The sequence below is a fragment of the Pleurodeles waltl genome, chromosome 5 (genome assembly GCF_031143425.1).
Source record: "Pleurodeles waltl isolate 20211129_DDA chromosome 5, aPleWal1.hap1.20221129, whole genome shotgun sequence".
In the NCBI taxonomy this organism is placed as follows: domain Eukaryota; kingdom Metazoa; phylum Chordata; class Amphibia; order Caudata; family Salamandridae; genus Pleurodeles; species Pleurodeles waltl.
Genome location: NC_090444.1, coordinates 1874150032 through 1874294210, shown reverse-complemented (window position 1 = coordinate 1874294210; position 144179 = coordinate 1874150032). Strand labels below are relative to the sequence as shown.

The 144179-nt window shown below is 51.2% G+C and overlaps 2 protein-coding genes across 2 annotated transcripts; one reads left to right on the top strand and one right to left on the bottom strand.

The window, feature by feature from the left end:
• Positions 1–36585: 36585 nt before the first annotated feature.
• Positions 36586–37764, bottom strand: LOC138297180 (S-antigen protein-like). The gene has a single exon (XM_069236675.1). It carries the CDS (start codon positions 37762–37764, stop codon positions 36586–36588), a length of 1179 nt encoding a protein of 392 aa, XP_069092776.1.
• A 3859-nt stretch (positions 37765–41623) lies between these two features.
• GNMT (glycine N-methyltransferase) lies at positions 41624–118025 on the top strand. Its single transcript, XM_069236437.1, has 6 exons — positions 41624–41859; positions 63755–63882; positions 75523–75636; positions 95113–95255; positions 98791–98909; positions 117420–118025. Exons 1-6 carry the CDS (start codon positions 41654–41656, stop codon positions 117589–117591), a joined length of 882 nt encoding a protein of 293 aa, XP_069092538.1. The 5' UTR covers positions 41624–41653; the 3' UTR covers positions 117592–118025.
• Positions 118026–144179: the final 26154 nt, after the last annotated feature.

Below are 144179 nucleotides of genomic sequence, written 5' to 3'. Positions count from 1 at the left end.
CCCCCTCCCCGCCACCCCCTCTACTACCTATCTCCCTATCCTCTCACTCTACCTCTCTCCCTCACCCACCTCTACAACCCCCCCTCCCCTATCTTCACAACCCTACTCCTATCTCTCTCCCTAATCTCCAAACCTCCTAACACTCACCCTCCTCCACCCTAAACCCCTCCCCCAGCTCCTCTCACTCTACCTGTCCCCCCCCCCTCCCTCGCGCTTTCCCCGCCGCGACCTCCTGCACGCCCCCGCCCCCCAGCTCCCATTCGCCCCCAGCTGACCCCTCCCCCCCCTCCTACCTCTTATGGCGGCCGCTGCGCGACTGCGCAGCGGGCGCGCGCAGCGGGCACGCCGCTGGCGCGCCGGAGGCGCGCCAGAGGCAAGCCCGTCCGCGCCTGGCCCGCGCCCAGCGCCACGACCCCTGGTCCCCAGCTCCCCCAAGCCCCGCTGATCCGCTACGACCCCACCACCCTCCACGCCCTCAACCCAGGGCGCTCCAAAACCTGCTTCCTAGCTCACCCCAAACGCACCCATGGACCCTTCGCCTGCAACTCCTGCAAACGCATCTTCCACCACGCAACTACCACGACCACAAGCCCACGCGCCATCAACCACCTCAAGTGCATCCTGATCAACGCTCGTTCCGTCCACAAGCACGCCGTTGAACTTTGGGACCTCCTAGACTCCACAGCCCCGGACGTCGCCTTCATCACGGAGACATGGATGAACGCCTCCTCTGCTCCAGACATCGCTACCCGCCATCCCCGAAGGCTACAAGATCTCCAGAAAAGACCGCACCAACCAAGTAGGAGGAGGTGTCGCCATCATCTTCAAAGACTCCATCAGCGTCACCACCTCCACCGAAGACCCCCCCCTCGCCGCTGAACACCTGCATTTTCAGATTCGCACCGACCCAAGGACCACCCTCAGAGGATCCCTCGTCTACCGTCCTCACGGACCTCGCGCCTCTTTCAGCGACGCCATCGCCGACTTCATCTCCCCGCACGCCCTCGCCTCACCGGACTACATCCTCCTAGGCGACCTCAACTTCCATCTGGAACAAAACAACGACCCCAACACCACCACCCTGCTCGACAACCTCGCCAACCTCGGCCTCAAACAACTGGTGAACACCGCCACCCACATCGCCGGACACACGCTCGACCCTATCTTCTCCGCCAGCAAACACGTCTTCTTCAGCCACACCTCTGTCCTACACTGGACCGACCACAGCTGCGTCCACTTCACATTCCGACGCGAGACCTCCCACCTCCGCACTCAACCCATCCCTCATCGACAGTGGAACAAGATCCCTGAAGAGCAACTCTTCTCCGCTCTCGCCGCCAACCAACCCACCCTCACCACCGACCCCAACGACGCAGCTCTCAACCTCACAAACTGGATCTCCAACTGCGCTGACAACCTTGCTCCCCTCAAACGCACGCATCGACAGACCAACACCAAAAAACCTCTCTGGTTCTCTGACACCCTCAAAGAATCAAAGAAAACTTGTCGTGCCCTTGAGAAGGCCTGGTGCAAGGACCACACCGCTGACAACATGACCGCCCTCAAGAACGCTACACGCGAACACCACCACCTGATCCGCACTGCCAAAAGGAACTTTTTCACCGACAGACTAGACAAAAACAGCCACAACAGCAGAGAACTCTTCAGCATCGTCAAAGAGTTCTCCAACCCCAGCGCCAGCGCCAACGCCGTCACGCCCTCACAGGATTTGTGCGAATCCCTCGCCACTTTCTTCCATCGCAAGATCAGCGACCTCCACGACAGCTTCGGACACCAGACCCAACCATACACCACTGAACCCGCTTCCCCGGACATCACCCTCAACAACTGGACCCACATCAACACGGAAGAAACCAAATCCATCATGAACTCTATCCACTCCGGCGCCCCTTCGGACCCCTGCCCGCACTTCATCTTTAACAAAGCCGACGACATCATCGCCCCGCACCTCCAGACCGTCATCAACTCTTCTTTTTCTTCTGCTACCTTCCCCGAATGCTGGAAGCACGCTGAAGTCAACGCCCTACTAAAGAAACCTACGGCTGACCCAAGCGACCTGAAAAACTTCCGCCCCATCTCTCTTCTACCTTTCCCAGCCAAGGTAATAGAAAAGACCGTCAACAAACAGCTGACCACCTTCCTGGAAGACAACAACCTGCTCGACCCTTCACAAACCGGATTCCGAACCAACCACAGCACGGAAACCGCCCTCATCTCAGTCACAGACGACATCAGAACCCTGATGGACAACGGTGAAACAGTCGCCCTCATTCTCCTCGACCTCTCGGCTGCCTTTGACACCGTCTGTCACCGCACCCTAATCACCCGCCTACGCTCCACCGGGATCCAAGGCCAGGCCCTGGACTGGATCGCCTCCTTCCTCGCTAACCGCTCCCAAAGAGTTTACCTCCCTCCGTTTCGCTCAGAACCCACCAAGATCATCTGCGGCGTACCTCAAGGCTCATCGCTCAGCCCGACACTCTTCAATGTCTACATGAGCCCCCTCGCCGACATCGTACGCAAGCACGACATCATCATCACCTCCTACGCCGACGACACCCAACTTGTACTCTCCCTCACCAAGGACCCCGCCAGCGCCAAGACCAACCTACAAGAGGGTATGAAGGACGTCGCAGATTGGATGAGGCTCAGCCGCCTAAAGCTGAACTCTGAAAAAACGGAAGTCCTCATCCTCGGCAACACCCCGTCCGCCTGGGACGACTCCTGGTGGCCCACGGCCCTCGGCACCGCACCGACCCCCGCAGACCACGCCCGCAACCTCGGCTTCATCTTGGACCCTCTTCTCACCATGACCAAGCAAGTCAACGCCGTGTCCTCCGCCTGCTTCCTCACTCTCCGCATGCTCCGTAAGATCTTCCGCTGGATCCCCGCCGACACCAGAAAAACCGTGACCCACGCCCTCGTCACGAGCCGCCTGGACTACGGCAACACCCTCTACGCCGGGACCACAGCCAAACTCCAAAACCGCCTGCAACGCATCCAAAACGCCTCGGCCCGCCTCATCCTCGACGTACCCCGCAACAGCCACATCTCCGCACACCTGAGACACCTGCATTGGCTCCCAGTCAGCAAAAGGATCACCTTCCGTCTTCTCACCCACGCACACAAAGCCCTCCACAACAAGGGACCGGAATACCTCAACAGACGCCTCAGCTTCTACGTCCCCACCCGCCCCCTCCACTCCGCTGACCTCGCACTTGCTGCCGTCCCTCGCACCCGCCGCTCCACGGCGGGTGGGAGATCTTTCTCCTTCCTGGCGGCCAAGACCTGGAACTCCCTCCCCACCAGCCTCAGGACCACCCAGGACCACTCCGCTTTCCGGAGACTCCTAAAGACTTGGCTGTTCGAGCAGCGATAACCCCCCCTCCCCCCCCTAGCGCCTTGAGACCCGCACGGGTGAGTAGCGCGCTTTATAAATGTTAATGATTTGATTTGATTTGATTTGAGGGGTGAACTGCAAGACAGTGAGGGGTGACCTACAGCACAGTGAGGGGTGACCTGCAGGACAGTGAGGGGTGGCCTGCAGGACAGTGAGGGGTGAACTGCAGGACAGTGAGGGGTGACCTGCAGGACAGCGAGGGGTGGCCTGCAGGACAGTGAGGGGTGAAATGCAGGACAGGGAGGGGTAACCTACAGGACAGTGAGGGGTGGCCTGCAGGACAGTGAGGGGTGACCTGCAGGACAGTGAGGGGTGGCCTGCAGGACAGTGAGGGGTGAACTGCAGGACAGTGAGGGGTGGCCTGCAGGACAGTGAGAGGTGGCCTGCAGGACAGTGAGGGGTGAAATGCAGGACAGTGAGGGGTGACCTGCAGGACAGTGAGGGGTGACCTACAGGACAGAGAGGTGTGACATTCAGGACAGTGAGGGGTGACCTGCAGGACAGTGAGGGGTGACAGGCAGGACAGAGAGGGGTGACAGGCAGGATAGTGAGGGGTGACCTACAGGATAGTGAGAGGTGACCTGCAGAACAGTGAGGGGGAACAATTCTGTCCTTTCCAAGCTGCCCTGCAGTCTGAGGCCAGCATCCATGACACAGGTGATGTGTACAGGTGGCCCTGGGATGCCATGATACATGGGCTCCCCATCACTGACCTCGACTAGCCTCCCTCCAGGCAGGTGCAGCTGCACTTCTTGGGTTGAGATACAACCTGGGCCTGGGATGGGCCTTGGGGTGGGCCCTAGGATGGGCCTTAGGATGGGTCTTGGAATGGGACTGGGATGGGCCTTGGGATAGGACTGGGATGGGCCCTGGAGTGGTCCTTGGGGTGGGCCTGGGGTGGGCCTTGGGATGGGCCTTGGGATGGGACTGGGATGGGCCTTGGGATGGGACTGGGATGGGCTTTGGGATGGGCATTGGGATGGGCATTGGGATGGGACTGGGATGGGCCTGGGATGGGCCTTGGGATGGGACTGGGATGGGCCTTGGGATAGGACTTGGGATGTGACTTGGGGTGGGCCTTGGGGTGGGCTGTGGGATGGGACTGAGATGGGCCTGGGGCGGGCCTTGGTTTGGGCCCTGGAACAGGCTTTGGGGTGGGACTGGGATGGGCCTTGGCGTGGGCCCAGGGTGGGCCCTAGGATGGGCCTTGGGATGGAACTGGGATGGGCCTTGGGTTGGGCCCTAGGATGGGCCTTGGGATAGGACTTGGGGTGGGACTTGGGATGAGCCCTGGAATAGGCCCTAAGATAGGCCTTGAGATGGCCCTTGGGATGGGTCTGGGATAGGCCTTGGGATGGGACTGGGATGGGCCTTGGGGTGGGCCTTGGGATGGGACTGGGGTGGGCCTTGGGATGCGCCTTGGGATGGGCCTTGGGATGGGCCTTGGGATGGGCCCTGGAATGGTCCTTGGGATGGGCCTGGGCTGGGCCCTGGAATGGGCCTTGGGATGGGACTGGGATGGGCCTTGGGGTGGGCCTTGGGATGGGACTGGGATGGGCCTTGGGATGGGACTGGGATGGGCCTTGGGATGGGACTGGGATGGGCTTTGGGATGGGCATTGGGATGGGCATTGGGATGGGCCTTGGGATGGGACTGGGATGGGCCTTGGGATGGGCCTTGGGATGGGACTGGGATGGGCCTTGGGATGGGACTGGGATGGGCCTTGGGATGGGCCTCGGGATGGGACTGGGATGGGCCTTGGGATGGGACTGGGATGGGCCTTGGGGTGGGCCCAGGGTGGGCCCAGGGTGGACCCTAGGATGGGCCTGGGGATGGAACTGGGATGGGCCTTGGGTTGGGCCCTAGGATGGGCCTTGGGATAGGACTTGGGGTGGGACTTGGGATGAGCCCTGGAATGGGCCCTAAGATAGGCCTTGAGATGGGCCTTGGGATGGGGCTGGGATAGGCCTTGGGATGGGACTGGGATGGGCCTTGGGGTGGGCCTTGGGATGGGCCCTGGAATGGTCCTTGGGATGGGCCTGGGCTGGGCCCTGGAATGGGCCTTGGGATGGGACTGGGATGGTCCTTGGGGTGGGCCTTGGGATGGGACTGGGATTGTCCTTGGGATGGGACTGGGATGGGCCTTGGGATGGGCCTTGGGATGAGACTGGGATGGGCCTTGGGATGGGCCTTGGGATGGGCCTCGGGATGGGACTGGGATGGGCCTTGGGATGGGACTGGGATGGGCCTTGGGGTGGGCCCGGGTGGGCCCTAGGATGGGCCTTGGGATGGAACTGGGATGGGCCTTGGGTTGGGCCCTAGGATGGGCCTTGGGATAGGACTTGGGGTGGGACTTGGGATAAGCCCTGGAATGGGCCCTAGGATAGGCCTTGGGATGGGCCTTGGGGTGGGCCTTGGGATGGGACTGTGTTGGTCTTGGGGTGGTCTTGGGGTGGGTTTTGGGAGGGGCCATGCTCAGAAGCACCCTGGAGGCCCATGGCCGTTGGACTCTGGTATAGTGTTGTCAGGAGACATGTCAGAAGGCATCCAGGCATGTCAGGAGAGATGTTAGGAGACATGTCAGTGACATGTTATGAGGCACGATAGGAAGCAGTTGGGAGGCATATTAATAAGCATGTCAGGAGACCTGTTAGTAGGCCTGTAGGCATGTCAGGAGGCATGTATGTATGTTAGGAGGTGGGTCAGGCTGACATGTCAGCAGGAATGTAGTCATGTTAGGAGGCATGTAGGCATGTCAGGAGGCATGTTATGTGGCATTTGGGCATGTCAGGAGGCATAAAGGCATGTTAGGAGGCATGCAGGCATGTCAGGAGGCATGGTAGGCGGCATTTAGGCATGTCAGGAGGCATGTAGGCATGTCAGGAGACATGTCAGCAGGAATGTAGGCATGTTAGGAGGCAGGTAAGCATGTCAGGAGGCATGTCAGGAGGTGGGTCAGGAGACATGTCAGCAGGAATATAGGCATGTTAGGAGGCATGGAAGCATGTTAGGCAGCATGTAGGCATGTCAGGAGGCATGTAGGCAAGTCAGGAGGCATGCAGGCATGTCAGGAGACATGTCAGCAGGACTGTAGGCATGTTAGGAGGCAGGTAAGCATGTCAGGAGGCATGTCAGGAGGTGGTTCAGGAGACATGTCAGCAGGAATATAGGCATGTTAGGAGGCATGGAAGCATGTTAGGCAGCATGTAGACATGTCAGAGGCATGTAGGTGTGTCAGTAGGCATGTTAGGCGGCATGTCGGCATGTCAGGAGGCATGCAGGCATGTCAGGAGGCATGTTAGTAGGTGGGCCAGGATGCATGTCAGGAGGTGGGTCAGGAGACATGTCAGGCATGTTGGCATGTCAGGAGGCATGTAGGCATGTTAGGCGGCATGTAGGCATGTCAGGAGGTATCTTAGGCGGCATGTAGGTATGTCAGGAGACATGTCAGGAGGCATGTTGGCATGTCAGGAGGTATCTTAGGCGGCATGCAGGCATGTCAGGAGGCATGTTAGTCAGCATGCAGGCATGTCAGGAGGCATGTTGGCATGTTAGGAGGCATATTGGCATGTCAGGAGGTATCTTAGGCGGCATGCAGGCATGTCAGGAGGCATGTTAGTCAGCATGCAGGCATGTCAGGAGGCATGTTGGCATGTTAGGAGGCATATTGGCATGTCAGGAGGTATCTTAGGCGGCATGCAGGCATGTCAGGAGGCATGTTAGTCAGCATGCAGGCATGTCAGGAGGCATGTTGGCATGTTAGGAGGCATATTGGCATGTCAGGAGGTATCTTAGGCGGCATGCAGGCATGCCAGGAGGCATGTTAGTCAGCATGCAGGCATGTCAGGAGGCATGTTGGCATGTTAGGAGGCATATTGGCATGTCAGGAGGTATCTTAGGCGGCATGCAGGCATGTCAGGAGGCATGTTAGTCAGCATGCAGGCATGTCAGGAGGCATGTTGGCATGTTAGGAGGCATATTGGCATGTCAGGAGGTATCTTAGGCGGCATGCAGGCATGCCAGGAGGCATGGCTTACCGCTTCTGGCTCAGCAGGGTGCAATACTCCAAACCTGCTGATGCTGAGCTCATTCCTCGTGAGGCGGGGGAGCTCAATGAGTGACCTAAGTCTTCTTGTCTCTGAAGAACGCAGCACCTCACGGCTCCTCGAGGATGAACCTACATCTCACGCGGTGTGGCCTTGGGCAGCCTCCATCTTGGATCATGGGGTTTGGTTTTCCTCGTGTTTCGCGGTGTCCTTGTTAGGCAATCATGCTACAGTGTTACTGATGAGTGATGTCTCTGAGTAAATCACTGTCACGGCTCCTCGATGATGAACCTACATCTCACGCTGTGTGACCTTGGCCAGCCTCCATCCTGGATCATGGGGTTTGGTTTTCCTCGTGTTTCACGGTGCCCTTGTTAGGCAATCATGCTACAGTGTTACTGCCGCCAAGGCCTTGTATTGGGCTCATGATTTGTTGTGTGAGACAAGTATCTTCCGGTGAAGAACAGTTTGTGGATGGGGGAATATTCGGGCACCCAAGCCGTGTTGGGAAACGAACTGATTTGAACATTTTGTTTAGTTTGTGTGCTACTTTGGAAATTGCTGCATTTAAACAGGTTTTCTCTCTGAGCAAACAGGAAAACCTGCCCCATCATGCCCAAGATTAGTTGTGAGATGTGCATATGGTTCTGCGTGTGGTAATTAGCAAGTGATGCACGTGTGACATGAAGCACAGAAGACTGATGACTGCTGGTCATGTTTCCATCACATGAGACATGTGAGGAATCAAGGATACCACACACCGCATGTTCAGCAGCTGCAGGTGCGTTTCAACACAGGATGAGAGATGGTGACCGTAGATGAAGTTATTACATTATTTTATGCTTCGGGTTCAGGTATCTCACCACAGCCCTAACCATCACCCCCCTACTGCACCCACAAACACACCCTGATCAACACCCTACCACCACCATACAACCAACACCACCACCTCCCGACCACACCCACCAACACCCTACCACCACCATTCTACTAACACCATCACCTCCCTACCACCCCCACACCCACCAACAACACCCTACCATCACCATACAGCCAACACCACCACCTCCTGACCACACACACCAACACCCTACCACCACCATACAACCAACACCACCACCTCCCTACCACCCCCACACCCACCGACAACACCCTACCATCACCGTACAACCAACACCACCACCTCCCGACCACACACACCAACACCCTACCACCACCATACAACCAACACCACCGCCTCAACATCCTACCACCATCATACAACAAACACCACCATCTCCCTACCACACCCACACCCACCAACAACACCCTACCACCACCTTACAACCAACCTCAACACCCTACCACCACCATTCTACCAACACCACCACCTCCCAACCACCCCACCCCACCAACACCCTACCACAACCTTACCAATGCCACCACCTCCCTACCACACCATCTCCACCAAAAACACCCTACCACTGCCATACAACCAACACCACTACCTCAAAACCCTACCACCACCATACAACCAACACCACCACCTCCCGACCACACCCACCAACAACACCCTACCACCACCATTCTACCAACACCAACACCTCCCTACCAACCCACACCCACCAACAACACCCTACCACCACCATACAACTAACACCACCACCTCAACATCCTACCACCATCATACAACCAACACCAACACCTCCCTACCACACCCACACTGTAGGAAAGTACCGTCTTGCCTGGCATGTTACCCCCATTTTTCACTGTATATATGTTGTTTTAGTTGTATGTGTCACTGGGACCCTGGTAACCCAGGGCCCCAGTGCTCATAAGTGTGCCTGAATGTGTTACCTGTGTAGTGACTAACTGTCTCACTGAGGCTCTGCTAATCAGAACCTCAGTGGTTATGCTCTCTCATTTCTTTCCAAATTGTCACTAACAGGCTAGTGACCATTTTTACCAATTTACATTGGCTTACTGGAACACCCTTATAATTCCCTAGTATATGGTACTGAGGTACCCAGGGTATTGGGGTTCCAGGAGATCCCTATGGGCTGCAGCATTTCTTTTGCCACCCATAGGGAGCTCTGACAATTCTTACACAGGCCTGCCACTGCAGCCTGAGTGAAATAACGTCCACGTTATTTCACAGCCATTTTACACTGCACTTAAGTAACTTATAAGTCACCTATATGTCTAACCTTTACCTGGTAAAGGTTAGGTGCAAAGTTACTTAGTGTGAGGGCACCCTGGCACTAGCCAAGGTGCCCCCACATTGTTCAGAGCCAAATCCCTGAACTTTGTGAGTGCGGGGACACCATTACACGCGTGCACTACATATAGGTCACTACCTATATGTAGCTTCACAATGGTAACTCCGAATATGGCCATGTAACATGTCTATGATCATGGAATTGCCCCCTCTATGCCATCCTGGCATAGTTGGCACAATCCCATGATCCCAGTGGTCTGTAGCACAGACCCTGGCACTGCCAAACTGCCCTTCCTGGGGTTTCACTGCAGCTGCTGCTGCTGCCAACCCCTCAGACAGGCATCTGCCCTCCTGGGGTCCAGCCAGGCCTGGCCCAGGATGGCAGAACAAAGAACTTCCTCTGAGAGAGGGTATGACACCCTCTCCCTTTGGAAAATGGTGTGAAGGCAGGGGAGGAGTAGCCTCCCCCAGCCTCTGGAAATGCTTTGTTGGGCACAGAGGTGCCCAATTCTGCATAAGCCAGTCTACACCGGTTCAGGGGACCCCTTAGCCCTGCTCTGGCGCGAAACTGGACAAAGGAAAGGGGAGTGACCACTCCCCTGACCTGCACCTCCCCTGGGAGGTGTCCAGAGCTTCTCCAGTGTGCTCCAGACCTCTGCCATCTTGGAAACAGAGGTGCTGCTGGCACACTGCACTGCTCTGAGTGGCCAGTGCCACCAGGTGACGTCAGAGACTCCTTGTGATAGGCTCCTTCAGGTGTTGCTAGCCTATCCTCTCTCCTAGGTAGCCAAACCCTCTTTTCTGGCTATTTAGGGTCTCTGTCTCTGGGGAAACTTTAGATAACGAATGCAAGAGCTCATCCGAGTTCCTCTGCATCTCTCTCTTCACCTTCTGCCATGGAATCGACTGCTGACCACGCTGGAAGCCTGCAAACCTGCAACATAGTAGCAAAGACGACTACTGCAACTCTGTAACGCTGATCCTGCCGCCTTCTCGACTGTTTTCCTGCTTGTGCATGCTGTGGGGGTAGTCTGCCTCCTCTCTGCACCAGAAGCTCAGAAGAAATCTCCCGTGGGTCGACGGAATCTTCCCCCTGCAACCGCAGGCACCAAATAGCTGCATTACCGGTCCCTTGGGTCTCCTCTCAGCACGACGAGCGAGGTCCCTCGAATCCAGCAACTCTGTCCAAGTGACCCCCACAGTCCAGTGACTCTTCAGTCCAAGTTTGGTGGAGGTAAGTCCTTGCCTCACCTCGCTGGGCTGCATTGCTGGGAACCGCGACTTTTGCAGCTACTCCGGCCCCTGTGCCCTTCTGGCAAAAATCCTTTGTGCACAGTCCAGCCTGGGTCCACGGCACTCTAACCTGCATTGCACGATGTTCTAAGTTGGTCTCCGGCGACGTGGGACTCCTTTGTGCGACTTCGGGTGAGCACTGTTTCACACATCCTCGTAGTGCCTGTTTCTGGCACTTCTCTGGGTGCTACCTGCTGCTGAGAGGGCTCTTTGTCTTGCTCGACGTCCCTTCTCTCTCCTGGTCCAATTTGCGACCTCCTGGTCCCTCCAGGGCCACAGCAGCGTCCAAAAACGCTAACCGCACGATTTGCAGCTAGCAAGGCTTGTTGGCGTTCTTTTGGCGGGAAAACACTTCTGCACGACTCTCCACGGCGAGAGGGATCCGTCCACCAAAGGGGAAGTCTCTATCCCTTTTCGTTCCTGCAGAAACCGCAGCTTCTTCTGTCCAGTAGAATCTTCTTTGCACCCGCAGCTGGCATTTCCTGGGCATCTGCCCATCTCCGACTTGCTTGTGACTTTTGGACTTGGTCCCCTTGTTCCACAGGTCCCCTAGATTGGAAATCCACAGTTGTTGCATTGTTGGTTTGTGTCTTTCCTGCATTATTCCTCTAACACGACTTCTCTGTCCTTAGGGGAACTTTAGTGCACTTTGCACTCACTTTTCAGGGTCTTGGGGAGGGTTATTTTTCTAACTCTCACTATTTTCTAATAGTCCCAGCGACCCTCTACAAGGTCACATAGGTTTGGGGTCCATTCGTGGTTCGCATTCCACTTTTGGAGTATATGGTTTGTGTTGCCCCTATCCCTATGTTTCCCCATTGCATCCTATTGTAACTATACATTGTTTGCACTGTTTTCTAAGACTATACTGCATATTTTTGCTATTGTGTATATATATCTTGTGTATATTTCCTATCCTCTCACTGAGGGTACACTCTAAGATACTTTGGCATATTGTCATAAAAATAAAGTACCTTTATTTTTAGTATAACTGTGTATTGTGTTTTCTTATGATATTGTGCATATGACACTAAGTGGTACTGTAGTAGCTTCACATGTCTCCTAGTTCAGCCTAAGCTGCTCTGCTAAGCTACCATTATCTATCAGCCTAAGCTGCTAGACACCCTATACACTAATAAGGGATAACTGGGCCTGGTGCAAGGTGTAAGTACCCCTTGGTACTCACTACAAGCCGGTCCAGCCTCCTACATTGGTTGTGCAGCGGTGGGATAAGTGCTTTGAGACTACTTACCACTCTTGTCATTGTACTTTTCATAAGAGAAAAATATACAAAACAAGGTCAGTGTATATACACATAGACAAAAAGTTTTGCATTTCCTCTTTTCACTCTTTTCTAAGTGCTGAAAAGTACTTCTAAACTTTCAAAAAGTTCTTAAAAGTTTAAAAAGTTTTTTTTCTGTCTTTCTAAAAAGTTCAGAAAACTTTTTTCTCTTTTTCTATCACTTTAACTCTCTCTAAAAATGTCTGGCACAGGCCAAAATGTTGATCTGTCCAAACTTGCATATGATCACCTTAGCTGGAAAGGGGCAAGGAGTCTCTGCATGGAGAGAGGTTTGAGTGTAGGGAAGAATCCTTCCTTGGAACTGTTACTTAACATGCTTAGAGAACAAGATAAGGCTATAGGTGCCCCATCTGTTGAAAAAGTACCTAATAGTTCCCAATCTGATTCAGGGACTCCCCCAGGAAAAGATTCAGGAAAGAAACTTCCTAGCCTGCCCATTACTAGACAGTCTAGCATAGTTGGTAATGATGATGAGCCACACCATACAAATAGTGTTGTCTCACATCATAGCAAAAGCATGTATTCTCACCATACTGGTAGTAATGTTTCTGTTAGCCAAGCTGTTAGGGTGGCTTCTGTAAGGGACAGGTCTCCTTCTGTTCCTTCCCATCATACCTCTGTATCTAGGAATGTCCCTCCCACCAACCCTGATGACAGAATGTTAGAGAGGGAACTCAATAAGTTGAGGGTGGAACAAACCAGACTGAAGCTTAAGAAGCAACAGCTGGATTTGGATAGACAGTCTTTTGAACTAGAGAAGGAAAGACAGAAGTTGGGTTTAGAAACCCATGGTGGCAGCAGCAGTATTCCCCATAGTCATCCTGCAAAAGAGCATGATTCAAGGAATCTACACAAGATAGTTCCCCCTTATAAGGAGGGGGATGACATTAACAAGTGGTTTGCTGCACTTGAGAGGGCCTGTGTTGTACAGGATGTCCCTCAAAGGCAGTGGGCTGCTATCCTATGGCTATCATTTAGTGGAAAAGGTAGGGATAGGCTCCTTACTGTGAAAGAAAATGATGCTAATAATTTCCAAGTTCTTAAGAATGCACTCCTGGATGCTTATGGCTTAACCACTGAACAATACAGGATAAAGTTCAGAGAGACCAAAAAGGAGTCTTCACAAGACTGGGTTGATTTCATTGACCATTCAGTGAAGGCCTTGGAGGGGTGGTTACATGGCAGTAAAGTTACTGATTATGACAGCCTGTATAACTTGATCCTGAGAGAGCATATTCTTAATAATTGTGTGTCTGATTTGTTGCACCAGTACTTGGTGGACTCTGATCTGACCTCTCCCCAAGAATTGGGAAAGAAGGCAGACAAATGGGTCAGAACAAGGGTGAACAGAAAAGTTCATACAGGGGGTGACAAAGATGGCAACAAAAAGAAGGATGGTAAGTCTTCTGACAAGGGTGGGGACAAATCTAAAAATGAGTCTTCATCAGGCCCACAAAAACACTCTGGTGGGGGTGGTGGGCCCAAATCCTCTTTTAATCAGAACAAGGAAAAGAAACCATGGTGCTATTTATGTAAAATAAAAGGCCATTGGACAACAGATCCCAGTTGTCCAAAGAAAGGCACCAATGCTCCTACCACTACAACCCCTACTGCTACCCCTAGTGTCCCTACTAATAGCAGTGGTGGTGGGAGCAAACCTACTAATAGCCAATCCAAGGGAGTAGCTGGGCTCACTATTGGTAACTTAGTTGGGGTTGGCCTTGTTAGGGAGGCCACAGAGGCTGTGTTAGTCTCTGAGAGGGCTATTGATTTAGCCACCTTAGTTGCTTGTCCCCTTAATATGGATAAGTACAAGCAGCTACCCCTAATAAATAGTGTTGAGGTTCAGGCCTACAGGGACACTGGTGCCAGTGTGACTATGGTCATAGAGAAACTGGTCCACCCTGAACAACACCTACTTGGTCACCAGTACCAAGTAACCGATGCTCACAACAACACACTTAGCCACCCCATGGCTGTTGTTAATCTCAACTGGGGGGGGTTACTGGTCCAAAGAAAGTTGTGGTAGCTTCAGATTTACCTGTAGACTGTCTATTAGGGAATGATTTGGAGACATCAGCTTGGTCAGATGTGGAGTTGGAGGCCCATGCAGCAATGCTGGGCATCCCAGGGCATATTTTTGCTTTGACAAGGGCTCAGGCCAAAAAGCAAAAAGGACAGAGAAGCTTGGATCCTGGAACAATGGACCAAGTGCTCCCTAAAGCTAGGGCTAGTATAAGCAAACCACTTCCTACTATCCCTCCCTCTACAGTGGATTCAACTTCTGAGGAAGAAGAATTCCCTCCCTGTGCAGAACCTACACCAGAGGAGCTGGAAGCAGACACTGCTGAGCTTTTGGGTGAAGGGGGGCCTGCCAGGGAGGAGCTGAGTGTGGCACAGCAAACCTGTCCCACATTAGAGGGTCTCAAACAGCAAGCTGTCAAACAGGCTAATGGGGATGTCAGTGACTCTCACAGAGTTTACTGGGAGGACAACCTCTTGTACACTGAGCATAGGGATCCTAAACCTGGAGCTGCCAGGAGATTAGTGATTCCTCAGGAGTACAGAAAGTTCCTCCTAACCCTGGCACATGACATTCCCCTAGCTGGGCATCTAGGACAAATGAAAACTTGGGACAGGCTTGTTCCCCTGTTTCATTGGCCTAGAATGTCTGAGGACACAAAGGAATTTTGTAAGTCCTGTGAAACCTGTCAAGCCAGTGGCAAGACAGGTGGCACCACAAAGGCACCCCTTATTCCACTGCCTGTGGTTGGGGTTCCCTTTGAAAGGGTAGGGGTTGACATAGTTGGCCCCCTTGACCCTCCTACTGCTTCAGGCAATAGGTTTATCTTGGTGGTAGTGGACCATGCCACAAGATATCCTGAAGCTATTCCTTTAAGGACCACTACAGCACCTGCAGTGGCAAAGGCCCTCCTGGGAATATTTTCCAGAGTGGGTTTCCCAAAGGAAGTAGTATCAGACAGGGGAAGCAATTTCATGTCTGCATACTTAAAGGCCATGTGGAAGGAGTGTGGTGTAACTTACAAGTTCACAACACCCTATCATCCACAAACAAATGGACTGGTTGAGAGATTTAATAAAACTCTCAAAGGCATGATTATGGGTCTCCCTGAAAAACTCCGCAGGAGATGGGATATCCTTCTACCATGCCTCCTTTTTGCCTACAGGGAGGTACCCCAGAAAGGAGTGGGCTTCAGCCCCTTTGAACTTCTTTTTGGACACCCTGTTAGGGGTCCACTCACACTTGTAAAGGAAGATTGAGAACAACCTTTAAAAGCTCCTAAACAGGATATTGTGGATTATGTACTTGGCCTCAGATCAAGGATGGCTGAGTACATGAAAAAGGCCAGCAAAAACCTTCAGGCCAGCCAAGAGCTCCAGAAGCAATGGCATGATCAGAAGGCTGTTTTGGTTCAGTACCAACCAGGGCAGAAAGTGTGGGTCTTGGAGCCTGTGGCCCCAAGAGCACTCCAAGATAAATGGAGTGGGCCCCACACAATTGTTGAAAAGAAGGGAGAAGTCACCTATTTAGTTGACTTAGGCACTGCAAGGAGTCCCCTTAGGGTGCTCCATGTCAACCGCCTAAAACCCTACTATGACAGGGCTGATCTCACCCTGCTCATGGCAACAGATGAGGGACAGGAAGAAGACAGTGATCCTCTACCTGATCTCTTCTCTTCCACAGAACAGGATGCTCTTGTGGAAGGTGTAGTTTTGGCTGATTGTCTTACTGCTGAGCAGAAAGACAATTGCATAAACCTCCTAGACCAATTCTCTGAACTCTTCTCTACTGTGCCAGGTACCACTTCTTGGTGTGAGCACACTATAGATACTGGAGACAGCTTGCCTGTCAAAAGTAAGATCTATAGGCAGCCTTACCATGTCAGGGACTGCATAAAGCAAGAGGTCCAGAAAATGTTAGAACTAGGAGTGGTTGAGCACTCTGACAGTCCATGGGCTTCTCCTGTGGTACTGGTACCAAAACCCCATTCCAAAGATGGAAAGAAGGAAATGCGGTTTTGTGTAGACTATAGAGGTCTCAACTTGGTAACCAAAACTGATGCTCACCCTATACCCAGGGCAGATGAGCTCATAGATACACTGGCATCTGCCAAGTATCTAAGCACTTTTGATTTGACTGCAGGGTATTGGCAGATCAAATTGTCAGAAGATGCTAAACCTAAGACTGCATTTTCAACCATTGGAGGACATTACCAGTTTACTGTAATGCCTTTTGGTTTGAAAAATGCACCTGCCACTTTTCAAAGGTTGGTGAACACAGTCCTGCAAGGGCTGGAAGCTTTCAGTGCAGCATATCTGGACAATATAGCTGTCTTTAGCTCCAGCTGGGATGATCACCTGGTCCACCTATGGAAAGTTTTGGAGGCCCTGCAAAAGGCAGGCCTCACTATCAAGGCTTCAAAGTGCCAGATAGGGCAGGGTAAGGTGGTTTATCTGGGACACCTTGTTGGTGGGGAACAGATTGCACCACTACAGGGGAAAATCCAAACAATTATTGATTGGATTCCCCCTACCACTCAGACTCAGGTGAGAGCCTTCCTAGACCTCACTGGGTATTACAGGAGGTTCATTAAGAACTATGGCTCCATTGCAGCCCCTCTTAATGACCTCACATCCAAGAAAATGCCTAAAAAGGTATTATGGACAGCAAACTGTCAGAAAGCTTTTGAGGAGCTGAAGCAGGCCATGTGCTCTGCACCTGTCCTGAAAAGCCCTTGTTACTCTAAAAAATTCTATGTCCAAACTGATGCATCTGAATTAGGAGTAGGGGCAGTCCTATCACAACTTAATTCTGAGGGCCAGGATCAACCTGTTGCTTTTATTAGTAGGAGGTTGACCCCTAGAGAAAAGCGTTGGTCTGCCATTGAGAGGGAGGCCTTTGCTGTGGTCTGGGCTCTGAAGAAGTTGAGGCCATACCTGTTTGGCACTCACTTCATTGTTCAGACAGACCACAAACCTCTACTTTGGCTAAAACAAATGAAAGGTGAAAATCCTAAATTGTTGAGGTGGTCCATATCCCTACAGGGAATGGACTATACAGTGGAACATAGACCTGGGAGTAGCCATTCCAATGCAGATGGACTCTCCAGATATTTCCACTTAGACAATGAAGACTCATCAGGTCATGGCTAGTCTTATTGTCCTTCGTTTGGGGGGGGGTTGTGTAGGAAAGTACTGTCTTGCCTGGCATGTTACCCCCATTTTTCACTGTATATATGTTGTTTTAGTTGTATGTGTCACTGGGACCCTGGTAACCCAGGGCCCCAGTGCTCATAAGTGTGCCTGAATGTGTTACCTGTGTAGTGACTGTCTCACTGAGGCTCTGCTAATAAGAACCTCAGTGGTTATGCTCTCTCATTTCTTTCCAAATTGTCACTAACAGGCTAGTGACCATTTTTACCAATTTACATTGGCTTACTGGAACACCCTTATAATTCCCTAGTATATGGTACTGAGGTACCCAGGGTATTGGGGTTCCAGGAGATCCCTATGGGCTGCAGCATTTCTTTTGCCACCCTTAGGGAGCTCTGACAATTCTTACACAGGCCTGCCACTGCAGCCTGAGTGAAATAACGTCCACGTTATTTCACAGCCATTTTACACTGCACTTAAGTAACTTATAAGTCACCTATATGTCTAACCTTTACCTGGTAAAGGTTAGGTGCAAAGTTACTTAGTGTGAGGGCACCCTGGCACTAGCCAAGGTGCCCCCACATTGTTCAGAGCCAATTCCCTGAACTTTGTGAGTGCGGGGACACCATTACACGTGTGCACTACATATAGGTCACTACCTATATGTAGCTTCACAATGGTAACTCCGAATATGGCCATGTAACATGTCTATGATCATGGGATTGCCCCCTCTATGCCATCCTGGCATAGTTGGCACAATCCCATGATCCCAGACCCTGGTACTGCCAAACTGCCCTTCCTGGGGTTTCACTGCAGCTGCTGCTGCTGCCAACCCCTCAGACAGGCATCTGCCCTCCTGGGGTCCAGCCAGGCCTGGCCCAGGATGGCAGAACAAAGAACTTCCTCTGAGAGAGGGTATGACACCCTCTCCCTTTGGAAAATGGTGTGAAGGCAGGGGAGGAGTAGCCTCCCCCAGCCTCTGGAAATGCTTTGTTGGGCACAGAGGTGCCCAATTCTGCATAAGCCAGTCTACACCGGTTCAGGGGACCCCTTAGCCCTGCTCTGGCGTGAAACTGGACAAAGGAAAGGGGAGTGACCACTCCCCTGACCTGCACCTCCCCTGGGAGGTGTCCAGAGCTCCTCCAGTGTGCTCCAGACCTCTGCCATCTTGGAAACAGAGGTGCTGCTGGCACACTGGACTGCTCTGAGTGGCCAGTGCCACCTGGTGACGTCAGAGACTCCTTGTGATAGGCTCCTTCAGGTGTTGCTAGCCTATCCTCTCTCCTAGGTAGCCAAACCCTCCTTTCTGGCTATTTAGGGTCTCTGTCTCTGGGGAAACTTTAGATAACGAATGCAAGAGCTCATCCGAGTTCCTCTGCATCTCTCTCTTCACCTTCTGCCAAGGAATCGACTGCTGACCGCGCTGGAAGCCTGCAAACCTGCAACATAGTAGCAAAGACGACTACTGCAACTCTGTAACGCTGATCCTGCCGCCTTCTCGACTGTTTTCCTGCTTGTGCATGCTGTGGGGGTAGTCTGCCTCCTCTCTGCACCAGAAGCTCCGAAGAAATCTCCCGTGGGTCGACGGAATCTTCCCCCTGCAACCACAGGCACCAAAAAGCTGCATTACCGGTCCCTTGGGTCTCCTCTCAGCACGACGAGCGAGGTCCCTTGAATCCAGCAACTCTGTCCAAGTGACCCCCACAGTCCAGTGACTCTTCAGTCCAAGTTTGGTGGAGGTAAGTCCTTGCCTCACCTCGCTGGGTTGCATTGCTGGGAACCGCGACTTTTGCAGCTACTCCGGCCCCTGTGCACTTCCGGTGGAAATCCTTTGTGCACAGCCAAGCCTGGGTCCACGGCACTCTAACCTGCATTGCACGACGTTCTAAGTTGGTCTCCGGCGACGTGGGACTCCTTTGTGCGACTTCGGGTGAGCACCGTTTCACGCATCCTCATAGTGCCTGTTTCTGGCACTTCTCCGGGTGCTACCTGCTGCTGAGAGGGCTCCTTGTCTTGCTCGACGACCCCTCTCTCTCCTGGTCCAATTTGCGACCTCCTGGTCCCTCCAGGGCCACAGCAGCGTCCAAAAACGCTAACCGCACGATTTGCAGCTAGCAAGGCTTGTTGGCGTTCTTTCGGCGGGAAAACACTTCTGCACGACTCTCCACGGCGAGTGGGATCCGTCCACCAAAGGGGAAGTCTCTATCCCTTTTCGTTCCTGCAGAAACCGCAGCTTCTTCTGTCCAGTAGAAGCTTCTTTGCACCCGCAGCTGGCATTTCCTGGGCATCTGCCCATCTCCGACTTGCTTGTGACTTTTGGACTTGGTCCCCTTGTTCCACAGGTACCCTAGATTGGAAATCCACAGTTGTTGCATTGTTGGTTTGTGTCTTTCCTGCATTATTCCTCTAACACGACTTCTCTGTCCTTAGGGGAACTTTAGTGCACTTTGCACTCACTTTTCAGGGTCTTGGGGAGGGTTATTTTTCTAACTCTCACTATTTTCTAATAGTCCCAGCGACCCTCTACAATGTCACATAGGTTTGGGGTCCATTCGTGGTTTGCATTCCACTTTTGGAGTATATGGTTTGTGTTGCCCCTATCCCTATGTTTCCCCATTGCATCCTATTGTAACTATACATTGTTTGCACTGTTTTCTAAGACTATACTGCATATTTTTGCTATTGTGTATATATATCTTATGTATATTTCTTATCCTCTCACTGAGGGTACACTCTAAGATACTTTGGCATATTGTCATAAAAATAAAGTACCTTTATTTTTAGTATAACTGTGTATTGTGTTTTCTTATGATATTGTGCATATGACACTAAGTGGTACTGTAGTAGCTTCACACGTCTCCTAGTTCAGCCTAAGCTGCTCTGCTAAGCTACCATTATCTATCAGCCTAAGCTGCTAGACACCCTATACACTAATAAGGGATAACTGGGCCTGGTGCAAGGTGTAAGTACCCCTTGGTACTCACTACAAGCCAGTCCAGCCTCCTACACACACCCACCAACAACACCCTACCACCACCATTCTACCAACACCACCACCTCCCTACCACCCCACCCCAACAACACCCTACCACAACCTTACCAATACAACCACCTCCCTGCCACACCATCTCCACCAACAACACCCTACTACTGCCATACAACCAACACCACCACCTCAACACCCTACCACCACCATACAACCAACACCACCACCTCCTTACCACACCCACCAACAACACCCTACCACCACCATTCTACCAACACCACCACCTCCCTACCCCCCACCCCACCAACACCCTACCACAACCTTACAACCAACACCAACACCTCCCTACCGCACCCATCTCCACCAACAACACCCTACCACTGCCATACAACCAACACCACCACCTCAACACCCTACCACCACCATACAACCAACACCTCCCTACCATCTCCACCAACAACACCCTACCACTGCCATACAACCAACACCACCACCTCAACACCATACCACCACCATACAACCAACTCCTCCCTACCACACCCACCAACAACACCCTACCACCACCATTCTACCAACACCACCACCTCCCTACCACACCCATGTCCACCAACACCCTACCACTGCCATACAACCACCACCTCAACACACTACCACCACCATACAACCAACACCACCACCTCCCTACCACATCCACCAACAAAACCCACCCACCACCATTCTACCAACACCACCACCTCCCTACCACCCCACCAACACCCTACCACAACCTTACAACCAACATCACCACCTCCCTACCACACCCACACCCACACCCACCAACAACACCGTACCATCACCATTCTACTACCACCACCACCTCCCTACCACCCCCACCCCACCAACACCCTACCACTGCCACCAACAATACCCTACCACCACCATACAACCAACACCACCATCTCAACATCCTACCACCATCATACAACCAACACCAACACCTCCCTACCACACCCACACCCACCAACACCGTACCATGACCATTCTACTACCACCACCACCTCCCTACCACCCCCACCCCACCAACACCCTACCACAACCTTACAACCAACACCACCACCCCCCTACCACCAACAACACCCTACCACTGCCATACAACCAACACCACCATCTCAACACCCTACCACCACCATACAACCAACACCTCCCTACCACACCCACCGACAAACTACCACCACCATACAACCAACACCACCACCTCAACATCCTATCACCATCATACAACCAACACCAACTCCTCCCTACCACACCCACACCCACCAACAACACCCTACCACCACCATTCTACCAACACCACCACCTCCCTACCACCCCACCCCACCAACACCCTACCACAACCTTACCAATACCACCACCTCCCTACCACACCATCTCCACCAACAACACCCTACCACTGCCATACAACCAACACCACCACCTCAACACCCTACCACCACCATATAACCAACACCAACACCTCCCTACCACACCCACCAACAACACCCTACCACCACCATTCTACCAACACAACCACCTCTCTACCACCCCACCCACACCCTACCACAACCTTACAACCAACACCACCCCCTCCCTACCACACCCATCTCCACCAACACCCTACCACTGCCATACAACCAACACCACCACCTCAACACCCTACCACCACCATACAACCAACACTAACACCTCCCTACCACACCCACCAACAACACCCTACCACCACCATTCTACCAACACCACCACCTCCCTACCACCCCACCAACACCCTACCACAACCTTACAACCAACACCACCACCTCCCTACCACCAACAACACCCTACCACTGCCACCAACAACACCCTACCACCACCATAGAACCAACACCACCATCTCAACATCCTACCACCATCAAACAACCAACACCAACACCTCCCTACCACACCCACACCCATCAACACCGTACCATCACCATTCTACTACCACCACCACCTCCCTACCACCTCCACCCCACCAACACCCTACCACAACCTTACAACCAACACCAACATCTCCCTACCACCAACAAAACCCTACCACTGCCACCACCAACACCCTACCACCACCATAGAACCAACACCACCATCTCAACATCCTACCACCATCATACAACCAACACCAACACCTCCCTACCACACCCACACCCACCAACACCGTACCATCACCATTCTACTACCACCACCACCTCCCTACCACCTCCACCCCACCAACACCCTACCACAACCTTACAACCAACACCAACACCTCCCTACCACCAACAGCACCCTACCACTGCCATACAACCAACACCACCATCTCAACACCCTACCACCACCATACAACCAACACCTCCCAACCACACTCACCGACACCCTACCACCACCATACAACCAACACCACCACCTCAACATCCTATCACCATCATACAACCAACACCAACTCCTCCCTACCACACCCACACCCACCAACAACACCCTACCACCACCATTCTACCAACACCACCACCTCCCTACCACCCCACCCCACCAACACCCTACCACAACCTTACAACCAACACCAACACCTCCCTACCGCACCCATCTCCACCAACAACACCCTACCACTGCCATACAACCAACACCACCACCTCAACACCCTACCACCACCATACAACCAACACCTCCCTACCACACCCACCAACAACACCCTATCACCACCATTCTACCAACACCACCACCTCCCTACCACTCCCATGTCCACCAACACCCTACCACTGCCATACAACCAACACCACCACCTCAACTCCCTACCACCACCATACAACCAACACCACCACCTCCTTACCACACCCACACCCACCAACAACACCCTACCACCACCATTCTACCAACACCACCACCTCCCTACCCCCCACCCCACCAACACCCTACCACAACCTTACAACCAACACCAACACCTCCCTATCGCACCCATCTCCGCCAACAACACCCTACCACTGCCATACAACCAACACCACCACCTCAACACCCTACCACCACCATACAACCAACACCTCCCTACCACACCCACCAACAACACCCTACCACAACCTTACAACCAACCCCTCCCTACCACCAACAACACCCTACCACTGCCATACAACCAACACCACCACCTCAACACCCTACCACCACCATACAACCAACACCAACACCTCCCTACCACACCCAACAACACCCTACTACCACCATACAACCAACACCACCATCTCAACATCCTACCACCATCATACAACCAACACCTCCCTACCACACCCACACACTTCACCCTACCACCACCATTCTACCAACACCACCACCTCCCTACCACCCCCACACCCACCGACAACACCCTACCACCACCATACAACCAACACCACCACCTCAACATCCTACCACCATCATACAACCAACACCTCCCTACCACACCCACCAACATCCTACCATCACCATTCTACTAACACCACCACCTCCCTACCGCCCCACCAACACCCTACCACAACCTTACAACCAACACCACCACCTCCCTACTACCAACAACACCCTACCACCACTATACAACCAACACCAACACCTCCCTACCACACCCACTGACACCCTACCACCACCATACAACCAACACCACCACCTCAACATCCTATCACCATCATACAACCAACACCAACACCTCCCTACCACACCCACACCCACCAACAACACCCTACCACCACCATTCTACCAACACCACCACCTCCCTACCACCCCACCCCACCAACACCCTACCACAACCTTACCAATACCACCACCTCCCTGCCACACCATCTCCACCAACAACACCCTACCACTGCCATACAACCAACACCACCACCTCAACACCCTACCACCACCATACAACCAACACCACCACCTCCCTACCACCCCACCCCACCAACACCCTACCACAACCTTACCAATACCACCACCTCCCTGCCACACCATCTCCACCAACAACACCCTACCACTGCCATACAACCAACACCACCACCTCAACACCCTACCACCACCATTCTACCAACACCACCACCTCCCTACCCCCCCACCCCACCAACACCCTACCACAACCTTACAACCAACACCAACACCTCCCTACCGCACCCATCTCCACCAACAACACCCTACCACTGCCATACAACCATCACCACCTCAACACCCTACCACCACCATCCAACCAACACCTCCCTACCACACCCACCAACAACACCCTACCACCACCATTCTACCAACACCACCTCCCTACCACACCCATGTCCAACAACACCCTACCACTGCCATACAACCAACACCACCACCTCAACACTCTACCACCACCATGCAACCAACACCGCCACCTCCCTACCACACCCACCAACAAAACCCACCCACCACCATTCTACCAGCACCACTACCTCCCTACCACCCCACCAACACCCTACCACAACCTTACAACCAACACCAACACCTCCCTACCACCAACAACACCCTACCACTGCCACCAACAACACCCTACCACCACCATACAACCAACACCACCATCTCAACATCCTACCACCATCATACAACCAACACCAACACCTCCCTACCACACCCACACCCACCAACAACACCGTACCATCACCATTCTACTACCACCACTACCTCCCTACCACCCCCACCCCACCAACACCCTACCACAACCTTACAACCAACACCACCACCCCCTACCACCAACAACACCCTACCACTGCCATACAACCAACACCACCATCTCAACACCCTACCACCACCATACAACCAACACCTCCCTACCACACCCACCGACAAACTACCACCACCATACAACCAACACCACCACCTCAACATCCTACCACCATCATACAACCAACACCTCCCTACCACACCCACCAACATCCTACCATCACCATTCTACTAACACCACCACCTCCCTACCGCACCACCCCACCAACACCCTACCACAACCTTACAACCAACACCACCACCTCCCTACTACCAACAACACCCTACCACCACTATACAACCAAAACCTCCCTACCACACCCACCGACACCCTACCACCACCATACAACCAACACCACCACCTCAACATCCTATCACCATCATACAACCAACACCAACACCTCCCTACCACACCCACACCCACCAACAACACCCTACCACCACCATTCTACCAACACCACCACCTCCCTACCACCCCACCCCACCAACACCCTACCACAACCTTACCAATACCACCACCTCCCTGCCACACCATCTCCACCAACAACACCCTACCACTGCCATACAACCAACACCACTACCTCAACACCCTACCACCACCATACAACCAACACCACCACCTCCCTACCACCCCACCCCACCAACACCCTACCACAACCTTACCAATACCACCACCTCCCTGCCACACCATCTCCTCCAACAACACCCTACCACTGCCATACAACCAACACCACCACCTCAACACCCTACCACCACCATTCTACCAACACCACCACCTCCCTACCCCCCCACCCCACCAACACCCTACCACAACCTTACAACCAACACCAACACCTCCCTACCGCACCCATCTCCACCACCAACACCCTACCACTGCCATACAACCATCACCACCTCAACACCCTACCACCACCATACAACCAACACCTCCCTACCACACCCACCAACAACACCCTACCACCACCATTCTACCAACACCACCTCCCTACCACACCCATGTCCACCAACACCCTACCACTGCCATACAACCAACACCACCACCTCAACACTCTACCACCACCATACAACCAACACTGCCACCTCCCTACCACACCCACCCACAAAACCCACCCACCACCATTCTACCAGCACCACCACCTCCCTACCACCCCACCAACACCCTACCACAACCTTACAACCAACACCACCACCTCCCTACCACCAACAACACCCTACCACTGCCACCACCAACACCCTACCACCACCATACAACCAACACCACCATCTCAACATCCTACCACCATCATACAACCAACACCAACACCTCCCTACCACACCCACACCCACCAACAACACCGTACCATCACCATTCTACTACCACCACCACCTCCCTACCACCCCCACCCCACCAACACCCTACCACAACCTTACAACCAACACCAACACCCCCTACCACCAACAACACCCTACCACTGCCATACAACCAACACCACCATCTCAACACCCTACCACCACCATACAACCAACACCTCCCTACCACACCCACCGACAAACTACCACCACCATACAACCAACACCAACACCTCAACATCCTATCACCATCTTACAACCAACACCAACTCCTCCCTACCACTCCCACACCCACCAACAACACCCTACCACCACCATTCTACCAACACCACCACCTCCCTACCACCCCACCCCACCAACACCCTACCACAACCTTACCAATACCACCACCTCCCTACCACACCATCTTCACCAACAACACCCTACCACTGCCATACAACCAACACCACCACCTCAACACCCTACCACCACCATACAACAAACACCACCACCTCCCTACCACACCCACCAACAACACCCTACCACCACCATTCTACCAACACAACCACCTCTCTAGCACCCCACCAACACCCTACCACAACCTTACAACCAACACCACCACCTCCCTACCACACCCATCTCCACCAACGCCCTACCACTGCCATACAACCAACACCACCACCTCAACACCCTACCACCACCATACAACCAACACTAACACCTCCCTACCACACCCACCAACAACACCCTACCACCACCATTCTACCAACACCACCACCTCCCTACCACACCCATGTCCACCAACTCCCTACCACTGCCATACAACCAACACCAACACCTCAACACCCTACCACCACCATACAACAAACACCACCACCTCCCTACAACACCCACACCCACCACCAAAACCCACCCACCACCATTCTACCAACACCACCACCTCCCTACCACCCCACCAACACCCTACCACAACCTTACAACCAACACCACCACCTCCCTACCACCAACAACACCCTACCACTGCCACCAACAACACCCTACCACCACCATACAATCAACACCACCATCTCAACATCCTACCACCATCATACAACCAACACCAACACCTCCCTACCAAATCCACACCCACCAACAACACTGTACCATCACCATTCTACTACCACCACCACCTCCCTACCACCCCACCAACACCCTACCACAACCTTACAACCAACACCACCACCCCCTACCACCAACAACACCCTACCACTGCCATACAACCAACACCACCATCTCAACACCCTACCACCACCATACAACCAACACCTCCCTACCACACCCACCGACAAACTACCACCACCATGCAACCAACACCACCACCTCAACATCCTATCACCATCTTACAACCAACACCAACTCCTCCCTACCACACCCACACCCACCAACAACACCCTACCACCACCATTCTACCAACACCACCACCTCCCTACCACCCCACCCCACCAACACCCTACCACAACCTTACCAATACCACCACCTCCCTACCACACCATCTCCACCAACAACACCCTACCACTGCCATACAACCAACACCACCACCTCAACACCCTACCACCACCATACAACCAACACCAACACCTCCCTACCACACCCATCTCCACCAACACCCTACCACTGCCATACAACCAACACCACCACCTCAACACTCTACCACCACCATACAACCAACACTAACACCTCCCTACCACACCCGCCAACAACACCCTACCACCACCCTTCTACCAACACCACCACCTCCCTACCACACCCATGTCCACCAACTCCCTACCACTGCCATACAACCAACACCAACACCTCAACACCCTACCACCACCATACAACAAACACCACCACCTCCCTACAACACCCACACACACCACCAAAACCCTACCACCACCATTCTACCAACACCACCACCTCCCTACCACCCCACCCCACCAACACCCTACCACAACCTTACCAACACCACCACCTCCCTACCACACCCATCTCCACCAACAACACCCTTCCACTGCTATACAACCAACACCACCACCTCAACACCCTACCACCACCATACAACCTACACCACCACCTCCCTACCACACCCACCAACAAAACCCACCCACCACCATTCGACCAACACCACCACCTCCCTACCACACCCATGTCCACCAACACCCTACCACTGCCACACAACCAACACCACCATCTCAACACCCTACCACCACCATACAACCAACACCTCCCTACCACACCCACCGACACCCTACCACCACCATACAACCAACACCACCACCTCAACATCCTATCACCATCATACAACCAACACCAACTCCTCCCTACCACACCCACCAACAACACCCTACCACCACCATTCTACCAACACCACCACCTCCCTACCACACCATCTCCACCAACAACACCCTACCACTGCCATACAACCAACACCACCACCTCAACACCCTACCACCACCATACAACCAACACCAACACCTCCCTACCACACCCACCAACAACACCCTACCACCACCATTCTACCAACACAACCACCTCTCTACCACCCCACCCCACCAACACCCTACCACAACCTTACAACCAACACCACCACCTCCCTACCATACCCATCTCCACCAACACCCTACCACTGCCATACAACCAACACCAACACCTCAACACCCTACCACCACCATTCTACCAACACTAACACCTCCCTACCACACCCACCAACAACACCCTACCACCACCATTCTACCAACACCACCACCTCCCTACCACACCCATGTCCACCAACTCCCTACCACTGCCATACAACCAACACCACCACCTCAACAACCCTACCACCACCATACAACAAACACCACCACCTCCCTACAACACCCACACCCACCACCAAAACCCTACCACCACCATTCTACCAACACCACCACCTCCCTACCACCCCACCCCACCAACACCCTACCACAACCTTATCAACACCACCACCTCCCTACCACACCCATCTCCACCAACAACACCCTTCCACTGCTATACAACCAACACCACCACCTCAACACCCTACCACCACCATACAACCTACACCACCACCTCCCTACCACACCCACACCCACCAACACCCTCCACCACCATACAACCAACACCACCACCTCAACATCCTACCACCATCATACAACCAACACCTCACTATCACACCCAGACCCACCAGCAACACCCTACCACAACCTTACAACCAACACCACCACCTCAACACCCTACCACCACCATACAACCAACACCATCACCTCACTACCACACCCATCTCCACCAACACCCTACCACTGCCATACAACGAAAACCACCACCTCACTACCACACCCACGCCCCCCAACCCCCTACAATCACCATACAACCAACACCACAACTTCACTACCACACCTATCTCCACCAACACCCTACCACCACCATACAACCAACACCACCACCTCCTACCACCCCCACCCCACCAACACCCTACCACAACCTTACAACCAACACCACCACCTCCCGACCACACCCACACTCACCAACAAAACCCTACCACCACCATACAACCAACACCACTACCTCCCTACCACACCCACACCCACCAACACCCTACCACCACCATTCTACCAACACCACCACCTCCCTACCACCCCCACACCCACCGACAAAACCCTACCACCACCACCACCTCAACATCCTACCACCATCATACAACCAACACCTCCCTACCACACCCACACCCACCAACAACACCCTACCATCACCATTCTACTAACAAGACCACCTCCCTACTGCCACCACCCCACCAACACCCTACCACAACCTTACAACCAACACCACCACCTCCCTATCACCAACAACACCCTACTACTGCCATACAACCAACACCACCACCTCAACATCCTACCACCACCATACAACCAACACCAACACCTCCCTACCACACCCACCGATACCCTACCACCACCATACAACCAACACCAACACCTCCTTACCACACCCACACCCACCAACACCCTACCATCACCATTCTACCAACACCACCACCTTCGTACTACCCCAGCCCCACCAACACCCTACCACAACCTTACCAACACCACCACCTACCCACCACACCCATCTCCACCAACAACACCCGACCACCACCATACAACCAACACCAACACCTCCCGACCACACCCACACAAACCAACAACACCCTACCACCACCATACAACCAACACCACCACCTCAACATCCTACCACCATCATACAACCAACACCAACACCTCCCTACCACACCCACCCACACCCACCAACAACACCTTACCATCACCATTCTACTAACACCCCCACCTCCCTACCACCCCCACCCCACCAACACCCTACCACAACCTTACAACCAACACCTCCCTACCACCAACAACACCCTACCACTGCCATACAACCAACACCACCACCTCAACACCCTACCACCACCATACAACCAACACCAACACCTCCCTACCTCACCCACCAACAACACCCTACCACCACCATACAACCAACACCACCATCTCAACATCCTACCACCATCATACAACCAACACCAACACCTCCCTACCACACCCACACCCACCAACACCCTACCATCACCATTCTACTAACACCCCCACCTCCCTACCACCCCCACCCCACCAACACCCTACCACAACCTTACAACCAACACCTCCCTACCACCAACAACACCCTACCACTGCCATACAACCAACACCACCACCTCAACAGCCTACCACCACCATACAACCAACACCAACACCTCCCTACCACCTCCACCCCACCAACACCCTACCACAGCCTTAACAACACCACCACCTCCCTACTACCCCCATCAATAACACCCTACCACTGCCATACAACCAACACCACCTCCTCAACACCCTACCACCATCATACAACCAACACCTCACTACCACACCTACATCCACCAACAACACCCTACCACCACCTTACAAGCAACACCACCACCTCAACACCCTACCACCATCATACAACCAACACCTCACTACCACACCCATCTCCACCAACAACACCCTACCACCACCATACAACCAACACCACCACTTCACTACCACACCCACACCCACCAACACCCTACCACCACCATACAACCAACACCAACTCCTCAACACCTTACCACCACCATACAAACACCATCACCTCACTACCACACCCACACCTAACAAGACCCTACCACCACCTTACAACCAACACCAACACCTCAACACCTACCACCACCATACAACCAACACCACCACCTCACTACCACACCCATCTCCACCAACAACACCCTACCACCACCATACATCCAACACCACCACCTCAACACCCTACCACCACCATACAACAAACTCCGTCACCTCCCTACCACATCCACACCCACCAACAACACCCTACCACCACCATACAACCAACATCACCACCTCCCTACCACACCCTCACCCACCAACAACACCCTACTACCACCATACAACCAACCCCACCACCTCAACACCCTACCACTACCATACAGCCGACACCACCACCTCCCTACCAACCCCAACCCCACCCCCACCACCAGCACCCTGCCACCACCAACATACACTCAACACCACCACCTCCCTACCACCCCCACCAGCAACACCCTACCACCACCATACAACCAAGACCACCACCTCCCTACCACCACAACAACACCCTACCACCACCATACAACCAACACATCCCTACCACACCCATCCCCACCAACAACATCCTGCCACCACCATACTACCAACACCACCACCTCCCTACCACCCCCACCATTAACACTCTACCACCAACATACAACCAACACCAACACCTCAACACCCTACCACCACCATACAAACAATACCACCATCTCCTTACCACACCCATCCCCACCAGCAACATCCTGCCACCACCACACAACCAACACCACCAGCTCCCTACCACGCCCACCCTCCACCAAAAACATCCTGCCACCACCATACTACCAACACCCCCACCTCCCTACCACCCCCACCAACAACACCCTACCACCAACACCCACCCCCCACCAACAGCACCCTACCAACACTATACAATCAACACCAACACCTCCCTACCACACCCACACCCTGACCAACACCCTATCTCCAACATAAAACCAATACCACCACCTCCATACCACCCCCACCCTCACCTCAACACCCTACCACCACCATACAACCAACATCACCACCTCTCTACCACACCCATCTCCACCAGCACCCTACCACTGCCATACAACCAACACCACCCCCTCCCTACCACATCCACACCCACCAGCACCCTACCACCACCATACAACCAACACCACCACCTCAACATCCTACCACCACCATACAACAAACACCATCACCTCACTCCCACACCTACCAAGACCCTACCTTCACCTTACAACCAACACCAACACCTCAACACCCTACCACCACCATACAACCAACACCACCACCTCACTACCACACCCATCTCCACCAACAACACCCTACCGCCACCATACAACCAACACCACCACCTCAACACCCTACCACCACCATACAACAAACTCCGCCACCTCCCTACCACATCCACACCTACCAACAACACCCTACCACCACCATACAACCAACATCACCACCTCCCTACCACACCCGCACCCACCAACAACACCCTACCACCACCATACAACCAACACCACCACCTCAACACCCTACCACTACCATACAACCGACACCACCACCTCCCTACCAACCCCAACCCCACCCCCACCCCCACCACCAGCACCCTGCCACCACCAACATACACTCAACACCACCACCTCCCTACCACCCCCACCAGCAACACCCTACCACCACCATACAACCAAGACCCCCACCTCCCTACCACCACCACAACCACACCCTACCACCACCATACAACCAACACCTCCCTACCACACCCATCCCCAACAACATCCTGCCACCACCATACTACCAACACCACCACCTCCCTACCACCCCCACCATTAACACTCTACCACCAACATACAACCAACACCAACACCTCAACACCCTACCACCACCATAAAACCAATACTACCATCTCCTTACCACACCCATCCCCACCAGCAACATCCTGCCACCACCACACAACCAACACCACCAGCTCCCTACCACGCCCACCCTCCACCAAAAACATCCTGCCGCCACCATACTACCAACACCCCCACCTCCCTACCACCCCCACCAACAACACCCTACCACCAACACCCACCCCCCACCAACAGCACCCTACCAACACTATACAACCAACACCAACACCTCCCTACCACACCCACACCCTGACCAACACCCTATCTCCAACATAAAACCAACACCACCACCTCCATACCACCCCCACCCTCACCACCAGCACCCTGCCATCACCAACATACAACCAACACCCCTACCACCTCACCATTAACACCCTATCACCACCATATAACCAACACCACCCTACCACCCCCACCAACAACACCACTATACAACCAACACCATCACCTCCCTACCGCACCCACCACCCACAAACACCCTGCCACCACCATTCTACCAACACCTCCCTACCACACCCACCACACCTGCCATCACCATCCTCACACCTCCATTCTATCAACACAATTCTAATCACCAATCTAACCACCACCACCACCTTACCACCTTTGCCACACAACCAGCACCACCATACCACCACTATTATACCAGCACCACCCTAACCAACAGCACCACCCTACTCACCAAGCTAACCTCCACCACTCTAAATACCACCAGCCTATCCTAAACACCACCAGCACTCTACCCTAAATACCACCACCCTTCTAATCAACAACCTACATCACCACCACCTTACCCTAACTACCACCACCCTACCATAACCACCACCACCATAAGCACCACCAACCTAACCACCACTCCTCTACATGAAACAACCCCCTAATCACCAGCCAAACACCACCCTAACCACCACCACCGTACCATAACAGCCACTACCCTAAACACCACCAACCTAACTACCACCACTCTACAAAAACCACCCCTAATTACCAGACACATGCCACCCTGACGACCACCAGCCTAGGCACCACCACCTTCACCACCACCATTCTACCACACACATACCCTAATCACCACCACCACTACCTTAAACAACACCAACCTAACTATTCCACAAAAACAAACCACCTAATTACCAGCCAGCCACCACCACACTACTAACCAACACCACCCTACCCTAACCTCTGCCGCCCTAACTACCACTGTCAACTAAACACAACTATCCTAAGCAGCCACCACAACCACTACCACCATCACAACTATCACTCTGCCCTAACCACCACACTAACCACCACCCAACTCCTAAACCCCAACACTCTAACTGTCAGCACCAACCTAAATCCCACCACCACCCAACCCTGATCACTACTCTGCTATCTACCACAGCACCACTCTACCACCACCAACACCCTAACCACCACCACCCTCTCCAATGCAACCCAACACCACCACCAGTCTCAACACCACCACCATCCTTGATACCACCACCCGCACCCACACCAGCCTTACCACCACCTTGCTAACATCCTGACCGTCACCTGCACAACCACCCTTTCAGTAAACATGGCTCTCAGAGAAACTCTTCATTTTTTAACAACCATTTTCAACCCATTGCTTCATTGTTGTTTTCCTGGAAAGTTGTGGCCTTTGTTTGCGTTTGTTTACTCTCCAGTAACTTGTTCTTGCCTGAAACTATTCATCCAGGTATCCAGTAAAGCTAAAGTCATATCAAAGATTAGGAATCCTTACCAGTCTCCTGCATCTGTTGCCACCGACCTTACATGTGGCAATCAATATGTGGAGGTTGAGAAGAAACTCTATTGTAGGAAGTTGCTGTCATCCCTAAGGCCAGTGCTCCCTGGGCAGATTGCTTCCAAGCCCATCTTCTGCGATCCTTCCCCCACTCACGCCTTCTATGTTGCTTCCACCCCTGCCCTCCATGTTGCTTCCACCCACGCCCTCCATGTTGCTTCCACCCACGCCCTCGGTGTTGCTTCCACCCCTGCCCTCCGTGTTGCTTCCACCAATGCCATCTCTGTTGCTTCCACTCCTGCCCTCCGTGTAGCTTCTACCATGCCCTCCATGTTGCTTCCACCGACACCCGTGTTGCTTCCACCCCTGCCCTCCATGTTGCTTCCACCCATGCCCTCCATGTAGCTTCCACCCATGCCCTCCCAGTTGCTTCCACCCACACCCTCCATGTTGCTTCCACCCACACCCTCCATGTTCCTTCCACCATGCCCTACGTGTTGCTTCCGCCCATACCTTCTATGTTGTTTCCACACACGCCCTCTGTGTTGCTTCCACCCCCATCCTATGTGTTGTTTCCAACCACGCCCTCTGTGTTGCTTCCACCCATGCCCTCTGTATTTTTTCCACGCACATCCTCTGTGTTGCTTCCACCCACGCTCTCTGTGTTGCTTCTACCCACACCCTCTGTGTGCTTCCACGCACGCCCTCCGTGTTGCTTCCACGCATGCCCTCTGTGTTGCTTCCACCCACACACACTGTGTTGCTTCCACCCACACCCTCCATGTAGCTTCCACGCACGCCCTCCATGTTGCTTCCACCCACACCCTCCGTGTTGCTTCCACGCATTCCCTCTGTGTTGCTTCCACCCACGCTCTCTGTGTTGCTTCCACCGCGCCCTCCGTGTTGCTTCCATGCACGCCCTCCGTGTTGCTTCCACGCACGCCCTCCGTGTTGCTTCCACCCACGCCCTCCGTGTTGCTTCCACCCACGGTCTCTGTGTGGCTTCCTCCCCTGCCCTCCGTGTTGCTTCCACCAATGCCATCTCTGTTGCTTCCACTCCTGCCCTCCGTGTAGCTTCTACCATTCCCTCCATGTTGCTTCCACCGACACCTGTGTTGCTTCCACCCATGCCCTCCATGTTGCTTCCACCCATGCCCTCCGTGTAGCTTTTACCATGCCCTCCATGTTGCTTCCACCCGCACCCATGTTGCTTCCACCCATGCCCTCCCGGTTGCTTCCACCCACACCCTCCATGTTGCTTCCACCCACACCCTCCATGTTCCTTCCACCATGCCCTACGTGTTGCTTCCGCCCATACCTTCTATGTTGTTTCCACACACGCCCTCTGTGTTGCTTCCACCCTCATCCTATGTGTTGTTTCCAACCACGCCCTCTGTGTTGCTTCCACCCATGCCCTCTGTATTTTTTCCACGCACATCCTCTGTGTTGCTTCCACCCACGCTCTCTGTGTTGCTTCTACCCAAGCCCTCTGTGTGCTTCCACGCACGCCCTCCGTGTTGCTTCCACGCATGCCCTCTGTGTTGCTTCCACCCACACCCTCCATGTAGCTTCCACGAACGCCCTCTGTGTTGGTTCCACCCACGCCCTCTGTGTTGCTTCCACGCATGCCCTCTGTGTTGCTTCCACCCACGCTCTCTGTGTTGCTTCCACCCGCGCCCTCCGTGTTGCTTCCACGCACGCCCTCTGTGTTGCTTCCACCCACGCTCTCTGTGTTGCTTCCACGCACGCCCTCCGTGTTGCTTCCACGCATGCCCTCCGTGTTGCTTCCACCTGCGCCCTCCGTGTTGCTTCCACGCACGCCCTCCGTGTTGCTTCCACCCTCGCTCTCTGTGTTGCTTCCACCCACGCTCTCCGTGTTGCTTCCACGCACGCCCTCCGTGTTGCTTCCACGCACGCCCTCCGTGTTGCTTCCACCCTCGCTCTCTGTGTTGCTTCCACCCACGCTCTCTGTGTTGCTTCCACCCGTGCCCTCCGTGTTGCTTCCACGCACGCCCTTCGTGTTGCTTCCACCCACGCTCTCTTTGTTGCTTCCACCCACGCTCTCCGTGTTGCTTCCACGCACGCCCTCCGTGTTGCTTCCACGCACGCCCTCCTTGTTGCTTCCACCCTCGCTCTCTGTGTTGCTTCCACCCACGCTCTCTGTGTTGCTTCCACCCGTGCCCTCCGTGTTGCTTCCACGCACACCCTCCGTGTTGCTTCCACGCACGCCCTCCGTGTTGCTTCCACGCACGCTCTCTGTGTTGCTTCCACCCACGCTCTCTGTGTTGCTTCCACCCGTGCCCTCCGTGTTGCTTCCACCCTCGCTCTCTGTGTTGCTTCCACCCATGCTCTCCGTGTTGCTTCCACGCACGCCCTCCGTGTTGCTTCCACGCACGCCCTCCGTGTTGCTTCCACCCACGCTCTCTGTGTTGCTTCCACCCACGCTCTCCGTGTTGCTTCCACGCACGCCCTCCGTGTTGCTTCCACGCACACCCTCCATGTTGCTTCCATGCACACCCTCCGTGTTGCTTCCACCCACGGTCTCTGTGTGGCTTCCACCATGCCCTCCGTGTTACTTCCACCCACACCCTCCGGGTTGCTTCCACCCACACAGAATGTGTTGCTTCCCCCACCCACTTTTATTTTCAGAAACAAATACTGTGGCACTACCACCTTGACTTATTTACCAATCCCACTTGGATCAGTAAATAAAGGGGAACAAAGCTCTTGTGCACTTGGTAGCCACATGTATATGTGGGGCAGGTGCCTAGAAGGCGGCACGTGTCTGCATGGTAGCACCTTTTTAGGTCTCAGCTGAGACAGCACACTGCTCTCACTTGTGAGATCTTAAGGGGTTGTTTCTTGGTTTCCTCTTTAGCCACCCTGCACAGTATCACTAAAAAAACATTGGCAAAGCCAACCGTTCCCAGAGGCGGAATCTATTGGTTTTGTTCATGCCGTCATCTCTAGTAATGAAGGACCGGGGTGGCCAGAGGGGCACGGGGTGCCGCCCTGCCAAGATTCCCTGGTCCATGCTTGATGGGCTGCTCTAGTCCAGACTATTGTCTTGGAATTCTAGGATTTGTAGTCCTGTTTTATAATGGAATAAGCAAGACTACAAGTCCCAGAATTCAAAGGGGAAAACCTGGCCTGGAGCAGCGCATCATGCATGGACCTGGGAAACTTGGCAGCCATGGGGTGCAGAGGTGAGCCTGCCAGCTGCCCCCTCCCAAGTGCACATGGGTCACTCCTGTCCTGGACAAGGCTTGTTTCTAGTGGGGAGGGATGCGGAGGAAGCGGTTTGGTGAGATGTTGGGGAGAGGCTAGGAGAGGGCACGAGAGGGCAGGGACACAACACTGCCCTGCGGCCTGTTTACTTTTCCAAAGCTTGTCTGGCTTCATGTCAGAAGAGAGGGGGTGGGGGGGAGACAGAGAGGAGGGCAGGAGTGGGGGAGAGGGAGGGGTGGGGGAGACAGAGAAGAGAGCAGGAGGGAGGAGAGGAGGGAGTGCAGTGGAGACAGAAGGGAGGGCAGAAGTGAAGGAGGGGAAGGAGAAAGGGTGGAGACAGACAGGAGGGCAGGAGAGGGGGAGTGCATGAAAAGATGGGAGGAGAAAAGACGAGGAAACGAGACATCGCGGGGGGGGGGGATATAAGAGGACGAAAGGAGGGGGAGAGGGGTAAGAGGGAGGCGGGGGCAATAGAGAGTAGGGGGTGAGGCAGATGGGCAGGAGGAGGTGGGGTGAGGAGGGTCGGGAAGAGAAAATGAGCGAAAGAGGTGTGTAGAGGGGCGAAGTGGAGAGGTGTCAGGGGTGCGCGGGGAGTGGGAGGAGGGGGGAGGAGCCGAGCAGAGAGAGGTGATAGGTGAGGAGAGGTGGGTGAGGGGTGAGGAAAGAAGTGAGGGTTGAGGAGAGAGGTGAGGGTTGAGGAGTGAGGAGAGGTGATGGAGGGGTGAGGAGAGGTGGGTGAGAGGTGAGGTGGGTGAGAGGTGGGTGAGGGGTGAGGAGAGGTGAGTGAGGAGAGGTGGGTGAGGAGAGGTGGGTGAGGGGTGAGGAGAGGTGGGTGAGAGGTGAGTGAGGAGAGGTGGGTGAGGTGAGGGGTGAGGAGAGAGGTGTGGGTTGAGGAGTGACGAGAGGTGGGTGAGAGGTGGGTGAGGGTTGAGGGGTGAGGAGAGAGGGGAGGGTGATAGGTGAGGAGATGTGGGTGAGGGTTGAGGAGACAGGTGAGGGTTGAGGAGAGGTGGGTGAGGGGTGAGAAAAGAAGTGAGGGTTGAGGAGTGAGGAAAGGTGGTGGAGGGGTGAGGAGAGGTGGGTGAGAGGTGAGTGAGGAGAGGTGGGTGAGGGGTGAGGAGAGGTGGGTGAGAGGTGAGTGAGGAGAGGTGGGTGAGGGTTGAGGAGAGGGTTGAGGAGTGAGGAGAGGTGTGTGAGGGGTGAGGGTTGAGTGAGGAGAGGTGGGTGAGGGGTGAGGAGAGGTGGGTGAGGGATGAGGAGAGGTGGGTGAGGGTGAGGGGTGAGGAGAGGTGCGTGAGGGGTGAGGAGAGGTGAGTGAGAGGTGGGTGAGGGGTGAGGAGAGGTGGGTGAGGGGTGAGGGGTGAGGAGAGAGGTTAGGGTTGAGGAGTGAGGAGAGGTGGTTGAGGAGTGAGGAGAGGTGGGTGAGAGGTGGGTGAGGGGTGAGGTGAGGTGAGTGAGAGGTGGGTGAGGGGTGAGGAGAGGGTTGAGGAGTGAGGAGAGGTGTGTGAGGGGTGAGGGTTGAGTGAGGAGAGGTGGGTGAGGGGTGAGGAGAGGTGGGTGAGGGATGAGGAGAGGTGGGTGAGGGTGAGGGGTGAGGAGAGGTGCGTGAGGGGTGAGGAGAGGTGAGTGAGAGGTGGGTGAGGGTGAGGGGTGAGGAGAGAGGTTAGGGTTGAGGAGTGAGGAGAGGTGGGTGAGAGGTGGGTGAGGTGTGGTGTGAGGTGGGGTGAGGGATGAGGAGAGGTGGGTGAGGGGTGAGGAGAGGTGCGTGAGGGGTGAGGAGAGGTGAGTGAGAGGTGGGTGAGGGGTGAGGAGAGAGGTTAGGGTTGAGGAGTGAGGAGAGGTGGGTGAGAGGTGGGTGAGGTGTGAGGTGAGGTGAGTGAGAGGTGGGTGAGGGGTGAGGAGAGGTGGGTGAGGGGTGAGGAGAGAGGTTAGGGTTGAGGAGGGAGGAGAGGTGGTTGAGGAGTGAGGAGAGGTGGGTGAGAGGTGGGTGAGGTGTGAGGTGAGTGAGAAGTGGGTGAGGGGTGAGGAGAGAGGTTAGGGTTGAGGAGTGAGGAGAGGTGGTTGAGGAGTGAGGAGAGGTGGGTGAGAGGTGGGTGAGGTGTGAGGTGAGGTGAGTGAGAGGTGGGTGAGGGGTGAGGAGAGAGGTTAGGGTTGAGGAGTGAGGAGAGGTGGTTGAGGAGTGAGGAGAGGTGGGTGAGAGGTGGGTGAGGTGTGAGGTGAGGTGAGTGAGAGGTGGGTGAGGGATGAGGAGAGGTGGGTGAGGGGTGAGGAGAGGTGGGTGAGGGTGAGGAGTGAGGAGAGGTGGTTGAGGAGTGAGGAGAGGTGGGTGAGAGGTGGGTGAGGGGTGAGGTGAGGTGAGTGAGAGGTGGGTGAGGGGTGAGGAGAGGTGGGTGAGGGGTGAGGAGAGAGGTTAGGGTTGAGGAGTGAGGAGAGGTGGGTGAGAGGTGGGTGAGGTGTGAGGTGAGGTGTGAGGTGAGGTGAGTGAGAGGTGGGTGAGGGATGAGGAGAGGTGGGTGAGGGGTGAGGAGAGAGGTTAGGGTTGAGGAGTGAGGAGAGGTGGTTGAGGAGTGAGGAGAGGTGGGTGAGAGGTGGTTGAGGAGTGAGGTGGGTGAGGGGTGAGGAGAGAGGTTAGGGTTGAGGAGTGAGGAGAGGTGGGTGAGGGATGAGGAGGGGTGAGGAGAGGTGGGTGAGGGGTGAGGAGAGGTGGGTGAGGGGTGAGGAGAGGTGGGTGAGAGGTGGGTGAGGTGTGAGGTGAGGTGAGTGAGAGGTGGGTGAGGGATGAGGAGAGGTGGGTGAGGGTGAGGGGTGAGGAGAGGTGGGTGAGGGGTGAGGAGGTCCATCCACCACTGACCCTCCTGCTACTGCTGGTGTCAGAGGGACCCCCACAGACAGGCGGTGCCACTGGGAGGGGGTGTGTGCCTCAGCCCCTCCTCCATTGGTGCTGCTGGGGGTGTGCCTCAGCCGTCTGCCTCATTGGCTACTGTGTCAGGCCCAGCACACCGCATCCTATTTGTCAGGAGGAAGGACGGCCCCTGGGCAGCGACACCTGCCATTGGCCGGAAGACGAGGCTGCCCTTCCCATTGGCTGCCGGTGGGGGCGGAGCCGCGTGGAGCTGTATAAAGCCGGGCGAGGGCTCCGCCGCTGGCACAGCGCGGGCAGGATGGTGGACAGCGTGTACCGCACGCGCTCCCTGGGCGTGGCCGCCGAGGGGCTCCCGGACCAGTACGCGGACGGCCGGGCGGCCCGGGTCTGGCAGCTCTACATCGGGGACACCCGCAGCCGCACCGAGGAGTACCGCAGCTGGCTGGTGGCGCTGCTGCGGGGGCACGGCTGCCGGAGCGTGCTGGACGTGGCGTGCGGCACCGGGTGAGCGCCGGGATGTAACGGGGTGTAACGGGATGTAACGGGGTGTAACGGGATGTGCTGGGCGTGGCCTGCGGCACCGGGTGAGCGCCGGGATGTAACGTAATGTAACGGGATGTGCTGGACGTGGCCTGCGGCACCGGGTGAGCGCCGGGATGTAACTGCATGTAACGGGGTGTAACGGGATGTGCTGGACGTGGCCTGCGGCACCGGGTGAGCGCCGGGATGTAACGTAAAGTAACGGGGTGTAATGTAACGGGGTGTAAAGTAACGTGATGTGCTGAGCGTGGCCTGCAGCACCGGGTGAGCGCCGGGATGTAACGGCATGTAACGTAATGTAACGGAGTGTAATGTAACGGGGTGTAAAGTAACGTGATGTGCTGGACGTGGCCTGCGGCACCGGGTGAGCGCCGGGATGTAACGGGGTGTAACGGGATGTGCTGGACGTGGCGTGCGGCACCGGGTGAGCGCCGGGATGTAACGTAATGTAACGGGGTGTAACGGGATGTGCTGGACGTGGCGTGCGGCACCGGGTGAGCGCCGGGATGTAACGGGGTGTAACGTAATGTAACGGGGTGTAACGGGATGTGCTGGACGTGGCCTGCGGCACCGGGTGAGCGCCGGGATGTAACGGGGTGTAACGGGATGTAACGGGGTGTAACGGGATGTGCTGGACGTGGCGTGCGGCACCGGGTGAGCGCCGGGATGTAACGGGGTGTAACGGCATGTAACGGGATGTGCTGGACGTGGCCTGCGGCACCGGGTGAGCGACGGGATGTAACGTAAAGTAACGGGGTGTAATGTAGTGGGGTGTAACGGGATGTAACGTGATGTGCTGGACGTGGCCTGCGGCACCGGGTGAGCGACGGGATGTAACGGCGTGTAACGTAATGTAACGGGATGTGCTGGACGTGGCGGGCGGCACCGGGTGAGCGCCGGGATGTAACGTAAAGTAACGGAGTGTAATGTAACGGGGTGTAAAGTAACGTGATGTGCTGGACGTGGCCTGCGGCACCGGGTGAGCGCCGGGATGTAACGGGGTGTAACGGGATGTGCTGGACGTGGCCTGCGGCACCGGGTGAGCGCCGGGATGTAACGTAATGTAACGGGGTGTAACGGGATGTGCTGGACGTGGCCTGCGGCACCGGGTGAGCGCCGGGATGTAACGTAATGTAACGGGGTGTAACGGGATGTGCTGGACGTGGCCTGCGGCACCGGGTGAGCGACGGGATGTAACGTAAAGTAACGGGGTGTAATGTAGTGGGGTGTAACGGGATGTAACGTGATGTGCTGGACGTGGCCTGCGGCACCGGGTGAGCGACGGGATGTAACGGCGTGTAACGTAATGTAACGGGATGTGCTGGACGTGGCGGGCGGCACCGGGTGAGCGCCGGGATGTAACGTAAAGTAACGGAGTGTAATGTAACGGGGTGTAAAGTAACGTGATGTGCTGGACGTGGCCTGCGGCACCGGGTGAGCGCCGGGATGTAACGGGGTGTAACGGGATGTGCTTGACGTGGCCTGCGGCACCGGGTGAGCGCCGGGATGTAACGTAATGTAACGGGGTGTAACGGGATGTGCTGGACGTGGCCTGCGGCACCGGGTGAGCGCCGGGATGTAACGTAATGTAACGGGGTGTAACGGGATGTGCTGGACGTGGCCTGCGGCACCGGGTGAGCGACGGGATGTAACGTAAAGTAACGGGGTGTAATGTAGTGGGGTGTAACGGGATGTAACGTGATGTGCTGGACGTGGCCTGCGGCACCGGGTGAGCGACGGGATGTGACGTAAAGTAACGGGGTGTAATGTAGTGGGGTGTAACGGGATGTGATGTGCTGGACGTGGCCTGCGGCACCGGGTGAGCGACGGGATGTAACGTAAAGTAACGGGGTGTAATGTAACGGGGTGTAAAGTAACGTGATGTGCTGAGCGTGGCCTGCAGCACCGGGTGAGCGCCGGGATGTAACGGCATGTAACGTAATGTAACGGAGTGTAATGTAACGGGGTGTAAAGTAACGTGATGTGCTGGACGTGGCCTGCGGCACCGGGTGAGCGCCGGGATGTAACGGGGTGTAACGGGATGTGCTGGACGTGGCCTGCGGCACCGGGTGAGCGCCGGGATGTAACGTAATGTAACGGGGTGTAACGGGATGTGCTGGACGTGGCCTGCGGCACCGGGTGAGCGCCGGGATGTAACGTAATGTAACGGGATGTGCTGGACGTGGCCTGCGGCACCGGGTGAGCGACGGGATGTAACGTAAAGTAACGGGGTGTAATGTAGTGGGGTGTAACGTGATGTGCTGGACGTGGCCTGCGGCACCGGGTGAGCGACGGGATGTGACGTAAAGTAACGGGGTGTAATGTAGTGGGGTGTAACGGGATGTGATGTGCTGGACGTGGCCTGCGGCACCGGGTGAGCGACGGGATGTAACGTAAAGTAACGGGGTGTAATGTAACGGGGTGTAAAGTAACGTGATGTGCTGAGCGTGGCCTGCAGCACCGGGTGAGCGCCGGGATGTAACGGCATGTAACGTAATGTAACGGAGTGTAATGTAACGGGGTGTAAAGTAACGTGATGTGCTGGACGTGGCCTGCGGCACCGGGTGAGCGCCGGGATGTAACGGGGTGTAACGGGATGTGCTGGACGTGGCCTGCGGCACCGGGTGAGCGCCGGGATGTAACGTAATGTAACGGGGTGTAACGGGATGTGCTGGACGTGGCCTGCGGCACCGGGTGAGCGCCGGGATGTAACGTAATGTAACGGGGTGTAACGGGATGTGCTGGACGTGGCCTGCGGCACCGGGTGAGCGACGGGATGTAACGTAAAGTAACGGGGTGTAATGTAGTGGGGTGTAACGGGATGTGATGTGCTGGACGTGGCCTGCGGCACCGGGTGAGCGACGGGATGTAACGTAAAGTAACGGGGTGTAATGTAACGGGGTGTAAAGTAACGTGATGTGCTGAGCGTGGCCTGCAGCACCGGGTGAGCGCCGGGGTGTAACGGCATGTAACGTAATGTAACGGAGTGTAATGTAACGGGGTGTAAAGTAACGTGATGTGCTGGGCGTGGCCTGCGGCACCGGGTGAGCGCCGTAATGTAACGGGATGTAACGTGATGTGCTGGGCACCTGGTGAGCGCCGTGATGTAAAGTAACGGAATGTAACGTGATGTGCTGGACTGGCCTGTGGCACCGGGTAAGCACCGCAGCTATTGTAAGGTAACGCGCGAGCCTCGGCCTGGGGCAGCGGGAGAGCAGCGGGGCCCCAGTAGTGTAGTGTAGTGTAGTGTAGTGTAGTGTAGTGTAGTGTAGTGTAGTGTAACGTAACGTAAAGTAACGCGCTGGCCTCGGCCCGGGGCCGCAGTGATGCCCGGGCTCCGGCTGGTGCTTGTGTCCTGATCCAGCGCTTGTGATGACGCGCGCTAGTCTCGGCGCTATGAACCGCAGCGCAGCAGGAAGCACTGAACACCGCAGCCTGCTGGTCTGCGGAGCCTCTGTGTAGCGCCTCGTACTCCAGGCGGCGCTTCAGGGGGCCCTTGTCCGGGGGGGGGGGGGGGGGTCACCTCTGGGGCCCCTTGTCCAGGGGGCGGTCCCCGGGCGCCCTCTGGGGCCCTTGTTAAGTGCGGTCCTCGGGCGCCTCGGAGGCAGTCGGGGCCGGGTGTTGGGCACCGCGCTGTGCATGCTGGGACTTGTAGTCCCGCGTGTATTATGTGAGCAGACCTGCCTCCCGGGGGCCTCTGCCTGCGGCGGGGTCGGGGGGGCCCCTGGAGGGTTGTAAAGCGCCTTTGGCCCCAACACGACCCCCTTCTTCACGAACCTCGAGGAGCTTTTCACTGAAACTCAAGACGCTTCTTTGGAAGCCGCAGCTCGGGGGCGGGGACGGGGGCTGCCGCGTGCTGGCCCCTGATTGGATGGAGCCGCCCCCCCCCCGACTCCCAAAATAACTTTCCCAAAGAGGCCTTGTAAACAGAAGGGCAGCCCCGCCCCCTCCAGGTGCGCGGGGGGGGGGGCAGTAAACACCGCCTCAGCCAATAGCTGCCTTCCAGGAGTCCTGGGGTCAGCAGCCTTTCACGGAGTGAACCGGTGCATTCTGGGAGTTCTAGTTCTTCATGGATGCCCCCCTCTGCCCTTCACTGGCCCCTCCTTGGCAGGCTTTGGGGCAGCTGGTGAGCACCAGGTCTGCGGCCATCACCTGCCATGTTTGGTGATGAGGGGGGTGGTCTCGTGCTCTACAGTGTGGTGGCCTTGTTTGGGGGGGGTCTGGTGTGGTGACCTGGTGGATACTGGTGCTCGGCAGTGTGGTGGCCTGGTGGGTACTGGTGCTCAGCAGTGTGGTGGCCGGGCGGGGTGCCTGGTGGGTACTGGTGCTCGGCAGTGTGGTGGCCTGGTGGGTACTGGTGCTCGGCAGTGTGGTGGCCTGGTGGGTACTGGTGCTCGGCAGTGTGGTGGCCGGGCGGGGTGCCTGGTGGGTACTGGTGCTCGGCAGTGTGGTGGCCTGGTGGGTACTGGTGCTCGGCAGCGGGGTGGCCTGGTGGGTACTGGTGCTCTGCAGTGTGGTGGCCGGGCGGGGTGCCTGGTGGGTACTGGTGCTCGGCAGTGTGGTGGCCTGGTGGGTACTGGTGCTCAGCAGTGTGGTGGCCGGGCGGGGTGGCCTGGTGGATACTGGTGCTCAGCAGTGTGGTGGCCTGGTGGATACTGGTGCTCGGCAGTGTGGTGGCCGGGCGGGGTGCCTGGTGGGTACTGGTGCTCGGCAGTGTGGTGGCCTGGTGGGTACTGGTGCTCGGCAGTGTGGTGGCCTGGTGGGTACTGGTGCTCGGCAGTGTGGTGGCCTGGTGGGTACTGGTGCTCGGCAGTGTGGTGGCCTGGTGGGTACTGGTGCTCGGCAGTGTGGTGGCCTGGTGGGTACTGGTGCTCGGCAGTGGGGTGGCCTGGTGGGTACTGGTGCTCGGCAGTGGGGTGGCCTGGTGGGTACTGGTGCTCGGCAGTGGGGTGGCCTGGTGGGTACTGGTGCTCGGCAGTGGGGTGGCCTTGTTTGGGGGGGGGGGGGGTTCTGGTGGTGTACTGGTGCTCTGCAGTGTGGTGGCCTGGTGGGTACTGGTGCTCAGCAGTGTGGTGGCCGGGCGGGGTGGCCTGGTGGGTACTGGTGCTCGGCAGTGTGGTGGCCTGGTGGATACTGGTGCTCTGCAGTGTGGTGGCCTGGTGGGTACTGGTGCTCTGCAGTGGGGTGGCCTTGTTTGGGGGGGGGGGGGGGTTCTGGTGGTGTACTGGTGCTCTGCAGTGTGGTGGTGGTCTGGTGGGTACTGGTGCTCGGCAGCGGGGTGGCCTGGTGGGTAGTGGTGCTCTGCAGTGGGGTGGCCTGGTTAGGTGGGGGGGGCGGTCTGGTGCTCGTTAGTGTGGTGGCCGGGGGGGCGGTCTGGTGCTCGGCAGTGTGGTGGCCTGGTGGGTACTGGTGCTCGGCAGTGGGGTGGCCTTGTTTGGGGGTGGGGGGGTTCTGGTGGTGTACTGGTGCTCTGCAGTGTGGTGGCCTGGTGGGTACTGGTGCTCAGCAGTGTGGTGGCCGGGTGGGGGGGCGGTCTAGTGCTCGGCAGCGGGGTGGCCTGGTGGGTACTGGTGCTCGGCAGCGGGGTGGCCTGGTGGGTACTGGTGCTCGGCAGTGGGGTGGCCTGGTTAGGTGGGGGGCAGTCAGGTGCTCTGCAGTGTGGTGGCCTGGTGGGTACTGGTGCTCGGCAGTGTGGTGGCCTGGTGGGTACTGGTGCGCGGCAGTGGGGTGGCCTTGTTTGGGGGGGGGGGGGGGGTTCTGGTGGGTACTGGTGCTCGGCAGTGTGGTGACCTGGTGGGTACTGGTGCTCGGCAGTGTGGTGGCCTGGTGGATACTGGTGCTCGGCAGTGTGGTGGCCTGGTGGGTACTGGTGCTCGGCAGTGGGGTGGCCTTGTTTGGGGGGGGGGGGGGGTTCTGGTGGTGTACTGGTGCTCAGCAGTGTGGTGGCCTGGTGGGTACTGGTGCTCAGCAGTGTGGTGGGCGGGGTGGGTACTGGTGCTCGGCAGTGTGGTGGCCTGGTGGATACTGGTGCTCGGCAGTGTGGTGGCCTGGTGGGTACTGGTGCTCTGCAGTGGGGTGGCCTTGTTTCTTGGGGGGGGGGGGGGGTTCTGGTGGTGTACTGGTGCTCTGCAGTGTGGTGGTGGTCTGGTGGGTACTGGTGCTCGGCAGCGGGGTGGCCTGGTGGGTAGTGGTGCTCTGCAGTGGGGTGGCCTGGTTAGGTGGGGGGGCGGTCTGGTGCTCGGCAGTGTGGTGGCCGGGGGGGCGGTCTGGTGCTCGGCAGTGTGGTGGCCTGGTGGGTACTGGTGCTCGGCAGTGTGGTGGCCGGGGGGGCGGTCTGGTGCTCGGCAGTGTGGTGGCCTGGTGGTGTACTGGTGCTCTGCAGTGTGGTGGCCTGGTGGTGTACTGGTGCTCAGCAGTGTGGTGGCCGGGCGGGGTGGCCTGGTGGGTACTGGTGCTCGGCAGTGTGGTGGCCTGGTGGGTACTGGTGCTCGGCAGTGGGGTGGCCTTGTTTGGGGGTGGAGGGGTTCTGGTGGTGTACTGGTGCTCTGCAGTGTGGTGGCCTGGTGGGTACTGGTGCTCAGCAGTGTGGTGGCCGGGTGGGGGGGCGGTCTAGTGCTCGGCAGCGGGGTGGCCTGGTGGGTACTGGTGCTCGGCAGCGGGGTGGCCTGGTGGGTACTGGTGCTCGGCAGCGGGGTGGCCTGGTGGGTACTGGTGCTCGGCAGTGGGGTGGCCTGGTTAGGTGGGGGGCAGTCAGGTGCTCTGCAGTGTGGTGGCCTGGTGGGTACTGGTGCTCGGCAGCGGGGTGGCCTGGTGGGTACTGGTGCTCGGCAGCGGGGTGGCCTGGTGGGTACTGGTGCTCTGCAGTGGGGTGGCCTGGTTAGGTGGGGGGCCTGGTGCTATATGATATAGGCAGCCGTGCAAGCTTCCTATAGACACAGAGCAGGTATGGTACAGGCAGAGGTGCAAGCTTCCTATAGACACAGAGCAGGTATGGTACAGGCAGAGGTGCAAGCTTCCCATGGACACAGAGCAGGTATGGTACAGGCAGAGGTGCAAGCTTCCCATGGACACAGAGCAGGTATGGTCCAGGCAGAGGTGCAAGCTTCCCATGGACACAGAGCAGGTATGGTACAGGCAGTGGTGCAAGCTTCCCATGGACACAGAGCAGGTATGGTACAGGCAGTGGTGCAAGCTTCCCATGGACACAGAGCAGGTATGGTACAGGCAGAGGTGCAAGCTTCCCATGGACACAGAGCAGGTATGGTACAGGCAGAGGTGCAAGCTTCCCATGGACACAGAGCAGGTATGGTACAGGCAGAGGTGCAAGCTTCCCCAGACACCCACATCAGGTATGGTACAGGCAGCAGAGCAAACGTCGCCTAGACACACAGACCTGGTATGGAAGGGCAGTGGTGCACGCTTCCTACAGACACCCAAAGCACCTATGGTAGAGACAGCAGTGGTGCAAGCCTCCCACAGAAACACAGACCACCTATGGTACAGAAAGCAGTGGTGCAAGCTTTCCATAGACACTCAGAGGAACTGTGGTACAGTGAACATATGCTTTCCATAGACACACAGAAGAGGTATGGTACATCAGTGGTGCAAGCTTCCCTCAGACACACACGACCACAGGCAGCAGTGCAATCTTCCCACAGACACATAGAGCAGGTATGGTACAGACAGCATTGCAAGCTTCCTATAGATACACAGGATGTAAGGTATGAGCAGCAGTGCAAGCTTCCTATATACACACAGGGCAAGCATGATAGACAGCAGTGGTGCAAGCTTTCAACAGATGCGCAGAGCAGGTATGGTACAGGCAGCAGTGCAAGCTTCTGATAGCCCCACAGAGCAGGTTTGGTACAGGCAGTCACTCAAGCTTCCTAAATACACACAGAGTAGGTATGATGCGGGCACCATTGCAAGCTTCCTATAGACACACAGAGGAGGTATGATGCGTGCAGCAGTGGAAGCTTCCTATAGACACAGAGGAGGTATGATGCGGACACCATTGCAAGCTTCCTAAAGACACACAGAGGAGGTATGATGCGGGCACCATTGCAAGCTTCCTATAGACAGAGTAGGTATGATGCGGGCACCATTGCAAGCTTCCTATAGACACACAGAGGAGGTATGATGCGGGCACCATTGCAAGGTTCCTATAGACACACAGAGGAGGTATGATGCGGGCACCATTGCAAGGTTCCTATAGACACACAGAGGAGGTATGATGCGGGCACCATTGCAAGGTTCCTATAGACACACAGAGGAGGTATGATGCGGGCACCATTGCAAGCTTCCCATAGACACACAGAGGAGGTATGATGCGGGCACCATTGCAAGCTTCCCATAGACACACAGAGGAGGTATGATGCGGGCAGCAGTGGAAGCTTCCTATAGACACAGAGGAGGTATGATGCGGGCAGCAGTGGAAGCTTCCTATAGACACAGAGGAGGTATGATGCGCGCAGCAGTGGAAGCTTCCTATAGACACAGAGGAGGTATGATGCGGGCAGCAGTGGAAGCTTCCTATAGACACAGAGGAGGTATGATGCGGGCACCATTGCAAGCTTCCTATAGACACACAGAGGAGGTATGATGCGGGCACCATTGCAAGCTTCCTATAGACACACAGAGGAGGTATGATGCGGGCACCATTGCAAGGTTCCTATAGACACACAGAGGAGGTATGATGCGGGCACCATTGCAAGGTTCCTATAGACACACAGAGGAGGTATGATGCGGGCACCATTGCAAGCTTCCTATAGACACACAGAGGAGGTATGATGCGGGCACCATTGCAAGCTTCCTATAGACACACAGAGGAGGTATGATGCGGGCACCATTGCAAGCTTCCCATAGACACACAGAGGAGGTATGATGCGGGCAGCAGTGGAAGCTTCCCACAGACACACAGGACAGGTATGGTACGGGCAACAGTGGACCCAGTGCTGTGCTTAGAAGCAGACTTGGGGCCTGACTTAAGTATTGGCGGACGGGTTACTCCGTCACAGCGGTGACTGATATCCCATCCGCCGTATTACCATCCAATGATATCTATGGGATTTAGATTTCAGTGGGCGGGATATCTGTTACCATTGTGATGGAGTAACCCCTCCTCCAATAACCAAATCAGGCCCTAAATTCAGACCAATGTTCGCCCTCCCCAGACCCCCAAGAAGAGCAAAGGTAGGTACCTGGGGCAGGGAGTGGGAGAAGGGATGGGTGCGACCAGTTCACCTACCTGGAAACCGAGCAAGGATCTTCTCTGCCCGGGAATGTTTTGCTGGTAAAATGCTCCCCGCCCAGTAAAAAAAAAAACGTTCTTGGCTCGTGTTTGAATTCGGTGGCACTTCCGGGAGCCGGGCAGGTGCCTTGCTGAGGCCAGAAGCTGGCACTTAAACCAGCAGCAGTTCAGGGAGTCTTCATCTCAGGACTTGTTTCATGCACCTCTGAGCTGCTCTTCAAGGGCTGCACCCCGCGTCTGCAATGTGATGCAACTGAACATCAAGCTAAAAAAATACATATTTAAATGAGTAACATTCACCTTCCTCCAAGGACAAGGAAGGAAAGAGGTGTCAGTCTAACAGCTGCAGAAAGAAACAGAGGCCGGGAGAGACCCTTGTACCAGCCTCACCCTTCCCTCTTAGCAGGAGATGGGTCCTGGCCCCTCCCACACCTGGGGCTCACAGGTGAGGTCTCACCTGCAGGACAGATCTCCAGGAGAGAAAGGGGTCTGCAGAGAAGAGACCCCAGAGAGCAGAAGCAGGGAGAGTGCCTTGTACCAGCCTCACCCTTCCCTCTTAGCAGGAGATGGGTCCTGGCCCCTCCCACACCTGGGGCTCACAGGTGAGGTCTCACCTGCAGGACAGATCTCCAGGAGAGAAGGGGGTCTACAGAGAAGAGACCCCAGAGAGCAGAGGCAGGGAGAGTGCCTTGTACCAGCCTCACCCTTCCCTCTTAGCAGGAGATGGGTCCTGGCCCCTCCCACACCTGGGGCTCACAGGTGAGGTCTCACCTGCAGGTCTCGGGAGAGAAGGGGATCTGCAGAGCAGAGGCAGGGAAGAGTGCCTTGTACCAGCCTCACACGTCTCTCTCAGCAGGAGATGGGTCCTGGCCCCTCGCACACCTGGGGCTCACAGGTGAGGTCTCACCTGCGTGGCAGATCTTCAGGAGAGAAGGGGGTCTGCAGAGAAGTGACCCCAGAGAGCAGAGGCAGGGAGAGTGCCTTGTACCAGCCTCACCCTTCCCTCTTAGTAGGAGATGGGTCCTGGCCCCTGTTATGCTTTCCTTCTCTTATCTTATGACTGAGCTTACAAACCTCTCTGGAATCCACTCCTTACTTTAAAGAAGACATTTATTGTTATTATTACTTCACCACGAGGTTCCTGAGAGACGAGATTAGTAGGTTGGAAGCACACGTTCAAAAGTAGTCGCAGCAATGAAAGCAAAATGTATCAAAGTACTTCTCAGTTGCAATGTATACAGCAAATACATGTGATTATACTATAGCATAACTTCAAAGCAAAACATAAAAGGCCCTACGGTGAAGCAATTTTGACTATCACTCCTCTTCATCTTTCTGAGCTGCAAGTTGATGACTCCGGGTCAACTGGGAGAAAGATTTTCTACCCAAACTGGAGACAGGCAACTGATGTCCATTCCTGTCTAAAGTCAAGATATTTCTCCTTCGCTGTTGCCCAGGGCCATTGTTCCAAAAACGTGCCCCTCCTCTCAGACTCGGGAAAACTAAGCAAGCCTTTGGAGACTGGCCAGATCTCCTAGACCCCCTCCTCTTCCCAAGGCTGAGCAGAAAGGAAAACACCAAATGTACTCTCTTATCAGCTAGGGTTTAGTGTGAAAAACACAACCTGGTCTATCATGTGGAAAAACACAGCTCATCTGCAATGTCTAACTCCACGTTAAAGCCAATAGGCAGCTAACCTAAATACCAAATGTAATGTCTAATGCCACGTTACTGCCAGTAGGCAGCTAAACTGAATAAAATATTCAATGTGCTACTGGTGAACATTGAGCAACTAATATGTGCAGTGGTGAAACAGTCATTGGTCAAACACAATTAATAGCATCACATTCCACCCTATGACCAATGAATTTTTGTTTACATACCTCTTATTTAAAAAAAAAAAAGCATAAGCAAATCCGATTTGAATGATAAAAGCAATGGACGTGGATTAGCATATTGATCTCATAACCTTTCACATCAGAAACATCTACACAGAAAAGACTGAAACTTTTATACTCTGAATGAGATTATAGTGTCTCTAAAATAGCAATTTGATGTAGCATGAGTTCTACTCATGTAAAGATACACGGTCCACCTGAAAGGTTTGCTGGAATGTAAGCGAAAGTCAGAGTTCCACACGAAAAAACACAGTTAACTGGTAAGGTTGCTTAGTTCCAGTGGAAGAATGTAATCAAACAAGTTGACAAACTTTATATTGATCCCATGTAGAACTTGAACTGAAGGCACCAGTTGCGCAAAATGGATCCATGGTGCTGGCACTTTACTCAGCCAGGTTCAGGTTGGGGGTTCGGTCCCTTCCCCGACCCCACACGCACACACCGGAAGGGGGACCACACAGCACACTCATGGTCAGTGGCGAAACGTGGTAGGATCTGCAAAAGAAAAAAGTGACTTTTTTCTTGCAAATAACATTTGTCATCTGAAATGTGCCCTTCCTCTTCCTTTCCTTGTTTTATAATCAGCAGGACGTTTTTGGGGCCCTTTGTTATATTTTCTGCAGGTTCTGGAGGGTCACTTGGGGCTTCAGCCCACACATCAGCACTGAGGTTTTTATCTGCTGCGCCACAGCTTCCCTTTCCTTGCACTGTCAGAAGGGCTGGGGCAGACTCCTTCTTTACCAAACCTCCATTCACTGCCCTTGTGACAAGTTGGGCAATTGTCTCCAGTCTGGATGAATAAATCCGATTCTTTTCTAGGTATCAGCATAATTTTGATTTCTCCTTGGTAATTTGCAGCAATCACCCCCCCCCCTAAAACCTGATCAATTTGCCATATCTGTCCTGGTAACTTTCCTCTCCCCAACTGATCTTTGACTGTTTGTGGGACATATTGCTGTTGTGTGTGCTGACACATAGGACATTACAAAATCAGTTTTTATCAAATCTAGGGAAATGTGCATCTCTCATCTCTGCCCACCTGTAAGTGGCTTTTTCTCCCAGCTGTCCACATTTCTGGTGCACCCACTTAGCCATCCCCACCAAGTCAGAATTCTGGGTGGACACTTCTCTCTCTGGATTTTTCTCTTTAACATCTGCAAGGGAATTGAACCAGTTCTGCACAAGCCATGTGAAAAACCAAACTGCTAAACCATTGGCAGTGAACCAAGAATCAGTGTAAAAATGACACATCTCAAGCAGCTCTTGCTTTAAAGTCTGACACACATTGTACAACTCTGTTCCTTCTCCTGTGGTTGACAACTTTTTATTCAAACAAACATGCTTTTTATCCTCAGGGGACACGAATTCAAATGGTGCACTCAATTTCATTGGTGACTCTCTTACCTGTGGTACTCCCTGCACCCTCTCCTCATCCTGAAAAGGGGCTTGTGACACCTGTTCATGTAGGGCTGCAGTGACTCTAGCCCTGTCTTGCATGTACAAGATCCAGTGTATACTAGCCTCCTGCGCCTGTCCTAAACTGAGAATTAGGTGAACTCATCACCCACCGCATGCTTGATGTTTCAGAATTACATTATCATTTAATGTCATTTGCTCAGTATTCACTAGAGCCCAATAACAAGTCAAAAGCTTACTCCAAAGTTCCAGGGGCACTCTTGTCATTTCACTCAGATGGGGGCTATACTGTTTCCAAAAATCAAACAAGCTTGTGAAACTCAGTGTCTCTTGCTTAGTGCAAATAGTAAAACTCTAATCTTTTGTTTTACGTGTGACATCTGTCTATTTTCTGGGTTCCACTGAATTCCCAGAAACTGCACATGTTGTGACAGTACTGTTGCCTTGTCTGAATTAATTTTAAACATCGTACTTCGCAAAAGTGGTCTGAAAATAACATTCCTAACTCTGTTCTCAGTGTTATCTGTTAAGGAATGCACTTCACCTGCCAAACTGTGGGCTGTTCTGCACATCTACGCTCTGCTCAAGAGGCTCAAACTGGCCCACACCTGTTTTAACCTCCTCATTACTGGAATGGGAAAAGCCAGATTCTTCTAAAACAGCAGTTTTATAGATTTCAGCATTATCTTGCAATAATGTGTTCTGGCTAATTTGCTCACGTAAATTCTTATCTTCATGTTCTAACTGCCTATATCTCCTGCATTTTTCTGTAAGCAGACAAAAGTATCCAAACCCTTCTGTCAAGAACAAAAGGAACATAATTTCTTTCAAAAGGCACATTTTCTAAATATGCTTTATCACAGCAAGAAAACGTGTTTCTCACAGCACCATAAGGCAGTTTAACTTCACATGCATTTTCAAACATGGTCTGCCGTGCTTCTTTAATTCTCTTAACAACAAAAACAATTACACTTTTAAATAGTGCACTTCCAATCTCTAACTCCGACTCCCAGACTGCTGATCAACAACAAAATGTTCTGCTTTCCTTCACTTATCTTGGGACCGAGCTTACAAAACCTCTCTGGAATGCACTTCTTACTTTAAAGAAGACATTTATTGTTATTATTACTTCACCACAAGGTTCCTGAAAGATGAGATTAGTAGGTTGGAAGCACAGGTTCAAAAGTAGTTGCAGCAATGAAAGCAAAATGTATCAAAGTACTTCTCGGTTGCAGTTTACACAGCAAATACATGTGATTATACTATAGCATAACTTCAAAGCAAAGCATAAAAGTCAAAATTGCATCACCGTAGGGCCTATCACTCCGCTTCATCTTTCTGAGCTGCAAGTTGATGACTCCAGGTCAACTGGGAGAAAGATTTTCTACCCAAACTGGAGACAGGCAACTGATGTCCATTCCTGTCTGAAGTCAAGATATTTTTCCTTTGCTGTTGTCCAGGGCCATCTTTCCAAAAACGTGCCCCCTCCTCTCAGACTCGGGGGGGGGGGGGAAACTAAGCAAGCCTTTGGAGACTGGCCAGATCTCCTAGACCCCTCCTCTTCCCAAGGCTGAGTAAAAAGGAAAACACCAAATGTACTCTTATCAGCTTGTGTTTGGTGTGAAAAACAAAAAACACAGCTTTGAAAAGCACAGCTCATCTGCAATGTCTAACTCCACGTTAAAGCCAATAGGCAGCTAAACTGAGTACAATATGTAATGTGCTACTGGTGAACATTGAGGAACTAATATGCGCAGTGGTGAAACAGTCATTGGTCAAACACAATTAATAGCATCACAGCACCTCACACACCTGGGGCTGACAGGTGGGGTCTCACCTGCAGGTCTCTGGAGAGAAGGGGTCTGCAGAGGAGAGACCCCAGAGAGCAGAGGCAGGGAGAGTGCCTTGTACCAGCCTCACATGTCTCTCCTTAGCCGGAGATGGTTCCCAGCCCCTCACACCTGGAGCTGACAGGTGAGGTCTCACCTGCAGGTCTCAGGCGAGAAAGGGATCTGCAGAGAAGAGACCCCAGAGAGAAGAGGCAGGGAAGAGTGCCTTGTACCAGCCTCACATGTTTCTCTCAGCAGGAGGGTGGGAGGCGGAGTCTGCAGCAGGGAACATGGAGATGCTCCATAAACCTGACCTAGAGCTGAGGACGTTTTAATAGGGAAACCGCTAAAAATATATTTCTTCTTAAAGGTCCTGGAGTCTCACCTGAGCTGGGAGTGTCGACCTTATGGGATGAGGCATCAGAACAGCCCAGAGAGGCGAGGAGGGCTGTGGTGAGATGTGACAAGTTAGGACAGGCAAAAAAAATCTAACCTGAAATACACACGTAATTTAAACATCGAAATATTCCTAACCGAAAAAATAAATGACATTCTATCAATCCTTGGGAGATCACTGCTTTCCCTGACCCCGGCAGGGGTCCCCTGGACATCCGCTCCAGACAGGCACGGACGCACCTTCGGCGACATGTGTTCTCTTAGGACACGAATTAATCCCAGACCTCTGGGCCTGGCACTGAACCTCTGGCAAAAGGACCGGAATGCCCTGTAGCAGCCTGCCTTGGAAACCCCCGCCCTAAGTTACCCCAAGCTAGCTCTGACTCCCTCACAAGCCTCAGAGACCCTAAGTGTCCCACCGGACCCCCTGCTGCCATTGACACACTCTCTCCCTGAAGGCACCCCCAGACTACTGGCAACTGGTCATCGGGGACCGCTCAGCAGAATGTCAGCCTGCCTCGTACACAGGCCCACTGTCCCACAGACACACCGACTGCCCCGCAGACACCTAGAAGCTCCCGCTGTTCCGCAGATACGCCCAAAAGCCAATCAATCTGGATTTTTAAAGCGGAGCTAATCACCTGACAGGATATCCAGGTGCTTGCAGGTCCCAGACACTTGGTCTGGGTTTGTGAGGGGAGGCTGTGCAAAAATCAGGGGGAAAAACCGAGAAAGCAGTGAGAATGAGGGGCAAGCAAGGAGAAAGCACACAAACAGGGGAAAGAGCAAGGAGAAGATCAGAGCGATGCAGCAGCACGAGAGCTGGGCCTGGGACCAGTCTTTCTGTCTACGGTCAAACAACACCGTTTGTGAAAAGAAACGACCCAATGTGCTCTCAGACACATTTTGGTGTGCCACACGAAGCCTCCTGCATGCTCTTAGAATCCATGAGCAGGCCCCGAGGCATGCAGACCCTCCTCTAGCTTCATCTAGTTCGAGAATGCCCACATGCGGTGGTCCGAGACCTCCAGGATGCCCTCAAGAGACCCCGAGCCTGTCCTAGGTCACCCCAAGCTGGTCCTAGCTCCCCACCAGCCTTAAAATTCCTAAGGGTGCCATCAGACACTAGGAGAGGTCCTCATTTCACCCTTAGAAACCCCAAGCCGGGCCTCAGCGCTCACCTGCAGACACAACCGGCTGCCTTTCTGCGAGTGCCACCAACCCTGTCTGGTCCTTGGACACCAGTTGAGTTCATACACTCTCAGAGCACCGGTCCTCAAGTGACCGAACATGTCACAGTTTTTGGTGATTGGGAAGAGTGTGGTTTGCCCGACCACCCCTCCTCCAGATGAGCTCCCCTGTCTTGTCCACCTTTGTGAAGGAATGGTTGGTTGCTGTGCATTTCTGGGTACAGTGCTGTATCTGGGTGTGAGAAAGTAGCCTCTTTCTAGCCTTGTTACCCCCACTTTTGGCCTGTTTGTGAGTGTGTCAGGGTGTTTTCACTGTCTCACTGGGATCCTGCTAGCCAGGGCCCAGTGCTCATAGTGAAAACCGTATGTTTATGTGTCACTGGGACCCTGCTAGTCAGGACCCCAGTGCTCATAAGTTTGTGGCCTATATGTATGTGTTCCCTGTGTGATGCCTAACTGTCTCACTGAGGCTTTGCTAACCAGAACCTTGGTGGTTATGCTCTCTTTACAAATTGTCACTAACAGGCTAGTGACCAATTTCACCAATTTACATTGGCATACTGGAACACCCTTATAATTCCCTAGTATATGGTACTGAGGTACCCAGGGTATTGGGGTTCCAGGAGACCCCTATGGGCTGCAGCATTTCTTTTGCCACCCATAGGGAGATCTGACAATTCTTACACAGGCCTGCCAGTGCAGCCTGAGTGAAATAACGTCCACGTTATTTCACAGCCATTTACCACTGCACTTAAGTAACTTATAAGTCACCTATATGTCTAACCTTCACCTGGTAAAGGTTGGGTGCTAAGTTACTTAGTGTGTGGGCACCCTGGCACTAGCCAAGGTGCTCCCACATTGTTCAGGGCAAATTCCCCGGACTTTGTGAGTGCGGGGACACCATTACACGTGTGCACTATACATATGTATAGCGTCACAATGGTAACTTCGAACATGGCCATGTAACATGTCTAAGATCATGGAATTGTCACCCCATTGCCATACTGGCATTGGGGAGACAATTCCATGATCCCCCGAGTCTCTAGCTCAGACCCCGGTACTGCCTTTCCCGGGGTTTCACTGCAGCTGCTGCTGCTGCTGCTGCCAACCCCTCGGACAGGTTTCTCCCCTCCTGGGGTCCAGCCAGGCTTGGCCCAGGAAGGCAGAACAAAGGAATTCCTCAGAGAGAGGGTGTTACACCCTCTCCCTTTGGAAAAAGGTGTCAGGGCTGGGGAGGAGTAGCCTCCCCCAGCCTCTGGAAATGCTTTGATGGGCACAGATGGTGCCCATCTCTGTATAAGCCAGTCCGCACCGGTTCAGGGATCCCTCAGCCCTGCTCTGGCGCAAAACTGGACAAAGGAAAGGGGAGTGACCACTCCCCTGACCAGCACCTCCCAGGGGAGGTGCCCAGAGCTCCTTCAGTGTGCTCCAAACCTCTGCCATCTTGGAAACAGAGGTGCTGCTGGCACACTGGACTGCTCTGAGTGGCCAGTGCCAGCAGGTGACGTCAGAGACTCCTTCTGATAGGCTCCTTCAGGTGTTGCTAGCCTATCCTCTCTCCTAAGTAGCCAAACCTCTTTTTCTGGCTATTTAGGGTCTCTGCTTTGGGGGAATTCCTTAGATAACGAATGCAAGAGCTCATCAGAGTTCCTCTGCATCTCTCGCTTCACCTTCTGCCAAGGAATCGACTGCTGACCGCGCTGGAAGCCTGCAAAACTGCAACAAAGTAGCAAAGACGACTACTGCGACCTTGTAACGCTGATCCTGCCGCCTTCTCGACTGCTTTCCTGGTGGTGCATGCTGTGGGGGTAGTCTGCCTCCTCTCTGCACTAGAAGCTCCAAAGAAATCTCCCGTGGGTCGACGGAATCTTCCCCCTGCAACCGCAGGCACCAAAGAACTGCATCACCGGTCCTCTGGGTCTCCTCTCAGCACGACGAGCGAGGTCCCTTGAACTCAGCAACTCTGTCCAAGTGACTCCCACAGTCCAGTGACTCTTCAGTCCAAGTTTGGTGGAGGTAAGTCCTTGCCTCCCCACGCTAGACTGCATTGCTGGGAACTGCGTGTTTTGCAGCTACTCCGGCTCCTGTGCACTCTTCCAGGATTTCCTTTGTGCACAGCCAAGCCTGGGTCCCCAGCACTCTAACCTGCAGTGCACGACCTCCTGAGTTGTCCTCCGGCGTCGTGGGACTCTTTCGTGACTTCAGGTGAGCTACGGTTCACTCCACTTCGTAGTGCCTGTTCCGGCACTTCTGCTTCTGAGAGGGCTCCTTGTCTTGCTGGGCGCCCCCTCTGTCCCCTCACGCAATTGGCGACATCCTGGTCCCTCCTGGGCCACAGCAGCATCCAAAAACCCTAACCACGACCCTTGCAGCTAGCAAGGCTTGTTTGCGGTCTTTCTGCACGGAAACACTTCTGCACGACTCTTCACGACGTGGGACATCCATCCTCCAAAGGGGAAGTTTCTAGCCCTTGTCGTTCTTGCAGAATCCACAGCTTCTACCATCCGGTGGCAGCTTCTTTGCACCCTCAGCTGGCATTTCCTGGGCATCTGCCCACTCCCGACTTGATCGTGACTCTTGGACTTGGTCCCCTTGTTCCACAGGTACTCTCGTCAGGAAATCCATTGTTGTTGCATTGCTGGTGTTGTTGTTTCTGGCACAATTCCCCTATCACGACTTCTGTGCTCTTTGGGGAACTTAGGTGCACTTTGCACCCACTTTTCAGGGTCTTGGGGTGGGCTATTTTTCTAACCCTCACTGTTTTCTTACAGTCCCAGTGACCCTCTACAAGGTCACATAGGTTTGGGGTCCATTCGTGGTTCGCATTCCACTTCTAGAGTATATGGTTTGTGTTGCCCCTATCCCTATGTGCCCCCATTGCATTCTATTGTGACTATACATTGTTTGCACTGTTTTCTATTGCTATTACTGCATATTTTGGTATTGTGTATATATATCTTGTGTATATTTCCTATCCTCATACTGAGGGTACTCACTGAGATACTTTGGCATATTGTCATACAAATAAAGTACCTTTATTTTTAGTATAACTGTGTATTGTGTTTTCTTATGATATTGTGCATATGACACTAGTGGTACTGTAGGAGCTTCACTCGTCTCCTAGTTCAGCCTAAGCTGCTCTGCTAAGCTACTTTTTCTATCAGCCTAAGATGCTAGACGCCCTCTACACTAATAAGGGATACCTGGGCCTGGTACAAGGTGTAAGTACCTCTTGGTACCCACTACAAGCCAGTCCAGCCTCCTACACTGGGCGATAGGGGGTTGATACTGTGTGTTATAGCTTTAAGGAAGGCTTGTCCTGGGTGGTTTTATCTTCAGTGTTGAAGTCTCTGTGGGCAGAGCCGTACTTCTTCTCCTTGTGACTTGGCTCCCTCGGTTTCTTTCATGTTTGCAGGTTGTGCATTTCTTCTTAATGATTTTTGGGGCTCCTCAGGCTGCAAAGGACTTTGGTTTGGGGGCTGATTATCAAGGAGTCTTTTGTTGATAGCTGTGATGTAGGTCTTTGTTGCTCGGAGGAGGATCTCTTTGGTAGAGAGTCAACGAGCAGATCTTGTAAGGATGACCGATTCAGTTCTTCTCTTGTGGTTTGGGGATGTAGGATACAAAGAGTGCTCTGTTGCTGTCCTGTAACAAGCAAATATGCCTCTCTCCCGTACCTCTGACTGTCTTTTCCCTCCACAACCCCTGTTAGAAATTGGGTCTCTAGTTGGCAGAAGTATGCACCCTGTCCAAGTAGGGACCACAATCCTAGTCTCGCCCTCTGGTAGCTTCGCACAGAGCAGTCCGGCTTAATTTAGAAGGCAATGTGTACTGTATTTGTGCATTAACTCATACAGTAACACAGTGAAAATACCACAAAAAGTACTCTACACCAGTTGAGAAAAACAGATAACATTTATCTGGATAAAATAAGACCAAAATGACAAATCTAATATGCATGAGTCAAGATATCACCTTTTAAATGTTAAGATGAGTCTTAATCCACAAGAACCAGTGGTTGTATCCTTCCAACACACAGTACATGGGATGCATCAAAAATCATGAGGCAGAGGAGGCGAGGTGTTGGAAAATAAAGTAATGCATCGATTTATTTTTTTTTTTTTATTTTTTTTTTTTTTTTTGATTTTTTTTCCCATCACTGTGGAGGTGATGCGTTGATTCTTTCCTCGCGGGCAAGGTGATGCATCAATTTCCAGGTGCGCAGCCTTGACTCTTTACTAAGCTGCGGGGATATTTTGCCACCCAGGAATGATGCGTAGAAAATCCAAAACATGTTGGGAGGATGAAACAGGTGCTGCGTCGATCCGTTAGGAGCTGCAGTGATTTTTCAGCTGCAAGACAGGCGCTGCGTCAAATTTTGCAGGTGTTGCCTACATTTTTCTGACACAGTGGATTTTCTCTCTCTGGTGAAGTCTATGATGGCCCTGAGACTTCTTAACAGGAGACAATCTTAGTCTAAGCCCCTGGAGATCACTTGTGGGGGAAGGCGGAGTCCTTGCAGCAGGCAGCAAGGCAACAAGCAGAAAAGCAGTCCAGATGAGTCCTTTGGGCAGCATGGCAGTCATTCTGACAGAGTTCAGTTGTAGGTCGAGAAGTGATTTAGGGAGGGTCACAGACCCAGTATATATACCCAAATGTGCCTTCGAAGTGGAGGAGACTTCAAAGGGTGGTTTGAAGTGCACCAGTTCCCCCTTTCAGCCCAGTCCTATCTGCCAGGAGTTCTGTGGGGGGGTTATCAGTGCTCTGTGTGAGGTCAGGCTACCAGCCTTTTAAGTGTGAGAGCCCTTCCACTCTTCCTGCCCAGGGAGACCCACCAGTATGCAGATGAATGCAGATGCAGCCTAGTGTCCTGTGTTTGTGGTTGTCTGGGTGGATGCACAAGGGGAGCTGTCGACCAGCACAGACCAGACGGTGACTTGAGACAGGCTGTAGGGCACAGATGGCAGTAAGCACAGAGAAATGATCACTTTCTAAAAGTGGCATTTCTATGTTACTAATGTAAAATTTAACTTCACTAGTAAGTAGGATTTCTTACCACCATACCAAACCTGACAAGACCACCCCTCAGATCAGAAATTACTGCTTAACCTTATATAAGGGAATTCCCAATCCTGGCCTGTGAGAGGAGCGGGCTTCACAGTAGTGAAAAATGACTTTGGGAGTTTTTCACTTCCGAGACACGTAAAACTTATAAGTACATGTCCTGACTTATTTACATAGTACCCTGCCCTGTGGATTACCTAGGGCCTACCTCAAGGGTGACCTTTATGTAGTAAAAGGTGAGTTAAAGGCTTGGCAAGTAGTTTTAAATGCCAAGTCTCAGTAGCAGTGAAACTGCACACACAGGCCTTGCAATGGCAGGCCTGAGACATGGTTAAGGGGCTACACATGTGGGTGGCACAACCAGTGTTGCAGGCCCACTAGTAGCATTTAATTTACAGGCACTGGGCACATACAGTGCACTTTACTAGGGACTTACAGGTAAATTAGATATGCCACTTGGGTATGAGCCAATGTTACCAGGTGTAGGGCAGCGAGCACAATCACTTCAGCAGTGGTAAGGTGCGCAGAGCCCTAAGCAAAAATTAGATCGGAAAAATGGAAGGAGGGAGGCAAAAAAATTGGGGAATGACCACCCTATGGCTGTCAGGTCTAACACCATGGTTTACATCCTCCTCAGTCTACGCCCCAAGTCTCAGGGGTTTGTTTTGGTATCAGAAGCTGCCAAGGGCATTATTGGATCATAATACACAGTTCACCGTTGTTGTTTTTCCTCCATCTCGCTCCTCTCCCGCTGCATCACCTGTGTCCCTCTTTTTCCCCTCACTGACCCTGCATAACTCTTTCCTCTCTTTGTAGAGTGGACTCCATCATGTTGGTGGAAGAAGGGTTTCAAATGACCAGCGTGGATGCCAGTGATAAGATGCTGAAGTACGCCCTGAAGCAGCGATGGAACAGGAGGAAAGAAGAGGCCTTTGACAAATGGGGTGAGGACCGAGCCCAAGTCCAATGTTTGTCTCAGTCCTTGAGATCGGATGAGGAAGGAACCTAATGTTAGTGTTTCTTTCTGTTGTTGACTGAAAGAGGAAAGTCCCTAATGTTGGTGTTTGTGGAGAGTGCCTAAGATAAACGTTTCTCTACCATCTTGAGATCAGGTGTGGAAAGTGCCCTAGATCAAGTGTCTGCTGTCTTGAGATTCAGAGAGTAATGTGTTGGTTTTTGAGACTGGGTAACTAAAGTACCCAAGGTCAATGCGTGTCTACTTTTGATCAGGCGAAGAGAGTTCCTAAGGTCGATGTTTGTCTACTATCTTGAGATCAAGCAAGGATATTTTCCTAAGTTCAATGTTTGCTACCATCTTGATCATGAGAGTTCCTAAGGTCGATGTTTGTCTACCATCTTGAGATCCAATGTGGAGAGTTCCAAAGGTCAATGTTTGTCTGCAGTCTGGGGATCCAGTGAGGGGAGTGCCTGATGTCAAGGTTTGTCTCAATCTTTGACATCAGGTGATGGTAGAGCCTCTTCTTCATGTTTGTCTACCATCAGATGATTTAGTGGGAAGGTGCCTAATATAGGTCTTCGTGTCAGTCCTTGAAACCGTTAGATGTTTGTCTCGGACTTCCTGATGCGCTGCTGGGATCTGCAGTCATTGACTTGCACATCTTGACCAGGCCAGGTCACGTGGGTCTCTTAGGGTAGGTAGCTGGGCACTAGTGTGAGGCGGACCTCCTTGAGCCCATTGAGGGCAGCACTGCTCTGATTGTATGTAGCATCTGTAACTCTGTGGTTGATCTCCCAGAGACGTCTTATCCTCACGTAGACTGCAGAAGCCCTTCACTGTGGAGACTGGAGAAGGTCAACACCACGACTCACCGGACCCGAGGCATCCACGGTGACACCCTCGGTCATCGCCTCGTTTTTAGGTCTCGCCCGAGACAGCTCATGCTCTGCTGCTTGCAACCACCTATTTCTATTTTTTTAAACATTTATTTATTGCTGTTTTCATAGCACAAGAAATAATGTACAAAGTACCTCACTTCAACAAAAATACTGGACTAAATAAGACCCCAAAAAGGGATAAAAAGAACAGGAGAGAAGATAGAAATATAAAACCCAATAAGGATCAGAAGAGTCATCAGTCGTAGCCAGCGGAGTTTAAGCAATACCTGAGGTAACCCCCACATAAAGCGTACTCCCCACAAACACACATCACACCACGTGCCCAAGCGGATCATCTCAGCCTGTTATCCCAAGTGACCGCACTCCGCACACCTTCCATTCGAACGGATAAAAGACGTATTCACATTCCAAAGAAAGACAACCAAAGTTTACATGTGCTCATGAGGACCCCCAAACCTCATCAAAAACCTGGATTGGATCTTGAACCCTGTGACTTCGGCGTTCATACGTAACCAACCCATAAAGCTCACCTAGCCACTCTTGATGTGTGGGTACCAGGGGCGCATGCCAATGCCACAGTATGTACCTCAGGGCCTCAATCATAAAAATGTTACTAGAGCTGCAGGTCGAGTAACTTGAATAATCTACTTGATCTTACTGTAATGTACTTGACCCGGAAACGGGTCTCAAATTGTGTGATCCTAGGCAAATGCTTTGTTCTATGGAGCTGCCTTGTTCTTCATTCTCACACACAAGGGAACCTTCAAATATGTGAGTTCAGCTTTTCTGCTGCACAAAAACATTTTTTTATTTATTTAATAGATTAAATGTTTGCTCCATGTATAATATGAATCTGGCCCACATATAGGGTACACATGACCCCTGGCTTGCCTTTCAGTCCACTAATAGCATTGTCATCAGGGTGGGGGCAGGAATATTTCTCAGATCATGTTAAAAACAAACCTCACTTTTAATGAATCAATATATTTATATTTCTAACGCATGAAGTGTAGCGCACTTTCTTTAACAGCCAGCACATTTTACTTCGAAACAGCCCAAAACGTCCCCATGAACATGCTGTTTTGGTGATTGTAGCACATAAACAATGTTTGGAAATCGTGTTTCAGCAAAAATGTTTATCATTTGCACGTCACCAAGTAAAGTGTTCTGATTTGTTTCCATCATATAAAAATATTTTTTTCCCCACACAGAATTACAAAGATGTACTACTGAAATATATTTTGAAATTTGTACAGTTCACTTATTTTATTTCAAAGTTGTGTTAGGAAAAAAGCCTGAAACTTACAGCCTTTGCACAGCATGACTGTCACACAGCTCATTTAACAAATTCTCCAGCTCCACAGTCGGAGACAGAAATGTAAATGTAGGAAGAAAAACTGACTTTTGACCTCTGTCCTGAATGCTGAGCAAAGTTGACAAGATAAAAACAAGATTTAAAGGCATCTTTATTGCTCACTCACTATGTGAGTGAACAGAACACCTGTTATTTGTCCGCTGCCAGAAGGGGCGAGTAGACCCTAAAAATAGCTTATTCTGATGAAATCTGACTCGCTATAGCGAGTAGATTTCTCAAGGCCTGAGCTCTTAGCCGCCATAAGGGCCGTCAGCATCCATCTACACCAATGGGAAGTTGCTGCACTGGTGGTCTCCAAAGCCTGGGGGTGCAGGGTACCTCCACCAGCTGGACTCCCCTGGGGCATTGTAACACGAAGCCTGAGCCTTTGAGGCTCACTGCCAGGTGTTACAGTTCCTGCAGGGGGAGGTGTGAAGCACCTCCACCCAGAGCAGGCTTTTGTTTCTGGCCTCAGAGGGCACAAAGGCTCTCACCACATGGGGTCAGAAACTCGTCTCTCAGCAGCAGGCTGGCACAGACCAATCAGTCCTGCACTGAACAATTGGGTAAAATACAGGGGGCATCTCTAAGATGCCCTCTGTGTGCATTTTTTAATAAATCCAACACTGGCATCAGTGTGGGTTTATTATTCTAAGAAGTTTGATACCAAACTTCCCAGTATTCAGTGAAGCCATTATGGAGCTGTGGAGTTGGTTTTGACAAACTCCCAGACCCTATACTTAATATGGCCATATTGTACTTACAATGTCTAAGAATAGACTTAGACACTGTAGGGGCATATTGCTCAGGCAGCTATGCCCTCACCTGTGGTATACTGCACCCTGCCTTAGGGCTGTAAGGCCTGCTAGAGGGGTGACTTACCCATGTCACAGGCAGTATTTTGTGTGCATGGCATCCTGAGGGGGATGCCATGTCGGGTTTGCCTTTTTCTCCCCACCAACACACACAATCTGCAATGGCAGTGTGCATGTGTTAGGTGAGGGGTCCCTTAGGGTGGCACAACAGATGCTGCAGCCCTTCGAGACCTTCCCTGGTCACAGGGCCCATGGTACCACTGGTACCTTTTACAAGTGACTTATCTGAGTGCCAGGGGTGTGCCAACTGTGGAACAAAGGTACAGTTTTAAGGAAAGAACACTGGTGCTGGGGCCTGGTTTATAGGGTCCCAGCACACCCTCGTCAAGTCAGCAACAAGTGGGGGGTGGGGGCCGGGCAACTGCAACAAGGGGCCAGTTTGCTACATCACATAATGGGGCCAATGTATCCTCCTGCATTGCTGCTTGTGCCGTTGCCCCTCACTTGTTGATGCTTGGCCTGTTTATCCCCACCCTCATTTGCTGCTTGCCCTCTCCTGTCGCCACCAGAAGAAAAGCACCCGTAAGTCATCTCAAGATCCTGCAAAGCTGCAAACGGCGGTGTGCGCCTGCTTTGCATGGGCTTTGTGGCGTTGTTTTCATGTGGGGCCAATATGGCAAACTATGCACAAATGCAATATAATGAAACATTTTTATTATTGTGAGGGGGCAGAATAATCCCACGCTAAGAAAAGGGATCACTGCCCCTTGTGGTCAGTGCTGGACACGTCATAGCGCCTTTTTTCACTAACTCACGGAACCAAAATAAATTGGTAACAGTTGGAAAAGATTAAGATATCTTTGTGAACAGTGACTCAGTTAATTATCATTGGATATCTGTTCACTTACTGACACCGGATCATTCTCATGAATGTATCATACGATGCCTCCATTATTGTAAACACCGTCTGCATAAAATAGACTCCTGGACACCGCTGTCCCCACAAATGAATAAAGACTTTTAAAACAAAGCTAGTTAGTACATTGAGTCTTTGTTTCCTTGTGGCCTTTTTCCATCAAGAAGGAGATTGGACAGGCGTGTAGAATGTCCAGTCCACCTGAAGGTTGTCCATAGATCCCAAGTGGGAACGCAGGACCCAAGGCCGGCCAGACCTCCCATCACTAGACTAATACAAATAATGTTCTTCTTTATGGGAATCCTTTGAAAGACCGTCCACGCGTTTCGGCCTAAATGATTCAAGGCCTCCTGAGGACCAGGGAAGTCAAGGAAATGTACCGCTTATCATCTGTGAGCCCAGGCCACGAGGTATATTTCAGCGGACTGAACTCAGTCTTGTATCCGGCCCATGCTCCGTCGTGGTTGGCCTGGACTTGTCACTTGGACCCAGTCTACCGTGACCAGATATCCACGGTTGGCGCTTTCTTGCTTCTAGTGATGAATTGCTACTAAACCTGTAAAACTCCATATCTTCTGTTATACTAACTGGATTTTTGTTGTTTGTTTCCAAATATAATTTTTTCTCTGTTTGTCTACATTGGTGTAGAGTTTGTCTTGTGCTGTGTTTTCACTTCATTACTTTTTGTAATTGTGGTTGCTACGTGGGTTGGGTTTCATCCCCCCTCTACCAGGAACACAATTCCCTACTATATTCATTATATTTATCAAACTGCCTGAGGCCCAGTGTAATGTGATTCGCAGACATTCAACAAATCCGTCTCTGGCTGCTTCTCTCTCTGCCCCTCTGAGTCTCTTCTCTCTCTGAGTCTCTCTCTGCCCCTCTGAGTGTCTCTTTTCTCTCTCTGCCCCTCTGAGAGTCTCTTCTCTCTCTGAGTCTCTCTCTGCCCCTCTCAGTGTCTCTTTTCTCTCTCTGCCCCTCTGAGTGTCTCTTTTCTCTGTCTCTTCTCTCTCTCTCTCTCTGCCCCTCTGAGTCTCTCTTCTCTCTCTCCTCTTCTCTCTCTGAGTCTCTCTCTGCCCCTCTGAGTGTCTCTTTTCTCTCTCTGCCCCTCTGAGTGTCTCTTTTCTCTCTCTGCCCCTCTGAGTGTCTCTTTTCTCTCTCTGCCCCTCTGAGTGTCTCTTTTCTCTCTCTGCCCCTCTGAGTCTCCTCTCTCTCTCTGCCCCTCTGAGTCTCTTCTCTCTCTCTCTCTCTGCCCCTCTGAGTCTCTTCTCTCTCTCTCTCTCTCTGCCCCTCTGAGTGTCTCTTTTCTCTCTCTGCCCCTCTCAGTGTCTCTTTTCTCTCTCTGCCCCTCTGAGTCTCTTCTCTCTCTGAGTCTCTCTCTGCCCCTCTGAGTGTCTCTTTTCTCTCTGAGTCTCTCTCTGCCCCTCTGAGTGTCTCTTTTCTCTCTCTGCCCCTCTGAGTGTCTCTTCTCTCTGAGTCTCTCTCTGCCCCTCTCAGTGTCTCTTTTCTCTCTCTGCCCCTCTGAGTCTCTTCTCTCTTCAGTCTCTCTCTGCCCCTCTGAGTGTCTCTTTTCTCTCTCTGCCCCTCTCAGTGTCTCTTTTCTCTCTCTGCCCCTCTGAGTCTCTTCTCTCTCTGAGTCTCTCTTCTCTCTCTGAGTCTCTCTCTGCCCCTCTGAGAGTCTCTTTTCTCTCTCTGCCCCTCTGAGTCTCTTCTCTCTCTGATTCTCTCTCTGCCCCTCTCAGTGTCTCTTTTCTCTCTCTGCCCCTCTGAGTGTCTCTTTTCTCTCTCTGCCCCTCTGAGTGTCTCTTTTCTCTCTCTGCCCCTCTCAGTGTCTCTTTTCTCTCTCTGCCCCTCTCAGTGTCTCTTTTCTCTCTCTGCCCCTCTCAGTGTCTCTTTTCTCTCTCTGCCCCTCTGAGTGTCTCTTTTCTCTCTCTGCCCCTCTGAGTGTCTCTTTTCTCTCTCTGCCCCTCTGAGTGTCTCTTTTCTCTCTCTGCCCCTCTGAGTGTCTCTTTTCTCTCTCTGCCCCTCTGAGTGTCTCTTTTCTCTCTCTGCCCCTCTGAGAGTCTCTTTTCTCTCTCTGCCCCTCTGAGTCTCTTCTCTCTCTGAGTCTCTCTCTGCCCCTCTGAGAGTCTCTTCTCTCTTCAGTCTCTCTCTGCCCCTCTGAGTGTCTCTTTTCTCTCTCTGCCCCTCTCAGTGTCTCTTTTCTCTCTCTGCCCCTCTCAGTGTCTCTTTTCTCTCTCTGCCCCTCTGAGAGTCTCTTCTCTCTCTCTGCCCCTCTGAGAGTCTCTTCTCTCTCTGAGTCTCTCTCTGCCCCTCTGAGTGTCTCTTTTCTCTCTCTGCCCCTCTGAGTCTCTTCTCTCTCTGAGTCTCTCTCTGCCCCTCTGAGTGTCTCTTTTCTCTCTCTGCCCCTCTGAGTGTCTCTTTTCTCTCTCTGCCCCTCTGAGTGTCTCTTTTCTCTCTCTGCCCCTCTCAGTGTCTCTTTTCTCTCTCTGCCCCTCTGAGAGTCTCTTTTCTCTCTCTGCCCCTCTGAGTGTCTCTTCTCTCTCTCTGCCCCTCTGAGAGTCTCTTCTCTCTCTGAGTCTCTCTCTGCCCCTCTGAGTGTCTCTTTTCTCTCTCTGCCCCTCTGAGTCTCTTCTCTCTCTGAGTCTCTCTCTGCCCCTCTGAGAGTCTCTTCTCTCTCTCTGCCCCTCTGAGTCTCTTCTCTCTCTGAGTCTCTCTCTGCCCCTCTGAGTCTCTCTCTGCCCCTCTGAGTGTCTCTTTTCTCTCTCTGCCCCTCTGAGTGTCTCTTTTCTCTCTCTGCCCCTCTGAGTGTCTCTTTTCTCTCTCTGCCCCTCTGAGTGTCTCTTTTCTCTCTCTGCCCCTCTGAGTCTCTTCTCTCTCTGAGTCTCTCTCTGCCCCTCTGAGTCTCTTCTCTCTCTGAGTCTCTCTCTGCCCCTCTGAGTGTCTCTTTTCTCTCTCTGCCCCTCTGCCCCTCTGAGTCTCTTCTCTCTTCAGTCTCTCTCTGCCCCTCTGAGTGTCTCTTTTCTCTCTCTGCCCCTCTCAGTGTCTCTTTTCTCTCTCTGCCCCTCTGAGAGTCTCTTCTCTCTGTCTCTTCTCTCTCTCTCTGCCCCTCTGAGTGTCTCTTTTCTCTCTCTGCCCCTCTGAGTGTCTCTTTTCTCTCTCTGCCCCTCTGAGTCTCTTCTCTCTTCAGTCTCTCTCTGCCCCTCTGAGTGTCTCTTTTCTCTCTCTGCCCCTCTGAGTGTCTCTTTTCTCTCTCTGCCCCTCTGAGTGTCTCTTTTCTCTCTCTGCCCCTCTGAGTGTCTCTTTTCTCTCTCTGCCCCTCTGAGTGTCTCTTTTCTCTCTCTGCCCCTCTGAGTGTCTCTTTTCTCTCTCTGCCCCTCTGAGTGTCTCTTTTCTCTCTCTGCCCCTCTGAGTGTCTCTTCTCTCTGAGTCTCTCTCTGCCCCTCTGAGTGTCTCTTCTCTCTGAGTCTCTCTCTGCCCCTCTGAGTGTCTCTTTTCTCTCTCTGCCCCTCTGAGTGTCTCTTTTCTCTCTCTGCCCCTCTCAGTGTCTCTTTTCTCTCTCTGCCCCTCTGAGTGTCTCTTTTCTCTCTCTGCCCCTCTGAGTCTCTTCTCTCTCTGAGTCTCTCTCTGCCCCTCTGAGTGTCTCTTTTCTCTCTCTGCCCCTCTGAGAGTCTCTTCTCTCTCTGAGTCTCTCTCTGCCCCTCTCAGTGTCTCTTTTCTCTCTCTGCCCCTCTGAGTGTCTCTTTTCTCTGTCTCTTCTCTCTCTCTCTCTCTGCCCCTCTGAGTCTCTCTTCTCTCTCTCTGAGTCTCTCTCTGCCCCTCTGAGTGTCTCTTTTCTCTCTCTGCCCCTCTGAGTGTCTCTTTTCTCTCTCTGCCCCTCTGAGTGTCTCTTTTCTCTCTCTGCCCCTCTGAGTGTCTCTTTTCTCTCTCTGCCCCTCTGAGTGTCTCTTTTCTCTCTCTGCCCCTCTGAGTGTCTCTTTTCTCTCTCTGCCCCTCTGAGTGTCTCTTTTCTCTCTCTGCCCCTCTGAGTGTCTCTTTTCTCTCTCTGCCCCTCTGAGTGTCTCTTTTCTCTCTCTCTGCCCCTCTGAGTCTCTTCTCTCTCTCTCTCTCTGCCCCTCTGAGTCTCTTCTCTCTCTCTCTGCCCCTCTGAGTGTCTCTTTTCTCTCTCTGCCCCTCTCAGTGTCTCTTTTCTCTCTCTGCCCCTCTCAGTGTCTCTTTTCTCTCTCTGCCCCTCTCAGTGTCTCTTTTCTCTCTCTGCCCCTCTGAGTGTCTCTTTTCTCTCTCTGCCCCTCTGAGTGTCTCTTTTCTCTCTCTGCCCCTCTGAGTGTCTCTTTTCTCTCTCTGCCCCTCTGAGTGTCTCTTTTCTCTCTCTGCCCCTCTGAGTGTCTCTTTTCTCTCTCTGCCCCTCTGAGTGTCTCTTTTCTCTCTCTGCCCCTCTGAGTGTCTCTTTTCTCTCTCTGCCCCTCTGAGTGTCTCTTTTCTCTCTCTGCCCCTCTGAGTGTCTCTTTTCTCTCTCTGCCCCTCTGAGTGTCTCTTTTCTCTCTCTGCCCCTCTCAGTGTCTCTTTTCTCTCTCTGCCCCTCTCAGTGTCTCTTTTCTCTCTCTGCCCCTCTGAGTGTCTCTTTTCTCTCTCTGCCCCTCTGAGTGTCTCTTTTCTCTCTCTGCCCCTCTGAGTGTCTCTTTTCTCTCTCTGAGTCTCTCTCTGCCCCTCTGAGTGTCTCTTTTCTCTCTCTGCCCCTCTGAGTCTCTTCTCTCTCTGAGTCTCTCTCTGCCCCTCTGAGTCTCTTCTCTCTCTGAGTCTCTCTCTGCCCCTCTGAGTCTCTTCTCTCTCTGAGTCTCTCTCTGCCCCTCTGAGTCTCTTCTCTCTCTGAGTCTCTCTCTGCCCCTCTGAGTGTCTCTTTTCTCTCTCTGCCCCTCTGAGTCTCTTCTCTCTTCAGTCTCTCTCTGCCCCTCTGAGTGTCTCTTTTCTCTCTCTGCCCCTCTGAGTGTCTCTTTTCTCTCTCTGCCCCTCTGAGTGTCTCTTTTCTCTCTCTGCCCCTCTGAGTGTCTCTTTTCTCTCTCTGCCCCTCTGAGTGTCTCTTTTCTCTCTCTGCCCCTCTGAGTGTCTCTTTTCTCTCTCTGCCCCTCTGAGTCTCTTCTCTCTTCAGTCTCTCTCTGCCCCTCTGAGTGTCTCTTTTCTCTCTCTGCCCCTCTGAGTGTCTCTTTTCTCTCTCTGCCCCTCTGAGTGTCTCTTTTCTCTCTCTGCCCCTCTGAGTGTCTCTTTTCTCTCTCTGCCCCTCTGAGTGTCTCTTTTCTCTCTCTGCCCCTCTGAGTGTCTCTTTTCTCTCTCTGCCCCTCTGAGTGTCTCTTTTCTCTCTCTGCCCCTCTGAGTGTCTCTTTTCTCTCTCTGCCCCTCTGAGTGTCTCTTTTCTCTCTCTGCCCCTCTGAGAGTCTCTTTTCTCTCTCTGCCCCTCTGAGTCTCTTCTCTCTCTGAGTCTCTCTCTGCCCCTCTGAGAGTCTCTTCTCTCTCTGAGTCTCTCTCTGCCCCTCTGTGTCTCTTCTCTCTTCAGTCTCTCTCTGCCCCTCTGAGTGTCTCTTTTCTCTCTCTGCCCCTCTGAGTCTCTTCTCTCTCTGAGTCTCTCTCTGCCCCTCTGAGTGTCTCTTTTCTCTCTCTGCCCCTCTGAGTCTCTTCTCTCTCTGAGTCTCTCTCTGCCCCTCTGAGTGTCTCTTTTCTCTCTCTGCCCCTCTGAGAGTCTCTTTTCTCTCTCTGCCCCTCTGAGAGTCTCTTCTCTCTCTGAGTCTCTCTGCCCCTCTGAGAGTCTCTTCTCTCTCTCTGCCCCTCTGAGTCTCTTCTCTCTCTGCCCCTCTGAGTGTCTCTTTTCTCTCTCTGCCCCTCTGAGTGTCTCTTTTCTCTCTCTGCCCCTCTGAGTGTCTCTTTTCTCTCTCTGCCCCTCTGAGAGTCTCTTTTCTCTCTCTGCCCCTCTGAGTCTCTTCTCTCTCTGAGTCTCTCTCTGCCCCTCTGAGTCTCTTCTCTCTCTGAGTCTCTCTCTGCCCCTCTGAGTGTCTCTTTTCTCTCTCTGCCCCTCTGAGTCTCTTCTCTCTCTGAGTCTCTCTCTGCCCCTCTGAGTCTCTTCTCTCTCTGAGTCTCTCTCTGCCCCTCTGAGTCTCTTCTCTCTCTGAGTCTCTCTCTGCCCCTCTGAGTGTCTCTTTTCTCTCTCTGCCCCTCTGAGTCTCTTCTCTCTTCAGTCTCTCTCTGCCCCTCTCAGTGTCTCTTTTCTCTCTCTGCCCCTCTCAGTGTCTCTTTTCTCTCTCTGCCCCTCTGAGAGTCTCTTTTCTCTCTCTGCCCCTCTGAGAGTCTCTTCTCTCTGTCTCTTCTCTCTCTCTCTGCCCCTCTGAGTGTCTCTTTTCTCTCTCTGCCCCTCTGAGTGTCTCTTTTCTCTCTCTGCCCCTCTGAGTCTCTTCTCTCTTCAGTCTCTCTCTGCCCCTCTGAGTGTCTCTTTTCTCTCTCTGCCCCTCTGAGTGTCTCTTTTCTCTCTCTGCCCCTCTGAGTGTCTCTTTTCTCTCTCTGCCCCTCTGAGTGTCTCTTTTCTCTCTCTGCCCCTCTGAGTGTCTCTTTTCTCTCTCTGCCCCTCTGAGTGTCTCTTCTCTCTGAGTCTCTCTCTGCCCCTCTGAGTGTCTCTTCTCTCTGAGTCTCTCTCTGCCCCTCTGAGTGTCTCTTTTCTCTCTCTGCCCCTCTCAGTGTCTCTTTTCTCTCTGAGTCTCTCTCTGCCCCTCTGAGTGTCTCTTTTCTCTCTCTGCCCCTCTGAGTCTCTTCTCTCTCTGAGTCTCTCTCTGCCCCTCTGAGTCTCTTCTCTCTCTGAGTCTCTCTCTGCCCCTCTGAGTCTCTTCTCTCTCTGAGTCTCTCTCTGCCCCTCTGAGTCTCTTCTCTCTTCAGTCTCTCTCTGCCCCTCTGAGTGTCTCTTTTCTCTCTCTGCCCCTCTGAGTGTCTCTTTTCTCTCTCTGCCCCTCTGAGTGTCTCTTTTCTCTCTCTGCCCCTCTGAGAGTCTCTTTTCTCTCTCTGCCCCTCTGAGTCTCTTCTCTCTCTGAGTCTCTCTCTGCCCCTCTGAGTCTCTTCTCTCTCTGAGTCTCTCTCTGCCCCTCTGAGTGTCTCTTTTCTCTCTCTGCCCCTCTGAGTCTCTTCTCTCTCTGAGTCTCTCTCTGCCCCTCTGAGTCTCTTCTCTCTCTGAGTCTCTCTCTGCCCCTCTGAGTGTCTCTTTTCTCTCTCTGCCCCTCTGAGTCTCTTCTCTCTTCAGTCTCTCTCTGCCCCTCTGAGTGTCTCTTTTCTCTCTCTGCCCCTCTGAGTGTCTCTTTTCTCTCTCTGCCCCTCTGAGTGTCTCTTTTCTCTCTCTGCCCCTCTGAGAGTCTCTTTTCTCTCTCTGCCCCTCTGAGTCTCTCTTCTCCTCTTTCTCTCTCTTTCTCTGACTTTTTCATGTTCATCTTTCTCTCTCTTTCTCTGACTTTTTCATGTTCATCTTGCTCTCATTATCTCCTCTTTTTCTCTGTTTCTCTCTTTCTCTGACTTTCATGTTCATCTTGCTCTCATTATCTCCTCTTTTTCTCTGTTTCACTTTGGTGGCGTCCACTCCCTGTGTCTCGCCCTCTGACCTCCTTCTGGTCTATTTCAGTCATTGAAGAAGCAAACTGGCTGACCCTCCCGCAGGACCTGCCGAGGCCAGGAGCCGGGTTCGACGCCGTCATCTGTCTGGGCAACTCCTTCGCCCACTTACCGGACTTTAAAGGTGGGTGACGCGGATCTCAGCGGGCTCTCCATCCTGACCTGGTCAGGGTGATATGTCCATTGGTGCAGAAGGTGCAGTGGCACCGGGGCCCACTGAACTGTTTATTGCTGTATTTTAAAATAGCAAGTTGTGTGTGTTGGGGGGGGGGGGCGCATATTTACTTCCATAGGGCCCATGGCACACCGGTCATGCCACTCACCCCTGACGACGTCTAACCACAGTAGGTATCAGTAATGTGTAGCATGCTTGCATGCGGCCTCTAGGTACTCCATACTGTCTGCAGCGGCTGTCCGTGGTTGGGAGGCTACATGCATCATGTGAGAGGAAGGTAGATCATGGATTAAACCGTGGCCGTTATTACATTGGAAAGTCCTTGCTCAGGTGCCAGCGGGTGTGGCGGAAGCACACTGTAGGGTGGACATTATCACAATCAGTTATGTGACAGCCAAACCTTTCAACTATATTTAATCCAGTCGCCTACAGAGGGCTACCTCTGTTCCACACCGCTGGTGGTGGTGCCATGGACCACAGGTCCTCTTTACTTCTTCACACAAGAAGGATCAGCAGATCATCACCTAGGGCCGGATTTAGATCTCGACGGGTTTCCTGACAATCTGCCGTGGCGGCAAACCCAAGTACGCCGTCAAGCCAACCGTGTTCTGCCCGCCATATTTAGATATTTTGCGGCTGAGCCACAGACCGCCATGACTGGGGAGCTCTTCCGAGCCATCGGGCCATGTTATAGTTCTGCAGCAGTGTGGGAGGGACGACATCACTGGACCCAATGGACATCGCACAATGGCAGTAGCTATGGCGTAGAGGTAGCTAGCCAATCTAATCTCTCTCGCACTCCTACTGTCTCACATGCACAACTCGCAGGTACAGCTCCACTTGCAATGTGCATTCATGGACATAGTTGACAAGTGCTACTGTAATGTTACTGTGGTGCCAGAATTAATTTGGCAATGAATACTGACACCATAAGGACAGTTGTGCATGTGTGCGATATGGGTCTTGTACCAGTGTGTTCACATCCATCAACACCAATTGTTTTCCTGACATATGCATGTATGTCACAGTAATTTTAAAAAGTTACTGGGACATGTATGTGACTGCACTGGTCCTGAGCTCATGTACAATGGACACAGGCAGTGTGCTTGCCCTACCTTCGAGTCCAGCCACGGGGGGGGCAGGTTTGTGTTCTCTCCATGGTTCAGTGGCAGCAGCAACGGAAGGTCTTGTGCAGTTGAAAACAATTGGAATTGGGGGGGGGAAAAGTAAGGGGGGGTGTGTGTGGTGTGTTTTTTTTTTTTATTTATTTTTTTACATTATTTCTTCTTCAATCCGCAAACTCCGGTGTGAAGGTCAGACCGCCACAGCTGGCTTGGCAGTAAGGCACATTGAAATCGGCTCTGCTGTAATGGTGGCTGGAGATCTGCCTCCAGCCACTATTGCCAGTGACGCCATAGATGCGGGTGGAGATTTCTGGCGGAGTCAGATAGACCACCCCTAATCTATCGCCTATGAGACCGCCAACATGTAAATTGGGTGGGTGGACCACTTGTTCATCCGACGACTTTTCCAATGGAAAACCGATGGCAGGAGGATTACCGCCAAGATCTAAATCAGGCCCCTAGTGTTTATGCTGTGTCCATCAATCCTCTTGCCTGCACCCGAGTCTTACCCGTTCCAGAGGTCGTTCTCGCAGTCTGGTGGTTGTGCCTATCCTGTGAGGTCCACAACATGTCCTGTCTCAGAACTGACAGTCAGTAAGAACGGGTGTTTGCATTGATGTGCAGGTACCCCACTGGCCCTGCACGAGAGGTAAGCAGACCAGAATGCCACACTTTACAGAATAGGAGCCCACTTGTGCCGCTGTCATGTACCTGTGTAACAAAGTCCACCTCTCCTACTGTCTTGTACTTGTGTAAGAGAGGCCCACCTGTCCCGCTGTCGTCTACCTGTGTAAGAGAGACACCACCTGTCCCGCTGTCGTCTACCTGTGTAAGAGAGACACCACCTCTAGGAGGCTGGACTGGCTTGTAGTGAGTACCAAGGGGTACTTGCACCTTGCACCAGGCCCAGTTATCCCTTATTAGTGTATAGGGTGTCTAGCAGCTTAGGCTGATAGATAATGGTAGCTTAGCAAAGCAGCTCAGGCTGAACTAGGAGACGTGTGAAGCTACTACAGTACCACTTAGTGTCATATGCACAATATCATAAGAAAACACAATACACAGTTATACTAAAAATAAAGGTACTTTATTTTTATGACAATATGCCAAAGTATCTTAGAGTGTACCCTCAGCAAGAGGATAGGAAATATACACAAGATATATATACACAATAGCAAAAATATGCAGTATAGTCTTAGAAAACAGTGCAAACAATGTATAGTTACAATAGGATGCAATGGGGAAACATAGGGATAGGGGCAACACAAACCATATACTCCAAAAGTGGAATGTGAACCACGAATGGACCCCAAACCTATGTGACCTTGTAGAGGGTCGCTGGGACTATTAGAAAATAGTGAGAGTTAGAAAAATAACCCTCCCCAAGACCCTGAAAAGTGAGTGCAAAGTGCACCAAAGTTCCCCTAAGGACAAAATAGTCGTGTTAGAGGGAGAATGCAAGGAAAACACAAATCAGCAATGCAACAACGATGGATTCCTGTCTGAAGGTACCTGTGGAACAAGGGGACCAAGTCCAAAAGTCACAAGCAGCTCGGAGATGGGCAGATGCCCAAGAAATGCCAGCGGTTGGTGCAAAGAAGCTCTTACTAGGCTGAAGAACTGTGAATACTGCAGGAACGACAAGGGCTAGAGACTTCCCCTTTGGAGGATGGATCCCCCACGCCTTGGAGAGTCGTGCAGAAGTGTTTTCCCGCCGGATGGACGCCAACAAGCCTTGCTACACGCAAATCGTGCGTTTGGCGTTTTTGGACGCTGCTGGGGCCCAGGAGGGACCAGGAGGTCGCAAATTGGACCTGCAGAGAGAGGGGACGTCGAGCAAGACAAGGAGCCCTCACTGAAGCAGGTAGCACCCGGAGAAGTGCCAGAAACAGGCACTACGAGGATGCGTGAAACGGTGCTCGCCGAAGTTGCACAAAGGAGTCCCACGTCGCCGGAGACCAACTTAGAAAGTCGTGCAATGCAGGTTAGAGTGCCGTGGACCCAGGCTTGGCTGTGCACGAAGGATTTCCGCCGGAAGTGCACAGGGGCCGGAGAAGCTTGCAAAGTCGCGGTTCCCAGCAATGCAGCCCAGCGAGGTGAGGCAAGGACTTACCTCCACCAAACTTGGGCTGAAGAGTCACTGGACTGTGGGGGTCACTTGGACGGTGTCGCTGGATTCGAGGGACCTCGCTCGTCGTGATGAGAGGAGACCCAAGGGACCGGAGATGCAGCTTTTTGGTGCCTGCGGTTGCAGGGGGAAGATTCCGTCGACCCACGGGAGATTTCTTCGGAGCTTCTGGTGCAGAGAGGAGGCAGACTACCCCCACAGCATGCACAAGCAGGAAAACAGTCGAGAAGGCGGCAGGATCAGCGTTACAGAGTTGCAGTAGTCGTCTTTGCTACTATGTTGCAGGTTTGCAGGCTTCCAGCGCGGTCAGCGGTCGATTCCTTATCAGAAGGTGAAGAGGGAGATGCAGAGGAACTCGGCTGAGCTCATGCATTCGTTATCTAAAGTTTCCCCAGAGACAGAGACCCTAAATAGCCAGAAAAGAGGGTTTGGCTACCTAGGAGAGAGGAAAGGCTACTAACACCTGAAGGAGCCTATCAGCAGGAGTCTCTGACGTCACCTGGTGGCACTGGCCACTCAGAGCAGTCCAGTGTGCCAGCAGCACCTCTGTTTCCAAGATGGCAGAGGTCTGGAGCACACTGGAGGAGCTCTGGACACCTCCCAGGGGAGGTGCAGGTCAGGGGAGTGGTCACTCCCCTTTCCTTTGTCCAGTTTCGCGCCAGAGCAGGGGCTAAGGGGTCCCTGAACCGGTGTAGACTGGCTTATGCAGAATTGGGCACCTCTGTGCCCAACAAAGCATTTCCAGAGGCTGGGGGAGGCTACTCCTCCCCTGCCTTCACACCATTTTCCAAAGGGAGAGGGTGTTACACCCTCTCTCAGAGGAAGTTCTTTGTTCTGCCATCCTGGGCCAGGCCTGGCTGGACCCCAGGAGGGCAGATGCCTGTCTGAGGGGTTGGCAGCAGCAGCAGCTGCAGAGAAACCCCAGGAAGGGCAGTTTGGCAGTACCAGGGTCTGTGCTACAGACCACTGGGATCATGGAATTGTACCAACAATGCCAGGATGGCATAGAGGGGGCAATTCCATGATCATAGACATGTTACATGGCCATATTCGGAGTTACCATGGTGAAGCTACATATAGGTAGTGACCTATATGTAGTGCACGCGTGTAATGGTGTCCCCGCACTCACAAAGTTCAGTGAATTGGCTCTGAACAATGTGGGGGCACCTTGGCTAGTGCCAGGGTGCCCTCACACTAAGTAACTTTGCACCTAACCTTTACCAGGTAAAGGTTAGACATATAGGTGACTTATAAGTTACTTAAGTGCAGTGTAAAATGGCTGTGAAATAACGTGGACGTTATTTCACTCAGGCTGCAGTGGCAGGCCTGTGTAATAATTGTCAGAGCTCCCTATGGGTGGCAAAAGAAATGCTGCAGCCCATAGGGATCTCCTGGAACCCCAATACCCTGGGTACCTCAGTACCATATACTAGGGGATTATAAGGGTGTTCCAGTAAGCCAATGTAAATTGGTAAAAATGGTCACTAGCCTGTCAGTGACAATTTGGAAAGAAATGAGAGAGCATAACCACTGAGGTTCTGATTAGCAGAGCCTCAGTGAGACAGTTAGTCACTACACAGGTAACACATACAGGCACACTTATGAGCACTGGGGCCCTGGGTTACCAGGGTCCCAGTGACACATACAACTAAAACAACATATATACAGTGAAAAATGGGGGTAACATGCCAGGCAAGATGGTACTTTCCTACACCACCTGTCCCGCTGTCGTCTACCTGTGTAAGAGAGACACCACCTGTCCCGCTGTCGTCTACCTGTGTAAGAGAGACACCACCTGTCCCGCTGTCGTCTACCTGTGTAAGAGCGGCCCACCTGTCCCGCTGTCGTCTACCTGTGTAAGAGCGGCCCACCTGTCCCGCTGTCGTCTACCTGTGTAAGAGCGGCCCACCTGTCCCGCTGTCGTCTACCTGTGTAAGAGCGGCCCACCTGTCCCGCAGTCATATTCCTGCGTAAGAGAGCGACCACCTGTCCCGCGGTTATGCACCTGCGTAAGAGAGCGACCACCTGTCCCGCTGCCATGCACCTGCGTAAGAGAGCGACCACCTGTCCCGCTGCCATGCACCTGCGTAAGAGAGCGACCACCTGTCCCGCTGCCATGCACCTGCGTAAGAGAGCGACCACCTGTCCCGCTGCCATGCACCTGCGTAAGAGAGCGACCACCTGTCCCGCTGCCATGCACCTGCGTAAGAGAGCGACCACCTGTCCCGCTGCCATGCACCTGCGTAAGAGACACCACCTGTCCCGCTGCCATGCACCTGCGTAAGAGGACCACCTGTCCCTCTGTCATGTACCTTTGTAAGAGAAGCCCACCTGTCATTACAGGACAGGGGGGACTCATCCACGAGTGCTGTAAAAAAGCAAAAAGCCACCAAAGGTGGTAGGGGAGCGCTCCCTGACTCCAGGGCCATGGGGGGTGGGGGGGTGGGGAAGGTCCCACAGGGAGCCTGACAAGTTGTGACTAGTACCACAGCACACAGCGGAGCCCCCCCCCCCCCCCCCCCCCCCCGTGGTGCAATGGGACAGCGCTAGGTGCAGGACAGTGGTACCAAAACGTTACACAAAAGGTATTCTGCAAGCGTTGTTGTTGGGCTTTGGTTTCCCCATCAGTCACATGCTTTGCAGATACAATAGAGGGAAGCATTGATGCACATTAAAGTCATCCATGGGACATGCTCTCTTACCTCATGAAGGCTCAGCTGGTTAACGCAAGTACTGCAGATGACTGAGTATGTACTCGGAGCCACAGAATTCCGCAGAGTGGGGAATACCGATGTGAGTATTTATAGTGCTGTGAGGTCCCAGCCTAGTATTGAAAGCACTGGGACTAGGCCTGTCCCACGCGCTCTGTGCACGTGTTTGCAGGTGATGCGCAAACCCACATCTGGCTTGAAAATGAAGAATTTGTCCAGTATTGCCCCACCCAGTCTGTGTCCACTGCAGGACTGGACTTTCCACTGCATTACTGGAGCAATAATGAGGATTTAGTAATGAGGGTCTGTGTCCTGGTCTCTGCCCTTCGACTGTCTGTGTGGGCGACACCAGGCAGCCGGTGCGATCCAGGTAACCCTTCGAGGTGGGTATTTCAGGAGAACACAGGGGAGCATCATGGTCTGGAGCCTGATTCACAAGCTGTGCTGTGTAGTGTTAGGAGTACTAAAGTACTGCTACTGGAGTACTTCTGCTTAAGTGCTACTACTGAGGTACTTCTAAAGTACTACTACTGATCTACTACTAAACTAATGAAGTACTACTATAGTAGTAATGAACCGCTACTACTAAAGTACTACCACTGAACTACTAGTACACTATTGCTCTTGGAATACTGCTATTGAAGTACTACTGCTAAAGTACCACTGAGGTGCTAGTAATAGAATACTGCTGAAGTACTACTACTGAAGTACTATTAAAGTAGTGCTACTAAATAAATACTGTTGAAGTACTGCTACTGAATACTACTACTAAATTACTGCTAATTAAGTAGTACTACCGCTGAAGTCCTACTACTGAGGTAATACAGAATGCAGACGACAATCCCATGTGCGGAGATACTCACCCCTCCGGTCTGTTCCGTGCAGAGATCCCCGCACCAGTAGCCTACGACTGAGTAGTAAATGTGGGAGGGAGAAGAGAGAATGGCTGTAAAACTGGGAATGCTTACTTCTACGTGGAAGGGGAGGAGAGGGCTGGGAGGGGTAAGGAGGAGTTATGGGGTGGACAGGCTACTACAAACACCCCCCCTCAAGAGTAAGCCCATTGCTGTTCAGAAACTGCTCTTCTAAAGTTACTGCACAGCCAAAGATGTCCCACAACAGTTGTAAACACACCTCCTGCCCAGCCTAGGAGTAAGGTAAGTAGAACACACAGCCCCTCACAGGTACTGCAACACACGCCCATGGAAAATAACAGAGGCAGGGACTTAAGCCAACACCCCATGGCAAATAGTGTAAAAGTATTGTAACTTTTTTTAATTAAATACTTAAATTTGTTTATTGCGTATTTTTTCATAATTATAAAGTAAAATAATTGACACGTTTAAAAAATAAACTTTCAATGAAATTTACATTTATTTTTAATTAGTGCAAAAATAAAACTTTTAATAACATTTACTAATTATAAATTAAATAGTGGTATCTGTTTATAAAAAAAAGTCTGTGTAAAAGATAATGGGGCTTATTTACAAGCCCCTGGTGCCACCTTTACGTATTTTTTTTATTTTATGGAGCTATGGCGCAAAGCAGTCCCCTGCAGTGCGGCACAAATTTCAAACTGGCGACATAAGATCATTGCGCTAGTTTGTAAAGCCTTGCGCCACATTACACCTGCCCCAGGGATAATGTATGCAGCGTGGGCGTTCCCCCATTAAAAGCCGCGCAGAAGTAGTGCAGTGGAATCTACAAGATTTCACTGCGCCGTCGCAGCATACCATTGTAGGAGGCTGGACTGGCTTGTAGTGAGTACCAAGGGGTACTTACACCTTGCACCAGGCCCAGGTATCCCTTATTAGTGTATAGGGTGTCTAGCAGCTTAGGCTGATAGATAATGGTAGCTTAGCAGAGCAGCTTAGGCTGAACTAGGAGATGTGTGAAGCTACTACAGTACCACTTAGTGTCATATGCACAATATCATAAGAAAACACAATACACAGTTATACTAAAAATAAAGGTACTTTATTTTTATGACAATATGCCAAAGTATCTTAGAGTGTACCCTCAGTGAGAGGATAGGAAATATACACAAGATATATATACACAATAGCAAAAATATGCAGTATAGTCTTAGAAAACAGTGCAAACAATGTATAGTTACAATAGGATGCAATGGGGAAACATAGGGATAGGGGCAACACAAACCATATACTCCAGAAGTGGAATGCGAACCACGAATGGACCCCAAACCTATGTGACCTTGTAGAGGGTCGCTGGGACTATTAGACAATAGTGAGAGTTAGCAAAATAACCCTCCCCAAGACCCTGAAAAGTGAGTGCAAAGTGCACTAAAGTTCCCCTAAGGACAAAAGAGTCGTGTTAGAGGAATAATGCAGGAAAGACACAAACCAGCAATGCAACAACTGTGGATTTCCAATCTAGGGTACCTGTGGAACAAGGGGACCAAGTCCAAAAGTCACAAGCAAGTTGTAGATGGGCAGATGCCCAGGAAATGCCAGCTGCGGGTGCAAAGAAGCTTCGACTGGACAGAAGAAGCTGAGGTTTCTGCAGGAACGAAAAGGGCTAGAGACTTCCCCTTTGGTGGACGGATCCCTCTCGCCTTGGAGAGTCGTGCAGAAGTGTTTTCCCGCCGGAAGGACGCCAACAAGCCTTGCTACACGCAAATCGTGCGTTTGGCGTTTTTGGACGCTGCTGGGGCCCAGGAGGGACCAGGAGGTCGCAAATTGGACCTGCAGAGAGAGGGGACGTCGAGCAAGACAAAGAGCCCTCACTGAAGCAGGTAGCACCCGGAGAAGTGCCAGAAACAGGCCCTACGAGGATGCGTGAAACGGTGCTCGCCGAAGTTGCACAAAGGAGTCCCACGTCGCCGGAGACCAACTTAGAAAGTCGTGCAATGCAGGTTAGAGTGCCGTGGACCCAGGCTTGGCTGTGCACGAAGGATTTCCGCCGGAAGTGCACAGGGGCCGGAGTAGCTGCAAAGTCGCGGTTCCCAGCAATGCAGCCCAGCGAGGTGAGGCAAGGACTTACCTCCACCAAACTTGGGCTGAAGAGTCACTGGGCTGTGGGGGTCACTTGGACAGCGTCGCTGGATTCGAGGGACCTCGCTCGTCGTGCTGAGAGGAGACCCAAGGGACCGGTAATGCAGCTTTTTGGTGCCTGCGGTTGCAGGGGGAAGATTCCGTCGACCCACGGGAGATTTCTTCGGAGCTTCTGGTGCAGAGAGGAGGCAGACTACCCCCACAGCATGCACAAGCAGGAAAACAGTCGAGAAGGCGGCAGGATCAGCGTTACAGAGTTGCAGTAGTCGTCTTTGCTACTATGTTGCAGGTTTGCAGGCTTCCAGCGCGGTCAGCGGTCGATTCCTTATCAGAAGGTGAAGAGGGAGATGCAGAGGAACTCGGCTGAGCTCATGCATTCGTTATCTAAAGTTTCCCCAGAGACAGAGACCCTAAATAGCCAGAAAAGAGGGTTTGGCTACCTAGGAGAGAGGAAAGGCTACTAACACCTGAAGGAGCCTATCAGCAGGAGTCTCTGACGTCACCTGGTGGCACTGGCCACTCAGAGCAGTCCAGTGTGCCAGCAGCACCTCTGTTTCCAAGATGGCAGAGGTCTGGAGCACACTGGAGGAGCTCTGGACACCTCCCAGGGGAGGTGCAGGTCAGGGGAGTGGTCACTCCCCTTTCCTTTGTCCAGTTTCGCGCCAGAGCAGGGGCTAAGGGGTCCCTGAACCGGTGTAGACTGGCTTATGCAGAATTGGGCACCTCTGTGCCCAACAAAGCATTTCCAGAGGCTGGGGGAGGCTACTCCTCCCCTGCCTTCACACCATTTTCCAAAGGGAGAGGGTGTCACACCCTCTCTCAGAGGAAGTTCTTTGTTCTGCCATCCTGGGCCAGGCCTGGCTGGACCCCAGGAGGGCAGATGCCTGTCTGAGGGGTTGGCAGCAGCAGCAGCAGCTGCAGTGAAACCCCAGGAAGGGCAGTTTGGCAGTACCAGGGTCTGTGCTACAGACCACTGGGATCATGGGATTGTGCCAACTATGCTAGGATGGCATAGAGGGGGCAATTCCATGATTATAGACATGTTACATGGCCATATTCGGAGTTACCATTGTGAAGCTACATATAGGTAGTGACCTATATGTAGTGCACGCGTGTAATGGTGTCCCCGCACTCACAAAGTTCAGTGAATTGGCTCTGAACAATGTGGGGGCACCTTGGCTAGTGCCAGGGTGCCCACACACTAAGTAACTTTGCCCCTAACCTTTACCAGGTAAAGGTTAGACATATAGGTGACTTATAAGTTACTTAAGTGCAGTGTAAAATGGCTGTGAAATAACGTGGACGTTATTTCACTCAGGCTGCAGTGGCAGGCCTGTCTAAGAATTGTCAGAGCTCCCTATGGGTGGCAAAAGAAATGCTGCAGCCCATAGGGATCTCCTGGAACCCCAATACCCTGGGTACCTCAGTACCATATACTAGGGAATTATAAGGGTGTTCCAGTAAGCCAATGTAAATTGGTAAAAATGGTCACTAGCCTGTCAGTGACAATTTGGAAGTAATGAGAGAGCATAACCACTGAGGTTCTGGTTAGCAGAGCCTCAGTGAGACAGTTAGGCACCACACAGGGAACATGCACACCTATGAGCACTGGGGCCCTGTGTGACAGGGTCCCAGTGACACATACATATAGGCCATAAACCTATGAGCACTGGGGTCCTGACCAGCAGGATCCCAGTGACACATAACAACCATACTGAAAACATGGTGTTTTCACTATGAGCACTGAGGCCTGGCTATCAGGATCCCAGTGAGACAGTGAAAACAGTGACAAACACCCTGACATACACTCACAAACAGGCCAAAAGTGGGGGTAACAAGGCTAGAAAGAGGCTACCTTCTCACACAACCCCCCCCCAAACGAAGGACAATAAGGCTAACCTTGGCCAGTTGAGTCTTTATTGTCTAAGTGGTGATAAGTAAAGGGTAGCTCTGCAATAGCTTGGTTACTCCCTTTATCATCCACTATATGGTTACCTCCCTGTGGGGATGTAAACCACCCTGTTTGAAGTTTTTTTAGCTAAGCAACAATGTGAAGATGTATTTTCAGAGTTTTTATCAGTAAGTTTTAGTTTAGAGCAGTGGGAATTGTCCACTGAACCTATTTGTAGTGATGGAAATGCCAGACAGGGATGCTGTCTCAGAAAAGCCATAGCTGGGCAAAAACTTTGTCCATATGGCTGGAAGAGAGAACAGGGATGCTGTTTCTCTTGAGTTGGAGCAGGGCAGGGATGCTGTCCTATGAGCTCCACACTAGGGCAGGGATGCTGTCCTAAGTGTTGTGAGGTAGTGCAGGGTTTCTGCACTAACGTTTCTCTGGAAGGGTTGGAGGGATGCTCCATGTTAACTAACATGGTGCTGTTTTTCTCACCAATGTTAGTTATCCCACAGAGAGGTACTTCCACCTCAGGGAGTCCAGCTTTGCCAGCTGATGATTCCCTTGGAACAGGTGCCACCCCAGGAGAGGTTTCTCCCACCACAGGAATAGTATCCTGAATGGTAGGGTGGTTAGGGGATACTGTGATACCCTTTTTACCTGTTGATGGAGAGGGATCCTGAGTTTTCAGACCTTCTCTCCTTTGCTTTTTCATTTCACTTGAAATGAGAGGGAACAATTCCTCAGGGATGCCCAGCATGGCTGCATGGGCATAAAACTCTACATCAGCCCAACCTGAGGCCTCTAGGTCATTACCTAAGAGACAGTCTACAGGTAAGCTAGGTGATACCACCACCTGCTTTGGGCCAGTAACTCCACCCGCAACTAAACTGAATTATAGCTAAGGGAAGAAACTTAGTGGAGTTATGGACATCAATAATTTTATACTGTTGTCCAATGATGTGTTGTTCAGGAGGCACTAGGTTTTCAGTCACCAAAGTGAAACTGGCACCTGTGTCCCTGTAGGCCAAGGCCTCAACACCATTTATTGAAACTGTCTGCCTGTACTTATCCATTGTAAGGGGACAAGCAGCCAGTGTGGCAAGGCCAATGCCACTAGGTGTGACAGAAACTGTCTTGGGACTGACTACCCCAGTTTCCACTATGGACCCATAAGTGAACCCAACTACACCCTTTGCTTGACTGTTGCCAGCAGTCCCACCACTAGTACCACTACTGCTAGGGGCACTAGAGCTTGATGTATTAGTGGTGGTAGGCTCAGGGGGTTTACCCGGACAGGACTTATCCCCTGGCCTATGGCCTCTGTTTTTACACACAAAGCACCAAGGCTTTTTAATGTGTGCAGGTTGGGAAGAAGAGGAAGAATTTGTTTTATCCCCACCCTCTGAAGAGTGTTTAAGATTTGAAGTGGGATCTTTGGTTTTACCCTTATCCCCATGCTTATCTTGAGATTTTTCACCATCTTTCTTCTTATTGCCATCTTTGTCACCCCCTGTATGAACTTTTCTGTTCACCCTTGTTCTGACCCATTTGTCTGCCTTCTTTCACAATTCTTGGGGAGAGGTCAGATCAGAGTCTACCAGGTACTGGTGCAACAAATCAGACACACAATTATTAAGTATATGCTCTCTCAGGATTGTGTTATACAGGCTTTCATAATCAGTAACTTTACTGCCATGTAACCACCCCTCCAAGGCCTTCACTGAATGGTCAATGAAATCAACCCAGTCTTGTGAAGACTCCTTTTTGGTCTCTCTGAACTTTATCCTGTACTGTTCAGTGGTTAAGCCATAACCATCCAGGAGTGCATTCTTAAGAACTGTAAAATTATTGGCATCACTTTCTTTCACAGTAAGGAGTCTATCCCTACCCTTTCCACTAAATGATAGCCATAGGATAGCAGCCCACTGCCTTTGAGGGACATCCTGTACAACACAGGCCCTCTCAAGTGCAGCAAACCACTTGTTAATGTCATCCCCCTCCTTATAAGGGGGAACTATCTTGTGCAGATTCCTGGAATCATGCTCTTTTGCAGGATGACTATGGGGAATACTGCTGCTGCCACCATGGGTATCTAAACCCAACTTCTGTCTTTCCTTCTCTAATTCTAAAGACTGTCTATCCAAATCCAGCTGTTGCTTCTTGAGCTTCAGTCTGGTTTGTTCCACTCTCAATCTATTGAGCTCCCTTTCTAACAATCTGTCATCAGGGTGGGTGGGAGGGACATTTCTAGATACAGAGGTATGATGGGAATGAACAGAAGGAGACCTGTCCCTTACAGAGGGCACCCTAACAGCTTGGCTACCAGCATAATGTGAGAGCACACCATCAGTATGGTGTGATTCAACCTCTGTACCAACTATGCTAGACTGTCTAGTAATGGGCAGGCTGAGAAGTTTCTTTCCTGAACCTTTTCCTGGGGGAGTCCCTGGATCAGATTGAGAACCATTAGCTACTTTTTCACCAGATTGGGCACTTATGGCCTTATCCTGTACTCTAAGCATATTAATTAACAGTTCTAAGGAAGGATTCTTCCCTACACTCAAACCTCTCTCTATGCAGAGACTCCTTGCTCCTTTCCAGCTAAGGTGATCATATGCAATTTTGGACAGTTCAACATTTTGGCCTGTACCAGACATTTTTAGAGAGAGTTAAAGTGATAGAAAGAAAAAAAAGTTTTCAGAACTTTTTGGAAAGACAGAAAAAACTTTAAACTTTTAAGAACTTTTTGAAAGTTTAGAAGTACTTTTCAGCACTTAGAAAAGAGTGAAAAGAGGAAATGCAAAACTTTTTGGCTATGTGTATATACACTGACCTTGTTTTGTATATTTTTCTCTTATGAAAAGTACAATGACAAGAGTGGTAAGTAGTCTCAAAGCACTTATCCCACCACTGCACAACCAATGTAGGAGGCTGGACTGGCTTGTAGTGAGTACCAAGGGGTACTTGCACCTTGCACCAGGCCCAGTTATCCCTTATTAGTGTATAGGGTGTCTAGCAGCTTAGGCTGATAGATAATGGTAGCTTAGCAGAGCAGCTTAGGCTGAACTAGGAGATGTGTGAAGCTACTACAGTACCACTTAGTGTCATATGCACAATATCATAAGAAAACACAATACACAGTTATACTAAAAATAAAGGTACTTTATTTTTATGACAATATGCCAAAGTATCTTAGAGTGTACCCTCAGTGAGAGGATAGGAAATATACACAAGATATATATACACAATAGCAAAAATATGCAGTATAGTCTTAGAAAACAGTGCAAACAATGTATAGTTACAATAGGATGCAATGGGGAAACATAGTGATAGGGGCAACACAAACCATATACTCCAGAAGTGGAATGCGAACCACGAATGGACCCCAAACCTATGTGACCTTGTAGAGGTTTCGCTGGGACTATTAGACAATAGTGAGAGTTAGCAAAATAACCCTCCCCAAGACCCTGAAAAGTGAGTGCAAAGTGCACTAAAGTTCCCCTAAGGACAAAAGAGTCGTGTTAGAGGAATAATGCAGGAAAGACACAAACCAGCAATGCAACAACTGTGGATTTCCAATCTAGGGTACCTGTGGAACAAGGGGACCAAGTCCAAAAGTCACAAGCAAGTCGTAGATGGGCAGATGCCCAGGAAATGCCAGCTGCGGGTGCAAAGAAGCTTCGACTGGACAGAAGAAGCTGAGGTTTCTGCAGGAACGAAAAGGGCTAGAGACTTCCCCTTTGGTGGACGGATCCCTCTCGCCTTGGAGAGTCGTGCAGAAGTGTTTTCCCGCCAGAAGGACGCCAACAAGCCTTGCTACACGCAAATCGTGCGTTTGGCGTTTTTGGACGCTGCTGGGGCCCAGGAGGGACCAGGAGGTCGCAAATTGGACCTGCAGAGAGAGGGGACGTCGAGCAAGACAAAGAGCCCTCACTGAAGCCGGTAGCACCCGGAGAAGTGCCAGAAACAGGCACTACGAGGATGCGTGAAACGGTGCTCGCCGAAGTTGCACAAAGGAGTCCCACGTCGCCGGAGACCAACTTAGAAAGTCGTGCAATGCAGGTTAGAGTGCCGTGGACCCAGGCTTGGCTGTGCACAAAGGATTTCCGCCGGAAGTGCACAGGGGCCGGAGTAGCTGCAAAGTCGCGGTTCCCAGCAATGCAGCCCAGCGAGGTGAGGCAAGGACTTACCTCCACCAAACTTTGGCTGAAGAGTCACTGGGCTGTGGGGGTCACTTGGACAGCGTCGCTGGATTCGAGGGACCTCGCTCGTCATGCTGAGAGGAGACCCAAGGGACCGGTAATGCAGCTTTTTGGTGCCTGCGGTTGCAGGGGGAAGATTCCGTCGACCCACGGGAGATTTCTTCGGAGCTTCTGGTGCAGAGAGGAGGCAGACTACCCCCACAGCATGCACAAGCAGGAAAACAGTCGAGAAGGCGGCAGGATCAGCGTTACAGAGTTGCAGTAGTCGTCTTTGCTACTATGTTGCAGGTTTGCAGGCTTCCAGCGCGGTCAGCGGTCGATTCCTTATCAGAAGGTGAAGAGGGAGATGCAGAGGAACTCGGCTGAGCTCATGCATTCGTTATCTAAAGTTTCCCCAGAGACAGAGACCCTAAATAGCCAGAAAAGAGGGTTTGGCTACCTAGGAGAGAGGAAAGGCTACTAACACCTGAAGGAGCCTATCAGCAGGAGTCTCTGACGTCACCTGGTGGCACTGGCCACTCAGAGCAGTCCAGTGTGCCAGCAGCACCTCTGTTTCCAAGATGGCAGAGGTCTGGAGCACACTGGAGGAGCTCTGGACACCTCCCAGGGGAGGTGCAGGTCAGGGGAGTGGTCACTCCCCTTTCCTTTGTCCAGTTTCGCGCCAGAGCAGGGGCTAAGGGGTCCCTGAACCGGTGTAGACTGGCTTATGCAGAATTGGGCACCTCTGTGCCCAACAAAGCATTTCCAGAGGCTGGGGGAGGCTACTCCTCCCCTGCCTTCACACCATTTTCCAAAGGGAGAGGGTGTCACACCCTCTCTCAGAGGAAGTTCTTTGTTCTGCCATCCTGGGCCAGGCCTGGCTGGACCCCAGGAGGGCAGATGCCTGTCTGAGGGGTTGGCAGCAGCAGCAGCTGCAGTGAAACCCCAGGAAGGGCAGTTTGGCAGTACCAGGGTCTGTGCTACAGACCACTGGGATCATGGGATTGTGCCAACTATGCTAGGATGGCATAGAGGGGGCAATTCCATGATTATAGACATGTTACATGGCCATATTCGGAGTTACCATTGTGAAGCTACATATAGGTAGTGACCTATATGTAGTGCACGCGTGTAATGGTGTCCCCGCACTCACAAAGTTCAGTGAATTGGCTCTGAACAATGTGGGGGCACCTTGGCTAGTGCCAGGGTGCCCACACACTAAGTAACTTTGCCCCTAACCTTTACCAGGTAAAGGTTAGACATATAGGTGACTTATAAGTTACTTAAGTGCAGTGTAAAATGGCTGTGAAATAACGTGGACGTTATTTCACTCAGGCTGCAGTGGCAGGCCTGTGTAAGAATTGTCAGAGCTCCCTATGGGTGGCAAAAGAAATGCTGCAGCCCATAGGGATCTCCTGGAACCCCAATACCCTGGGTACCTCAGTACCATATACTAGGGAATTATAAGGGTGTTCCAGTAAGCCAATGTAAATTGGTAAAAATGGTCACTAGCCTGTCAGTGACAATTTGGAAGTAATGAGAGAGCATAACCACTGAGGTTCTGGTTAGCAGAGCCTCAGTGAGACAGTTAGGCACCACACAGGGAACATACACATGCACACCTATGAGCACTGGGGCCCTGTGTGACAGGGTCCCAGTGACACATACATATAGGCCATAAACCTATGAGCACTGGGGTCCTGACCAGCAGGATCCCAGTGACACATAACAGCCATACTGAAAACATGGTGTTTTCACTATGAGCACTGAGGCCTGGCTATCAGGATCCCAGTGAGACAGTGAAAACAGTGACAAACACCCTGACATACACTCACAAACAGGCCAAAAGTGGGGGTAACAAGGCTAGAAAGAGGCTACCTTCTCACAACCATTTTTTAACGCCTGCTCAGAGCAGGCGTTAAAGAGACGCTGGGCTTTTTTTTAACATTAGACCCCCCCCTTTCATTGCTGGAGTCGCATCCTTTTTTTAATTTTTTTTTTTTTTTTACGCTAGTCCAGGAATGCGTCAGTTTAGCGCCACAGATGCGTCAGAATTTCTGATGCATCTGTGGAAATGTGTGCCATGAAGCGCTGTATCATAAATACAGCACTACCAGGGTGTCGCTGGGAGTCCAGAGCTGGCGCAAAAACCTGGCGCATCAATTTTGATGCACCCGTTTCCTGTAAATGAGGCCCTATATTTATAGGTTAATATATTTTCCTCCTTAAACTATTTGTTTTGAGTTAATGTAGCATTTTATTGGTTCTAGGTTAATTATTTTAAACTAATTAACCTATTTATTTCACATCAGCATATTTTAAAATATTTTTTCAAACTTAATATACTTTATTATTTTTTCCCTAGATTTGCCAGAGGGAGTCTGCAGCCTCTGTATGTGCTATTTCTGTAGTGCAAACCTAGCCAATAAGCAGCGGAGCACTTCGTGTGTGAATGTGGCTAGTCTTAAATTTACACTTCTAAGTCCAGGGTTAGTTGTCTCCACACACCTGCTCTGTGCTTGTTGAGATATGTCACACTTAGGTGAACAGACACAGGTGCAGACTCAGGTGTCAATCTACATGTGTAAATTTACCTTTGTGAAACAGGCCCTTGGTGTGTCGTGACTTTCTGTGGAGGCATCGGTGTCAAGGACTCGCTTCTATTCGATGCTCTAAAGCATGACCTGGAGTTGTATTTCACACACCTGTGCAGGCATAAGCCCTACAGTGCCTGTGCGGCTGCAGTCCTTCAAGGAGCTTCTTCAGGACAAGATGGTTTACATGTCCTCGGTCACCTTACCACAATGCAGGGGTGGCTTCTTGGAGTCAACCGAGTGGTGTGTGAGTGTTATGTGTAGGATGTTTAACAACACTTTTGTGTTGTGCATGCCTTCAGTGTGTGTTCTCTTGAGGTGTACTGAGAGATGTTTGTGCCTAGGATGTGTGGTGATTTAGGGGGTGATTATGACCCCGGTGGTCAGAGCTAATGTGGTGGCAGTACCACCAGCAGGCTGGCGGTACTTACTGCCACTTTATGACATTGGTGGGTTGGCTGAAGCCAACCCGCCAATGTACCACTCCGACCGCCATGGCGGTAGCAGCTGCCGGGCTGGAAATAAGAATCTCCAGCCTGGCAGCCACCATTGTGCCGCCGACAGTGTCATCACCCTTCCTACCGACATGGTTTTCATGGCATTCGTAACGCCACAAAAACCATGGCAGTAGGCCCTATCAGTGACAGGGAATTCCTTCCCTGTCACTGATAGGAAGACACCCCCATTCACACATATGCAGACACACACTCATCCACACATACATTCATCCATTCACGCATACATCTGCACACACATCAGAACATGCATGCAGACGCGCATTCACATTTCCATGCATACAAGCGCTCACATACATACATGCAAGCAACACTAAACACACACTCACCCCCCCCCCCCCCACACACATACCACCCCCCTCCCCTGTCAGAGACCCGACTTACCTGAATCCAGGGGGGTCTTCTGGAGGGGGACGGGGCGCTGCTACCGCCAGCAGCGCCCGCCAGCAGAACACCGCCAGGCTGTATTATTTGTCATGATACGGCTGGCGGTAGCCGCGCCACCTTACCGCCCCCTGCCAGCATGGCCACAGCCAGATTTCCACCCTTCTTGATGTGGAAATCCAGCTGTGGTCATATTATGACGGACAGATGGTAGCCGCGGCAACTGTCTTTTGGTGGCCGCCACAGCGGTAGGCGGTTTTTACCGCCATTGTCAAAATGAGGGACTTCGAGTGTATTTAGTGGTGTGTGTGGCACTCGCAGAACATGGAATGGTGTTTGTCACAGATGTGTGCATTCAGTAGGTTTTCTGTTTCTTTTGTGTGTGAAATCTTGAAGTGCATTGAGTGGTGTTTGCAGGTGGGGTGGATAGCTAAGAATCTGTCGAAGGGTCTGTGCACATAGCCTATGAACCAGGTTTACATGTAGCAGACAGTGTGCGACTTTGTTTGCTACCGTGGGCCACAGTCATGGAAAAGCGGAGTCTATGGTATGTTGTATCCTCAGTGTTCTTGTGAATGTGACCTTGGAGGGTTGGTGGTCATGGGAGGATACTCACGTTGTCGCGTGGTTGACATCACTGTAGTGCTATGAAGTGGGAACATGTCACAAGCCAGTGCACTTGTAAACAATCAGACAAACTAACGTATAATTAAATGAGCTGGTTATTTTTTAACCTGGGCAGGTACCAGGTGCATGTGAATGTAGGGGTGACAGTAGCTTGGACCTGTGTGTGCCTCTAGGTGGGAGGGGTCCTACCCCACTCCTCCCCGGTGACCCCCACTGTAATAAAGACTCTTCTCCTAACCCCTGTCTGTAGGTGACCAGAATGACCAGAGGTTGGCGCTGAAGAACATCGCAAGCATGGTGCGACCAGGTGGGATCATGATAATTGATCACCGTAATTATGACTACATCCTGTCCACGGGCTGCGCCCCCCAAGGAAAGAACATTTACTACAAGGTAAGAGCTGGATGGTGCCAGGTGGGCAAGGGCTAGAGGGGGGAGTGATGGTGGGTGGGGCGGTGGCATCTACAAGGGCACAGCTCATTAGCTTGGCACAGTTATGTACTTGATAAGGGTGATCAATGGAGCAGTGTCTAGCGGGGCCACCCTTCTTACACATAACCAATCCAAAGGAGCTTTAATAAACGTGATCTTTGCCAATCTTGTCGCAGGCACGAAGGCAACCATCACTTCATGTCCAGAAACACCCGAACTGCCGATCCGGACAAGCCCTCATAAATTCTAATGAACAGCACTATGGGGGTGATTCCAACTTTGGCTGGCGGCGGGCGCCGCCAGCCAAACGGGAACCGCCAGAATACCTCTGCGCGGTCAGAAGACCGCCGCGGTTATTCTGTGTTTCCTGCTGGGCTGGCGGGCGACCGCCGGAAGGCCGCCTGCCAGCCCAGCGGGAAACCCCTTCCCACGAGGAAGCCGGCTCCGAATGGAGCCGGCGGAGTGGGAAGGGTGCGACGGGTGCAATAGCACCCGTCGCGATTTTCAGTGTCTGCAATGCAGACACTGAAAATCTTTTAGGGGCCCTCTTACGGGGGCCCCTGCAGTGCCCATGCCATTGGCATGGGCACTGCAGGGGCCCCCAGGGGCCCCAGGACACCCCTCACCGCCATCCTGTTCCTGGCGGTCACGACCGCCAGGAACAGGATGGCGGTGAGGGGGTCGGAATCCCTTGCTGCGCTGCCATGGAGGATTCCTCAGGGCAGCGGAAAACCGGCGGGAGACCGCCGGTTTTCCATTTCTGACCGCGGCTGTACCGCCGTGGTCAGAATGCCCTTGGGAGCACCGCCAGCCTGTTGGCGGTGCTCCCGCGGTCCCCAGCCCTGGCGGTCAATGACCGCCAGGGTCGGAATGACCGCCTATGTTCTTCACACCTGCCAGAGAGCTTCTTCAACCTAAATTTAAAAACCTTGATTGAGCCTTCACCATCCATCGCTGAAGGGGGCCAGTCCGTAGAGTAGCAGTTCACTGCAAGTCTATCCTGTGAATAATCCTCTTGGCGTGCATACCTAGCGGAGGTCTACATCACTTCCTGTGCAGCAAACCAGGCTTTCTGCATACTCCTGTTCTGACCAGTAGAAGGGTCTGACCCCAGCCCTCTGGAGGCACAACACCAAATGATTTGGTTCCTCCCAAAGAAAAGTCTCCCATTTCTTCCACCCACTACTCAATGTTGACGCTCTTCCAATTAAACAACATAATTTGTGGTCCTAAAGGGAGCACAGGATTTGAAATGGATTTTAGTGAGAGGACCGCTAGCCCTTTTTAACCTGGCCCTGTCGATGGATGGTGACGCAGGTTCTGCTTTGGAAGATACTGCATCACCTTGATGTTCTAATGTCCTTTGATTCACAACTAATCTGATGCAGGTCGGGCTACAAAGCTACAATGCACTGTGTGCAATAGACGTTTCATATCTCAGGAACATTTATGAGGGTCTTCAACAGCAAAGAACCATACTGCCCTTAATTCTGTAAAACAGGACCACCACTTAATGCACTCTGAGGGCTGTGGTGCCAATCAGGTGATTTATTTTAGTATTGATCACTGATTCACATGGTTTGCAGCATGAATCTGTAATTGAATCACACGACTGGCACTCGTCTTCCACTGGTTCCCTTGTAAAAGTTTCAAAAGAGGCTTTAAAACCTTTAAAACATTCTGTGGCCTTAGTTGGCCATGTGTGTTCAGACATTGATCACACGAGACGTTTTGAAACCCATCTCAGTTCAGCTTCTGCTGACTTCTTTCTCCAACATCGCATTCAGTGCAGAATTAGCTGCACTTCCATGTTGGGATCATGATGTGTGTATTCTTGTGAAAATATGGGCTTAGGTGGCATGACTTTACCTGGGCAAAGTTTGTGTTAAGGCTCCTGCTGGGGCACAAACACTGTGCGTGGGCGGCTGTTATGTGTGTGAGAGGTCACTATAATGTGGCCCACAGGCATGTAGCAAAGTGTGAGTGTGGGGCTGGGGTGGTGTCTGTGGATTGGTGTGTGTTGCTGTGGCTGTGTGTAACATCTCTGCTAACTAGCTCAGATGGTGTCTGTGTGGAGGGAGGTGGATAATGTGTTTGTGTGTGGCTAGTTAATGACTTGTGTAGGGCAGGAGTAGTACCCGTAGGGATGGGCTTCCTAGTGTGACCTGAAAGAACTGGAGGGCATGACAAATGTCTTAACTGAGACCTTAGGAGTGTTAGGCAGGAATGAAAAGTATATAGCCTGGCCAAATGAGTACAGTCAGTGAAAGAGATTCCACCCGAGTGCAGATGTAAAGATACTTCTCGTAACTTACCTTCGTAAATATCGGAAGTCGTAAACTTAGACCAAAAGACTAAGTTTACCTTTGTGAATCCGGCCTTAACTGAACACCGTCCCAGAGACATGCAGGGCTTAGAACTGAGACGGTGAACCGAACTTCTAACCACTGTGCATACAAGTACCATAGGAGACTGACCTGCGGGCCCTAGAGACGGTAATCTTGATGTTCCCACTGACAGGCTGTAATGTTTCTTCATAGATCACTGTTGCATTACCCGTAGCACCCCATGACAGCTGAGTTCTGTTGCATAATTGAGTTGTGTTGTATTACCTACCTGGTGTCATAAAGTCCTTTTTATTTTTCATGCAGTTAAAGCACACCCCTGGACAGTCCTCATTGTGTCCCTTTGTGTTTTCTTGAGTTATGAGTCTCTGGCCTCACGCCACCCCCTCCGTAAGTGTTGGATTACTTGGTGCTCAGTTTTCAGTACCCGGAGCATGTCAAACTCCAGGACCTCAGTGGTGAAAGACCTCAACCTCATTGGTTCTGGTTGGGTAGTGGCAGCTTTACCCAGGTGCCCCATGGAGATCCAATTCCCATCTGTAGAGCTTGGTGGTCTTCAGGCTTGAACTCTTCCGTTCACACGTTCCAGCCCTCCCCACCAGTGAGGAGTTTTGGAAGAAGATCACAGTGACCAGGAAGGAGATGGCGGCCTTCAAGAGCACAACCAGCAGAGGGAGTAAAGCTACTCCCACAAGCAACAAATGTTGTGTCAGTGCACATGTCAACGTGAAGCTTTAGGGACCAGGCACCCCTACCATCCCAGTGAGAGAGGGGAGTGGGCTGAGGGCGAAAGTCATTCATGGTTAGATCAGGGAGGTGAGGTGAGGTATATGATATGCTTTGGCGTGGGAACTTGGAGCTAGCTGTTGAGAAGTGAGCACATGGAGGTGATGTGATGTGGACAGATGGAGGTGCACTGACCAAGGAAGATCAAGGTGCCATGAGGTGGGGATTGGAGGTGATGGGACATGGGCAGATGCGTGTGCTATAAGGTGATCACACAGAGATGCTTTGAGATGGGCAATGAAGGTTCTGTGCGGGAAAGGGTTGGTTGTGCTATAAGGTGAGCAGATTGTGGCTCTGTCTGTTTGGTCTTTGTAAGTGTTTCATGTGGAAAGAGACAAGTGACTGTGATGGTGTTTCTCTTCCAGAGTGACCTGACCAAAGACATCTCCACCTCAGTGCTGCTGGTGAATAACAAACCTCACATGGTCACGCTGGACTACACTGTGCAAGTGCCAGCGCAGGAGGATGAACCACCAGAGATGAGGTATATTGTCCTTGGTGAAGAGTACTGGGATGAGAAGGGGTCTGGGAGGAGTCTCTAGTGATGGCCGGTGGTTGTAACATATGGACGGGTGGTGTGTCCACAGACCACACTTTGGGAGAGCTATGGTGAGCAAATAAGAGGGGATCCATTAGCAGGTTTCAACATCTATCTAATGCCAGCAGGGTGACCTGAACACCACTTTCTTGAAGCGGTAGGGGCTGCCCTAATTAGGCAGAGCAGTGGATTCTCCTTTGAGGATACAAAGCTGACATGATCTATTTTTTTTTTTTTTTTTTTACACATTTCTTATCTTTTCAGAATGTGGTGACATTTCATGGAAAGCGTTCCTGTGCCCTTTGTGGGTGTGTGGGAGGGATTCATGGGCAAGGGCTGAGGTACTGAGGCATCTCTTCTTACAGGAAGTCTTAGCTTCTGCATACTTGTTACTCTTTTTAAATGGCCTATGAACGTTCACCAAATTTCCTTACATTGGAGTCTCCTCCACAGGCAGTCACTAGTCTCGGGCCTTACCCATAAGTAGGGCAGTGTATTGCGACTTCCATATTGCAGTCCGTCTGCTGGTACCAGAGAGAGGGAAGGTGGCGAGGGCCATTTGGAGGAAGAGGAAATTAGGGCCTACCCAAGCAAGGATCACTCCCGTGAGTGAGATACACTAACTGGAATGTGGATCCCCCTCCTTCCAGGCTCTTGAGACGATTCACAGACCTGGAATAATGACGGAGGAAGATTGTAGACCCTCAGGTCATCAGTCTGAGGGCTTCCTTAGTCCATCACCTGCAGAACGCATGCACAGCTATCCCTGTGGCTTTCAGATGACCTCCAAGTGGATATGGTGCTGCAGAGCTAGGAATACTAATTTGTTATTTACTGCATGCGGGTAGAGAAGGGAAACCAAGACCTTCATAAGAGATTGGACAACAAGAAATCAACAGTTTTACCTATTCAGTTTTATTGATTCATGAGTTTATTCAGGCACCTGTACTGTAGGGATAGTGTTTCACGTGCCCTAAAAATGCTGCTTCAGAAGAAGGTTTATATGTGGAATTTGTGTAAGGACCCTGTTGTAGTTCAACAGAACTACAGGATATTATCTGTACCCCCAACAGCACTGTGTCTCCCAACCCCACTGCGTTGGGGATGGGTATGATATCTATTGGGTCCGGCTAGACTCAGTGTATGTACATATGTGGGTATTTATCCAGTGCAAACTCAGCCAGTGGCAACAGAGCCCTTCCCAGGCCCTCAGTTACCATTAAGATGGACATTCAAGCTGTCTTCAGAGAGGCGTGATCGGCTGTAGATGGCTCTTTCAAGTGCCAGCTGCTCATTGTGGGGAGTGGGTGTTGGCCTACCCAAGGAGGTGTGTGATTGCCCAAGCCGTTGAACTGCAGATAGATCCAGGGTCAGAGCCCATTCTTGGCGGCCAGTCCGGGCAGAGTTCATGCTTCTTGTTTGGTCACTTAGAATATGGCTGCTGCTTTGACGACCAAGACCCTGTGTTACCTCCGGGGTGCCAGCGGGCATTGTAAGTGAAACGGATGGTTCTCCCTCCAGCTTGTTGACAAGGAGAGCAAGGTCCAGGGGCCCTCAAAGTTCATAGGCGAGCTGTGGTCTGTAGTCCCACCGATCGTCTAGGTCATCAGTGGCTTTGATGTTGTAAGGTCCAGTGGGAAAGGAGGGAATAAAAATGAACATCAGACTACAGGACACTGGGGTGGGGGAGTCCTACACCTTGGGGGGGGGGGGGGTGGTCCTACACTTGGGGGTCATATACCTGGAGGTCATACAACCACAGGTCATACACCTGGGGGGGGGGGGTTCATAGACCAGGGGGTCCATAGACTGGGGGGGTGGGGAGGGGGGGGTCATACACCTGGAGGCCGTAAATCTGGAGATCATACATCTGTAGGTCACACACCTGGAGGAGGGGGGGGGGGTTCACACACCTGGGGGGTGGTCACACACCTGGCAGGTCGATACACCTAGTGGTCATACACCTGGGGGGGGGGGGCGGTTATACATGTTGGATCATATACCTTGAGGTCACACAATTGGGGGTCATATACCTGGGGTCATACAAGTGGTGTCCTACACCTCAGGGTCATAAGGTCATACACCTGAGGGGGTCATATACCCGGGGGTCATGCACCTTGGGGGGGGGGGGGATTACACACCTGGTGGGTCACACTGAGGTCACGCCCCTGGGGTGTTATATACCTGGAAGGGGGGGGGGTGTTATACACCTGAGGGGAGTCATACACCTGGGGAACATACACCTCAAGGTCACACACCAGGGGATCATACACATGGGATCATTTACCTGGAGGTCAAACTTTGGGCTCCTACATATTGGGAGGGGGGCACACACGTGGTGTTCTACACCTCAAGGTCCTACATCTGGGGGGAGGTTCCTACATCTGGGGGGGGTTCCAAACATCTGAGGGGTCACGCACTTGGGAGTCACACACTTGGGGGGGGGGTCACGCATCTGGGGGGATGGTGTCACACTCTGTGGGGGGTGGTCATACACCTGGGGAGTTATACACCTGGAGGTCACACACTTGGGGGGTCATACACGTTGCGATCACACACCTAGGGATCATACATATGGGATCATATACCTGGAGGTCACAAACTTGGGGGTCATACACCTGGAGTCATACACGTGGTATCCTACACCTCAAGGTCACACACCTGGGGGGGGGGGGGGGTTATATATCTGGGGGTGGTCACGCACTGGGGATCACAAAGTTGGGGGTGGGGGAGTCATACTCTCCATGCTGGAGGCAGCCAGATGAAGCTGTATCCATCACACATTGAGATCCGCCACGTGACCAGCCTCACATGCAGTCAGTAGCCCCAGAACCCTGATGGCTCCTGGCTGTGGATGAAGTGCCACCTGTCTAAGAACCACTCAAGGAAGGTATTGGTGTCCTGTGGGCTTCTGAAAATCTGCTTCATTAAGAGCCCGACAAAGTGATCAGTTGGCCATGAAAGCTCAGGAAATATTTTGCAGGCACACAGCATCAATTAGTTGCATTTTTTGGAATGAATAATTACTATTGCAAAAAACAAAACTCAAGAGTGCATATTTTTTTTTTTAATGTAAATGAAAATGTCTTTGACCTTCAGTTGACGAGGAGTGATGGGGAAGCATTTTCTCACAATATGTGATCAATTAACCTTAAAGCTCATCTAGAGGCCACTTGTCACGTCAATCAAGTAGGGAGAACAGACCTGCTGCTCCATCCACATGGAGTGCTGGCATTCCAACAAAGCAAGGCTCCACGGGTCCACAGGCTTCAGCCGCATCTCACACAGATGTGACCAATGCACCTAGAGGCCACATGTGGAGATTTGTATTGAATTCTACGTCCTATCTAAAAAGTGTCCAGTTCTGGAGATCAAATCTGGAGCTTTGCATCCACTTCTAGAGGCCTCGCCTCAGTCTCAACTTCCACATACTCTCGTTGAGCCCCTTCCAACACTTCAGATGGATCCAATGATGGACTTTCCATGACCAATAAATCCACCCCCACTTCAGCCTCCGCAAAGGGTGCCACCACACCCAGCCTTCCCCCGCCCAGTTCTCCAGGTAACTCTTCGCTCCACTTGGCAACCCTCAGTCTGCCATTACCCAGCCTCATGACTATAGGTATTCCATTCATCAAGGTGGACATACACTCCTCTACACAATTAACAACTACCCAAGTGAATTCCCAGAACCTCACGCAAGCACGTTTGTCCCATCTTCCTTCAGCTGCCTGCTTCATAACTGCAGATCAGCAGCCAGTTACTGCATCGAAAGAGCCAACTTAGTCCTCTCTCACATCCTCAACCTTTTATTCCTGACAGAAACAGCTGGCTGACGTCTCCTAGCACAGGCCCTCGACCTCCTGATTCCCCTTGGCTTCTCAATCCTCCGTCAGGACTGTACCAGTAAACCCCGCAGGTTGAATTACCCACAGTGTCTGCCTCCAGTGTAATAACATAAAATCATCCTAGGCTGTGAGGCGTGAGTGCCTCTCTGTTGCATTAAAGACGTCCCACCAGAAGCCCACTTTATTCCACAAAAACAATCTTCTCTTTGTCGAACACCTGATTGCGCTTATAGCTGAGAGATCAAGAACCAACTCTGACATTTGCTCAGACCCAGCAGTGTCACAGCAATTTTTAACAACAAAACTCTTAAACAATTTTGTTGCTGCCCCACTCATACGAAAGGCTCCATCCTCGACCTCATCAACTGCCACCCTCCAGTTCTTGTTGACTGACCTGATCAATCCCTTCCACCTTCTCTGATCAAAAACCTCTGCATGTGGAGAAGACCAGAAACCCCGAGTGTGGATCAGGGACTTAAACAGCATCTACTAATCCTGGCTCAGCTCTAAAATGACCTCAAAACGCTTGTCCTCCTAATCAAGCAGTGGCACAACAAGCCTTGTTAGGAACTACAACTCCATAATGACGTTGCTAATGATCTCACCACACTCAAACTCTGAAACACCCCCTCATCACCATGGTTCTTCAAACAAATCCAAGAGGAACAAAAGATCCTCAGACCCATTGACCTCTTAAGGACATTAAACCCATCCAAGGAAGCCCCTTTTTTTTTTTTCTTTTATATTTTCAATCTTGGAATCTACAGCAGAATTCTTCAGAAAGGAAACCCTGATGGTCCAAAGTAAACCAATGTAGATCTTTGACATTGACAGGAAGTCCATGTCCCAGCGACCCCCTCACATTCTGCAAACCGACGAAGAAACCTGGGGCAACCTCTTAAACTTCTGCACAGAACTGATCACAATCAACCTCTCCATTCTTAAAGCCACTCAGTCTCTTCTAGAAACACTGCCCAGTAAACCCAAAGAAAAATGATCCTATTTCATACCGGAGCCTGATGATCTGCATTGGAGAATCCGATCTCAGCTCTCAAGCCCACCCACGCTTTGCTCACCCCATCCTGGCAAAGACGGTCACAAATATTGCCTCTACCCCTGTTCCTTACCGCATCCAAATTGTCAACTCCTCCCTGCAACGAGGCATAGTGCCAGATTACTTGAAATCGGACCCGGTCACTCCTCTTCTTAAGAAACCAGACACAGACCCCCCAACCTCAACAACGCCTGCACTATGTTCAGCTTCCCCTCCCTGGCCGAAGTAGTAGAATACGGTCATCTCACCAACCTAACAAGTTCTTAAAGAAAAGCCGCCTCTTCTACGTACACCACCAAGACGCTCCAAATAATAGGTGATGCTCTTCACGTAATGGGCAATGTTGACTTCTGTCGCCTTGTTCTCTTGGACTTATCCTCCGCATTTGACAAAGTCAACCACTTATTCCTTCAAAGAATCCTAGACGATTGTAAGTGAATCAAAGACAGAGCGTTAGACTGATTCCAGCCCTAACTAACAAAGCGATCTCAGCAGGTCAAGCTTTCTAACTCTCTACCAACTCGATGCCTCTGAGTTATAAAAGGGGTTTCTGGTTAGGTAGGGTTTGAACATCAGCTAGACAGAACCCACCACCCTAGTGAGGGCGAGTAAGTTACCTACCGAAGATAACCTGTGCTCACACCCCGGGGCTTACACTGGTATTACACACAGTATATACACCCCATGGTGCTTACACTGGTATTACTCACAGTATATACACCCCCTGGTATTACACTGGTATTACACACAGTATATACACCCTCTGGTGCGTACACTGGTATTACACACAGTATATACACCCTTGGTGCTTACACTGGTATTACACACAGTATATACACCCCATGGTGCTTACACTGGTATTACTCACAGTATATACACCCCCTGGTATTACACTGGTATTACACACAGTATATACACCCTCTGGTGCGTACACTGGTATTACACACAGTATATACACCCTTGGTGCTTACACTGGTATTACACACAGTATATACACCCCGGTGCTTACACTGGTATTACACACAGTATATACACCCCATGGTGCTTACACTGGTATTACTCACAGTATATACACCCCCTGGTATTACACTGGTATTACACACAGTATATACACCCTCTGGTGCGTACACTGGTATTACACACAGTATATACACCCTTGGTGCTTACACTGGTATTACACATAGTATATACACCCCCCGGTGCTTACACTGGTATTACACTCAGTATATACACCCCCTGGTTCTTACACTGGTATTACACACAGTATATACACCCCCTGGTGCTTACACTGGTGTTACACCCAGTATATACACCCCCTGGTGCTTACACTGGTATTACACACAGTATATACACCCCCGGTGCTTACACTGGTATTACACATAGTATATACACCCCCCGGTGCTTACACTGGTATTACACTCAGTATATACACCCTCTGGTGCTTACACTGGTATTACACATAGTATATACACCCCCCGGTGCTTACACTGGTATTACACTCAGTATATACACCCCCTGGTTCTTACACTGGTATTACACACAGTATATACACCCCCTGGTGCTTACACTGGTGTTACACCCAGTATATACACCCCCTGGTGCTTACACTGGTATTACACACAGTATATACACCCCCGGTGCTTACACTGGTATTACACATAGTATATACACCCCCCGGTGCTTACACTGGTATTACACTCAGTATATACACCCCCTGGTTCTTACACTGGTATTACACACAGTATATACACCCCCTGGTGCTTACATTGTGTAGGAAAGTACCATCTTGCCTGGCATGTTACCCCCATTTTTCACTGTATATATGTTGTTTTAGTTGTATGTGTCACTGGGACCCTGGTAACCCAGGGCCCCAGTGCTCATAAGTGTGCCTGAATGTGTTACCTGTGTAGTGACTAACTGTCTCACTGAGGCTCTGCTAATCAGAACCTCAGTGGTTATGCTCTCTCATTTCTTTCCAAATTGTCACTGACAGGCTAGTGACCATTTTTACCAATTTACATTGGCTTACTGGAACACCCTTATAATTCCCTAGTATATGGTACTGAGGTACCCAGGGTATTGGGGTTCCAGGAGATCCCTATGGGCTGCAGCATTTCTTTTGCCACCCATAGGGAGCTCTGACAATTCTTACACAGGCCTGCCACTGCAGCCTGAGTGAAATAACGTCCACGTTATTTCACAGCCATTTTACACTGCACTTAAGTAACTTATAAGTCACCTATATGTCTAACCTTTACCTGGTAAAGGTTAGGTGCAAAGTTACTTAGTGTGAGGGCACCCTGGCACTAGCCAAGGTGCCCCCACATTGTTCAGAGCCAATTCACTGAACTTTGTGAGTGCGGGGACACCATTACACGCGTGCACTACATATAGGTCACTACCTATATGTAGCTTCACCATGGTAACTCCGAATATGGCCATGTAACATGTCTATGATCATGGAATTGCCCCCTCTATGCCATCCTGGCATTGTTGGTACAATTCCATGATCCCAGTGGTCTGTAGCACAGACCCTGGTACTGCCAGACTGCCCTTCCTGGGGTTTCTCTGCAGCTGCTGCTGCTGCCAACCCCTCAGACAGGCAGCTGCCCTCCTGGGGTCCAGCCAGGCCTGGCCCAGGATGGCTGAACAAAGAACTTCCTCTGAGAGAGGGTGTGACACCCTCTCCCTTTGGAAAATGGTGTGAAGGCAGGGGAGGAGTAGCCTTCCCCAGCCTCTGGAAATGCTTTGTTGGGCACAGATGTGCCCAATTCTGCATAAGCCAGTCTACACCGGTTCAGGGACCCCTTAGCCCCTGCTCTGGCGCGAAACTGGACAAAGGAAAGGGGAGTGACCACTCCCCTGACCTGCACCTCCCCTGGGAGGTGTCCAGAGCTCCTCCAGTGTGCTCCAGACCTCTGCCATCTTGGAAACAGAGGTGCTGCTGGCACACTGGACTGCTCTGAGTGGCCAGTGCCACCAGGTGACGTCAGAGACTCCTGCTGATAGGCTCCTTCAGGTGTTAGTAGCCTTTCCTCTCTCCTAGATAGCCAAACCCTCTTTTCTGGCTATTTAGGGTCTCTGTCTCTGGGGAAACTGTAGATAACGAATGCATGAGCTCAGCCGAGTTCCTCTGCATCTCCCTCTTCACCTTCTGATAAGGAATCGACCGCTGACCGCGCTGGAAGCCTGCAAACCTGCAACATAGTAGCAAAGACGACTACTGCAACTCTGTAACGCTGATCCTGCCGCCTTCTCGACTGTTTTCCTGCTTGTGCATGCTGTGGGGTTAGTCTGCCTCCTCTCTGCACCAGAAGCTCCGGAGAAATCTCCCGTGGGTCGACGGAATCTTCCCCCTGCAACCGCAGGCACCAAAAAGCTGCATTACCGGTCCCTTGGGTCTCCTCTCAGCACGACGAGCGAGGTCCCTCGAATCCAGCGACACCGTCCAAGTGACCCCCACAGTCCAGTGACTCTTCAGCCGAAGTTTGGTGGAGGTAAGTCCTTGCCTCACCTCGCTGGGCTGCATTGCTGGGAACCGCGACTTTGCAAGCTACTCCGGCCCCTGTGCACTTCCGGCGGAAATCCTTCGTGCACAGCCAAGCCTGGGTCCACGGCACTCTAACCTGCATTGCACGACTTTCTAAGTTGGTCTCCGGCGACGTGGGACTCCTTTGTGCAACTTCGTCGAGCACCGTTTCACGCATCCTCGTAGTGCCTGTTTCTGGCACTTCTCCGGGTGCTACCTGCTTCAGTGAGGGCTCCTTGTCTTGCTCGACGTCCCCTCTCTCTGCAGGTCCAATTTGCGACCTCCTGGTCCCTCCTGGGCCCCAGCAGCGTCCAAAAACGCCAAACGCACGATTTGCGTGTAGCAAGGCTTGTTGGCGTCCATTCGGCGGGAAAACACTTCTGCACGACTCTCCAAGGCGTGGGGGATCCATCCTCCAAAGGGGAAGTCTCTAGCCCTTGTCGTTCCCCCAGTATTCACAGTTCTTCAGCCTAGTAAGAGCTTCTTTGCACCAACCGCTGGCATTTCTTGGGCATCTGCCCATCTCCGAGCTGCTTGTGACTTTTGGACTTGGTCCCCTTGTTCCACAGGTACCCTCAGTCAGTAATCCATCGTTGTTGCATTGCTGATTTGTGTTTTCCTTGCATTTTCCCTCTAACACGACTATTTTGTCCTTAGGGGAACTTTAGTGCACTTTGCACTCACTTTTCAGGGTCTTGGGGAGGGTTATTTTTCTAACTCTCACTATTTTCTAACAGTCCCAGCGACACATAGGTTTGGGGTCCATTCGTGGTTTGCATTCCACTTTTGGAGTATATGGTTTGTGTTGCCCCTATCCCTATGTTTCCCCATTGCATCCTATTGTAACTATACATTGTTTGCACTGTTTTCTAAGACTATACTGCATATTTTTGCTATTGTGTATATATATCTTGTGTATATTTCCTATCCTCTCACTGAGGGTACACTCTAAGATACTTTGGCATATTGTCATAAAAATAAAGTACCTTTATTTTTAGTATAACTGTGTATTGTGTTTTCTTATGATATTGTGCATATGACACTAAGTGGTACTGTAGTAGCTTCACACGTCTCCTAGTTCAGCCTAAGCTGCTCTGCTAAGCTACCATTATCTATCAGCCTAAGCTGCTAGACACCCTATACACTAATAAGGGATAACTGGGCCTGGTGCAAGGTGCAAGTACCCCATGGTACTCACTACAAGCCAGTCCAGCCTCCTACATTGGATGTGCAGCGGTGGGATAAGTGCTTTGAGACTACTTACCACTCTTGTCATTGTACTTTTCATAAGAGAAAAATATACAAAACAAGGTCAGTGTATATACACATAGCCAAAAAGTTTTGCATTTCCTCTTTTCACTCTTTTCTAAGTGCTGAAAAGTACTTCTAAAACTTTCAAAAAGTTCTTAAAAGTTTAAAAAGTTTTTTTTTCTGTCTTTCCAAAAAGTTCTGAAAACTTTATTTCTTTTTCTATCACTTTAACTCTCTCTAAAAATGTCTGGCACAGGAAAAAATGTTGAACTGTCCAAACTTGCATATGATCACCTTAGCTGGAAAGGAGCAAGGAGTCTCTGCATAGAGAGAGGTTTGAGTGTAGGGAAGAATCCTTCCTTAGAACTGTTAATTAATATGCTTAGAGTACAGGATAAGGCCATAAGTGCCCAATCTGTAGAAAAAGTAGCTAATGGTTCTCAATCTGATCCAGGGACTCCCCCAGGAAAAGGTTCAGGAAAGAAACCTCTCAGCCTGCCCATTACTAGACAGTCTAGCATAGTTGGTACAGAGGTTGAATCACACCATACTGATGATGTGATCTCACATTATGCTGGTAGCCAAGCTGTTAGGGTGCCCTCTGTAAGGGACAGGTCTCCTTCTGTTCATTCCCATCATACCTCTGTATCTAGAAATGTCCCTCCCACCCACCCTGATGACAGATTGTTAGAAAGGGAGCTCAATAGATTGAGAGTGGAACAAACCAGACTGAAGCTCAAGAAGCAACAGCTGGATTTGGATAGACAGTCTTTAGAAATAGAGAGGGAAAGACAGAAGTTGGGTTTAGATACCCATGGTGGCAGCAGCAGTATTCCCCATAGTCATCCTGCAAAAGAGCATGATTCCAGGAATCTGCACAAGATAGTTCCCCCTTATAAGGAGGGGGATGACATTAACAAGTGGTTTGCTGCACTTGAGAGGGCCTGTGCTGTTCAGGATGTCCCTCAAAAGCAGTGGGCTTCTATCCTATGGCTATCATTTAGTGGAAAAGGTAGGGATAGGCTCCTTACAGTGAAAGAAAATGATGCCAATAATTTCCAAGTTCTTAAGAATGCACTCCTGGATGGTTATGGCTTAACCACTGAACAGTACAGGATAAAGTTCAGAGAGACCAAAAAGGAGTCTTCACAAGACTGGGTTGATTTCATTGACCAGGCAGTGAAGGCCTTGGAGGGGTGGTTACATGGCAGTAAAGTTACTGATTATGAAAGCCTGTATAACACAATCCTGAGAGAGCATATACTTAATAATTGTGTGTCTGATTTGTTGCACCAGTACCTGGTAGACTCTGATCTGACCTCTCCCCAAGAATTGGGAAAGAAGGCAGACAAATGGGTCAGAACAAGTGTGAACAGAAAAGTTCATACAGGGGGTGACAAAGATGGCAATAAGAAGAAAGATGGTGAAAAATCTCAAGATAAGCATGGGGATAAGGGTAAAACCAAAGATCCCACTTCAAATCTTAAACACTCTTCAGAGGGTGGGGATAAAACAAATTCTTCCTCTTCTTCCCAACCTGCACACATTAAAAAGCCTTGGTGCTTTGTGTGTAAAAATAGAGGCCATAGGCCAGGGGATAAGTCCTGTCCAGGTAAACCCCCTGAGCCTACCACCACTAATACATCAAGCTCTAGTGCCCCTAGCAGTAGTGGTACTAGTGGTGGGACTGCTGGCAACAGTCAAGCAAAGGGTGTAGTTGGGTTCACTTATGGGTCCATAGTGGAAACTGATGTCATCAGTCCCAAGACAGTTTCTGTCACACCTAGTGGCACTGGCCTTGCCACACTGGCTGCTTGTCCCCTTACAATGGATAAGTACAGGCAGACAGTTTCAATAAATGGTGTTGAGGCCTTGGCCTACAGGGACACAGGTGCCAGTTTCACTTTGGTGACTGAAAACCTAGTGCCTCCTGAACAACACATCATTGGACAACAGTATAAGATTATTGATGTCCATAACTCCACTAAGTTTCTTCCCTTAGCTATAATTCAGTTTAGTTGGGGTGGAGTTACTGGCCCTAAGCAGGTGGTGGTATCACCTAGCTTACCTGTAGACTGTCTCTTAGGTAATGACCTAGAGGCCTCAGGTTGGGCTGATGTAGAGTTTTATGCCCATGCAGCCATGCTGGGCATCCCTGAGGAATTGTTCCCTCTCATTTCAAGTGAAATGAAAAAGCAAAGGAGAGAAGGCCTGAAAACTCAGGATCCCTCTCCATCAACAGGTAAAAATGGTATCACAGTATCCCCTAACCACCCTACCATTCAGGATACTATTCCTGTGGTGGGAGAAATCTCTCCTGGGGTGGCACCTGTTCCAAGGGAAGCATCAGCTGGCAAAGCTGGACTCCCTGAGGTGGAAGTACCTCTCTGTGGGATAACTAACATTGGTGAGAAAAACAGCACCATTTTAGTTAATATGGAGCATCCCTCCAACCCTCCCAGAGAAACTTTAGTGCAGAAACTCTGCACTGCCTCACAACACTTAGGACAGCATCCCTGCCCTAGTGTGGAGCTGATAGGACAGCATCCCTGCCCTGCTCCAACTCAAGAGAAACAGCATCCCTGTTCTCTCTTCCAGCCAGATGGACAAAGTTGTTGCCCAGCTATGGCTTTTCTGAGACAGCATCCCTGTCTGGCATTTCCATCACTACAAATAGGTTCAGTGGACAATTCCCACTGCTCTAAACTAAAACTTACTGATAGAAACTCTGGAAATACATCTTCACATTGTTGGTTAGCTAAAAAACTTCAAACAGGGTGGTTTACATCCCCACAGGGAAGTAACCATATAGTGGATGATAAAGGGAGTAACCAGTCTATTGCAGAGCTACTCTCTACTTATCACCACTTAGACAATAAAGTCTCAACTGGCCAAGGTTAGCCTTATTGTCCTTCGTTTGGGGGGGGTTGTGTGAGAAGGTAGCCTCTTTCTAGCCTTGTTACCCCCACTTTTGGCCTGTTTGTGAGTGTATGTCGGGGTGTTTGTCACTGTTTTCACTGTCTCACTGGGATCCTGATAGCCAGGCCTCAGTGCTCATAGTGAAAACACTATGTTTTCAGTATGTTTGTTATGTGTCACTGGGATCCTGCTAGTCAGGACCCCAGTGCTCATAGGTTTGTGGCCTATATGTATGTGTCACTGGGACCCTGTCACACAGGGCCCCAGTGCTCATAGGTGTGCATGTATATGTTCCCTGTGTGGTGCCTAACTGTCTCACTGAGGCTCTGCTAACCAGAACCTCAGTGGTTATGCTCTCTCATTACTTTCAAATTGTCACTAACAGGCTAGTGACCAATTTTACCAATTTACATTGGCTTACTGGAACACCCTTATAATTCCCTAGTATATGGTACTGAGGTACCCAGGGTATTGGGGTTCCAGGAGATCCCTATGGGCTGCAGCATTTCTTTTGCCACCCATAGGGAGCTCTGACAATTCTTACACAGGCCTGCCACTGCAGCCTGAGTGAAATAACGTCCACGTTATTTCACAGCCATTTTACACTGCACTTAAGTAACTTATAAGTCACCTATATGTCTAACCTTTACCTGGTAAAGGTTAGGTGCAAAGTTACTTAGTGTGAGGGCACCCTGGCACTAGCCAAGGTGCCCCCACATTGTTCAGAGCCAATTCACTGAACTTTGTGAGTGCGGGGACACCATTACACGCGTGCACTACATATAGGTCACTACCTATATGTAGCTTCACCATGGTAACTCCGAATATGGCCATGTAACATGTCTATGATCATGGAATTGCCCCCTCTATGCCATCCTGGCATTGTTGGGACAATTCCATGATCCCAGTGGTCTGTAGCACAGACCCTGGTACTGCCAGACTGCCCTTCCTGGGGTTTCTCTGCAGCTGCTGCTGCTGCCAACCCCTCAGACAGGCAGCTGCCCTCCTGGGGTCCAGCCAGGCCTGGCCCAGGATGGCAGAACAAAGAACTTCCTCTGAGAGAGGGTGTGACACCCTCTCCCTTTGGAAAATGGTGTGAAGGCAGGGGAGGAGTAGCCTCCCCCAGCCTCTGGAAATGCTTTGTTGGGCACAGATGTGCCCAATTCTGCATAAGCCAGTCTACACCGGTTCAGGGACCCCTTAGCCCCTGCTCTGGCGCGAAACTGGACAAAGGAAAGGGGAGTGACCACTCCCCTGACCTGCACCTCCCCTGGGAGGTGTCCAGAGCTCCTCCAGTGTGCTCCAGACCCCTGCCATCTTGGAAACAGAGGTGCTGCTGGCACACTGGACTGCTCTGAGTGGCCAGTGCCACCAGGTGACGTCAGAGACTCCTTGTGATAGGCTCCTTCAGGTGTTAGTAGCCTTTCCTCTCTCCTAGGTAGCCAAACCCTCTTTTCTGGCTATTTAGGGTCTCTGTCTCTGGGGAAACTTTAGATAACGAATGCATGAGCTCAGCCGAGTTCCTCTGCATCTCCCTCTTCACCTTCTGATAAGGAATCGACCGCTGACCGCGCTGGAAGCCTGCAAACCTGCAACATAGTAGCAAAGACGACTACTGCAACTCTGTAACGCTGATCCTGCCGCCTTCTCGACTGTTTTCCTGCTTGTGCATGCTGTGGGGGTAGTCTGCCTCCTCTCTGCACCAGAAGCTCCGAAGAAATCTCCCGTGGGTCGACGGAATCTTCCCCCTGCAACCGCAGGCACCAAAAAGCTGCATTACCGGTCCCTTGGGTCTCCTCTCAGCACGACGAGCGAGGTCCCTCGAATCCAGCGACACCGTCCAAGTGACCCCCACAGTCCAGTGACTCTTCAGCCCAAGTTTGGTGGAGGTAAGTCCTTGCCTCACCTCGCTGGGCTGCATTGCTGGGAACCGCGACTTTGCAAGCTACTCCGGCACCTGTGCACTTCCGGCGGAAATCCTTCGTGCACAGCCAAGCCTGGGTCCACGGCACTCTAACCTGCATTGCACGACTTTCTAAGTTGGTCTCCGGCGACGTGGGACTCCTTTGTGCAACTTCGGCGAGCACCGTTTCATGCATCCTCGTAGTGCCTGTTTCTGGCACTTCTCCGGGTGCTACCTGCTTCAGTGAGGGCTCTTTGTCTTGCTCGACGTCCCCTCTCTCTGCAGGTCCAATTTGCGACCTCCTGGTCCCTCCTGGGCCCCAGCAGCGTCCAAAAACGCCAAACGCACGATTTGTGTGTAGCAAGGCTTGTTGGCGTCCATCCGGCGGGAAAACACTTCTGCACGACTCCAAGGCGTGGGGGATCCATCCTCCAAAGGGGAAGTCTCTAGCCCTTGTCGTTCCTGCAGTATTCACAGTTCTTCAGCCTAGTAAGAGCTTCTTTGCACCAACCGCTGGCATTTCTTGGGCATCTGCCCATCTCCGAGTTGCTTGTGACTTTTGGACTTGGTCCCCTTGTTCCACAGGTACCCTCAGTCAGGAATCCATCGTTGTTGCATTGCTGATTTGTGTTTTCTTTGCATTTTCCCTCTAACACGACTATTTTGTCCTTAGGGGAACTTTAGTGCACTTTGCACTCACTTTTCAGGGTCTTGGGGAGGGTTATTTTTCTAACTCTCACTATTTTCTAATAGTCCCAGCGACCCTCTACAAGGTCACATAGGTTTGGGGTCCATTCGTGGTTCGCATTCCACTTTTGGAGTATATGGTTTGTGTTGCCCCTATCCCTATGTTTCCCCATTGCATCCTATTGTAACTATACATTGTTTGCACTGTTTTCTAAGACTATACTGCATATTTTTGCTATTGTGTATATATATCTTGTGTATATTTCCTATCCTCTCACTGAGGGTACACTCTAAGATACTTTGGCATATTGTCATAAAAATAAAGTACCTTTATTTTTAGTATAACTGTGTATTGTGTTTTCTTATGATATTGTGCATATGACACTAAGTGGTACTGTAGTAGCTTCACACGTCTCCTAGTTCAGCCTAAGCTGCTCTGCTAAGCTACCATTATCTATCAGCCTAAGCTGCTAGACACCCTATACACTAATAAGGGATAACTGGGCCTGGTGCAAGTACCCCTTGGTACTCACTACAAGCCAGTCCAGCCTCCTACAGGTGCACACACTGCCGGACCTGCGGGGAGACCTTAGTGGGTCCCCCGCAGGCGTGATGTGCAGAGGACAGTTGCCCATAGAGATGAAGTAAATGCATAATGCACTTACTAAGTGTTATCATTACACCAATCGGCCCACAGGTTGAATCGCTTACTACTCCCTGATGAAATAAGTCAAGGTGGTAAGCCTCAGAGCCTCACATGAGTCTGTTTAATGCAGGGGCACTGAAGGGGCAGGGATCAGACATTTAGCCCCTGGAGAACACTTGCCATTGGGGGCAGAGCAGGCAGGCCACCACATCAGGGCAACAAGTGGTGGTTCTCCCTGGCGGTCCCACAGGGTCTGGTGACCCACAGATCCAGGGAGCAGCTCGCAACATGTAAAACATATCAAAGCAATCCAGTGAGTCCTTTATGCCACTGAACAGTAGCAGGGTAACAATAGAAGAGCAGTCCAGATGAGTCCTTTGTGCAGCCCAGCAGTCTTTCTGACAGAGGGTCAATCCCAGTTCCAAAATTGCTCTAAAAACATGGGTCAGAGTCCCTGTACTTATATTCAGAATGTCTTTGATGTAAGGGGTGGCTTCAAAGGGACCCTTTCAAGTGTAACACACCTTTTAACCCAGCCCTGGCTCCAATCATCGGTTAGGGGTAACGCAACCCATTGTGTGAGGACAGGACACAGCCTATTGACTACTAAAGTGTGAACAACCCTCCCTCTCTACAGTCCAGGATGACTATCCGTATGCTGATGCCTCTTCTGTCACACTCAGCCCCTCCTGTGTGATGGCTGTCTGGAAAGAATGCATCAAGGGTAAATGTCACTCTGCCCCAGGCATGGATTGGAGTCAGACTGCAAAGCACCAAAGTTATGATTACAGAGACATGTCAACTTTCTAAAAGTGGCATTTCTAAAATAGTAATGTAAAATCCACCTACACCAGTTAGCAGGATTTCTCACTACCATTCCATCCATACCAAACATGCCCATGCTACTCCTCACAGATCAGAAATTACCACTTAGACATATATGAGGGAATTCCCAATGCAAACTAAAGAGAGGAGCAGCCCTCACAGCAGTGAAAAACGGAACAGGTTGTTTTTCAGTAATAGGACGTGTAACACATATAAATACATGTCCTACCTTTTGCGTGCACAGCACCCTGCCCATAGGGCTATCTAGGGCCTACGTTTGGCGTGACTTATGTGGAATAAAAAGGGGAGTTTATGCCTTGGCAATTAATTTGAATTGCCAAGTCAACATGGCAGTAAACTGAACACACACAGGACCTGCATTGACAGGCCTGAAACAAATTTGAAAGGCTACTTCTGTGGGTGGCTCAATCTGCCCTGCAAGCCCAATAGTAGCATTTAATTTACAGGCCCTGGGTATATGGTATACCACTACACAAGGGATTTACAGGTAAATTAAATATGCTAAACATGTGTAAGCTAATCACATGAAGTATTATGGGACAGTGCACATGCAGTTTAGCACTGTTTAGCAGTGGTAAAGTGCCCAGAGTCCTAAAGCCAACATAAATAAGGTCAGAAAAGTAGGAGGAGAAAGGCAAAATGTTTGGGGATAACCCTGCAGAAAGGGCCATTTCCAACACTTTGCAACAACAAGTAGAACTGCAAGGTTCTCTCCAGTCCCATCATTCCGTCAAAAAACAAACTAAAAACCCTTCTCCAACAACAGCATCTCCCACAATAGAAATGTGAGAAACTACCACCCTCCAACAACGCTACCTTGCTTCTACCCCTCTGACAGTAAGACTACATTTTATCAGTTTTCCTATTGGAATTAATGTATAAACCTTTGTTGGTGTTCTATGTAAAGTGCTCTCATACCCCTCGGGGTCTGGGTCGCACTATATGAGACTATTAAAGAACTAAATAATAAATTAGAGTTGGCCTATGGAGTTTCTTTGCAACTGCCTCAGGATGTATTAACAGACACCTGATTAAACTGTGATTGTTTATAAGGACTGTACTAATATATGCACTTTTATGAAAAATGCTCTATGCGCACTTTTGAGAACGTCATTGTTTGCTCTCACATCCTCTCTTGCCAACCAGTTGAGGATCCTCTGTTCGACCCACAGAGAGCAAGTGGCAGAAGTTTCTCCGTCCTGACCCCCATCTTATGGGACTCTGTCCCTTCCTGGGTCAGCCTGGAACCCCACTTCCAGGAGTTCAGGCAGCTTTGGAAGGCCCTGAGTCCTCTCTCCTCTCCTTCCTGGTTCTCACAGTGCCAGGAAACCCTGAGGTGACTGTGCACTCTTTACGTTTTTCTAACATAACATGACATGAGTGCAAAATTGGAGTATAGCATACATTTCTTTGAGGGTATTTTACAGCATTAGATTGAAAGGAGGCTCATAATGTTTACAGGGACTGATTTTGGAATCATTAATACAGTTTTTGTAAAGGAACATATGTCAATCCCCCAAAACGTGTATATGTGTTTATTGTGAGAATTAATTGCTGTAACGCTCTACCCTTGAACCCCAGGTGAGGCCTCGCCACCTTGCGGTCACTCCTGAGACATGTGCCCTTGTTTCTGATCATTAATGTCCTCCACATCTCCATGTTTGCACCTAACTAAGCTCCTGCAGTCACGTGCCTCCCTCGCTGTGCGCCATTTTGTTTTTGACCAATGGAAGCTGGTGATGCTGACGTGTTTCTCCTGCTCTTCTCTTGCAGTAAGTTCCGCCTCTCCTACTACCCCCATTGCCTGGATTCCTTCACCGAGCTGCTGAAAGCTGCCTTTCAGGGGAAGTGCGAGCACAGCGTCTTTGGAGACTTCCTGCCCTACACACCTGGCCAGGAGACGGCGCCCTGCTACTTCATCCACGTGGTCAAGAAGACTGGATGATGTCACATGGGCCTACCAGAGACAGAGCCAAATGCAGCCAGAGTCCACCCAATGCCATCGGATGACCTCATGGCGCTCTGGGGTTCGGAACTCGCTCGGGGAAGGTGCTTGAACCTTCAACCAAGCTTAGACGTGCAGGCACCTTTAGGCTATCTGACCAGCCTGTAGGCTTCCATGATTCAACAGACACTTCAACCAATCGGGGAGCAAACTTGATGCTAATAGGGGAGAGCTGGGGCATTACAAATCAGGGGCACTTTCAGCCAATATGATTCCGCTGCAAGTGACTGTTACGGAGCTCAAGCGAAAGCCTATCTTGTACACTGGGCTGGACATGGAGTGTACCATTTTGTGGTATTGAAGGGTGTGGTTATGAATATTTTCTTTTTAATAGCATTTTTTATTTAAAAAATAAAGATTTGTTTGTCTTGTTACTCAGAGGGATATTTAATGGATACTGTCTCAGATGTTGCTATATGCCTACCGGATCTTAACCTTGTTACCACAAACCCACTATAACTGTACTATAAAGGACTTTTAACAGTGGGAGATTCACACAACAGGAGCACATGTATTTTTATTCTCCTTGCTTGTTACTTGATTGTTCAATGGCATGTAGCTGTAGATACACATGCTCTGCATACTCCTGGCATCTAGTGTTGGTTCTGGAGAGGTGCAAGTTGTTTTTCTTCAAAGAAGTGTTTCGAGACACGAGATCGAGTGACTCCTCCTCTATGTGATATTGAGCATGGACGTCGTGTACACCCCCTCTCTGTCTTTCCACGCTGTTCGGTGTTTCAATCTCTTTTCTCTTCCGACAGTGTTGTATTTGATTGCGATTCTCCTAACTCCGGTTTTCCGATTTCATCAGTTCGGACTTCGACCGACTGCCTTTGGGGTGTCAGCACCTATCTTAGGCCTACCTTCCAAGTGGCTCGGCACTAACAGGAATGGTTCCCTGATGGAAAGAACTCCATTTTGCTATTATCATCAGTACCATGCTAAGTTCCTGCACATTGATCAACACCTTGTGTGCAACCTTTACCTCCTAACAGACCACCATGGGGTCGTTCGAAAAATACCTTTTGGGATCAAATCAAATCATTAACATTTATAAAGCGCGCTACTCACCCGTGCGGGTCTCAAGGCGCTAGGGGGGAGGGGGGGGGTTACTGCTGCTCGAAAAGCCAGGTCATCGATAAGCTCTTCGACTAGAAATGGCTCAGAAGGTGCTAAATGACAATGCAGACCTCCTCGGGAAAGAGCAAGAACAGGAACCAACTAAGCAGGTGGAGGAAGTCAGGAGTGAGAGTCAAGAAACCTCTGCCTGGCATGCGAGTACTGTGGCCACTGCTTTCACACACAAATTCTACAAAAAGGCCCTACAACCTATTATTGAGGTTGCCAGTCCACTACTGCAGTCTGGCCATGGTCGGCACAGAAAAATTGCTTCAGCCTCCTCGTCCTCTGGCTCGGCGTCAAAAATAGCAGTGAAGGCTAAAGCCACAGCATTGACTTCAGCCTTGACCACCTTAGACCAAGAGATCATTTGGGCGTCGATCGGGACCGATCTGACAGCCGGCAGCCTCGACCTCAGCACTGACCAAGTTTCCGAAGCAGAAACGTTTGGCATGGAACACTTCAGAATCAAAAACATCGGACTTCAGAGAGTCAGGCCAGTCCTCCACCTGTCCATCCGCAATCGAGTCTATTCTGGACAAAAATAGTCACTAAACAGCGCAAATTCCATATTCAAGAAGACACAGGTCGTGTAATTGCTACACCTTCCTCTCCTTTGTTCCCAAAGAGGAAACTGACTTTTGAGAAGGATCTAGATATTCTTATCCCTCCAAAGAAAAGTACAAAGGACAAGGTTACTAGCCCACCACGCCAACCTTCTCCAACACCTCCTCCTCTACCTTCATTACGTCCACCCCCTTCCCCTAGCCATTCTTCACCTCAATTACCCATACCAGGGGATGACACACCTCAGGGCTCATCACAGTCCTACAATGAGGGTTTAGGGGGGCCCTCCTGATGATACAGACCCATGCAATGCTTATGACCCTGATCCCCTTACACCAAATGACCGTAATCTCTACCCTGCTTGCCCTACACCTTCGGAGGACGCTACCTCCCTTCAGCAGGTATTTTCAAGGACAGCTGTGTTCTTCCATATAGAGATGCAGAACGAGCCTATAGAACAACACTTTTTGTTTGACACACTTTCCTTCACGCATAGGGATACCCAGTATCTTCCAGTGCTCCCTGACATGCTTAAACATGCGGAGGACATCTTTAAGTAAACTGAGCACTCCAGGGTAACACACCAAGCATGGACAAAAAATATAAAGGGGCCCTTTCTGACCCACTTTATATCAGGGCACAGGTACCACCCGATTCAATAGCGGCAACCACCATCCATAGCCAGGCTAACCGCCAAGCCACCAGGGACTCCGTTGCCCCCAGAAAAGGAGAGCAAAGACTTCATGCTACAGGGAACAGGGTAGCTGTGCGGGCTGCAAATCACTGGTGCATTGCCAATTCTCAAGCGCACTTGACCCATTACAATCCGGCACAATGGGATGAGATGGAGGAATTGTTACACCTCCCTGAAGAGCACTGTAAATGGGGACAACAAGTTATCTCGGAGGGCTCAATCACGACTAACAATTCCATCCAGTACACCCTCGATACAGCAGACACTGTAGCCCGGGGATTAACACCACCAGTCACCTAAGAAGGCACACCTGGCTTTGGTTTTCCGACTTCAAGCCTGAGGTCCAACAGGCTGTTCTCAACATGCCTTTCAACAAAGAGCACTTGCTTGGACCACAGGTGGATATTACACCTGATAAATTAAAGACGGACACAGACACTGCCAAGGCCATGGGCGACCTCCAAACTCCCACTCGGAAGGGCTTTTTTCATCACCAGGATACAGGGGGAAGTACACAACCCCCACAACAGGGGCTTCTACATCACACCGTTGACAACCCCAGACTTCCGGCAGTAGAGGCTACTTCAGAGGCTCCTACAGGGGCTCCAATGACAGGGGAGAGGAAAGAGTACCGCTACACATGGACCCTCCTCTACTACCAAACAGTGCCTACCTACACCTTCCCCCCAACCATCCAACACCTGTCAGGGGAAGACTCCAACATCTTCACTCCATCTGGGGCACCATCACCAGAGACCAATGGGTTGTTGCCATTATCCAACATGGCTATTGTCTGGAGCTCATTTCCACACCTCTCAACATTCCCCCTCGCACCCACAGGCTCTGGCAGGAACATTTAACATTTCTCAAACAAGAGGTCCAAGTCCTTCTCCTCGGAGGGGCCATAGAGCGTGTTCCGCCACAAGATCAAGGTTCAGGCTTATACTCCTTATTCTTCCTGATTCCCAAAAAGAACGGGTCTCTCGGAGCAACACTGGATCTCTGACCTCTAAACATATACATCCTCTCAGAACACTTCCCTATGGCCATGCTTCAGGATGTCATTCCACTTTTCCTGGATGGCCACTTTATGACAGCTCCTCATCTAAAGGATGCTTACTTTCACATACAAATTCACACTGCACACTGAAAATATTTTAGATTCATTATTGCAGGCAAACATTATCAGTTCAAAGTCCATCTCTTTAGAGTCACTACCACTCCCGGGTTGTTCACAAAATGTTTAGCAGTAGTCGCAGCACACCTGCGAAGAAACAACGTCCGTGTGTTTCCTTACTTGGACGACTCACTCATCAAAGCCAGAACACTGAACAGTGTCAACAACATAATCAGATGACAGGATCTCCTTCACAATCTGGGATTCACTGTCAACATTCCCAAATCTCATCTCCAGCCACAACAAGTGCAACCTTATCTAGGAGCAATTTTGAATGCCGAGTTAGGAGAGAGAGAGACACACACACACACACACACACACACACTCTCTCTCTCTCTCTCTCTCTCTCTCTCTCTCTCTCTCTCTCTCTCTCTCTCTCTCTCTCTCTCTCTCTCTCTCTCACACACACACACACACACACACACACACACACACACACTCTCTCTCTCTCTCTCACACACACTCTCTCCCTGGTTTCTGAATGCAACTTGGACTGGAGTGCACTGGGATCCTGCTAACCAGGTTCCCAGTGCCAGTTTTCTTTCTCTAGAACATGGTAAAAGTAATTGGATACACCTTTAGCTGCCACTATAAGTCCCTAGTAAAAGGTACTTAGGTACCCAGGGCGTGGGGAACTATGAGTATGCCCCTGAGGGCAGCAGCACTGACTGTGCCACCCTCAAGGGCTATGCACCCAGCACTGCCATAGCACGCTGAGTGTGCTGGTGCGAACCTAAAATACAAACTCGACATGGCACACTCCCTGTGTGCCGTGTCCACCCTACACTGCATATTCTATGGGTAAGTCACCCCTCTAGCAGGCCTTCCAGCCCTGAGGCAGGGGGCACCATACTGTATGTGAGGGCATAGCTGCATGAGCAATATGACCCCACTGTGTCCTTGTCAAACCTGTGATATAGGGAGTGAACAGAGCACCAATTTTAACACATGTGCTGGACACTGGTCAATACGAGTTTCCCAGCTACATAATGGTTACTCTGAACCCTGGGTTCTTTGGTATGAAACAACTCAGAATAATAATCCAAACTGGTCCCAGTACTGGATTTATTATAAAAGGTACCCAGTGGTCACCTTAGAGGTGCCCCCTGAAAAAGCTAAGTATCCTGGCATGGTTGCTGACTGGTTCTATCCAGTCTGCTGCCTCCAGACAGCCAATCCACAGACCGTTGGGGGAGCCCTGCCTCTCTAGTTTGTGAAACAAAGCCCTTCCTTGGGTGGAGGAGCTAACACCCCCTCCCTCAGGAATGTGCACTGCCCTGGCAGTGGCTTCAAAGGGCTACCGCCCTTGAAACTCGACCCCCAGGCCTGCTGCTAGCAGCAGATGGCCTCCCCCTTTGCAAACCCCCACTCCTGGAGGGAGCAAAGGCGGGAAACCTAACAAACGGTGGGAGGAGTGGCCTCACAAAGTCTGCACCACCCCTAAGGGGCCTGCAGGCGAAGTGGACCCTTCATTTCATATTTCTCCATCTTGGGATGGAGAAAAATTGCCAATGAGGTTTAGGGAAGTGACCCTTCCCACAGGAAGTGGTCACTGTAGTGGGTGTAGCCACCAAAGGGTAAGTGTCCCATTGGACACTAACACCCACTAAATTCAGTATTTAGTGGGCTCCCCTGGACCAAGATTTTAGATTTGAAAAGGATCCCAAGAAGAAAAGAAGAACAGCACCAAAGAACCCACCAGAGTGAGAACTGAGGACCTGCTGCACCAGAAGAGGCGCCAAGACCCCTGCTTGCTGCACCAGAGTCCTGACAATTGTGACAGCGGAGGAGCTGAACACTGGACCGACCCCAAGAAACCCAGGGGTCCTTCAGGCTTCAAGGATCACCCCAGATCTCCCTCCTGAGTGGAGGCACCACTCAAGAAAAGCAAATAAATTGCAAAAAACCCAGCAACCAGTGAAGGACACTTCACTGAATCACTGATATCTCCACGACTGGAAGTCACAGCCGGACCCAACGACACACAGACGACAGTCCGGAAGTGCCCCCCAGCTGTACCAAGTTTGGTGGCACTGCGACCCCCAGTGGCCGAGATAGAGCAATACCCTGGGTTCCTGGTCAGCTGACATCAGACCAGGAGAAAAACAATTTTTCCCCCCAGAGCTAACAAACGATCAGGAGGAAGCCCCAGTTGAGGGACTTCAGAAACACCCTGGACCTCCGACCAGAGTACCCCCGTTGTCCTGCAAGCGACCCCCAAAGAGACATACCTCCAGCTCCAGTAGACTCCATTGCACACAGCCTCCAAGACCTCCAAAACATTCTGCACCTGCCCACCCTGGGCCTTGCATCACGGGTTCAGCTGCGTGCCCCGGGTCACCAACCCCTTGTGACCTCGATAGCTGAAGGGGACCCCCAGGCACCACTCTGAATTTGCAAACCAGCTCCTTTTCCAAGTGTATCATCCAGGTGGCCCTGTACCTGTGCCAAGAACTTTTCCAATGATGCTCCTGCCGGAACCGGGAGCTGCCCGATGCTCTCCAGCTGGCACAAGGTGCCCACTGACCACTGCAACCACCCTGCAAATGAAGAGACTGGTAACTCAACCGTACGATTTTTAATGCATTTTTAAAGGTGACTGCCTATTGATTCCAGTGGTGTGTAATTATGCACAGAAAGACTAACTTTGCTAAATCTTTAAAAAGTCATAACAAAAAAAGTACTTAACCTATTCTAAATATTTTGGTCATAAAAAAATTATAAAAGTCTGAAGTATCTTTATAAATTCTGGTCTTGAGTTATTCATTGAGTGTGTGTGGTGCATGATTGGATTTGTGAGGACAGCAATCACTTAGCACATCTGGATTAGCCTAACTGCTCGACCAGCTCCCTTAAAAATTAGAGCGTTAGGTGGTCTGATTTATACCCCTGAAGACTAACGTGGTTGCCCGGACCCTCTGCATAGTGTACTTGGTTTTGTACACTGCATAGAGGGCCAGCCTCCAACACTCAGTCACAGGGTCACCTTTCTCAGAAGGTTGTCCTGGTCCGGACGGACAATATGACAGCCATGTATTACTTACAGAAACCTTGGTAAACACAGTCTCCACAACTATCACACCTGTTTGAGACCATTTGGGACTGGGTTCTTCACTACAACATTCGCCTGCTGGCAGAATCATTTTTTGGGAATGAACAACATCTTTGCAGACCTGCTAAGCAGGATGCAGCAACAAGTCCACTAGTGTGAACTCCACCCAGAAGTCCTTCTGTCTTACTTCCACAGCAGAAAATGCAAAATGCCCAAACGTTGCCTTGAGGTATCTGCACCCACCATCCAATCAATCAATTAATTAAAGCATTTGTAAAGCATACTACTCACATGTGAGGGTCTCAAGGCGCTGAGGAGGCGGGGGGGATGCTGCTACTGTTTGAACAGCCAGGTCTTGAGGTGTCTCCTGAAGGTTGGCAGGTCCTGTGTCTGTCGCAGGTGGCTAGGAAGGGTGTTCCAAGTGTTGGCAGTGAGGTGGGAGAATGATCTGCCGCCGGCTGTAGTTCTGTGGATGTGTGGGATGGTTGCGAGGTCAGCTGGGCGAAGCTGTCGGTCGGGGTGTAGCAGGAGAGCCGTCTGTTGAGGTATTCTGGTCCGGTGTTGTGCAGTGCTTTGTGGGTGAGGAGCTTGAACGTGATTCTCTTGTTGACGGGGAGCCAGTGCAGGTCTCTCAGGTGGTCTGTGATGTGGCAGTAGTGGGGGGTGTCCAGGATGAGGCATGCAGAGGCGTTCTGGATGCTTTGCAGTCTTTTCTGGAGCTTGACCGTGGTTCCTGCGTGGAGGGCGTTGCCGTAGTCCAGTCTGCTGCTCTATGGATGAATTGGTCCGGGATATTTGCCTACGTTTTTCCACCTTTCCCTCTCATTCCATTTCTGGTTCGTAGAATTGGGCTAACATCTCTCACCATGATCCTTGTTGCTGCCAGCTGGGCATTCCAGCCTTGGTGGTCCTACATGAGAAGCTCCTCCACAGACCGGACCTCCTCACCTAGAATCAAGGACAAATCAGACATCCAGACCCCAAGTCACTCAAACTTGTGCTATGGCTTCTGAGGTCGTAGAGTTTGGCTATCTAGGGTTGCCTACAGAATGTATGGACACTCTCAAGGACATGCGTAGACCCACTACTAGAGCCTGTTATGCTGCGAAATGGAAACATTTTGGATGCTACTGCCAACCCAAACATGTTGATCCCATGAAAGCCACAGTACAATAAATTGTCTGCTACTTGCTCCATTTGCAGAAAGCAAATCTAGCCTATACTTCCATTCCAGTACATCTTGCAGCCATAGATGCATATCTCCAAAACAGGCAACATATTTCTTTATTCATAATTCCAGTCATAAACACTTTCATGGAGGGACTCAAACACATCATTCCACCTAGGGTATCCCCAGCCCCCTTGAGGAGCCTTAACATTGTTCTCACCAGGCTCATGGGCCCCCATTAGAGCCGCTTCACTCATGTCCACTTCAGTTTCTTTCAAGGAAGGTGGCTTTCCTAGTCACGATCACTTCAGTCAGACGTGCTAGTGAGCGCCAGGCATTAAACTTTCTTCTAAATCCATAGAGTTAAAGTGGTTCTAAGAACTAATCCTAAACTTTTACCCAAGGTAGTTTCCCAGTTTCATCTCAATCAGTCTATTGAGCTACCAGTTTTCTTCCCACAACCAGATTAAGTTGCGGAAAGAGCTCTTCACACCCTAGATGTTAAGAGACGTCTCATTTACCACATAGACAGAACTAAAGAGTTTAGGAAAACTAAACAACTCTTTGCTACTTTTTCACAGCCTCATAAAGGCAACCCAATATCTAAATCAGGCATGGCCAGATGGATAGTTGAAAATATTCAGACGTGTTACATTAAGGCCAAAAGACGTTTACCTGTTTCCCCCAGAGCACACTTCACTCGCAAAAGGGAGCTATTATAGTCTTCCTTGGAAACATTCCAATTGCAGGCATACGTAGGGCAGGTACATGGTCTACACCACGCACCATCACAAAACACTACTGTGTGGATATTTTAACAAGCCAACAAGCCAGGGTAGGTAAGGCGGTGCTACGTATCCTTTTTTAAACAACTGCAACATCCATGAGCTGGCCACTGCTTCAAAGGAGGGAATCCTTACAGGCTATACAGAGTATGTGTATCTACAGGCACACCTGCCATTGAATGGGTTATATTACTTACTGTATAAAGGTCTGTGGCATGTAGTGCTGTAGATTCACATGTACCCTCCTCCTCGAGGCCTGTGGCTGTTGCAGTTACATTAAACACTTATATATTTGTACATATATATTTACACTTTGCTTGGTCAACTCTTCCTACATATTCTTTCCACTCCTTTCTCTCCCGCCTGCGGGAGAACAATCTAACAAAGGAGTTGATGCGCAGTGTCATCGATAAGAGGACTCACTCGATCCTGTGACTCCGAAAAGACTTCTTCAAAGAAAAACAACTTGCACCACTCCAGACCCAACACTAGATGGCAGGAGTATGCAGAGTGTTAGAAATTGGGTTTTTGGTTGGGTAGGGCATACACCCCAGCCAGGCAGAACCCACCATTCTAGTCAAGGTGAGTAAGTTACACACCATAGAATACCTGGGCTCACCCCTGGTGTATACACTGGTATTACACACAGTATATACACCCCCTGGGGCTTACACCGGTGTTACACACAGTGTATACTCCCCCTGGTGCTTACACTGGTATTACACACAGTATATACACCCTCTGGTGCTTACACTGGTATTACACACAGTATATACACCCCCTGGGGCTTACACCGGTGTTACACACAGTATATACACCCCCAGTGCTTACACTGGTATTACACACAGTATATACACCCCCTGGGGCTTACACCGGTGTTACACACAGTATATATACCCTCTGGTGCTTACACTGGTATTACACACAGTATATACACCCTCTGGTGCTTACACTGGTATTACACACAGTATATAGACCCTTGTGCTTACACTGGTATTACACACGGTATATACAGCCCCTGGTGCTTACACTGGTATTACACACAGTATATATACCCTCTGGTGCTTACACCGGTGTTACACACAGTATATACACCCCCAGTGCTTACACTGGTATTACACACAGTATATACACCCCCTGGGGCTTACACCGGTGTTACACACACTGTATACACCCCCTGGTGCTTACACTGGTATTACACACAGTATATACACCCTCTGGTGCTTACACTTATGTATTACACACAGTATATACACCCCGGTGCTAAGACTGGTATTACACACAGTATATACCCCCCCTGGTGCTTACACTGGTATTACTCACAGTATATACCCCCCTGGCTCTTACACTGGTATTACATACAGTATATACACCCCTTGGTGCTTACACTGGTGTTACACCCAGTATATACACCCCCTGGTGCTTACAATGGTACTACACACAGTATATACACCCCCTGGTGCTTACACTTGTATTACAAACAGTATATACACCCCCGGTGCTTACACTGGTGTTACACACAGTATATACACCCCCTGGTACTTACATTGGTATTACACACAGTATATACACCCCCGGTGCTTACACTGGTATTACACTCAATATATACACCCCTGGTGCTTACACTGGTATTACACACAGGCCCATATTTATACTTTTTGACGCAAAACTGCGCCAACGCAGTTTTGCGTCCAAAAAATTAGCGCCGGCTAACGCCATTCTGAAGCGCCATGCGGGCGCCGTATTTATTCAATGACATTAGCCGGCGTTAGCCGCTGGCTCCGTCTGGTGTGCGTTAAAAAAAACGACGTACACCAGGCAGCGCCGGCGTAGGGGGATATGGAGCTTGGGCGTCAAGAAATGGGGCAAGTCAGGTTGAGGCAATTTTTTCGCCTCAACCCGATTTGCGCCATTTTTTTTCACTCCCAACCCCCATAGAAATGACTCCTGTCTTAGCAAAGACAGGAGTCATGCCCCCTTGCCCAATGGCCATGCCCAGGGGACTTCTGTCCCCTGGGCATGGTCATTGGGCATAGTGGCATGTAGGGGGGCACAAATCAGGCCCCCCTATGCCACAAAAAAAATATTAAAAAAACACTTACCTGAACTTACCTTAATGTCCCTGGGATGGGTCCCTCCAGCCTTGGGTGTCCTCCTGGGGTGGGGATGGGTGACAGGGGGTGTCCCTGGGGGCATGGGGGGGCACCTCTGGGCTCCTTCAGAGCCCACAGGTCCCTTAACGCCTGCCTTTTGCAGGCGCTAAAAGACGGCGCAAAAGCGGCCGTACGTCATTTTTTTTGACCCGCCCACTCCCGGGCGTGATTTTTGCCCGGGAGTATAAATCCGACGCACATGCCTCGGAGTCGATTTTTTAGACGGGAACGCCTACCTTGCATATAATTAACGCAAAGTAGGTGTCCACGCTAAAAAATGACGCTAACTCCATGGACTTTGGCGCTAGACGCATCTAACGCCAAAGTATAAATATGGAGTTAGTTTTGCGTCGAAATTGCGTCAAAAAAAACGACGCAATTTCGGCGCAAACGGAGTATAAATATGCCCCACAGTATTTACACCCCTTGGAGCTTACACTGGTATTACACACAGTATGGACACCCCCTGGTTCTTACACTGGTATTACACACAGTATATACACCCCCTGGTTCTTACACTGGTATTACACACAGTATATACACCCCCTGGTTCTTACACTGGTATTACACACAGTATATACACTCCTGGTTCTTATACTGGTATTACTCACAGTATATACACCCCCTGGTGCTTACACTGGTATTACTCACAGTATATACACCCCCTGATTCTTACACTGGTATTACACACAGTATAGACACCCTGTGGTGCATACAGTGGTGTTAGAAATAGGTTTTCTGGTTGGCCAGGGTGTGCTCCTTGTAGGAGGCTGGACTGGCTTGTAGTGAGTACCTAGGGGTACTTGCACCTTGCACCAGGCCCAGTTATCCCTTATTAGTGTATAGGGTGTCTAGCAGCATAGGCTGATAGATAATGGTAGCTTAGCAGAGCAGCTTAGGCTGAACTAGGAGACGAGTGAAGCTCCTACAGTACCACTTAGTGTCATATGCACAATATCATAAGAAAACACAATACACAGTTATACTAAAAATAAAGGTACTTTATTTTTATGACAATATGCCAAAGTATCTCAGAGTGTACCCTCAGTGAGAGGATAGGAAATATACACAAGATATATATACACAATACCAAAATATGCAGTAATAGTCTTAGAAAACAGTGCAAACAATGTATAGTTACAATAGGATGCAATGGGGACACATAGGGATAGGGGCAACACAAACCATATACTCCAAAAGTGGAATGCGAACCACGAATGGACCCCAAACCTATGTGACCTTGTAGAGGGTCGCTGGGACTATTAGAAAATAGTAAGGGTTAGAAAAATAGCCCACCCCAAGACCCTGAAAAGTGAGTGCAAAGTGCACTAAAGTTCCCCAAAGGACATAGAAGTCGTGATAGGGGAATTCTGCAGGAAAGACACAAACCAGCAATGCAACAACAATGGATTTCCAGTCGAGGGTACCTGTGGAACAAGGGGACCAAGTCCAAAAGTCACAAGCAAGTCGGAGATGGGCAGATGCCCAGGAAATGCCAGCAGTAGGTCCAAAGGAGCTGCTACTAGACAGTAGAAGCGTAGGTTTCTGCAAGAACGACAAGGGCTAGAGACTTCCCCTTTGGAGGACGGATCCCTCACGCCGTGGAGAGTCGTGCAGAAGTGTTTTCCCGCCGAAAGACCACCAACAAGCCTTGCTAGCTGCAAATCGTGCGGTAAGCGTTTTTGGATGCTGCTATGGCCCAGGAGGGACCAGGATGTCGCAAATTGCGTCAGGGGACAGAGGGGGCGTCGAGCAAGACAAGGAGCCCTCTCAGCAGCAGGTAGCGCCCGTAGAAGTGCCAGAAACAGGCACTACGAGGATGCGTGAAACGGTGCTCACCCGAAGTCGCACAAAGGAGTCCCATGTCGCCGGAGAACAACTTAGGAGGTCGTGCAATGCAGGTTAGAGTGCCGTGGACCCAGGCTGGACTGTGCACAAAGGATTTCCGCCGGAAGTGCACGGAGGCCGGAGTAGCTGCAAAAGTCGCGGTTTCCAACAATGCAGTCTGGCGTGGGGAGGCAAGGACTTACCTCCACCAAACTTGGACTGAAGAGTCACTGGACTGTGGGAGTCACTTGGACAGAGTTGCTGGATTCAAGGGACCTCGCTCGTCGTGCTGAGAGGAGACCCAAGGTACCGGTGATGCAGTTCTTTGGTGCCTGCGGTTGCAGGGGGACGATTCCGTCGACCCACGGGAGATTTCTTCGGAGCTTCTAGTGCAGAGAGGAGGCAGACTACCCCCACAGCATGCACCACCAGGAAAACAGTCGAGAAGGCGGCAGGATCAGCGTTACAGAGTTGCAGTACTCGTCTTTGCTACTATGTTGCAGTTTTGCAGGCTTCCAGCGCGGTCAGCAGTCGATTCCTTGGCAGAAGGTGAAGAGAGAGATGCAGAGTGTAGGAGGCTGGACTGGCTTGTAGTGAGTACCAAGGGGTACTTGCACCTTGCACCAGGCCCAGTTATCCCTTATTAGTGTATAGGGTGTCTAGCAGCTTAGGCTGATAGATAATGGTAGCTTAGCAGAGCAGCTTAGGCTGAACTAGGAGACGTGTGAAGCTACTACGGTACCACTTAGTGTCATATGCACAATATCGTAAGAAAACACAATACACAGTTATACTAAAAATAAACGTACTTTATTTTTATGACAATATGCCAAAGTATCTTAGAGTGTACCCTCAGTGAGAGGATAGGAAATATACACAAGATATATATACACAATTGTGAGAAGGTAGCCTCTTTCTAGCCTTGTTACCCCCACTTTTGGCCTGTTTGTGAGTGTATGTCAGGGTGTTTGTCACTGTTTTCACTGTCTCACTGGGATCCTGATAGCCAGGCCTCAGTGCTCATAGTGAAAACACTATGTTTTCAGTATGGTTGTTATGTGTCACTGGGATCCTGCTAGTCAGGACCCCAGTGCTCATAGGTTTGTGGCCTATATGTATGTGTCACTGGGACCCTGTCACACAGGGCCCCAGTGCTCATAGGTGTGCATGTATATGTTCCCTGTGTGGTGCCTAACTGTCTCACTGAGGCTCTGCTAACCAGAACCTCAGTGGTTATGCTCTCTCATTACTTTCAAATTGTCACTAGTGACCAATTTTACCAATTTACATTGGCTTACTGGAACACCCTTATAATTCCCTAGTATATGGTACTGAGGTACCCAGGGTATTGGGGTTCCAGGAGATCCCTATGGGCTGCAGCATTTCTTTTGCCACCCATAGGGAGCTCTGACAATTCTTACACAGGCCTGCCACTGCAGCCTGAGTGAAATAACGTCCACGTTATTTCACAGCCATTTTACACTGCACTTAAGTAACTTATAAGTCACCTATATGTCTAACCTTTACCTGGTAAAGGTTAGGTGCAAAGTTACTTAGTGTGAGGGCACCCTGGCACTAGCCAAGGTGCCCCCACATTGTTCAGAGCCAATTCCCTGAACTTTGTGAGTGCGGGGACACCATTACACGCGTGCACTACATATAGGTCACTACCTATATGTAGCTTCACAATGGTAACTCCGAATATGGCCATGTAACATGTCTAAGATCATGGAATTGCCCCCTCTATGCCATCCTGGCATTGTTGGTACAATTCCATGATCCCAGTGGTCTGTAGCACAGACCCTGGTACTGCCAAACTGCCCTTCCTGGGGTTTCACTGCAGCTGCTGCTGCTGCCAACCCCTCAGACAGGCATCTGCCCTCCTGGGGTCCAGCCAGGCCTGGCCCAGGATGGCAGAACAAAGAACTTCCTCTGAGAGAGGGTGTGACACCCTCTCCCTTTGGAAAATGGTGTGAAGGCAGGGGAGGAGTAGCCTCCCCCAGCCTCTGGAAATGCTTTGTTGGGCACAGATGTGCCCAATTCTGCATAAGCTAGTCTACACCGGTTCAGGGACCCCTTAGCCCCTGCTCTGGCGCGAAACTGGACAAAGGAAAGGGGAGTGACCACTCCCCTGACCTGCACCTCCCCTGGGAGGTGTCCAGAGCTCCTCCAGTGTGCTCCAGACCTCTGCCATCTTGAAAACAGAGGTGCTGCTGGCACACTGGACTGCTCTGAGTGGCCAGTGCCACCAGGTGACGTCAGAGACTCCTGCTGATAGGCTCCTTCAGGTGTTAGTAGCCTTTCCTCTCTCCTAGGTAGCCAAACCCTCTTTTCTGGCTATTTAGGGTCTCTGTCTCTGGGGAAACTTTAGATAACGAATGCAAGAGCTCATCCGAGTTCCTCTGCATCTCCCTCTTCACCTTCTGATAAGGAATCGACCGCTGACCGCGCTGGAAGCCTGCAAACCTGCAACATAGTAGCAAAGACGACTACTGCAACTCTGTAACACTGATCCTGCCGCCTTCTCGACTGTTTTCCTGCTTGTGCATGCTGTGGGGGTAGTCTGCCTTCTCTCTGCACCAGAAGCTCCGAAGAAATCTCCCGTGGGTCGACGGAATCTTCCCCCTGCAACCGCAGGCACCAAAAAGCTGCATTACCGGTCCCTTGGGTCTCCTCTCAGCACGACGAGCGAGGTCCCTCGAATCCAGCGATACCGTCCAAGTGACCCCCACAGTCCAGTGACTCTTCAGCCCAAGTTTGGTGGAGGTAAGTCCTTGCCTCACCTCGCTGGGCTGCATTGCTGGGAACCGCGACTTTGCAAGCTACTCCGGCCCCTGTGCACTTCCGGCGGAAATCCTTCGTGCACAGCCAAGCCTGGGTCCACGGCACTCTAACCTGCATTGCACGACTTTCTAAGTTGGTCTCCGGCGACGTGGGACTCCTTTGTGCAACTTCGGCGAGCACCGTTTCACGCATCCCCGTAGTGCCTGTTTCTGGCACTTCTCCGGGTGCTACCTGCTTCAGTGAGGGCTCTTTGTCTTGCTCGACGTCCCCTCTCTCTGCAGGTCCAATTTGCGACCTCCTGGTCCCTCCTGGGCCCCAGCAGCGTCCAAAAACGCCAAACGCACGATTTGCGTGTAGCAAGGCTTGTTGGCGTCCATTCGGCGGGAAAACACTTCTGCACGACTCTCCAAGGCGTGGGGGATCCATCCTCCAAAGGGGAAGTCTCTAGCCCTTGTCGTTCCTGCAGTATTCACAGTTCTTCAGCCTAGTAAGAGCTTCTTTGCACCAACCGCTGGCATTTCTTGGGCATCTGCCCATCTCCGAGCTGCTTGTGACTTTTGGACTTGGTCCCCTTGTTCCACAGGTACCCTCAGTCAGGAATCCATCGTTGTTGCATTGCTGATTTGTGTTTTCCTTGCATTTTCCCTCTAACACAACTATTTTGTCCTTAGGGGAACTTTAGTGCACTTTGCACTCACTTTTCAGGGTCTTGGGGAGGGTTATTTTTCTAACTCTCACTATTTTCTAATAGTCCCAGCGACCCTCTACAAGGTCACATAGGTTTGGGGTCCATTCGTGGTTCGCATTCCACTTTTGGAGTATATGGTTTGTGTTGCCCCTATCCCTATGTTTCCCCATTGCATCCTATTGTAACTATACATTGTTTGCACTGTTTTCTAAGACTATACTGCATATTTTTGCTATTGTGTATATATATCTTGTGTATATTTCCTATCCTCTCACTGAGGGTACACTCTAAGATACTTTGGCATATTGTCATAACAATAAAGTACCTTTATTTTTAGTATAACTGTGTATTGTGTTTTCTTATGATATTGTGCATATGACACTAAGTGGTACTGTAGTAGCTTCACACGTCTCCTAGTTCAGCCTGAGCTGCTCTGCTAAGCTACCATTATCTATCAGCCTAAGCTGCTAGACACCCTATACACTAATAAGGGATAACTGGGCCTGGTGCAAGGTGCAAGTACCCCTTGGTTCTCACTACAAGCCAGTCCAGCCTCCTACAACAATAGCAAAAATATGCAGTATAGTCTTAGAAAACAGTGCAAACAATGTATAGTTACAATAGGATGCAATGGGGAAACATAGGGATAGGGGCAACACAAACCATATACTCCAAAAGTGGAATGCGAACCACGAATGGACCCCAAACCTATGTGACCTTGTAGAGGGTCGCTGGGACTATTAGAAAATAGTGAGAGTTAGAAAAATAACCCTCCCAAGACCCTGAAAAGTGAGTGCAAAGTGCACCAAAGTTCCCCTAAGGACAAAATAGTCGTGTTAGAGGAATAATGCAGGAAAGACACAAACCAGCAATGCAACAACTGTGGATTTCCAATCTAGGGTACCTGTGGAAAAAGGGGACCAAGTCCAAAAGTCACAAGCAAGTCGGAGATGGGCAGATGCCCAGGAAATGCCAGCTGCGGGTGCAAAGAAGCTTCGACTGGACAGAAGAAGCTGAGGTTTCTGCAGGAACGAAAAGGGCTAGAGACTTCCCCTTTGGTGGACGGATCCCTCTTGCCGTGGAGAGTCGTGCAGAAGTGATTTTCCGCCGGAAGGACGCCAACAAGCCTTGCTACACGCAAATCGTGCGTTTGGCGTTTTTGGACGCTGCCGGGGCCCAGGAGGGACCAGGAGGTCGCAAATTGGACCTGAAGAGAGAGGGGACGTCGAGCAAGACAAAGAGCCCTCGCTGAAGCAGGTAGCACCCGGAGAAGTGCCAGAAACAGGCACTACGAGGATGCGTGAAACGATGCTTGCCGAAGTTGCACAAAGGAGTCCCACGTCGCCGGAGACCAACTTAGAAAGTCGTGCAATGCAGGTTAGAGTGCCGTGGACCTAGGCTTGGCTGTGCACAAAGGATTTCTGCCGGAAGTGCACAGGGGCCGGAGTAGCTTGCAAAGTCGCGGTTCCCAGCAATGCAGCCCAGCGAGGTGAGGCAAGGACTTACCTCCACCAAACTTGGGCTGAAGAGTCACTGGACTGTGGGGGTCACTTGGACAGCGTCGCTGGATTCGAGGGACCTCGCTCGTCGTGCTGAGAGGAGACCCAAGGGACCGGTAATGCAGCTTTTTGGTGCCTGCGGTTGCAGGGGGAAGATTCCGTCGACCCACAGGAGATTTCTTCGGAGCTTCTGGTGCAGAGAGGAGGCAGACTACCCCCACAGCATGCACAAGCAGGAAAACAGTCGAGAAGGCGGCAGGATCAGCGTTACAGAGTTGCAGTAGTCGTCTTTGCTACTATGTTGCAGGTTTGCAGGCTTCCAGTGCGGTCAGCGGTCGATTCCTTATCAGAAGGTGAAGAGGGAGATGCAGAGGAACTCGGCTGAGCTCATGCATTCGTTATCTAAAGTTTCCCCAGAGACAGAGACCCTAAATAGCCAGAAAAGAGGGTTTGGCTACCTAGGAGAGAGGAAAGGCTACTAACACCTGAAGGAGCCTATCAGCAGGAGTCTCTGACGTCACCTGGTGGCACTGGCCACTCAGAGCAGTCCAGTGTGCCAGCAGCACCTCTGTTTCCAAGATGGCAGAGGTCTGGAGCACACTGGAGGAGCTCTGGACACCTCCCAGGGGAGGTGCAGGTCAGGGGAGTGGTCACTCCCCTTTCCTTTGTCCAGTTTCGCGCCAGAGCAGGGGCTAAGGGGTCCCTGAACCGGTGTAGACTGGCTTATGCAGAATTGGGCACATCTGTGCCCAACAAAGCATTTCCAGAGGCTGGGGGAGGCTACTCCTCCCCTGCCTTCACACCATTTTCCAAAGGGAGAGGGTGTCACACCCTCTCTCAGAGGAAGTTCTTTGTTCTGCCATCCTGGGCCAGGCCTGGCTGGACCCCAGGAGGGCAGCTGCCTGTCTGAGGGGTTGGCAGCAGCAGCAGCTGCAGTGAAACCCCAGGAAGGGCAGTCTGGCAGTACCAGGGTCTGTGCTACAGACCACTGGGATCATGGAATTGTACCAACAATGCCAGGATGGCATAGAGGGGGCAATTCCATGATCATAGACATGTTACATGGCCATATTCGGAGTTACCATGGTGAAGCTACATATAGGTAGTGACCTATATGTAGTGCACGCATGTAATGGTGTCCCCGCACTCACAAAGTTCAGTGAATTGGCTCTGAACAATGTGGGGGCACCTTGGCTAGTGCCAGGGTGCCCTCACACTAAGTAACTTTGCACCTAACCTTTACCAGGTAAAGGTTAGACATATAGGTGACTTATAAGTTACTTAAGTGCAGTGTAAAATGGCTGTGAAATAACGTGGACGTTATTTCACTCAGGCTGCAGTGGCAGGCCTGTGTAAGAATTGTCAGAGCTCCCTATGGGTGGCAAAAGAAATGCTGCAGCCCATAGGGATCTCCTGGAACCCCAATACCCTGGGTACCTCAGTACCATATACTAGGGAATTATAAGGGTGTTCCAGTAAGCCAATGTAAATTGGTAAAAATGGTCACTAGCCTGTCAGTGACAATTTGGAAAGAAATGAGAGAGCATAACCACTGAGGTTCTGATTAGCAGAGCCTCAGTGAGACAGTTAGTCACTACACAGGTAACACATTCAGGCACACTTATGAGCACTGGGGCCCTGGGTTACCAGGGTCCCAGTGACACATACAACTAAAACAACATATATACAGTGAAAAATGGGGGTAACATGCCAGGCAAGATGGTACTTTCCTACACAACCCCCCCCCAAACGAAGGACAATAAGACTAGCCATTACCTGATGAGTCTTCATTGTCTAAGTGGAAATATCTGGAGAGTCCATCTGCATTGGAGTGGCTACTCCCAGGTCTATGTTCCACTGTATAGTCCATTCCCTGTAGGGATATGGACCACCTCAACAATTTAGGATTTTCACCTTTCATTTGTTTTAGCCAAAGTAGAGGTTTGTGGTCTGTCTGAACAATGAAGTGAGTGCCAAACAGGTATGGCCTCAACTTCTTCAGAGCCCAGACCACAGCAAAGGCCTCCCTCTCAATGGCAGACCAACGCTTTTCTCTAGGGGTCAACCTTCTACTAATAAAAGCAACAGGTTGATCCTGGCCCTCAGAATTAAGTTGTGATAGGACTGCCCCTACTCCTAATTCAGATGCATCAGTTTGGACATAGAATTTTTTAGAGTAACAAGGGCTTTTCAGGACAGGTGCAGAGCACATGGCCTGCTTCAGCTCCTCAAAAGCTTTCTGACAGCTTGCTGTCCATAATACCTTTTTAGGCATTTTCTTGGATGTGAGGTCATTAAGAGGGGCTGCAATGGAGCCATAGTTCTTAATGAACCTCCTGTAATACCCAGTGAGGCCTAGGAAGGCTCTCACCTGAGTCTGAGTGGTAGGGGGAACCCAATCAATAATAGTTTGGATTTTCCCCTGAAGTGGTGCAATCTGTTCCCCACCAACAAGGTGTCCCAGATAAACCACCTTACCCTGCCCTATCTGGCACTTTGAAGCCTTGATAGTGAGGCCTGCCTTTTGCAGAGCCTCCAAAACTTTCCAAAGGTGGACCAGGTGATCATCCCAGCTGGAGCTAAAGACAGCTATATCATCCAAATATGCTGCACTGAAAGCTTCCAGCCCTTGCAGGACTGTGTTCACCAACCTCTGAAAAGTGGCAGGTGCATTTTTCAAACCAAAAGGCATTACAGTAAACTGGTAATGTCCTCCAATGGTAGAAAATGCAGTCTTAGGTTTAGCATCTTCTGACAATTTGATCTGCCAATACCCTGCAGTCAAATCAAAAGTGCTTAGATACTTGGCAGATGCCAGTGTATCTATAAGCTCATCTGCCCTGGGTATAGGGTGAGCATCAGTTTTGGTTACCAAGTTGAGACCTCTATAGCCTACACAAAACCTCATTTCCTTCTTTCCATCTTTAGAATTGGGTTTTGGTACCAGTACCACAGGAGAAGCCCATGGACTGTCAGAGTGCTCAACCACTCCTAGTTCCAACATTTTCTGAACTTCTTGCTTTATGCAGTCCCTGACATGGTCAGGCTGCCTATAGATCTTACTTTTGACAGGTAAACTGTCTCCAGTATCTATAGTGTGCTCACACCAAGAAGTGGTGCCTGGCACAGTAGAGAAGAGTTCTGAAAATTGTCCTAGGAGATTTATGCAATTATCTTTCTGCTCAGCAGTAAGACAATGAGCCAAAACTACACCTTCCACAAGAGCATCTTGTTCTGTGGAAGAGAAGAGATCAGGTAGAGGATCACTGTCTTCTTCCTGTCCCTCATCTGTTGCCATGAGCAGGGTGAGATCAGCCCTGTCATAGTAGGGTTTCAGGCGGTTGACATGGAGCACCCTAAGGGGACTCCTGGTAGTGCCTAAGTCAACCAAGTAGGTGACTTCACCCTTCTTTTCAACAATTGTGTGGGGTCCACTCCATTTATCTTGGAGTGCTCTTGGGGCCACAGGCTCCAAGACCCACACTTTCTGCCCTGGTTGGTACTGAACCAAAACAGCCTTCTGATCATGCCATTGCTTCTGGAGCTCTTGGCTGGCCTGAAGGTTTTTACTGGCCTTTTTCATGTACTCAGCCATCCTTGATCTGAGGCCAAGTACATAGTCCACAATATCCTGCTTAGGAGCTTTTAAAGGTTGTTCCCAACCCTCCTTTACAAGTGTGAGTGGACCCCTAACAGGGTGTCCAAAAAGAAGTTCAAAGGGGCTGAAGCCCACTCCTTTCTGGGGTACCTCCCTGTAGGCAAAAAGGAGGCATGGTAGAAGGATATCCCATCTCCTGCGGAGTTTTTCAGGGAGTCCCCTAATCATGCCTTTGAGAGTTTTATTAAATCTCTCCACCAGTCCATTTGTTTGTGGATGATAGGGTGTTGTGAACTTGTAAGTTACACCACACTCCTTCCACATGGCCTTTAAGTATGCAGACATGAAAATGCTTCCTCTGTCTGATACTACTTCCTTTGGGAAGCCCACCCTGGAAAATATTCCCAGGAGGGCCTTTGCCACTGCAGGAGCTGTAGTGGTCCTTAAAGGAATAGCTTCAGGATATCTTGTGGCATGGTCCACTACCACTAAGATAAACCTATTGCCTGAAGCAGTAGGAGGGTCAAGGGGGCCAACTATGTCAACCCCTACCCTTTCAAAGGGAACCCCAACCACAGGCAGTGGGATAAGGGGTGCCTTTGGAGTGCCACCTGTCTTGCCACTGGCTTGACAGGTTTCACAGGACTTACAAAATTCCTTTGTGTCCTCAGACATCCTAGGCCAATGAAACAATGGTACCAATCTGTCCCAAGTTTTCATTTGACCCAGGTGCCCAGCTAAGGGAATGTAATGTGCCAGTGTTAGGAGGAACTTTCTGTACTCCTGAGGAATCACTAATCTCCTGGCAGCTCCAGGTTTAGGATCCCTATGCTCAGTGTACAAGAGGTTGTCCTCCCAGTAAACTCTGTGAGAGTCACTGACATCCCCATTAGCCTGTTTGACAGCTTGCTGTCTGAGACCCTCTAATGTGGGACAGGTTTGCTGTGCCACACTCAGCTCCTCCCTGGCAGGCCCCCCTTCACCCAAAAGCTCAGCAGTGTCTGCTTCCAGCTCCTCTGGTGTAGGTTCTGCACAGGGAGGGAATTCTTCTTCCTCAGAAGTTGAATCCACTGTAGAGGGAGGGATAGTAGGAAGTGGTTTGCTTCTACTAGCCCTAGCTTTAGGGAGCACTTGGTCCATTGTTCCAGGATCCAAGCTTCCCTGTCCTTTTTGCTTTTTGGCCTGAGCCCTTGTCAAAGCAAAAATATGCCCTGGGATGCCCAGCATTGCTGCATGGGCCTCCAACTCCACATCTGACCAAGCTGATGTCTCCAAATCATTCCCTAATAGACAGTCTACAGGTAAATCTGAAGCTACCACAACTTTCTTTGGACCAGTTACCCCCCCCCAGTTGAGATTTACAACAGCCATGGGGTGGCTTTGTGTTATGTTGTGAGCATCGGTTACTTGGTACTGGTGTCCAAGTATGTGTTGTTCAGGGTGCACCAGTTTCTCAATCACCATTGTGATACTGGCACCTGTGTCCCTGTAGGCCTGGACCTCAACACCATTTATTAGGGTTAGTTGCTTGTACTTCTCCAAGTTATGGGGGCAAGCAACCAAAGTGGCTAAATCAATAGCCCCTTCAGAGACTAAAGTAGCCTCTGTGGTCTCCCTAATCAGACCAACCCCAACTAAATTACCAAAAGTGAGCCCAGCTACTCCCTTGGATTGGCTATTAGTAGGTTTGCTCCCACCACCACTGCTATTAGTAGGGACACTAGGTGTAGCAGTAGGGGTTGTAGTGGTAGGAGCTGTGGTGCCTTTCTTTGGACAACTGGGATCTGCTGTCCAATGGCCTTTTATTTTACATAAATAGCACCATGGTTTCTTTTCCTTGTTCTAATTAAAGGAGGATTTGGACCCACCACCCCCACCAGAGTGTTTTTGTGGGCCTGATGAAGACTCATTTTTAGATTTGTCCCCACCCTTGTCAGGAGACTTACCATCCTTCTTTTTGTTGCCATCTTTGTCACCCCCTATATGAACTTTTCTGTTCACTCTTGTTCTGACCCATTTGTCTGCCTTCTTTCCCAATTCTTGGGGAGAGGTCAGATCAGAGTCCACCAAGTACTGGTGCAACAAATCAGACACACAATTATTAAGAATATGCTCTCTCAGGATCAAGTTATACAGGCTGTCATAATCAGTAACTTTACTGCCATGTAACCACCCCTCCAAGGCCTTCACTGCCTGGTCAATGAAATCAACCCAGTCTTGTGAAGACTCCTTTTTGGTCTCTCTGAACTTTATCCTGTACTGTTCAGTGGTTAAGCCATAACCATCCAGGAGTGCATTCTTAAGAACTTGGAAATTATTAGCATCATTTTCTTTTACAGTAAGGAGCCTATCCCTACCTTTTCCAGTAAATGATAGCCATAGGATAGCAGCCCACTGCTTTTGAGGGACATCCTGTACAGCACAGGCCCTCTCAAGTGCAGCAAACCACTTGTTAATGTCATCCCCCTCCTTATAAGGGGGAACTATCTTGTGCAGATTCCTGGAATCATGCTCTTTTGCAGGATGACTATGGGGAATACTGCTGCTGCCACCATGGGTTTCTAAACCCAACTTCTGTCTTTCCCTCTCTACTTCTAAAGACTGTCTATCCAAATCTAGCTGTTGCTTCTTGAGCTTCAGTCTGGTTTGTTCCACTCTCAATCTATTGAGCTCCCTTTCTAACAATCTGTCATCAGGGTGGGTGGGAGGGACATTTCTAGATACAGAGGTATGATGGGAATGAACAGAAGGAGACCTGTCCCTTACAGAGGGCACCCTAACAGCTTGGCTACCAGTATAATGTGAGAGCACACCATTAGTATGGTGTGATTCAACCTCTGTACCAACTATGCTAGACTGTCTAGTAATGGGCAGGCTGAGAAGTTTCTTTCCTGAACCTTTTCCTGGGGGAGTCCCTGGATCAGATTGAGAACCATTAGCTACTTTTTCTACAGATTGGGCACTTATGGCCTTATCCTGTACTCTAAGCATATTAATTAACAGTTCTAAAGAAGGATTCTTCCCTACACTCAAACCTCTCTCTATGCAGAGACTCCTTGCTCCTTTCCAGCTAAGGTGATCATATGCAAGTTTGGACAGTTCAACATTTTTTCCTGTGCCAGACATTTTTTAGAGAGAGTTAAAGTGATAGAAAAAGAGAAAAAAGTTTTCAGAACTTTTTGGAAAGACAGAAAAAACTTTTTAAACTTTTAAGAACTTTTTGAAAGTTTTAGAAGTACTTTTCAGCACTTAGAAAAGAGTGAAAAGAGGAAATGCAAAACTTTTTGGCTATGTGTATATACACTGACCTTGTTTTGTATATTTTTCTCTTATGAAAAGTACAATGACAAGAGTGGTAAGTAGTCTCAAGCACTTATCCCACCACTGCACAACCAATGTAGGAGGCTGGACTGGCTTGTAGTGAGTACCAAGGGGTACTTGCACCTTGCACCAGGCCCAGTTATCCCTTATTAGTGTATAGGGTGTCTAGCAGCTTAGGCTGATAGATAATGGTAGCTTAGCAGAGCAGCTTAGGCTGAACTAGGAGACGTGTGAAGCTACTACAGTACCACTTAGTGTCATATGCACAATAGCGTAAGAAAACACAATACACAGTTATACTAAAAATAAAGGTACTTTATTTTTATGACAATATGCCAAAGTATCTTAGAGTGTACCCTCAGTGAGAGGATAGGAAATATACACAAGATATATATACACAATAGCAAAAATATGCAGTATAGTCTTAGAAAACAGTGCAAACAATGTATAGTTACAATAGGATGCAATGGGGAAACATAGGGATAGGGGCAACACAAACCATATACTCCAAAAGTGGAATGCGAACCACGAATGGACCCCAAACCTATGTGACCTTGTAGAGGGTCGCTGGGACTATTAGAAAATAGTGAGAGTTAGAAAAATAACCCTCCCAAGACCCTGAAAAGTGAGTGCAAAGTGCACCAAAGTTCCCCTAAGGACAAAATAGTCGTGTTAGAGGAATAATGCAGGAAAGACACAAACCAGCAATGCAACAACTGTGGATTTCCAATCTAGGATACCTGTGGAACAACGGGAGTAAGTCCAAAAGTCACAAGCAAGTCGGAGATGGGCAGATGCCCAGGAAATGCCAGCTGCGGGTGCAAAGAAGCTTCGACTGGACAGAAGAAGCTGAGGTTTCTGCAGGAACGAAAAGGTCTAGAGACTTCCCCTTTGGTGGACGGATCCCTCTCGCCGTGGAGAGTCGTGCAGAAGTGTTTTCCCGCCGGAAGAACGCCAACAAGCCTTGCTACATGCAAATCGTGCGTTTGGCGTTTTTGGACGCTGCCGGGGCCCAGGAGGGACCAGGAGGTCGCAAATTGGACCTGAAGAGAGAGGGGACGTCGAGCAAGACAAAGAGCCCTCACTGAAGCAGGTAGCACCCGGAGAAGTGCCAGAAACAGGCACTACGAGGATGCGTGAAACGGTGCTCGCCGAAGTTGCACAAAGGAGTCCCACGTCGCCGGAGACCAACTTAGAAAGTCGTGCAATGCAGGTTAGAGTGCCGTGGACCCAGGCTTGGCTGTGCACAAAGGATTTCCGCCGGAAGTGCACAGGGGCCGGAGTAGCTTGCAAAGTCGCGGTTCCCAGCAATGCAGCCCAGCGAGGTGAGGCAAGGACTTACCTCCACCAAACTTGGGCTGAAGAGTCACTGGACTGTGGGGGTCACTTGGACAGCGTCGCTGGATTCGAGGGACCTCGCTCGTCGTGCTGAGAGGAGACCCAAGGGACCGGTAATGCAGCTTTTTGGTGCCTGCGGTTGCAGGGGGAAGATTCCGTCGACCCACGGGAGATTTCTTCGGAGCTTCTGGTGCAGAGAGGAGGCAGACTACCCCCACAGCATGCACAAGCAGGAAAACAGTCGAGAAGGCGGCAGGATCAGCGTTACAGAGTTGCAGTAGTCGTCTTTGCTACTATGTTGCAGGTTTGCAGGCTTCCAGCGCGGTCAGCGGTCGATTCCTTATCAGAAGGTGAAGAGGGAGATGCAGAGGAACTCGGCTGAGCTCATGCATTCGTTATCTAAAGTTTCCCCAGAGACAGAGACCCTAAATAGCCAGAAAAGAGGGTTTGGCTACCTAGGAGAGAGGAAAGGCTACTAACACCTGAAGGAGCCTATCAGCAGGAGTCTCTGACGTCACCTGGTGGCACTGGCCACTCAGAGCAGTCCAGTGTGCCAGCAGCACCTCTGTTTCCAAGATGGCAGAGGTCTGGAGCACACTGGAGGAGCTCTGGACACCTCCCAGGGGAGGTGCAGGTCAGGGGAGTGGTCACTCCCCTTTCCTTTGTCCAGTTTCGCGCCAGAGCCGGGGCTAAGGGGTCCCTGAACCGGTGTAGACTGGCTTATGCAGAATTGGGCACATCTGTGCCCAACAAAGCAT

What these genes read in the sequence shown, in the direction of transcription:
- LOC138297180 (XM_069236675.1), bottom strand. Translation starts at nt 37,764, where the DNA reads ATGGAGGGTGTGCGTGGAAGCAACACGGAGGGCGTGCGTGGAAGCAAC.
- GNMT (XM_069236437.1), top strand. Translation starts at nt 41,654, where the DNA reads ATGGTGGACAGCGTGTACCGCACGCGCTCCCTGGGCGTGGCCGCCGAG. An exon ending in AGAGGCCTTTGACAAATGGG is followed by an intron (nt 63,883 to 75,522) that starts GTGAGGACCGAG and finishes GGTCTATTTCAG; the next exon opens with TCATTGAAGAAGCAAACTGG. An exon ending in GAAAGAACATTTACTACAAG is followed by an intron (nt 95,256 to 98,790) that starts GTAAGAGCTGGA and finishes TTTCTCTTCCAG; the next exon opens with AGTGACCTGACCAAAGACAT.